This window comes from Lagenorhynchus albirostris, chromosome 5 (assembly GCF_949774975.1).
Source record: "Lagenorhynchus albirostris chromosome 5, mLagAlb1.1, whole genome shotgun sequence".
NCBI classification, from domain to species: Eukaryota; Metazoa; Chordata; class Mammalia; order Artiodactyla; family Delphinidae; genus Lagenorhynchus; species Lagenorhynchus albirostris.
This window is the reverse complement of record NC_083099.1, coordinates 119,445,579-119,589,757: the sequence shown is the minus strand read 5'-3', so window position 1 is coordinate 119,589,757 and position 144,179 is coordinate 119,445,579. Positions and strand designations below refer to the sequence as shown.

At 39.7% G+C, this 144,179-nt stretch overlaps 2 protein-coding genes across 7 annotated transcripts; one reads left to right on the top strand and one right to left on the bottom strand.

Annotated features, from left to right (window-relative positions):
* The first annotated feature begins 40,005 nt into the window (after positions 1 to 40,005).
* Positions 40,006 to 59,834, top strand: BTG3 (BTG anti-proliferation factor 3). Of its 3 annotated transcripts, XM_060150768.1 has the most exons (5): positions 40,012 to 40,197; positions 43,565 to 43,743; positions 48,275 to 48,412; positions 53,846 to 54,053; positions 59,157 to 59,834. In XM_060150768.1, exons 2-5 carry the CDS (start codon positions 43,571 to 43,573, stop codon positions 59,394 to 59,396), a joined length of 759 nt encoding a protein of 252 aa, XP_060006751.1. In that variant the 5' UTR covers positions 40,012 to 40,197; positions 43,565 to 43,570; the 3' UTR covers positions 59,397 to 59,834. The 3 variants fall into 3 exon arrangements, with proteins under 3 accessions (XP_060006754.1, XP_060006751.1, XP_060006753.1); XM_060150771.1 differs by lacking the exon at positions 48,275 to 48,412 and having other exon boundaries at positions 40,006 to 40,197; XM_060150770.1 differs by lacking the exons at positions 40,012 to 40,197; positions 43,565 to 43,743 and adding an exon at positions 45,149 to 45,167 and having other exon boundaries at positions 48,247 to 48,412.
* CXADR (CXADR Ig-like cell adhesion molecule) lies at positions 55,581 to 132,302 on the bottom strand. Of its 4 annotated transcripts, XM_060150766.1 has the most exons (9): positions 132,157 to 132,302; positions 100,797 to 100,963; positions 95,220 to 95,424; positions 88,261 to 88,416; positions 87,184 to 87,306; positions 86,482 to 86,620; positions 84,627 to 84,810; positions 60,278 to 60,344; positions 55,581 to 55,648 (listed from the first exon to the last, which is right to left on the bottom strand). In XM_060150766.1, the coding sequence occupies exons 1-8, from the start codon at positions 132,197 to 132,199 to the stop codon at positions 60,288 to 60,290; spliced, it is 1,074 nt and encodes a 357-aa protein (XP_060006749.1). In that variant the 5' UTR covers positions 132,200 to 132,302; the 3' UTR covers positions 55,581 to 55,648; positions 60,278 to 60,287. The 4 variants fall into 4 exon arrangements, with proteins under 4 accessions (XP_060006749.1, XP_060006748.1, XP_060006750.1 ...); XM_060150765.1 differs by lacking the exon at positions 55,581 to 55,648 and having other exon boundaries at positions 60,023 to 60,344; XM_060150767.1 differs by lacking the exons at positions 55,581 to 55,648; positions 60,278 to 60,344 and adding an exon at positions 80,466 to 80,946.
* Between the last annotated feature and the right edge of the window lie 11,877 nt (positions 132,303 to 144,179).

Sequence of the window (144,179 nt, the reverse complement as noted above, 5' to 3'; positions counted from 1 at the left end):
AGCCCCTCTACCACAACTTTTAAAAAGCAAATAATTTTGACCCAGCAATCTCACTTCTAGGAACTGACACCACAAATAACTTGCAAATATAAAAGGTGACACAGGTAAAGTGCTATTTATAGCAGCCTCATTTGCAATGGTAGAAAGTTTTATAAAGGAAAATTTGTATATACTGATAAAAAAAATTTGTTTAATCTTTTGTTAGTACCTATCAATAATTACTTTAAATGTCAGTGGACTAAATACCCCTATCAAAAGACATAGGGTGGTTGGTTTGATTAAAACAAACAAGCAAATGAACAAACAAACAAGACCCATCTGTATGATGCTTACAAGAGACTCACTTTAGAACTAAAGACACACAGGGACTGAAAGTGAGGAGATGGAAGAAGATATCTCATACAAATGAAAATAGCAGGCAATTGAGGGTACCAATACTCATATCAGACAAAATAGACTTTAAAACAAAAGTCTATAACAAGAAAAAAGAAGGACATTATATACTGATAAAGGGATCAATACAAGAAGAGTATATTACTCTGGTTAACATTTACGCACCCAATACAGAAGCACCTAAATATATAAAGCAAATATTAACAGACATAAAGGGAGAAATTGCCAAGAATACAATAATAGTAGGGAACTTTAACACCCCACTTACATCAATGGACAAAAAAAAAAATCAATGAGGCAACAGTGGCCTTAAAATATACAATACACCAGTTGAAATTAATAGATATCTATAGGACCTTCCAGCCCAAAGCAGCATAGTAGACATTCTTTTCAAGTATAGATGGGACATTCTCCATAATAGATCATATGCTGGGCCACAAAACAAGTCTTAACAAATGTAGGAGGATAGATATTATATCCAGCATTTTTTCCAACCACAACAACAGTATGAAACTAGAAATCTTTTACACGAAGAAAAATGGGAAAAGCACAAACATGTGGAGACAAAACAATACGCTACTAAAAAACCAATGGGTCAATGAAGAACTCAATCAGGAAATCAGAAAATACCTCAAAACAAATGAAAATGGAAACACAACTTTCCAAAATGTATGGGATGCAGTGAAAGTAGTTCTAAGAGGGAAGTTTATAGTGATACAGGCCTTTCTCAAGAAGCATGAAAAATCTCAAATAAACAAACTAACCTCCTATCTAAAGGAATTAGAAAAAGAAGGACAAATAAAGCCCAAAGAAGAAAGGAAATAATAAAGATCAGAGAGGAAATAAATAGAGACAAGAAATAGAAAAGATCAAAGAAACCAGGAACTGGTTCTTTGAAAAGACAAACAAAATTGATAAACCATTAGCTATGCTCATCAAGAAAAGAGAGAGGACTTAAATAAATAAAATAAGAAAGGAAAGAGGAGAAATAACAACCGATACCACAGAGATAGAAAAAATCATAAGAGAATACTATGAACAGTTGTATGCCAACAAATTGAACAACCTAGAAGAAATGAACAAATTTCTAGAAACATACAACCTTCCAAGACTGAATCAGGAAGAAATTGATAATCTGAACAGACCAATCACTAGTAGTAAAATAATTTGCAATTTAAAAAAACTTCTAGAAAACACAAGTCCAGGACTAGGCAACTTCACAGGGGAATTCTACCAAATATATAAAGAAGAGATAATAACTATCCTTCTCAAACTATTCCAGAAAATTGAAGAGATGGGAACACTCCCAAATCCATTGTACAAGGCCACCATTACCATGATACAAAAACCACTACCAAAAAAGAAAATTACAGGCCAATATCTTTGATAAATACAGATGCAAAAATCCTCAACAAAATATTAGCAAATCGGGGGCTTCCCTGGTGGCACAGTGGTTGAGAGTCCACCTGCCGATGCAGAGGATACGGGTTTGTGCTCCGGTCCAGGAAGACCCCACGTGCCGCGGAGCTGCTGGGCCCGTGAGCCATGGCTGCTGGGCCTGTGCGTCCAGAGCCTGTGTTCCGCGACGGGAGAGGCCGTGGCAGTGAGAGGCCCGCGTACTGCAAAAAAAAGAAAAAAAAAATTAGCAAATCGAATTCAACAATATATAAAAAGGATAATACACCATAATCATGGGATTTATTCCAGGGATGCAAGAATAGTTCAATATCTGCAAATCAATCAACATGATACACCACATTAACAAAAGGAAGGATAAAAATTACATGATCATATCAATACACACAGAAAAAGCTTTTGACAAAATTCAACATCCATTCATGATAAAAACTCTTATCAAAGTTGGTTTAGAGGGAATATGTTTCAACATAATAAAGGCCACTTATGACAAACCCACAGCTAACATCATACTCAGTGATAAAAAGCTGAAAGTTTTTCCTCTAAAATCAGGATAAAGACAAGGATGCACACTCTTGCCACTTCTATTTAATGTAGTATGGAAATCCTAGCCACAGAAATCAGACAAGAAATAAATAAAAGGAATTCCAATTGGAAGGGAAGAAGTTGTCACTATCTGCAAATAACATATTATACATAGAAAACCTGAAGTTTCCAAAAAAGACTATTAGAACTAATAAATGAATTCAGCAAAGTTGCAGGATGTGAGGTTAATATACAGAAATCTGTTGCTTTTCTATACACTAACAGTGAACTATCACAAAGAGAAATTAAGGAAACAACCCCATTAACAATCACATCAAAAAGAATAAAATACCTAGGAATAAACTAAACCAATGAGTAAGAGACCTATACTCTGAAAAACTATAAAAGACTGATGAAGGAATTTGAAAATGATACAAAGAAATAGAAAGATATACTGTTTTTGTATCAGAAGAATTAATATTGTTAAAATGTTCATACTACCCAAAGCAATCTACAGATTTAATGCACTTACTATCAAATGCCCATGACATTTTTCACATAACTAGAACAAATAATCCTAAAATTTATATAGAACCTAAAATTTATAAAGACCCAAAATTGCTGAAGCAATCTTGAGAAAAGAAAACAAAGCTGAAGGTATCACACTCCCTGACTTCAGACTATACTACACAGCTACAGTAATCAAGACAGTATGGTACTGGCACAAAAACACACAGATTAATGGAACAGAATAAAGAACCCAGAAATAAACCCATGAACTTATGTTAATTAATCTATAACCAAGGAGGCAATAATATATAATGGAGAAAAGACAGTCTCTTCAATAAGTTGTGCTGGGAAAACTGGACATCTTCATGTAAAGGAATGAGATGAGAACATTTCCTCATACTATAAACAAACAAACAAACAACTCAAAATGGATTAAAGACCTAAATGTAAGACCAGAAACCATAAAACCCCTAGAAGAGAACATAGGCAGAACATGATTTACATAAATTGTAGCAATTTTTTTTTGATCTGTCTCCTAAAGGAAAAGAAATAAAAGCAAAAATAGACAAGTGGGACCTAATTAAACTTAAAAGCTTTTGCACAGCAAAGGAAACCATCAACAAAACAAAAAGACAACATACTGAATGGGAGAAAATCTTTGCAAATAAAATGACCAATAAGAAGTTAATATTCAAAAGATATTAACAGCTCATACAACTTAATGCCAAGAAAAAACGACAAAAAATTAAAAAATGGGTAGAAGATCTAAATAGATGTTTTTCCAAAGAAGATATACAGATGGCAAACAGGCACATGAAAAAATGCTCAACATCGCTAATCATCAGAGAAATGCAGATCAAACCCACAATGAAATATCGCCTCACACCTATCAAAATGACTGTCATCAATGGCTGTGGAGAAAAGGGCACCCTCCTACACGGTTGGTGGGAATGTAAATTGGTACAACCATTACAGAGGACAGTGTGGAGGTTCCTTAAAAAACTAAAAACAGAACTACCATATGATCCAGCAGTCCCACTCTTGGGCATATATCTGGAGAAAAACATTGTTCGAAAGGATACATGTACCCCAATGTGCATTGCAGCACTGTTTACAATAGCCAAGACATGGAAGCAACCTAAATGTCCATCAATAGATGAATGGATAAAGAAGATGTGGTACATATTTACACTGGAATATTACTCAGCCATTAAAATGAATGAAATAATGCCATTTGCAGCAACATGGATGGACTTGGAGATTGTCATACTAAGTGAAGTAAGTCAGACAAAGAAAGACACATATCATATGATATCACTTATATGCGAAATCTAAAAAAAAAATACAAATGAACTTACAAAACAGAAACAGACTCACAGACTTAGAGAAGGAACTTATGGTTGCCAGGGGGGAAGGGTGTGGGGGAGGGATAGATTGGGATTGACATGTACACACTGTTATATTTAAAATAAAATGCCTTTCCACAAATAACAAATGTTGGCTACGATGTGGATAAAAGGGAATCCTAGCACACTGTTAGTGGAAATGTAAATTGGTGCAACCAGAGTGGAAAACATTATGCAGGTTCTAAAAAACCCAAAAGAGAACTACCATATGATCCAGCCATTCCACTGCTGTGTATATACCCCAAAAAATTAAAACACTAATTTGAAAATATACATGCACCCGCATCTTCAGCAGCATTATTTACAACAGCCAAGATATGGAAGTAACATAAGTGTCCATCAACAGATGAATGGATAATGGATATATATATATAATGGAATATTACTCAGCGATAAGAGAATGAAATTCTGCCATTTGTAGGAATGTAGATGGACTTAGAAAGTATTATGCTTAATGAAATAAGTCAGACAGAAAAAGACAAATAGTCTGTTATCACTTATACATGGAATCTAAAAAATAAAACAAACAAATATATATAAGAAAACAGAAACAGATTCACAGATATGGGGAACAAGTCAGAGGAGGGGCAAATAGGGGTATAAGATTAAGAGATTAAAAACTACTATGTGTAAAATAAATAAGCAACAAGGTATATTGTAAAGTACAGGGAAATATAGCCCTTATTTTATAATAACTTTAAATGGAGTATAATCTATAAAAATATTGAATCACTATGTTGTTCAACTGAAACTAATATTGTAAATCAACTACACTTCAATTAAAAATAAAAATAAAAGGACTTCCCTGGTAGCTCAGTGGTTAAGAATCTGCCTGCCAATGCAGGGGACATAGTTCGAGCCCTAGTCTGGGAAGATCCCACATGCTGCAGAACAACTAAGCCTATGCACCCCAACTACTGAAGCCTGCACACCTAGAGCCCATGCTCTGCAACAAGAGAAGCCACCGCAATGAGAAGCCTGCAAACCACAAGGAAGAGTAGCCCCCGCTCACTGCAACTAGAAAAAGCCCGTGCACGGCAACAAAGACCCAACGCAGCTATAAATAAATAAATAAATAAATTTAAAATAAATAAATAAATTAAAAATTTTAAATGAAAATAAAATAATTTGTTAAGCAAAAACATGAAAGGTTTTAGAACAGTGCATATAATATCGTACTATTGTCTATTTCTAAAAACAAATAATTTATATATAAATAGGCATATATATTCATATATATATAAATATGCATATATATGCATATGATTGTATTTTCATAAAATATTTCTGGAAGGATATCCAAAAATCGGTGATAATAGTTGCTTCTAGAGAGGGGTACTGGAATACTGAAAGAGATGGGGAGAAGATAATTTTCATTTCACACTTTTTTATGAGTAACTACTTGTCAGAGTCCTCATTAATCATGGAAGTGACCCGATTACTTGAGGCAGGGGAGTGGGTATTAGAGTTGTGTATCACACAACTCAAAGACAGAGAGCTTTTGGGATATGATTGGAGAGTCAAGGTTTGAAAGTTACTATGAGGGTCTAAGTGAATATCATCTGCTGGTTCAGAGATACAAATGAAGAGAGAATGGCTAACATGTTTAAAGAAAGCTACCTGAGTAGTGATGATGTCAAGGAAAAGCCAAGTTTACGTTAGGACAAGAACACAGTGAGTTCCGATAAGAGATTGAGGATTTTGTGGAGAATGGAATAATATTTCTAGAGAGCAATAGAAAGGGTTGTGAGAGAGGTCAGCACTGGGAAGCAATGAGAAGATGACTCAGAGGAAAAGAAGCACAGAGCATGAAGAAGATAATAAGAAAGAAATGCCTGAGGAGCCTGCATTCTAGACCTGAGGGTAAGAGCCATGAGAGGCATGAAAATAATTAACAGCTAACAAGGTTCTATGGTTTCATCAGTATCAGTTTGGGCACAAGCCCCAAGTCACCCAATGGTGTTAGCTGGTGGCCTAGTCTGTAAGTGCTGAGATTGGCACTGGCTAGAACCCATGTGTTCTCAACTATTCAAAAGGCTCTTTGCACAGTGTCCCTAATAGAAATTCAATTAAAAATTATTTGAGACTTCCGGGAAGATGGTGGAAGAGGAAGACGCGGAGATCACCTTCCTCCCCACAGATACACCCGAAATACATCTACACGTGGAACAACTCCTACAGAACACCTACTGAAGGCTGGCAGAAGACCTCAGACCTCCCAAAAGGCAAGAAACTCCCCAACGCACCTGGGTAGGGCAAAAGAAAAAAAGAAAAAACAGAGACAAAAGAATAAGGACGGCACCTGCACCAGTGGGAGGGAGCTGTGAAGGAGGAAAAGTTTCCACACACTAGGAAGCCCCTTCGCGGGCGGAGACTGCAGAATGCGGTGGGGGGAGTTTTGGTACCGCGGAGGAGTGCACAGCAACGGGTGCGGAGGGCAAAGCGGAGAGATTCCCGCACAGAGGATCGGTGCCGACCGGCACTCACCAGCCCGAGAGGCTTGTCTGCTCACCCGCCGGGGCGGGCGGGGCTGCAAGCTGAGGCTCAGGTTTCCTTTTAGGACGGAGCTCAGGGAGAGGACTGGGGTTGGCGGCTTGAACATAGCCTGAAGGGGTTAGTGCACCATGGCTAGCGGGGAGGGAGTCCGGGGAAAAGTCTGCACCTGCCGAAGAGGCAAGAGACTTTTTCTTCCCTCTTTGTTTCCTGGTGCGCGAGGAGAGGGGATTAAGAACGCTGCTTAAAGTAGCTCCAGAGACGGGCACGAGCCCGCGGCTAAAAGTGCGGACCCCAGAGACAGACATGAGACGCTAAGGCCGCTGCTGCCGCCACCAAGAAGCCTGTGTGCAAACACAGGTCACTATCCACACCCCCCTTCCGGGGAGCCTGTGCAGCCCGCCACTGCCAGGGTCCCGGGATGCAGGGACAACTCCCCCGGGAGAACGCACGGTGCGCCTCAGGCTGGCAACGTCACGCCGGCCTCTGCTGCCACAGGCCCGCCCCACACTCCGTGACCCTCCCTACCCGCCCCCCCGCCCCCACGCCCGGCCTGAGTGAGCCAGAGCCTCCGAATCAGCGGCTCCTTTAACCCCGTCCTGTCTGAGCAAAGAACAGACGCCCTCTGGCGACCTACACGCACAGGCGGGGCCAAATCCAAAGCTGAGCCCCTGGGAGCTGTGAGAACAAAGAAGAGAAAGGGAAATCTCTCCCAGCAGCCTCAGAAGCAGCGGATTAAAGCTCCACAATCAACTTGATGTACCCTGCATCTGTGGAATACATGAATAGACAACGAATCATCCCAAATTAAGGAGCTGTGTGGATGAAAGGCTCTTGGTGCTGCAGCCAGGAGTTAGTGCTGTGCCTCTGAGGTGGGAGAGCCAACTTCAGGACACTGGTCCACAAGAGGCCTCCCAGCTGCACATAATATCAAACGGCGAAAATCTCCCAGAGATCTCTATCTCAATGCCAGCACCCAGCTTCACTCAACGACCAGCAAGCTACAGTGCTGGACATCCTATGCCAAACAACTAGCAAGACAGGAACACAACCCCACCCATTAGCAGAGAGGCTGCCCAAAAGCATAATAAGTCTACAGACACCCCAAAACACACCACCAGACGTGGACCTGCCCACCAGAAAGACAAGATCCAGCCTCATCCACCAGAACACAGACACTAGTACCCTCCACCAGGAAGCCTACACAACCCACTGAACCAACCTTAGCCACTGGGGACAGACACAAAAAACAACAGGAACTACGAACCTTCAGCCTGCAAAAAGGAGACCCCAAAAACAGTAAGATAAGCAAAATGAAAAGACAGAAAAACACACAGCAGATGAAGGAGCAAGATAAAAACCCACCAGACCTAACAAATGAAGAGGAAATAGGCAGTCTACCTGAAAAAGAATTCAGAATAATGATAGTAAAGATGATCCAAAATCTTGGAAATAGAATAGACAAAATGCAAGAAACAGTTAACAAGGACCTAGAAGAACTAAAGATGAAACAAACAATGATGAACAACACAATAAATGAAATGAAAAATACTCTAGATGGGATCAATAGCAGAATAACTGAGGCAGAAGAACGGATAAGTGACCTGGAAGATAAAATAGTGGAAATAACTACTGCAGAGCAGAATAAAGAAAAAAGAATGAAAAGAACTGAGGACAGTCTCAGAGACCTCTGGGACAACATTAAACGCACCAACATTCGAATTATAGGGGTTCCAGAAGAAGAAGAGAAAAAGAAAGGGACTGAGAAAATATTTGAAGAGATTATAGTTGAAAACTTCCCTAATATGGGAAAGGAAATAGTTAATCAAGTCCAGGAAGCACAGAGAGTCCCATACAGGATAAATCCAAGGAGAAAGACGCCAAGACACATATTAATCAAACTGTCAAAAATTAAATACAAAGAAAGCATATTAAAAGCAGCAAGGGAAAAACAACAAATAACACACAAGGGAATCCCCATAAGGTTAACAGCTGAGCTTTCAGCAGAAACTCTGCAAGCCAGAAGGGAGTGGCAGGACATATTGAAAGTGTTGAAGGAGAAAAACCTGCAACCAAGATTACCCAGCAAGGATCTCATTCAGATTTGATGGAGAAATTAAAACCTTTACAGACAAGCAAAAGCTGAGAGAGTTCAGCACCACCAAACCAGCTCTACAACAACTGCTACAGGAACTTCTCTAGGCAAGAAACACAAAAGAAAGAAAAGACCTACAATAACAAACCCAAAACAATTAAGAAATAGGGAATGGGAACATACATATCGATAATTACCTTAAATGTAAATGGACTAAATGCTCCCACCAAAAGACACAGATTGGCTGAATGGATACAAAAACAAGATGCATATATTTGCTGTCTACAAGAGACCCACTTCAGACCTAGAGACACATACAGACTGAAAGTAAGGGGATGGAAAAAGATATTCCATGCAAATGGAAACCAAAAGAAAGCTGGTGTAGCAATTCTCATATCAGACAACATAGACTTTAAAATAAAAACTATTAGAAGAGACAAAGAAGGACACTACATAATGATCAAGGGATCAATCCAAGAAGAAGATATAACAATTGTAAATATTTATGCACCCAACATAGGAGCACCTCAATACATAAGGCAAATACTAACAGCCATAAAAGGGGAAATCGACAGTAACACATTCATAGTAGGGGACTTTAACACCCCACTTTCACCAATGGACAGATCATCCAAAATGACAATAAATAAGGAAACACAAGCTTTAAATGATACATTAAACAAGATGGACTTCATTGATATTTATAGGACATTCCATCCAAAAACAACAGAATACACATTTTTCTCAAGTGCTCATGGAACATTCTCCAGGATAGATCATATCTTGGGTCACAAATCAAGCCTTGGTAAATTTAAGAAAATTGAAATTGTATCAAGTATCTTTTCTGACCACAACGGTATGAGACTAGATATCAATTACAGGAAAAGATCTGTAAAAAATACAAACACATGGAGGCTAAACAATTCACTACTTAATAACGAAGTGATCACTGAAGAAATCAAAGAGGAAATCAAAAAATACCTAGAAACAAATGACAATGGAGACATGACGACTCAAAATCTATGGGATGCAGCAAAAGCAGTTCTAAGAGGGAAGTTTATAGCAATACAATCCTACCTTAAGAAACAGGAAACATCTCGAATAAACAACCTAACCTTGCACCTAAAGCAATTAGAGAAAGAAGAACAAAAAAACCCCAAAGTTATCAGAAGGAAAGAAATCATAAAAATCAGATCAGAAATAAATGAAAAAGAAATGAAGGAAACGATAGCAAAGATCAATAAAACTAAAAGCTGATTCTTTGAAAGGATAAACAAAATTGATAAACCATTAGCCAGACTCATCAAGAAAAAAAGGGAGAAGACTCAAATCAATAGAATTAGAAATGAAAAAGGAGAAGTAACAACTGACACTGCAGAAATACAAAAGATCATGAGAGATTACTACAAGCAACTCTATGCCAACGAAATGGACAACCTGGAAGAAATGGACAAATTCTTAGAAAGGCACAACCTGCCAAGACTGAATCAGGAAGAAATAGAAAATATGAACAGACCAATCACAAGCACTGAAATTGAGACTGTGATTAAAAATCTTCCAACAAACAAAAGCCCAGGACCAGATGGCTTCACAGGTGAATTCTATCAAACATTTAGAGAAGAGCTATGACCTATCCTTCTCAAACTCTTCCAAAATATAGCAGAGGGAGGAACACTCCCCAACTCATTCTACGAGGCCACCATCACCCTGATACCAAAACCAGACAAGGATGTCACAAAGAAAGAAAACTACAGGCCAATATCACTGATGAACATAGATGCAAAAATCCTCAAAAAAATACTAGCAAACAGAATCCAACAGCACATTAAACGGATCATACACCATGATCAAGTGGGGTTTATTGCAGGAATGCAAGGATTCTTCAATATACGCAAATCAATCAACGTGATACACCATATTAACAAATTGAAGCAGAAAAACCATATGATCATCTCAATAGATGCAGAGAAAGCTTTTGACAAAATTCAACACCCATTTATTATAAAAAAAAAAACCCTGCAGGAAGTAGGCATAGAGGGAACTTTCCTCAACAAAATAAAGGCCATATATGACAAACCCACAGCCAACATCGTCCTCAATGGTGAAAAACTGAAAGCATTTCCACTAATATCAGGAACAAGACAAGGTTGCCCACTCTCACCACTCTTATTCAACATAGTTTTGGAAGTTTTAGCCACAGCAATCAGAGAAGAAAAGGAAATAAAAGGAATCCAAATCGGAAAAGAAGAAGTAAAGCTGTCACTCTTTGCAGATGACATGATACTATACATAGAGAATCCTAAAGATGCTACCAGAAAACTACTAGAGCTAATCAATGAATTTGGTAAAGTAGCAGGATACGAAATTAATGCACAGAAATCTCTGGCATTCCTATACACTAAGGATGAAAAATCTGAAAGTGAAATCAAGAAAACACTCCCATTTACCATTGCAACAAAAAGAATAAAATATCTAGGAATAAACCTACCTAAGGAGACAAAAGACCTGTATGCAGAAAATTATAAGACACTGATGAAAGAAATTAAAGGTGATACAAATAGATGGAGAGATATACCATGTTCTTGGATTGGAAGAATCAACATTGTGAAAATGACTCTACTACCCAAAGCAATCTACAGAGTCAATGCAATCCCTATCAAACTACCACTGGCATTTTTCACAGAACTAGAACAAAAAATTTCACAATTTGTATGGAAACACAAAAGGCCCCGAATAGCGAAAGCAATCTTGAGAACGAAAAACGGAGCTGGAGGAATCAGGCTTCCTGACTTCAGACTATACTACAAAGCTACAGTAATCAAGACAGTATGGTACTGGCAAAAAACCAAAAAGATAGATCAATGGAAGAGGATAGAAAGCCCAGAGATAAACCCACGCACATATGGTCACCTTATGTTTTATAAAGGAGGCAGGAATGTACAGTGGAGAAAGGACAGCCTCTTCAATAAGTGGTGCTGGGAAAACTGGACAGCTACATGTAAAAGTATGAGATTAGATCACTCCCTAAGACCATACACAAAAATAAGCTCAAAATGGATTAAAGACCTAAATGTAAGGCCAAACTCTTAGAAGAAAACATAGGCAGGACACTCTATGACATAAATCACAGCAAGGTCCTTTTTGACCCACCTCCTAGAGAAATGGAAATAAATACAAAAATAAACAAATGGGACCTAATGAAACTTCAAAGCTTTTGCGCAGCAAAGGAAACCATAAACAAGTCCAAAAGACAACCCTCAGAATGGGAGAAAATATTTGCAAATGAAGCAACTGACAAAGAATCTCTAAAATTTATAAGCAGCTCATGCAGCTTAATAACTAAAAAACAAACAACCCAATCCAAAAATGGGCAGAAGACCTAAATAGACATTTCTCCCAAGAAGATATACAGACTGCCAACAAACACATGAAAGAATGCTCAACATCACTAATCATGAGAGAAATGCAAATCAAAACTACAATGAGATATCATCTCACACCAGTCAGAATGGCCATCATCAAAAAATGTAGAAACAATAAATGCTGGAGAGGGTGTGGAGAAAAGGGAACGCTCTTACACTGTTGGTGGGAATGTAAATTGATACAGCCACTGTGGAGAACAGTATGGAGATTCCTTATAAAACTACAAATAGAACTACCATATGACCCAGCAATCCCACTACTGGGCATATACCCTGAGAAAACCATAATTCAAAAAGAGTCATGTACCAAAATGTTCATTGCAGCTCTATTTACAATAGCCCAGAGATGGAAACAACCTAAGTGTCCATCATCGGATGAATGGATAAAGAAGATGTAGCACATATATACAATGGAATATTACTCAGCCATAAAACGAAACGAAATTGAGCTATTTGTAATGAGGCGGATAGACCTAGAGTCTGTCATACAGAGTGAAGTAAGTCAGAAAGAGAGAGACAAATACCGTATGCTAACACATACGTATGGAATTTAAGAAAAAAAAATGTCATGAAAAACCTAGGGGTGAAACAGGAATAAAGACACAGACTTACTAGAGAATGGACTTGAGGCTATGGGGAGGGGGAAGGGTAAACTGTGACAAAGCGAGAGAGAGGCATGGACATATATACCCTACCAAACTTAAGGTAGATAGCTAGTGGGAAGCAGCCGCATAGCACAGGGAGATCAGCTCGGTGCTTTGTGACCGCCTGGAGGAGTGGGATAGGGAGGGTGGGAGGGAGGGAGACACAAGCGGGAAGAGATATGGGAACGTATGTATATATATAACTGATTCATTTTGTTGTGAAGCTGAAACTAACATACCATTGTAAAGCAATTATACTCCAATAAAGATGTTAAAATGAAAAAAAAAAATTATTTCTGTGTGGCCACAAAATTCAACCCTAAGTAGTGATGGCCACCCACATGGAGGGCCTTTCCCCCAACCTTATCGTCCAACACGAAATTTCACTTTCTGACCAATTTTTCCAATGTTCCCAATCACTCACTATAACTGAAATTATATGTGGAATTTAAGAAACAAAACAAAACTCCTAGAAACAGAGGAGACTCGTGGTTGCCAGGGATGGGGGCTGTAGTGGCAAATGGGTGAAGCTGGTCAAAAAAGACAAACTTCCAGTTATAAGACGAATACGTTCTGGGGATCTAATGCACAGCATGGTGACCATAGTTATCAATATACATTGGTAGATTCCTGAGGGTGGGAGCCGGGAGGGGGAATGGGGAGTCAGTGTTTAATGGGGACAGTTTCAGTTTAGGAAGGTGAAAAATTCGGGAGATGGATGATGATGAGAGTTGCACAAAAATGTGAATGTACTTAGTGCCACCGAACTGTACAGTTAAGTGTGGTTAAAATAGTATGTTTTATGTGACTTTTACCACAATTAAAAAAACTTTAAAGAAAGAAAAAAATAGTGTATTGTATACATGAACGTTGCTAAGAGAACTTAAAATTTCTTACCACGTACAAAAAAAATAAAAATGTAGCAATGTGAGATGATAGATGTATTAACTAGTCTTATTAACAAACGTGGTAATCATTTCACAATATATACATATGTCACATCATCACTTTGTACACCTTAAACTTACACAATGTTACATGTCAATTATGTTTTAATAAAGCTGGGGAAAAAATCACCTGACATGCTTTTTAAAAAAACAAACAACAACAACAAAAACCAGGTATCTAGGTCACCCCTCCCAATCTGATTTAATTATTCTAAGATAGGGACCAAGAATAATATTTTTTTAAACTTCCCCAGGCAATTCTATGTATAGCCAAGGTTGAGAGCTAATTTACTTCAACACCTTTGTTATAAAGATAAAGGAACTAAGGAAGATTATCCAAGGTCTACCATCTAGAAAGTGAAGCTAAAGTAGGAATCCAAGTCTCCTGCCTCTGAGTCTAGTACTCATTACCCGGCATCACGTTGCTTTGACCCATGATTCTGTCCTCTCTCTCAGCTTCACCTGGCTCTTTACCCAACCTTAAGGCAACAATTAAAAATACAAAATGTGACCAGCATGTCCCTCACATGGACCCACATGTCCAGCTCCCAACACCTGCGGAAGCCCAAGCTTCTATTTCTGTTCCATTGTGCACTGTTGCTGTGCATTGCTTGAGAAAGTTGCTGAATGGTGCCTGTGGGTCCACAACCTATTCACACTATCTAATCTCAGCATGTCCTTATTCTGCTTGGCCATCCTTACTTCACTCTTTTTGTTCCTTTCATGTCACCCAGAGAGGTTGCTCCAAACTTGCCTTAGCTCTGTAACCCCTAGGCCGATTAAACCATCTGAAATTAATGCCATCTATTTCCCTAGCCTCTCCTCTGCCTGAAATCACCTCTATATTTTCATCTATTCTTTTTTCATGTCTAACTTTTGCCTGTGATTAGATTTAACACCGCCCCCCCCCTTTTTTTTCTCTGATATATGTTTTCTCTGTCTCCCCCTCTTTCTCCAGTCAGGCATTTCTCCTCTACTGCCTCTTCCCTCTCTGCCTACAAACTTAGGAGTTTTTCCCATCCTGAATGCAATGCTTCCCTTACAATTACAGCCCTATTAACTCACTAATCACCACCCACTTTTCTTTCTCTGCTTAATTTGTCTATTGCAAGGTTTACAATCACTGCCTCAGGGTTTCTACCTCATCGCTGTAATGTGACTTCCAACATCCATCTGCTGAAACCATGCTCTTATTTATATATACTGGATTACTTGTCAAAATTAAGCTTTATTCATTGTGCTTGCAGGAAGGAGCACTCTCCTTTCTTTCGCCTGTTTTTCATTACGTTGCAGCATTGCATTCTCAATTTTATTTCTGCCCCCGCCTCTCTTTTCTGCCTCTGTCTCTTCTGGCTGTCAATTTTCTGACCATACCTCAGTACCTCAGACTGGGAATAGCAATACTGCTGTGTTATCTGGGAGTTTGTCAGGCATACAGGATCTCAGGGGCCCGCCTCAGACCTACTGAGTCAGTCTGTCTTTCAATAACATGCCCAGGTGATTCACATACATGGTAAAGCTTCAGAAGCATTGTTCTAATTTTCTGCCCTTGGCCATTTTCTCTAATCTTTGTTCACTCTATTCTTGATCTGATCCCAAACTCCGAGTAACCATTCTAAACAAAAATTCCCAAATTTATTCCTCTGACCACGAGTTCCTTCCATCCTTTTTCAATAAGCTTTTGAACATCTGCTATGGGTTTTCAGTGGACAATGTATCATGTTCAAAGGAAGTCTTGATCTCTTCTCTCTGTTCTTTCTTCCTTATAACAATTAATGAACACTTTCCCAGGCACCTGGGGTTATACTTTGTTGCTGTTGTTAACTTTGATTCCTTTTTCTCTGCAACTGACCTTCACACAATAGTCGTAATTTGTTCCATCCCTTAAAACGTCTTTTGCATTCTTATTACTTAAAAAACAGAGAATGATAAATAGATGATAATCACTTATGATGAGTTATGAGACAAGTATTCTTCTAGGAGCTTTACAAACATAAACTCATTTAAACTTGCCCTTTTTGGACAATATTATCTAATTATCTTGCCCCCTTATAGACTCTGGTCACTTTTTACTTGGATCTCTGCTACTGCCCAACTGCTCTGGTCACCTGCTTACTTCTACACTCTCTTCAATCAAGGAACTTATGATGAAAATCCTAACTAACCTTTCTGTATAGTATAAGGTTTACAGAGTAATTCCACAAGGATTATCTTATTTAACCCTCAGAAGAAAAACAAAACAAAAAACCCCAAAAAAACTATGAGCATGGTGTTATATCCATTTTATAAATAAGTAAAATGGGATTCTAAGTATTTATATGATTTGTTCAAAACCAACAGCTGACTTCTTATACTTATCCTGTGCAGCTGTCTCTTCCTAAAATACAGATACAGCCTCCTCTTAACAAAACAAAATGAAACAACGTTGATGTCTTCTAAGCCCCTACAGAATGATGCAACCCACCTTTCCAGTTTTAACTCCCCTACACCCTACTCTGCAATTACTCACTATTCCCAGAATGTTCCAGTGCTTTCCCAATTCTTCTCCTATTCACACTGTTCCCACCACCACCTGCAATGCCCTTTTTCCCCAACACTCAAGGCCCTGCTCAAATGGCCTCACCACCAAGAAACCCCTACCCTATCACCTAAGGCAGGCCAAATTAATGCATGCTTTCTCTCTTTTACCAAATAATTTAGAGCACGGTGAATCAGAGCATTGCTTCTGGAGTCTGCCCCTGGGTGCTAGGCCTGGCTGTGTCATTTACCACCTATGGGCCTTGGGCTTCAGTTCCTATCAGTGAAGCGAGAACGATAATAGTACCCAGCTCATTAGGTTATGATGAAATACCAGGCACAGGACTAAACACAGATACACAGCAGTGACAAAACTGATAAGGTTTCTGCAGCTATGAAGCTTCACTCAGAAGGGGAAATAAAAATAAATGAGTAAAAATAAATGTGGATATATAAATGTCAACAGCAAAGCCCATTAACAGTTCCCAGGAAATAAAGTTAGAATCTGGGTAATAAAATAAAGTCTAACCTTTTTCTTCCTTTGTGCTTAGTCTAGTCTCACTTGCTCATAGGGTGCCCGTGCAGCGGCCTCACACCCGGCCCTTCAGACCAGAGTTCCTGGTATGAAACGGCTGTGCCGACACCTCAGCTTGGGACCGTGTGCAGAAGCTGCACACAACACGGTGACACAAGACGGCGGCAGCGGGCGGTGTGCAGAGACGCCAGGCCTGGCGCTGCGATCTGGAGCCTGAGCCGCGCAGCCGCAGCGGCCCTGCGAGAACTCTACCTTCTTCCTCTCCCCAGTGAGGAGATCCTTATAAAGCAGCCCCGCCCACGGCCTGTTAGGTAGAGCATGTGCTCTAGAGCGGGAGCACACTTTCCATTCTCTGATCTGAGAATGCTTTCCTTTGCTTCTGAACCGAGCTCGGTCTAGTCTCATTCTATGGCTCGAACCCCCTGTCTTAACTAATTACTATTTAACGTCTCAGCTGATTACTATTTAAAAGCCCTCTAAGAAGGTGGAAAATGAGCAGGGCTGATCCATTCAAAGTGCTGAAGGAAGAGTGCCCCAGGTGGAGCAAATAGTGCAAAGGACTAGAAGAATGAAAGAAATGGGATATTTGCAGAACTGCCATGTGCTGTAGCAGAAGCCTAGCAAGTGAAGGGGAGAAGAAACTGAGATGAAATTGGAGAGAGAAACCTGGTTCATAAACGACGGTAAAAAGATTTTATTACATTTGAGTTTTACTGGGAAGAATTGAAACATTTTAAGTGGAAAAACAACATTGTCCAAATTTTGTTTTTAAAAGAATGCTCTGGGGAAAAAAAGGAAGGAAAGAGAAAGGGAGGGAGGGAGGGAGAAAGGAAAAAAGAAAGAAAGAAAGAAAGGGAAAGAGAGAAAGAAAGAGAGAGGGAGGGAGGGAGGGAGGAAGGAAGGAAGAAAGGAAGAGAGAAAGAAAGAAAAGAAAAGAAAGAAAGAAAAATGGATGCTGATGTTCGTAAAAATGAAACAACCATGTTCACATATTAGCACGGGGCAGGTAAGCACTTACTGGAAAATTATATCTTCCAAAGATGCCAGCACCAATATAGCCCATCCCACATGCTCTTCTTACAATGTGATGTTGGCACTCTGCTGTCAAGAGGTGGAGTCTAGGTCCCCTTCCTCTGATTGAGGTGGGCCTATGACTAGAGCAGTAGTGATACCATGTGACTGCCCAGGCTAAGGCATAAAAGACAGTAGAGCTTTGTCACTGAAACCCACCCACCATGGGGTGAGGAAGCCAAGCAGCTACATGGAAGAGCCACAGGAAGGTGTTAGAGCCACTGCCCAGTAGAGATACCAGGTAACAGCTGGAACCAACCTCTAGACCCTTGAGTAAGTGAGCCTTCAGGTGATTCTAGCCTTCAGCTTTGAGCCACTCTTAAGTGATGCAGAGTAAAGCAGAGAGAACCTGTCCCTGCCAAACCCTACCAAAATGCAGACTTGTAAACAAATTAAATGTTGTCATTGTTTTAAGCCACTAGATTTGGGGGTGGTTGGTTGCACAGCATTCGAAAAATGAAGAAGTAAGTGTTAGTATTAATATCATGTCTGCTAATTGCCTATCCAATAGTATCTCTCCCCTTCCTTTTTAGAATCAGAGCCACAGTTTTCTTTGGAGCAGCAAAATAACCAGCCAGAAGAACTTATTTCCCTAGATAGCTTGCAGCTAAGGGTTGACATGTGATTCATTTCTAGCTAATGAAATGTAAGTGGACATTTATTGTTAGGGCTTCCAGAAAAGCTATTGTATTTCTGAAAAAAAAAGGGACAGTCTCAGTTAACAGGTATCTTTTGCCTCCATGTTTCCCACCTTATTGCCCAGAACTTGAATACAAAACCTGGAACCATCTTGCAATAGTAAAGGTCTAGCTTCATGGGCGTGCAACCCATGTAGTTGCACAGGGCCCTGAGTTGTAGTTTAATGTTCTTGAAATTCTTAATATTTGAACAAGCCCCCCCCCCCACCATTTTCATTTTGCACTGGGCCCCACAAGTTACATAGCCAGCACTGGTCTCGCACTAAGAAGAGCTGGAAGTTAGAAGGAGCTAGTTCCCCTGAAGTCTTATTGGAATAGAAGAGCAGACTTCTGCCCTTGGTGCTTCTTGTTGACATGAAGGAAATAACCCACTTTCTTGCTTAAGTCACTCCAGCAGAGCTCAATGTTGTTGATACCCTCTTTAGCACTCACCCCTGCTATCTTAGATTAATATAACTGGGTATCAAAGTTTCCCTTGTTACACTATAGGAATCTATCAATACGTAAGAGCCAAGGCATTTCTCACTGACCTGTGTGTTCTCTGTGGACTTTAGAACAGAGCTTTCGTTCAGGGGCATCTCCTAATTCTAGGCACCATGTTAAAGATAGGACTCTGCCGCAGACACATAAAAAGATTGTTCCATACAATGCATTAATTAAAATTATAAAGCTAACACACTTTAGGGGAGAGTCAATAAACGTTTGATAAATGTAAGTGTGAACAATTACTAACTGTCACCTCAGGTTTGCCATCAGCCCAAGAATGACACCTCGGTATGTGGTTTTGTCGAACAGTTTTATTATACCTGTATAGCTTGATTAGGAAACCAGACCTATGCATGCTTATCTTTTTTCCAGGTTTCGGGACAGTACAGCTCTCCATATCCATGGGTTCTACATCCATGGATTCAACCAACCATGGATCAAAAATATTTGAAAAAAATTCCAGAAATTTCCAGAAAGCAAAACTTAAATTTGCTGTGTGCCAGCAACCGTTTACACAGCATTTATATTGTATTAGGTATTAAAAGTAATCTAGAGATGATTTAAAGAATAGGGAGAAAAAAAGTATTATATGCAAATACTACACCAGTTTAAATAAGGGACTTGAGCATCCGCAGATTTTGGTATTGGTCCTGGAACCAATCGCAAAAATGTGCTCTGCCCAGGAATTTTAGGGCACTGAAACTATTCTGTATAATACTATAATAATAGATACACTTGCCAAAAGCCATTGAATGTACACCACCACAAGTGAACCCTAATGTAAGCCATGAACTTTGGGTGATAATGTGTCACTGTAGGTTCATTGATTGTCACAGACATACCACTTTTGTGGGGGGATGTTGATACTGGGGGAGGCTGGGGAGAGCTGAGAGCATTCAGGGAATCTCTGTAGTTTCCACTCAATTTTGCTGTGAACTTAAAACTACTCTAAAAAATAGTGTTTAAAAAATTTAAAAAAAGGGCTTCCCTGGTGGCGCAGTGGTTGAGTCTGCCTGCCGATGCAGGGGACATGGGTTCATGCCCTGGTCTGGGAGGATCCCACATGCCGCGGAGCGGCTGGGCCCGTGAGCCGTGGCCGCTGAGCCTGCGCGTCCGGAGCCTGTGCTCCGCAACGGGAGAGGCCACAACAGTGAGAGGCCTGCGTACCACATAAAAATTAATTAATTAATTAATTAAATAAAAATGAAAAAAAAATAAAGTGTATTAAAAAGAAACTATTCAAAAACATTTTTTATAAAAACAATTTTATACATTTTAATGTATCACCTTTACGTATATTTTACACAAATACTTCTTTCCTTTTGGGGTTTCTCCTGCTAGATTTGACTTGTGTTGTATTCTCTTATTTCTTGAACATGGGCAGATTACATATCACCTTGGCAGTGAGTTAACTGAGAGGCAGTCAGGCAGAGAACTTAACTGCTTGGCCTTTGAAGTCAGACAATCAGACAATTTGACCATATGAGTTTGGGTCTTATGACACCTCTGAACCTCAGTCTCCTTATTTGGAGAACTGGAATAGTAACAGTCATTGTTATAGACTTGTTCTGAGGAGGAGTAAACGAGGAGATTTAAGGTACCTTGCACATATTGTGTGCTGAATAAACATTAGTACAGTGGACTGTTATTGATTCTGGCCATTCATAATCCATTCCCTCTAAGTTTGGTAACAACATCCCTATTTCCCTTCAGGGCAGTAGCTCTGCCAATCTCAGACCATGTGGTTTTCTTGACGCTGGCCCCACCCCAACTCCAGCTGGTATGCTGGACACAAGCCAGAGCCAGTCAACTCATCACATTCCCCAGGCCAGGCCAATTCATTTAGGGATGGACAAGCAACCCAACTCAGGCTGAGAATATAGTAAGACTTTTGCTGAAACTTCTGGACAGCATCAGGCACTCTTTTCTTTTCATTTTTTTAAAAAAATTTTTTTTTAATTATTTATTTATTTATTTTATTTTTGGTTGTGTTGGGTCTTTGTTGCTGTGCGGGCTTTCTCTAGTTGCGGTGAGCAGGGGCTACTCTTCATTGTGTGGTGTGTGGGCTTCTCACTGACATGGCTTCTCTTGTTGCAGAGCATGGGCTCTAGGCACGTGGGCTTCAGTAGTTGTGGCTCTTAGGCTTAGTTGCTCCACGGCATGTGGGATCTTCCCGGACCAGGACTCAAACACATGTCCCCTGCATCGGCAGGTGGATTCTTAACAACTGTGCCACCAGGGAAGTCCAGGCACTCTTTTCTACTGGCCTTAAGGCTGAGAAAATGTAAGGTCTGGGGCTGCTGTAGCCCTTTTCTTTTTGGGGGGGGGGAGGGAGGGGAATTGTAAACAAAAGAAATTTATTTCTTGAGAAGTCCAAGATCAATGCCAGTAGATCCAGTGTCTGGTGAGAGTCCACTTTCTGGTTTGCCGATGGTCATTTTCTTGCTGTGTCCTCACATGGTGGAGAGAGAGAGAAAGCAATCATCCTTCTCAAGTCTATTCTTATAAGGGCACTAATCTCATTCATGAGCTCTCCACCCTCATGACCTAATTACCTCCCGAAGGCCCCACCTCCAAATTCCATCACATTGGGGATTTAGGCTTCAACATCTGATTTGGGGAGGATGTAAACATTCAGTCCATAGCAAGGAATCAATGGTTTATGAGACATTTGATAAGATTAGTTCAGAGAACATCCTGGGGTACATTTTATTTCAAAGAAATTATTATCAAGTCCAGCCTTTGGAAGAAAGAGAGCATAAAGTAAATTGTGGAAACTAAAAATATCATTTATGTCTCTGATTTATTACCCTTATTTATGTCTCTGGTTCTAAAACCCTTATTCGTGCATATTTTACTAATTTGTTATAATTTCATTTAGGTTGAGAGTCATCACTCATTCTTTGAAAGAATTTAAGAAACAATAAATAAGTTTAACTTAGTAATAAAATCTACCAGCTTTGTAATCAGCCTAGTTGGATTCCTGGTTATGCCATTTACTGTCTGTATTTGGGCAAGTTACTAAACATCTCTAAATCTTAGTTTCCTCATCTATAAAGTGGGGATGGTGCCTTTCTCTTCAGTAGTTGTGAAGATTAAAAGAAGTAATGTAAGTGTTGTAGCCCTTTTAACATCACAGGAAGAGAAGATGTCTAAGAACGGCGTCAGAGAGAAGAGCAGAGAGCCTGGGAGAGAGAAACTGGACCCTCATGGCATCACGAGTCCCTGCGCCTTTTAGTTATGTGATCAAATAACCTCCCTTTTTACTTCAGCCAACGTTGGTTGAGTTTTCTGTCCAAGGCAAGAAAAGAGTTGCAACTGATTCATCTATTATTACCAATGAAAATGTTATTGAAAAGATGATGTACATCAAGGATGAAGAACGTAATTGAGATATAATATTTTAATTACTCAAAATTATACCAACCTGACAATTACTTTTGCAGTCTGCATATTACTTCAGAAAAACAGAAGGGAACTTTCTCAACCTGATAAGAGGCATATATGAAAATACTACAGCTAGTGTCATACAAATGGTGAAAGATTGAACACATCCCTCCTAAGATGGGGAACAAGGCAAAGATGTCCACTCTCATCATTTCCACTCAGTGTTGTACTGGAGGTTCTAACACTATAATAAGGTAAGAGAAGAAAATAAAAGCAAACAGATTGTAAAGGAAGAAACAAATGCCTATATATTCACAAACAACACGGTTATCTATGTACAAATCGTAAAGAATCTGCAAATAAGCTACTAGAACTAAAACTGAGTTTAGTAAGATGGCAAGTTTAAAGTCAATATAAAAAAAATTGTATTTCTGTACATTAGCAATAAACAGACACTGAAGTTAAAATTTACCATTTACAATGGCATCAAAAACATGAAATGCTTAAGAATAAATTTGACAAAAGTTGTGTGTGACTCAAACACTAAAAATTACAAACATTGCTAATAAAAATTTTAAAAGACAAGTAAATTGAGAGATAAAATGTGTTCGTAGATTAGAAGACTCAATATTATTAAGATGCTAATTCTCTCCAAAATCTGCAAATAGATTCAAGGCATCCTAGTCAAAATCCCAGGAGGCTACTTTGTAGAAGTGGCAAGTTGATTTTAAAATATATATGAAAATGTAAAAGGTTCAGAGTAGCCAAAACAACTTGAGGAGAAAAGAACAAAGTTACAGGACATTTTGGGTTTTTAAAAGTATTTTTCTAGGAAGTCATTTCTAGGAGTATAATTATTGGATAAAAGGCTAGAAACATCTTTAAGAAAAACCAATCTTATTAAAGTAAATTTTGAAGATAAAAACTGTTTTAGATTTACAATATTTTAAAAGTAAATTAGTAGTTGTAACGAGCTTGAGAAATGCCTGAGAGACTCCATCCTTCAGACCAGGTGAGAAGGAAGAGGGAAGGAGTGAGAGTGTGGCAAGTGAAGTATATGATGGACAGGGAGAAAAATCTAAGTTACTAAGTAAGTTAATATAGTGGTAAATTTACTAATAAGTAAAAGAAACATACCCTATTACACAGAAGATATTTTACAAATATTTGATGCTTATTAATTATGCTTTAATTCAGCAAAAAGTAATAACATCAATTTTTAGAAGCTCCAGAAACTGCACTGAACTGGGAATCTGCTGACCTAAAACTTTAGTACTGGGCCTATCACTTATCAGCACTTGGGCAGATCACTTTACCTATCTGGGTCTGATCCTTGATATTTTCAAAAGGAGCCTACTCCATTTAGAAAAATGAAATAATGCCATTTGTAGCAACATGGATGGGCCTGGAGATTATCATACTAAGTGAAGTAAATCAGACAGAGAAAGAAGGATATCATATGATATTGCTTACATGCAGAATCTAAAAAAAAAAAAATGATGCAAACAAACTTATTTACAAAACAGACACAGACTCAGACTTAGAAAACAAACTTATGGTTACCAGGGGAAGAGTGGGGGGTGTGGGGGAGGGATAGACTGGGAGTTTGTGATTGACATGTACACACTGCCACATTTAAAATAGACTTCCCCCAGAGACTTCCCTGGGGGCCCAGTGGTTAAGACTCTGTGCTCCCAATACAGGGGGTCCGGGTTTGATCCCTGGTCAGGGAACTAGATCCCGCATGCCACAGCTTAGAGCCTGCATGCCACAACTAAAGATCCTGCATGCCGCAATGAAGATTCTGCATGTCACAACTAAGACCCGGCACAGCCAAAAAATAAAATAATAAAATAAAATAGATAACCAACAAGGACGTACTGTGTAGCACAGGGAACTCTGCTCAATACTCTGTAATAACCTAAATGGGGAAAGAATTTGAAAAAGAATAGATACACGTATATGTATAACTGAATCACTTTGCTGTACACCTGAAACTAACACAACATTGTTAATCAACTGTACTCCAATATAAAATAATTTTTTTTAAAAAAAGGAGGCTACTGAAAGAAATAATTTCTAAGAGCTCTTTCCAGATCTATCTATCTATCTATCTAAAAATTCTTTTTAGGCTTTTCTGTGTTTTTGAGATAATTTCCATTCATTTCTTCTCTGTAGACTCCAACTCCTTGTAATTTACTTTTTTTTTTTTTTTGCGGTACGCGGGCCTGTCACTGTTGTGGCCTCTCCCGTTGCGGAGCACAGGCTCCAGATGCGCAGGCTCAGCGGCCATGGCTCACGGGCCCATCCGCTCCGCGGCACGCAAGATCCTCCCGGACCGGGGCATGAACCCGCGCCCCCTGCATCGGCAGGCGGACCCCCAACCACTGCGCCACCAGTGAAGCCCTAATTTACATACTTTTATTGTAGAATATTACTCTGAGATTATTGTGGTTGTGTTCAAGGAATGAGAGGCTATGAAATGGTTTTCCCTTTCACCATCCAGGAAGAGTAAGGAAGGCATTTAGCATGTTTCCGTCGTTGATTATGGGTACTTCTATTTTTTCTTCTTTCTGCAGTCCTCCAATATGTAGTCTTTGACACATTACATGCCTGAAATAGCACCGTTATTTCTCTCTACTGATTTCTAGAGAAAGCTAGAGTATTGGAGGATACATGAGTAAACTAAAAAAGGTTCAAGATTCTAAATAAAAATAACTGGTTCAAGTTCACCAGCCGACCTTTCTCTAGCTACATCTGAAAAGCTCCCTCTGATATTTTTGTAAGTCTGATTCCTGACTTAACTGGAAGAGCTATTGTGCTTATCAGGCTCTTAATTCAAAAATATAGCTTATTTAGGCTATCTCTTTTTAGTGTATAAAGCCAGAATTTTAAAAAGATATGCAACATGAACATGAACAAAATTTTGCAAAGTCTTAAAGTACTTTTTCTTTTCACTGTGGTAGAATGAGGTACCCCTACCTTATTCTGCCCTAGGCAGGTCCCAGATGGCAGATCCTCCCATATAGAGCTCCACTATTAGGTAGAGTTTAGGAGAAATGAAATCTCTCCTCTGAAGATCATACTCCTGGGTTCATGACCTTTTGCAATTTTCCTTCCTCTTCTGTTCACTTTATTCCAGAACAAACCTTCGGTCCAAAAGACCTGCTTATCTTTACTAGTGCGTGTGAGGCTATTTTGAGATATTAGCTTCATATAATTAAAGAAAATTCCAGACGTGGTCTCATGGTATACAATTACCTTAGCACAGGTTTAAAGAATTAGACATAAACCTTGGGACCGTCTTAATCGTAGCTCTAGCCAGAATCTAAACCCCCTGCTTCAAACCCTTCATACCTACAGACACGGGCTTTGACCTAAGTCTCTTCCTTTTTTTATATAAATTTATTTATTTTATTTATTTAATTTTGGCTGCGTTGGATCTTTGTTGCTGTGCACGGGCTTTCTCTAGTTGTGGCGAGCAGGGTTTACTGTTTGTTGCGGTGCGCGGGCTTCTCATTGCGATGGCTTCTCATGTTGCGGAGCACGGGCTCTAGGTGCTCGGGCTTCAGTAGTTGTGGCACGTGGTCTCAGTAGTTGTGGCTCGCGGGCTCTAGAGCACAGGACCAGTAGCTGTGGCGCATGGGCTTAGCTGCTTCGCAGCATGTAGGATCTTCCTGGACCAGGATTCGAACCTGTGTCCCTGCATTGTCAGGCTGACTCTTAACCACTGCGCCACCAGGGAAGCCCCTCTTTGTTTTAGTTTTAAGTAGAAGTAAAACCTCTAATGACCAACTGAATTACAAAGTTGGCTTGTGTCTCCTAAATATCGCCCTTTGGAAACCTTGACCGGTTTGTCCTAATCTCCTTTTAGCTGAGCCTCCACACCAATATGCAACTCTGTTATTCTGCTTGCTTTCCTTACCTTTTCTTTGTATAATTCTTCCCATCCTTGATCTTTCCTAAAGCTGTTAACTCACTGTGTATTGTCTTAGATTTCCCTCTAAGCCCTTAAACTTTGTATGTCACAGACTTTTAAACTCAGGTCCCAATTTTGTTTATTTTTTTTAAAGATTTTTTTGATGTGGACCATTTTTAAAGTCTTAACTGAATTTGTTACAATATTGCCTCTGTTTTATGATTCGGTTTTTAGGCTGCGAGGCATGTGGGATCAGAGCTTCCCCGACCAGGGATGGAACCCGCACCACCCCACATTGGAAGGCAAAGTCTTAACCACTGGACTGGCAGGGAAGTCCCTCAGGACCCAGTTTTGACCTGCAGATTGTACAACCCTTCACTCTTGAAGATATGTGAATTTTGTCAACTTCAAATGGTCCACTCTGAATCTCTTACTATGTGGTACTAAAACTGGAAATACATAAGTTATTTATACCCAAATCCACAAATGTGTTTGCTACTTCCTGTTGAAAGTTTTCCAAATTCAGACTTTTTAGAGTAGTGTGAAATACACCTCATCTTCCCTTTATTGTCACCTCAATCAAGTGGTGTCTAGTTTACTGCACTTGGGGGTGTTAGGCAGCACAAACAAATGTCTTTAGCTTCACTCTGTCTTAGATGGTAGTAATATGGAGAAATGTATAAAATGACAATCTGTAAAGAAATGTATAAAATGAAAATGACATCAAGGGTGAATTTTTTAAAAAAACTAAAATCATTAATACTGTCACGTTGATCTCACCAGGTCTCTATGAAAATAGATATTTGATACATTTGAGGTGTTGCTGGAATCTACATTGATTACTGTACACTAGGTTTCTAAAGTAATTGTGGCAGTGTTTTAGCCACAAAACTTGTTTCATTAAAAATGAATACAAGTTGACATCTGTGAGCGCTATCTCACACTTGAGTAAAAATAAAGTCAGCTGCTGCCTGGCTGCAGCAGAACTTTTATTTGACACTTTCAAATACTTGGCTTAAAATGAAGTAGTGTGCTGGCCAACAAAAAGCAAAAGAGCGTGGAAAGCAGCGGGGTGATGAAATTGGCTAAGAGCAAGACATTTTCAGTCCAACTGTTTTATTTTATAGTCTAAGACTATAAAAGCAACAAACTGTAAAACTATACTAAACCATTTACCACTGAATTCTATAATACATGCTTCTACAGTGTGTCATAATCTATCCTTTTCCTAAGAAAAAAAAAATTGTCAGCTTTATATTTCAGTCAAAGAACCCACAATGCCAATTTAACAGTAATCTATTTAGTGGGCTTAATACATTTTTACTATTCAGATTTCCATCACCCTCTTAATACTGATCTTTCTACAATTATCTTAACATCTACACTTGATGTCTCCATTTTTTCAAATTTGATTCACTTTCTTTGGTAGGTGTAGGGGAGCTGAGGTGAGGCTTTATGTTTCTCTGCATCGTCTCTCTCTCACTTTCCATTTCTGCTTCCTTTGTCTTCTTGATCTATGCCATTTCACTTTCTACACAGGCATTCCCTTTTCCATAACCCACCACCCTCTTTTGGAAAGCATCTCTCCAATTCTTCTGCTCCCATAAGAAGCTGACTCAAAGCTGAATGGGGAGCAGAATTTACTGATGGTACAGAGCAAAAGATAGAGGATTATACTGCAGAGCAATATGGAAAATAAATTATAAATAAATGTTAGAACAAACTCAGCATGTGGGATATTTTAAATGACAACCCAGTTTCTTCGATAAGACAATAGCATGAGAAACAAAGAAAAAGAGAAGGAAGAAGGTCTTCTCTAGATTAAAAAAATTCAAGAGTCAAATTATTCAAATGCAATGTTTGAGACAACCAAGGACATTTTAATATGAACTGGATATTTGACAGTATCTAAATGATATCCAAGAATTATTATTAATTTTGTTAGGTGTGAAAATCGCAGTTATTTTTAAAAGTTACTAAGTTTTATAAAAAAACATATTTTTAGAAATGCATCTTGAAGTATATGGAAGTGAAATGACAGCATTTCTGAGATTTGTTTTCAAATATTCAGCAAAGAGAGAAAACAGAGTAAGTGAGCGTGGGGCAAACTTGATAACCGTCAAATCTTTATGGATATGGGGGCTTTGTTGTGCTATTCTCTTTTGTATGTGTTTAAATTTCATACAACTTTCTAATTTAAAAATAAAAAATAACATATTCCTGTTCTTAGAACTTCTCATTAATCCTGAATCTTAGAAATTTTCACTGGCGTTTCTTCTCCATTTAAGAACTAGCCCAACATATTTTTGGGTTGCCTTGATTTCTCCCTAGAATCTAGCTCTTAATCTCTTGCCTACATCCAAACCTCAAATGTACGTTTATTTCCCACCCAGGGCAATTTGGAGTATCCTGGGTTAATATGGCTGTACTCAGAGAACCTGATATCCATAAACAAAATTGTCCATCCAGGTGTTTTCCTATTTGTCCTGTAACGTCATTGATTTCCCTTTTCTCTATAGGCAAAATTCATCATTCGCCCTTTAAAAATACTTTTAAAACACCTATATTGGAGCATTAAAATGATGTGTTATCATGCCGCGGAGCAGCTAGGCCCGTGAGCCATGGCCGCTAAGCCTGCGCGTCCAGAGCCTGTGCTCCGCAACGGGAGAAGCCACGACAGTGAGAGGCCCGCGTATTGCAAAAAAAAAAAAAAAAAAAAAAGATGTGTTATTATTTTACTTGTCTGTTTTCTCCCAATAAAGTATAACCTCCTTGAAGACAGCTACCGTGGTGGTTAATTTTATGTGTCAACTTGACTGGGCCACCTGGTGACCAATTATTTGGTCAAACATTATTCTGAGTGTTTCTGTGTGGGTGTTTTTGAATGAGATTAACATTAAATCAGTAGACTGGGCAAAACAGACTGTCTTCCATGATGTGGGTGCGCTTCATTCAATCAGTTGAAGGCCAGAATAGAACAAAAATGCTGACTCTCCCTTAAGTCAGAGAGAATTCCTGACTTCAAACTGGGACATCTGCTTTTTCCTGCCTCTAGACTCAAACTGGAACATTGGCTCTTACTGGGTCTCAAGCCTGCTAACCACTGGACTCGAAATACACTTGGGTCTCTAGCTTGCTGATTCACCCTGAAGATCTTGGGATTTCTCAGCTTCTATGATCACATGAGCCAATTCCTTATAATAAATCTTTATGCACACACACACACACCCTATTGGTTCTGTTCCTCTGGAGGATTCTGACTAATATAGAGACCATATTTTATGTATTTCTAAAGAACCCAGAACTGGTACAGTGCCTAACAGAGAGATGTTTCTTTTAAAGGTTTGCTGAATGAATTGGTATTTCATTTTTTTTAAACTTCTTTTTTTTTTTTAATAGGAGATGGAGCAATCTGCTCTCTCTCCCTTTTTTTTTTAAATTAGTTAGTTTATTTGTTTAATTTTGGCTGTGTTGGGTCTTCGTTGCTGCGTGTGGGCTTCCTCTAGTTGCAGCGAGCAGGGGCTACTCTTTGTTGCGGTGCGCGGGCTTCCCATCGCAGTGGCTTCTCTTGTTGCGGAGCACGGGCTGTAGGTGCACGGGCTTCAGTAGTTGTGGCTCGTGGGCTCTAGTGGCACACGGGCTTAGTTGCTCCACAGCATGTGGGATCTTCCCAGACCAGGGCTCGAACCCGTGTCCCCTGCATTGGCAGGAGGATTCTTAACCGATGCGCCACCAGGGAAGTCCCTGAACTGGTATTTTAATACAGTGTTTTTATTACCTCCTGAGTGTAAGACTTAGATTTGATTATTTATTTGTTTACTTATTTTTTAAAAAAGGAAAAGTTGGGCCCTACATTGGAATGAGAAAATGTGAATTCCTTGCTTTTTAAAAAATGCAACTAAAAAGTTAATCAACTAAAAAAAAGAAGGAAACTACTGAAGTAGACCAAAATTCAAACAGTTTCCATATTTCATTGATCCATTCTTTAAATTTTGTCACATCCATTTTTTATCAAACTGGGTCTGAATTTTCTCATCATGGACCATGAATCTGGCTCCTTCTCACGTGTCTCCCTGGCCTTTCATCCCTCTCATCTTTCTCAGTACCAGTTTCCTAATAAACTGCTTTTATCTTATCCTAAGATTTTCAGCAGGTCTCCACTATCTACATCCTTTATTCTGGTATTCAAAGTTGCTCACAAACTGATTCCAACCTACCTTTTCAGGCTTGTCTGTCATTAAACTTTGAATCAAATCCTCTGCCCTTCCCCTTTGACACACTGAACTAAATTTACTCCAGTTCTTAGAATGCCTTCCCCCTTACTCTTATCCACTCCAAGTTCTGGAATTAGAAAACTTTGGTTCTAGTCTTTTCCAATACCACCATGTTGTGTGAAATGGGGCAATTGTCAAATAACTTCTCTGGAACTCAATTTCCTTATCTGCATGAAAATGAGATAAGACAAGAGGATCCTTCGTTCTTTCACAATTAAAAAAAAAGTTATGGTTTCTTCACCTTTCAGGACAGCTGTGTCATTTTTTGAACACAAAACAAACAGTTCTTGAGTATCACTTATGAGCAATGAACGCCTGCTCCATGAAGCCAACCAGAACAGCCCTACCCCACCCCTAACAGCTTGACTTGCTGACTCCCATGTACTTACTGTCTATGTCATTCATTTGACATATATTATTTTTACACCGTATCTTAATTATAGTATTAGCTCCTTAATAGCAAGAACTTACACTTCTGCATATCCTGACAGATTAAGTTCTCAAACTTTGAAGAGTATAACCTGAGAAACTTGTTAAAATGCTGATTCCCAAGCCTCCCATCCACCTCTTTCCAATTCTGATTCAGTAATTGATAATCTACATTGTACTAAACACCACCCCACCACATCCAATGATTCTGATTCAGGTGGTCCAGGGAGCACACTTAGAAAACAACTCAAAGTTGTTTTCTGTTGTATATAGCACATCCTCTTGCTTGCACTTGGGCTCAAAAAAATTTTTTTTTGAAAGTCTTTTAATTCAGAAGGAGAGGTATACTTGCACTGACACAGATCTAAACTAGAAAATGGCTCAGGAGGAAGGGGAAATTCTAAAATTTTCTGCCCATGTTATCAATAATATTATCCAAGAGGAAAGAAAAGGAGAAAATGCATAGGAAACAAAAGAGACTGCACAAGGTGCTGCCTGATGGATCAGCTACAAATAAAAAAGACATCAGCTAAAACCCTCAACAATGGTGAAGGAAAGGCTGTCAGGGTGAGCTGATACTTCTCAAGCAGCTGTTTAGCTAAGTCCAGAGAAAGAGTTCAGATCCCTGCTCAGCTGCAGATGGAGACAGACAGCAAAATCTTCAAAATTTCATTTTGTGTTCCTACTTTGCCCCAAGCAAACTTAAATAAGAAAAAACAAAACAAACCTCACAGAGGGGTGGGGTGGGATGGTGGGGGTTAAAGAAAAAGAAGGAATGGTAACTTTGAGGGGATTCATATCTCGGATCATAGAGTCATTTATAGATTGAGAGTGTATTGTCAATCATCTTTGAGGAAATATTTAAAATAAGAGAAGTCTAAAGAATTTGAAAATGAGATATATCCCAATTTTGAGAGAAGGAAGAAAGTGGGTTCTGAAAATTATAGACTTGAGCTCTTTCACGATTTTAAAACAGATTATTAAAAAGCTTGTCAGCTCTTAGCGATGGAAGAGATGAAAACTTTGAGGTAGTTTAGGTATGCCAAGGACATGAACGTCAAGCTCCTTGTTTTCTTTTATGATAGATGGGGAGATGCTATAGAAGTTACAACTAATGATTTCAGCAAGGCATTTGACAAACTAACGATATTCTTATGAATAAGATTTTTTTTAAGTTGTTCTATTAGGTCAATTCAGAGTTAGTTGACTAATTTTTTTCAGATGTGATTAATGAAGTGAAGCCTCTGGGGCTTTCTTGGTGATTTTTATTAATTCAACAAATATTTATTGAACATTTCACCATGTGCCAGGAACTGCTGTTGGTAGTGGGAAGCCAATGGTGAATAAATCAAAGTCCCTCATCTCAAGGGACTTGGTAGAGGGAGACAGATAATAGGCAAGTAAACGATTATATTCTGTGTCAGGTACTGGTGAGAAAAAGAAAAAATAAAAAGGCTAAAGGGAAAAAAGAGTAAGGAGGGAGTTCTTCTAAAGGCTGTTTAGAGAGGCTGATAGGATATGGTTATAACAGATCTTTAGTTCAGAGACCTGAACAGATGGAATGAGCTGTTCAGTTATCAGGGGAAGAATATTCCAGGTAGCAGGACAGCAAGTATACGAGCCCTGAGATGGAAGCATGCTTGGCCAAGAGGCCCTCTGATAGGCGGAATGACAGTCCCCCAAAGATGTCATGTGATTAATTCCCAGAACCTGTGAATTTGCTATATTATATTAAGGCAAAGGGACTTTGCAGATGGAATTAAAGTTCCAGACCTTAAAATAGATTATCCTGGATTATCCAGGTGGGTCCCATCTAATCACATGAGTCCTTAAGGCAGAGAACTTTCTCTGGCAGCAAGAGAGATTTGGCAGAAAAGGAAATCAGAGAAATTCCAAGTGTGAGAATAATGCCACACACTGTTGCTGGCTCTGAGATGTGCAGTCCCCTGAGCAAGGACCAGAGAGAGGCCTTAGGGAGCTAACAGCAGTCCTTAGCTGACAGCCAGTGAGGAAACAGGGACCTCAGTCCTATAAACATGAAGCATTAGATTCTGCCAACAACCAGAAAAAACAGCTAAACCAAAGGAACTTCTGACCAGCAGAATTATGAAATAATAAATCTGTATTGCTTTAGCTGCTAAATTTGTGGCAATTTGTGGCCTTTTGTTATGGCAGCAATAGAATACTAATAGACCATGACAATGGATCGAAATGAGGGGGGAGTGTAATAGGAGATGAAAGGGTGGATTGGAAGAAGGTGAACAAGGGGGGGGCAGCTCCTATGGGGTCTTGCAGACCATTGTAAGGCCTTTATCTTTTACTGTGGGTGAAATGGGGAGTCAGTGGGGGATTGGGGCAGGCATAACATAATCAAACTTACGTTGTAAAAGGATCACTTTGAACTACCCTGTATAAGAATACAGTTAGATGGATGTTGCAATAGTTCACACAACTGTATAAACTTGGGGAAATTGTAAGAGAGAGAGGATGTCAGGTTCTGGGTACGTTAGGCTGAACTATATAAAACTGCTCTTTGAGCGGGTCAAAAAAGAGTAGAAAATCAAAGGATGAGTCAAGAGGACTTGCTCATAGATGGCCTATGGCATGCTTGGGAGAGAGGAGTCATTGTTGATCCCCAAACCATCTTGAGCCAAGGGTAGAAGAGTGGTACTGAGATAACAAACAATGCAGGAGGAGCAAGTCTAGAGGAAGATTGGGGACCAGGGGCAGAGAAGGGTTCATCTTGGGACTTATTATGTACGAAATGCCAATCAGAATCCAAGTGGAGATGTTCATTAAGCTGTTAGATACACAAGTCTAGAGTTCAGAGGATTGTCTGGAACTGGAACTATTAATTAGGGACTCTCACATCAACGGTGTTCAAAGCCTTAAGATGATGAGTTCAAATACCATGGAAAAGAGTGTAAAGAGAGAAGAATAGTACCTCCTGGCTTACCCCTTTCTGAAAATCTCTCCTAGATCGTATTTTTTTTCTCTGATTTGTAAACACAAATAAATGAATAATCCCACAAACCAAAATATTTTAAAAATATTTAGTTATGTATTTAATGAATTACCTGCCTTAAAAATAATAAAATTGGGGACTTCTCTGGTGGTGCAGTGGTTAAGGATCCGCCTGACAATGCAGGGGACATGGGTTCGAGCCCTTGTCTGGGAGGATCCCACATGCTGCGGAGCAACCAAGCCTGTGATCCACAACTACTGAGCCTGCGCTCTAAAGCCCGCGAGCCACAACTACTGAGCCTGTGCCACAACTACTGAAGCCCATGCACCTAAAGCCCGTGCTCTGCAACAAGAGAAGCCACCAGCCCCCACTCACGGCAACTAGAGAAAGCCTGTGTGCAGCAACCAAGACCCAACGCAGCCAAAAATAAAAAGATAAATAAATAAATAATGATAACAATAATAATAAAATTGAATAAAATCTGTACCATCACAGAAAATCCAAAATAAAGAGTCATCACTTAATTTTAGTTAGGTCTTCCAAATTAAACACAGATCATAGAGCTGAAATAGTCCAGTGAAATCAGCATAAGTTGCACAATCATATCAAAAGACTTGTAAATTATATTACTCTGTTGCTCTGAGACATTTTAACATCCTAGAATTATATATGGTTCTATATAACATTTATGCTAAACATCTGACAAGGAGTATTATTTTTCAATTCATTTTGATACCTCAACGCTATGAGAATTCAGTATTTACATGTCTGCAATTAAAAACAAAAACAAAACAAAACAGAAAATTACTAACCCAGAAACTTTGTTCTACTCTTTGTTTTCTTCTATACATACTGCCCCCATTGTGTGTTAGTGGTTGCTCATGATATGGGTCATAGCTTATTACTCTAACCAACTTTCCTTCTGGGAAAAAAAAAAAATAAGTATTCGTGAGCACTTTAGGCTAGTATAAAAACATTAAAACACTTAAAAAAAAACCCAACTCTGTCATAAATCTTTCTCTCTGTATCATGACTCTCTCATTCTCTGTCTTATTCTTTCTCTCAGAGATAAAGCTTTTATTTATGTATGTTATGTATGTTACATAAATATCTATCTATATGTATTACAAATATACATCTAAATATATATCTGTATATATACATATATGTCATATATATATATATATATATAAAAAACACGTTTTTTATCACAAAGAGTTGCTGAAATCTTCCTACAAGATAGAAAAATTCCTGACCTGCTGCAATTATCTAAAGTACCTAAAATACTCCTATAAACACAATTACAAAATATTTTCTCCAACTACATCACAAAATATTAATGTACTAACTTTAGTTCCATGTTTTGAGCCTCTCCTGGGCTGGGTGTGGGTTGGGAATATGCTCTTTATGGTAACATCTATTGGATCATCTGCTGACAAAGCAGATTTTTTAAAGCTTACCCATAATCGCCCTAATTAAGCCATCAAGTGTCAGGACTTGCTGTGTGAATTTGATTAACTCTAGCCATCTCTGTGGTGCAACTGATGTTGCCGCATCAAGGGACTGACTGCCTTGGGAGCAATTTCCTTATGCGTATGGCATCTCCCCCTCCACCTTCCTGTACTGAAAAAGTATTAAGGAAGGTTTGCAATGCTGCCCTCCAAGTCTGTGAAACTTCCTTTTAGCTGGGAGCCCAATCACATCCAAAACCTTTTTTATGCCTACATTACTATTGCCTTTATACCTTTCTGTGGCACTTAATTTATCAATATAATACAACTTGTAATATGTAAGGTAGATTGTTCACGTCTCTAACTCCCACTAGATTGTGAGCAACTTATTTGTTCATCTTTTGATCCTCCCTAATGGACACACTGTCCCCAATACTCTAGCACAAATATTTAATATTAAGCAGAAGAAGCCACCTGAAGACCAACATCCAATCTTCCCTCCCTCACCCCGTCCCCAACCATCCCCATCACCACACAACTGACTGAAAAGAGCAAAGAAAAATAAAAACAAAGGGAGCTGTTTTCTTATTGAAAGCATGCTTTACAGTGTTCACTAAGGGATCTATCTTTTTAAACCTACTTATCACATGCCTTTGAGGAAATACTATTGAATGAAGGTCATTGTGATGGTTAATCTTATGTGTCAACTTGGTTAGACTATGGTGCCCAGTTGTTTGGTCAAACACTAGTCTAGATGATGCTGTTGATTGGTATTTTGTAGACGTGATTAACATTTACAATCAATGAACTTTAAAGGAGGAGATTACCCTCAATAATGTAGGTGGGCTTCAACAAGTTGAAGGCCTTCAGAGCGAAAAATGAGGTTTTCCAGAGTAGAAGGAATACCATTTCTTCCTCAACACCTTAACATAAAAATCATCCCTATGGATTCTGGACTCAAGACTACAACTTTAACTCTTGTGTAAGTTTCCAGCCTGCCCCCTGCCCTACAAATTTCAGACTTGCCAGCTTCCACAATTGAATGAGCCAATTCCTTAAAATAAATCTCTGTATCCATATATGTATCCAGAGAACTCTAACACAGTTGTGTTTCTAAGCAGTTCTTTTACAATATTTCTGAATGTTTTGCTAAATGAATATATCTATATTCTTACTTTTGTTATACTGAATAAGGGTAGGAGTTTATATACTAATTAATGGAAGTCTGTTTCTCTGTTGGTATGAAGAACAAGAGAGTATTGTCAAAGGAACCCAACAACAATGGCACCTCTTCTGGCAAGCATGGAAATCTTACACCAGAGGTTTCCAGTACGAAGTTCTATTTGAGTCCAGAGTGTACAGCCTACCTAAGCACTATAACCTATACATTTGCCTAAGCTAGTTCATATGAATTGACAAATCCTAACCAATTTCCAATAAAGAAACTGAGAAGTTTAATCAAAACATTTTCTTCCAAAAAAGATGGGCTATAGTTGGGGGGGGGCAGGGAGGAGGGTTTTAAGAGTTAATGCAACTCAATATAAGAGGTTGGTTTGCCCAGTTTCCATTGCTTCATTCATCAGGAGAGTTTCTGCTGCGACTCTTGGAAGTCAGTTTTATTGCATGATGTAATGGAGAAAATAATGAAGATTACAAATTTTCTTTATGCTTATGTTTTTTTAAACCACTGCCAGTTTGTGGATATTGAAGAAGTCAAAGCAAAGAAAGTATTATAGATTTAGTTTGTTTTAATTTATCCAGGTGGTTAGGTCCTGGAAATTTTTGAAGAAATATATTGAAGTGTTTTTAGAATTAAAAAGTCTTAAATCCCACTTGGTAGACCTCCAAAGGCCCCCAAAGGCTGCACACTTTCCCCTGATGTTACATAACAGAACTTTCTCTGTCCACTATAAACGTGGATGGTTTTGTATTCAGATTCAAACTTGACACGTGGATTGAGAAGGTGTTGCCTGACACTGTTCTGTTTTCAATGCTGAACTTCTCTGAGCTCAAAAGGAATAACAGATTTGAAAGAGTTACACTTATTAGTGAAAAAATAAGTCCTGATTTTGGAAGCTAGTCATAGATTTGGGTGATTGTTGAGTCGTGGTCTCTGTGACTTTGTGATACAACCACAGGATGTATGGGATTATAGAGGCCCTGCCCTATTTAGGTGGCTCATTTTCCAAAGAAACAGCCTGTGCTAAAAGCAAACTACATCTATTAACACACGATCTTAGTGAACATTTAGTTCACTGAGAAAAGAAAGAAACTGTGAAAGGAAAAATCCATATTAATGGGTAACTGTTTGTATCAGCTCTGCTCCCCTTTTCCAGCCTCCTAAAGAGGAGGGTCCTGACTTGAGACCAATTCTTTTGGGCTTGTGTGATTCTGAATTAGGAGGAAAGAGAGCTGGGGGGAAAGATCTAAAGCACGCAGCCAGGACTGGAGAAGAGTAGGGCGTTTTGAAAGACAGGCACACAAGCAGCTACCTTGTGTGAGAACAGTGGATGAGAGAGAAAAGAGAAGTGTTTAAGATCCCTTGTTTGTTATTTACCTGCTTCGAAGTGCCTAGGCTATAAGAATTTTTTGTATTTTGAAATTAGGTTTCAGGTACTTGCCTGGGTGTTTTGAGTAGTGTAGTGCTCTAAGTAAGACTGGGCCATGCGGGTCACAGATTTATAAACATCACACAAAATATTAATCTTGAGCTTTAGAAATTTCTGGACAAATTCTGAGTAGTGTTTGTCACTGCCTAGCTATTTTTGTTTGTTTGTTTGTTTTTTTGCGGTACACGGGCCTCTCACTGTTGTGGCCTCTCCCATTGCGGAGCACAGGCTCCGGATGCGCAGGCTCAGCGGCCATGGCTCACGGGCCCAGCCGCTCCGCAGCATGTGGGATCTTCTTGGACCGGGGCACGAACCCGCGTCTCCTGCATCGACAGGCGGACCCTCAACCACTGCGCCACCAGGGAAGCCCTGCCTAGCTATTTTATGAAATTGTAGAGAGAAAAGCCTTCATCAGTAAAATAACCTCAATCAGATTGTTATGAGATTAGAATGAAAACACCTTCATATCTCCTAGAATAGACTAGGGTGTGAATATAAGTATCCTCCTTAAATTGACCAGTGAGTAGCTCTGGGTAGAACAGTATACTCTTTTTTTTTTTTAAATACAAATAAAGTTTATTGTACTGGTTTGGGAATTGCATATTTTTTACTGCTAAAAGCATTAACGTTTTGAATTGCAAATAGGCTATACTCACCACCAGTAACACAAATTTTAAATATTCATAGAACTGAGCTGAAAACATGCTCCCAGGCATAGCAGGCAGTGAAATATCTGGTCAACGTATAACTTGAACAATCATTTCTTGAGTAATTTACAATATGTTTTGGCTAGAAACAGTGAAAGCTGGCTCTTTTAATTAAAAAAAAGTAGAAATATCTTGTCTTTTTCTGGCCTGTTTAATGTATTAAAGTGCTTTCACAAAACTAATACCGTGGCGCCAGTTCAATACAAAAGGTTGGAAAGATGTTCCTCTTTTTTTTTCATTAAGTTAACGTACCTTTTCCACATTTGCATTTGTTCAAAGATTAAGCTTTGTATCTGGAAGTCCTTGACTAGAAGTGGCTGGGAAATAGAAAGCTTGGACTCTGAAGGTTTCATTCAGCAAACATCCCTGCAGCCCCTCCTTTGTGCAAGACACTGTACTCAGTGCCAAGCTAGGACACAAGGGTCAACAGGAGGCAGTCCCTGCTCTGAGGGAGCCACCAGCCCGGCCAGGGAGGGGCCCAACTAGGACTTCGAAACAAACTGAAAGATCACAAGGCAGCTGCACAGCTGACGTGCCCGTAACTATCACAGCAAGGAAGAGCATCAGTCCACAAAGGCAAAGTCCGCCTTCCGTCTGATCTGTGTAGACCCCCACGCCCCCCAACCCGCCGCCGAAGCCCCAGGTCTAGAGAACTGGACCTCTACAGAGCAGGGTCTAGTATTCGCCCTCCCGGCCGGAGGGTGTCAGGGCGCAGGGCGACAAGGAGAAACGAGAGGGGGAAGCAGAGGCCTAGGCAGCAGAGGGGAAGTGGCCCACGCGACCCCCGAAGACGCTGCAGCAGGTAGGGCGGGCTGGCGAGGGTCCGCTCGGCTCTCAGCGCCGTTCCTTCCCGAGGAGGGAAGCCCGCGGTGCTGCGGCCCTCGCCGTCTGACCTGAAGCTCCGCTGGCGCGTCGCAAGACTGAAGGCTCTTCGAGGCTCGCACAGCGAGGCCGGAGCCTTGGGGGCGGGACGTCGACGAAGCCCTGCCTCTGGCTCCTCCCCCCCAGGAGCGCGAGCCGGTCCCGCGCGGCGCCATCCCTTTCCCGGGTCATCGCCCCTCCCCTCTTCCGGGCCGCCAGCCCCCCGCGCGCCGCTTCAGAGCCGCGTTCGCTCGCTCGCTCGCGCGCGCCCACCAGCCCGCCCTCTCAGCGCGCGCTCGGCCGCCCGACGACGCGGGAGCCGCACGCGCCAGACTAGGCTCGCCGCGCTCACTGCCGCCGAGCGCCGGCCCGCTGAGGCGGCGCCCTCGGTTCCCGGCCAGGAGGGAATCTGTGGCCCCAGAGCGGAGGCGGCGGCGGTGAGGATACCGGGCCGGGAGGAGGCGGACATGGCGGGGCTGAGGGCTGAGGGAGGAGGGTGGTCCGGGCGCCTTTGCGGCCACGTCGAAGGCTCGCGGGCGGGCAGCGCGCGGGGGAACCAGGAGGAGTGCGGGGTCGAACCTGCTTGCATCGGCTCTGGCCCTGCGCGAAGGAAGGGCTGGGGACGGAGGGGGGCGGCCCGCGAGCGTTTCCGCGGGACCCTCAGCGGCATCGCGACGGAGGAGACGCCGCCTCGAGGCTCCTGCCACGTTTTCACCGCGCGTTACCTTCTGCTCGCGGTGGGCGACAGCCCTGCGCCTGCCCACGCCCCCTCCCCCTCCGCGTCTGTGGGTTTTCTGGAGCCGGGGATCCGGCTCGCTGTCTGGGTGGGCGGGGGGGAGTCGCGCCTGAGGGGAGCCCGGTCCTTGAACCCGGAGCTGCCGGAGGCTGGAGCCTTCCCGGGGGCTGCGGACCCTGCGAGGCTGTTCGCGGGAGGAAGGGAAGGGGGCTCGGGGCGCTGCCCCCTTAACTCAGGAAAACCCGCGATTGCAGAAGTTGGACGCGCGTGCAGGCCGTTCTTCCAAGAGTGGGTGGGGACGTTTGGTGCCTACTCACCCGGCGCTCTTCAAACCCAAGCGCGAGTGCCGAGCAGCAGGCTTGGATGGCTTACAAAGCCCAACTCCCGGCCCCGTGGGAATCCTGTCGCTCGGGGTCCAGAGCCCGCTTTGTGTCGCCGCGGAGCCTGGTCGAGGGCTCGTCACCCCCCGCGGCCGGGACCTCCCCCCGCCACCCCCCCTTCCTCAACCTTGGGAACGTCTGTCGGGAGAAATACTTGTTTCTAGAAACGGCCGCGATGAAGCTCTTCGTTACAAGAGAGGGAAAAGTACAAAGTTATGAACTCCTGGAAGGCAGGACTGGGTTTTCCTTTGGGTTCTCTCCCCGCCGCCGTGAGCAGAGGACCCTGTGGAACAAAGTAGAACTTGAGGGGCAGCCGCCTCGGTGACTACGTCCGAGGATGACGTCACCGTGCGATGTTTAAAATGGGAGCTTTTCGCTCCGAGTGTGGGTGGAGGAATTGCGGCGACTTACTCGGGGCGCCTAAGGGCTTCTTGGCCCTGCTGGCTTCTGGTTTCTCTCTCCCTGACCTCATAACTCTCCCCTCTAGGGCTGCCCTTTTGGTACTCCTAGAATACTGACCGGTGGAGGTGGGTTAAATTCTCAGCTCTTCCAGGCATCATTCCCTCAAACTGAAAAAAAAAAAAAAGTAATTCCATATGACTCATCTTGTGTTACAACCCAAAGCCACCACTAAGTGGTTCTTTTCCTTCCTTTCTTCCTTTTATTTTTTGATATGAAACAGAGAAGAAAAAATAAAAGGAAAACAAAACTCAGATATGTGGAACATAGTTGGCCAATTTAATGAATAAGGAGAATGAGCTAGTTAGGGATTGAGTACCTTTCTAGTTTTCTTTGGTGGGGTGGAGGCTAATGGAGTTCCATCAGCAAGTTTCATCCCAAACCATGTATTAAATTGCAGTGGGTTTTCTTTTCCATCATAAGGTGGTGGAGTATAAATATAGCTTTATAAGTGGAAATGGCTGACTTTTTTTCAGGAGGAGGCTGCACAGCAGTTGTGGAGGGCTGGGATTGTGTGCAGCTGGCCATAGAAGGTAGACTTGGCATTCTAGGGTTTCCAGGAGGAAGGTCTGGGTGTCTTCCCATCTAGCATCAGGGTGGCCATGGCTGCCAGCACACCTCTCAAATAACATATAGAATTTATTTCACACTGAGGTCCCTTGTTTGAATTTGCACAAGGAGGAAAGGAATCTTATGAAGACGGACTTTAAGAGCAACTTTGAGAAAAGAAAAAGGAAGCTAACAGAATCAGCTGTATTTTTTAAATGTGAAAGAACACAAACTATAGGCTGGGTTGGTCAGTTTTTGCACTAAACATAACAGGGGCTGTATGTCTTTAATAATTGGCTCTGAAAAGGTGATGTTGCTTAATAAACGCAGCATCTGAATAACTCCAAGTTACTTACAGCAGCCAAATGAATGAGCTCATCAAGCAAAGAAAGAATATACATCGAAACAATCCCAGTGCAAGGTTTTTGCCTTTATGCATTAATCAGTGATAAATCAGATCTGTCATTTAAAAAGAGTCCTTCTTGAGGCAGTTCCAATATGCAGCTGAATCTCTGATTATTTCTTTTAGATTTTCTGTGAATGACCCTGAATTTCCACTCTCTTAAATATGTTTTGATAGAGTTGGGGTTTTTTGGTCATATTTTTTAGGTAAATATATCTCTGTTCTTGAAAGAGTGCTTACAGAAGTTCGATAATGGATTTTTTTTCTTTGTGTATAACAGCTTTATTGAAATATAATTCACATACTATACGATTCACACATTTAAAATGTACAGGTCTTTGGTTTTAGTACATTCACAGAGTTGTACAACCATCAGCACAGTCAATTTTAGGACATTTTCATCACCTCAAAAGGAAATCTTATACTCACTGACATCACTCCTTCCCCCCCATCCTCCTACCCCTAGGCCACTAATCTACTTTCTGTTTATATAGATTTGCTTATTCTGGACATTTCATATAATTGGTGTCATACAGTATTTGGTCTTTTGGCTTCTTTCCCTTCGCATAATGCATTCAAGTTTCATACATGTTGTAGCACATATCAGTATGTCATTTCTTTTTGTTGACGAATAATATACCACACTTTATTTGTCCATTTATCAGTTGATAAACATTTAGTTTATTTCTACTTTTTAGTTATTATGAATAATGTTTCTGTGGACATTTGTGTACAAGTTTTTGTGTGAACATATGGTTTCATTTCTCTTGGGTATAGAGCTAGGAGTAGAATTGCTGGGTCATATGGTAGCTATATATATGACCTTTTTAGGAACTGCCAAAGTAGTGACTACAATACTGGATTTTAAAGTGGACTTTTTTATGTTTTAAAATACAAGTTATTTTATAGAACTTTAAACTTGAATTATTGTAGCTAAATATTGACACATTTAAGTAAAAACTATATAATGGTATCATTGTAATGCTTCTCTTTGAGTGATATCTCTGATTTTATTTTAGCTAACAGAAGCAATTTGGTGTGCTCTCTTTACTGAACTCCTTTACAAAGCTAGGTGATAAGACTCTTGAACAGTATTTTATAATAAGGTCTTTATGGCATAAATTAGTGACTGTTCCCTACTCCAGATATGAACCAGTGAAACAAGATAAAATTAGAAGGAGGAAGGGGTGCTGCTGTAAAGGAGGGATATTTTGCAGAGCTTTATCTTCAAGTTTTGATGTTTTGGTTTTTTGAGAAAAACTATTTTATCTTTGCAGGGAAAGATGAAGAACGAAATTGCTGCCGTAGTCTTCTTTTTCACAAGGCTAGTTCGAAAACATGATAAGTTGAAAAAAGAAGCAGTCGAGAGGTTTGCTGAGAAATTGACTCTAATACTTCAAGAAAAATATAAAAATCACTGGTATCCAGAAAAACCATCAAAAGGACAGGCCTACAGGTAAAGGAATAGCTTGGACAGTTAGATTGGACTAAATGAAGAGGCTGATCAGCTCCTCAAACGAGTGCCAGGCCAGAGGAATGATGGGTGTGTCCAGTCCATGCCTTTCACAGTTTATCTGCAAAATACCCAACTCAGGAGTGTGTCAGTTTTATTTTTTCCTTATTCACTTTAAAATACAAGTATTCGTTGTTCGAGTCCCACTGCCTGGACTTGGGGGGCCAGTAGTATAGGCTCATGGGAGTTAGTCTTGTGGTCATAGTGTGGTTCCTGAGTGTTTTTCTTTAAGTATCACAGGTAGTTGAGGGCTTTCCCAATTGTAGAGAACCCCTAAAACTATCACTTAAAAGGGGGCATGGTAAGGGTTGAGGGAAATGAGTTCCTTGTATTTAAAAGTAAATTACATGTTACGTGTTAGAAGTTTTTTGGCAAATGAGAACTAAGGTTATTAGACACCTAACATGTTCTTGACACAGGAATAATTTCATTTGTACTGTGCATAATTCGTTGTGGTAGAAGCCATTGTAACCATTTTATAGATGAAGGTAACTTACCTATCATTCACAACTGGTAAGTATTAGCTCTGGGATTTGAATTCAGGTCTCACTGACCCTAAATTCTTATGAGCTTTCTGTATACCACAGTCCTCCCACAGCCTTGTCTCTGAGAGTGAAGGCAATTCTCACTCCCAGCTATCTTTTGTACTGTGGTTTATAAGTTACATTTACAGTTTAAAGAAGAGCAGCCTCCTGTAAAACATGTCCTGGCATGCTCACTCTTTAGTATTTATGTGACTACTTGGGAACCTGAGTTGAGAATATTCTGCTAAACTCAGCTGTTGAAACCATGCCCCATTTGTGGATGTGACCAAAAAAATAAAAGTGGAACAGTTGTGACTATCATGAATACAGAAATTCTTTTATTTATGCATATTGCTGTCCCCAAAGATTCCTCCACAAATCAGCCCTTCACAGTAAAAAGAACTTCCTTTCAGTCGCTGAGCTCTTGAAAGTGTAAGACTGTTCACGGAGTGTGCAAGGGAGGTGAAAATATGATTTGTTTAGTTCTCATTTGCTAAAAGCCAGGTGAGCGTATGATCTGTTGAAAAGATCAAAGTAATTGATATATTTTCCTCTTCATTTCTATCCAAAGAGGTTTCCTAGTATATTGGAAAATGTGGTGAGTGAAAGTAGAAATGTGGATGTTCTATATAAAGCACTCAAGTTACTGTTTTTTATCCTCTCACTTGATTCTCTTAATTTTTTTCTGCACATCTTCATTTCTGATAGAGTGAACAGCTTTTGTGAATTAGAGCTGTTCAAGCTTTTTACACTGATGTAATTGACATTGGACTAAGGCTTTTGGAAATGCCAAGCCACCGTACTATTACTGAAAAAGGAGACATATCAAGTAAATGCTTAAAGGTCAGACAGTGTACAATTTTATTTCCATTAATTCTAAAAACTTGAGAAAAAAGTTATCCACAGGATTAAATTGGCATATAATCAGAAGTATCATTATTGAGTCATTTTGAAGCCGTCTTTGAAGTAGAAAACTATTAGAGTTAATTGTGGGTCGTTTCTTTTATAAAAATGAATAGACTATAGGATTAACCAGAGTTAGTAGACCCTTCAATCCGTAAAGTTCTTTTTCTTCTAAAGTTTTTATAAATTAGTATGTTTCTCTGCAGGGAGGTATGTTTCTCTTATACAAATAAGAGCAATTTGGTAACATTATCAAGATCTATAAAAATATTCACAGTCTTTGAAAAGTAAATCTCCTAAAATCTATTCTAGAAGCATAATCAGAAATGCAGACAAATATGTATGAATATGGATATTTCTTACACTTTATAATTGCAAAAAAATTGGAAAGCGCTACACTGTCAACATTAAGTAAACAATGGACTATTTTTATGCAGCTTTTAAAATCTTGTTTTTGAAGAGTGGTTAATAGGTAAATCGTCGCAGTATCTAGAGTGAAAAAAATAGCATAAAAATATGTAAGGTATGCAAATTTTGTTGAAGCGAGTCTCTATTTAAGCATCTATATTTACATATATTTTTTTAAGCTTAGAGCCTACATCTCTCTCATTGTAGATTAAAAAAACAAACACATACATCTAAGATCTACCTTACGCTTAATTGCTTTTGATCCTGGTGCACGTGGGACTTTTGAATCAACCTACACAACATTAGAATCTGTAACATAGGACCATCTTATAGAAAGGAATAAAGAGTATCTTACATGGCTTAAAATATTTTTTTTTACTCTGAATTTGCTAAATTGTTAACAGTGATGTTACGATAAGTACAGGCATAATAGGGTTGTTTAATAAAGTGAACTTTGGCATCTCGTCTGGATCTGAGCTCTGGATTCATTACTTTCTAGCTGTGTAATTTTGGGCAAGTTACTCAAACTCTCTCTGCCTCCTTTCTTTTTTACAGTGGAGAAAATAGTATCTAACTCACAGGATCATTGTGAAAATTTAAAAAGTTAACATAGGCATACCTTATTTTATTGTGCTTTGCTTTATTGCGCATCACAGACATTGTGTTTTTTATAAACTGAAGGTTTGTGCAGCTGCATTGAGCAAGGCTGTCAGTGCCAGTTTTCCAACAGCCGTTGCTCACTTTGTGTCTCTGTGTCACATTTTGGTAATTCTTACAGTATTTCAAACTTTTTCATTATTATATTTGTTTTGGTGATCTGTGATCAGTGATCTTTGGTGTTACTGTTACAAAAACTTGCTGAAGGCTCAGATGGTTACCATTTTTTAGCAATAAAGTAGTTTTTAATTAAGCTATGTACATTGTTTTTTAGACATAATGCTATTGCACACTTAATAGACTACAGTGTACTGTAATACAACTTTTATATATACTGGGAAACCAAAAATTTGTGTGACTAGCTCTATTGAGATACTCGCTTTATTGCTGTGGTCTGGAACCAAACCTGCAATGTCTGAGGTATGCCTGTACATGCAGAGCATTCAGAAGACTCTCTATTGCATGGTAAACCTTCAAAAAGAGTTATTATTATTATTTAGAAATACATATTAGCTGTTACCTAATGAGAACTTTTTTCACTGTTTTAAATGAAAGTTGAAATTAACTAATAATTAAACTTTAAAAAAATTTAAATAGTATATTCTGTTGATGTTACAGTATTGTATTTAGTGATATAATCAGTATTTGTCAATTAACTTACATTTTCCATATTTTTGGGGTCTGAAGAAGTAAAATGACTTAATCTAAATTCACCCAATAATACTAGTACTCAGGACTCGTACTAAAACCTGGGTTCTCTTGATTGATTTCTTAGTTGTAGGCAGTAAATACTTTCATTGTAGCTAACGTTTCTCTATGTAAGCAGAATACTTACTTTAACAGGTATTTTTGCATTCATACTGAGAACCATCTTTGAGCATTCTGATAGGTAGCTGTGAATGGTATTTCTTAGGTTAGAAAAATTGGAACAGATGGGAATTCCCTGGCAGTCCAGTGGTTAGGACTCTGTGCTTTCACTGCTGTGGGCATGGGTTAGATTCCTGGTTGGGGAACTAAGATCCCTGCAAGCCATGTGGTGTGACCAAAAAAAAAAAAGGAACAGTCTTTAGTGGTTTAGAATTTTTTTCTCTCTTTCAATAACTTAAAAAAAAAAAAGGGAAACTCGAGTAACAGAGGTTAAGTGAAATAAGCCAATAACACTTTTGGATTTTTTTTCTAATTAATTTATTTGGCTGCATCGGGTCTTAGTTGTGGCATGCAGGATCTTCATTGTGGCATGCAGGATCTTCTGTTGCGGTGCGCGGGCTTCTCTCTCATCACGGCATGCGGGCTCCAGAGTGCACCGGCTCAGTAGTTGCGGTGTGAGGTCTTAGTTCCCCGACCAGGGACCAAACCCGCGTCCCCTGCATTGGAAGACGGATTCTTAACCACTGAACTGCCAGGGAAGTCCCTGGATTATATTTTAATCTTAAGTACATGGTATGAATGGTTCTGTGTCCTTGACTGATTCGGTATTTAGAGAACAATTATAGGTAAGGCATAGGATACCCTTCTTAAGCAAGGTAACAACAGATCAAAACTTGTCACAAGAATTTCCAAATATTATTTGAACCATTGGTCGAGGTCTTTTGTGAGTTGGAGATTTTGTTATATAGGAATTTGACCTATTAAAACTTTTACTTCAAAGCTCTAAGTAATTTCTTGCAACTTTCATACTCCTTGCTCATTTAATGTATGTGTGAGATTGAGTAGTTTCTGTGTGAAATGAAGTAGAGCCAGTTCTAGTGATTTCCCTGTGCTCACACAGACTCTTCTTTCCACCAGGCTGGGTAGTCTTGATGATGCTGCTGCCTCTTTGCCTTTAGTTCAGATTTATTATCTATTTAGGATAGATATTCCTGGGTTCTTTGCCAGGGTTCATTTTATTTTTTAAAATTCATGTTGGCAAAAACTAATAGCTATAACGAAGTTTCTGATTTACATTTATTTAAAGCTATTAACATTACTCCACTTTGTTGTAGATGCATTCGTGTCAATAAGTTTCAGAGAGTTGATCCTGATGTCCTGAAAGCCTGTGAGAACAGCTGCATTTTGTACAGTGACCTGGGCTTGCCAAAGGAACTCACTCTATGGGTGGACCCATGTGAGGTGTGCTGTCGGTGAGTTCTTGAGTTTGGCAGCTTAACTGATTACCATGCTGGAACTGATTTTATGAAATTCTCTCAGGTACTGCCTACACATGTATTTTTATAGCCAGGAACTGGTTGTTTGGCTTTCTCAGCTGTGAATTTTGTAAACTATTCTTCTTGGAACTCAAAAACTGATAGAGCAGGGTTTTTTTTTTAGAGCTTTACCAAGAACTCTATTGTAGAATTTAGACACCTAGACTCCCTATAGGTCAATTATATCTTCTTTCATTGGTGGTGCCCTTGTCTTTCCCCTCTTCAAATTAGGAAAGACGCTAATCCCAAATAATACTGGATATTAACTTTTGGTTGATTTCTGTTTCTGTTTGTTTCTACTCTTGCCTCCCTCCCCCTTTTTGGTTTTTAAGTGGCTGAGTGATATTTTCATGGTTTTATTTTCATAATGGAAATTATTTCTTGTCTCCTAATGAGCAGAATTGTAAAAGGTGAGTGTTAGGTATGAAATCTAATTGAACTTCATTCTAAAAATACTCATTGTGGGCTTCCCTGGTGGTGCAGTGGTTAAGAATCGGCCTGCCAAGGCAGGGGACACGGATTTGAGCCCTGGTCCAGGAAGATCCCACACGCTGTGGAGCAACTAAGCCCATGCGCCACAACTACTGAGCCTGTGCTCTAGAGCCTGCGAGCCACAACTACTGAGCCCAAGTGCTGCAACTACTGAAGCCCACGTGCCCGTGGGCTGCAACAAGAGAAGCCACTGCAATGAGAAGCCCGTGGACCGCAACGAAGAGTAGCCCCCGCTCCCCGCAACTACAGAAAGCCCGCGCGCAGCAACAAAGACACAACACAGCCATAGATAAATAGATAAATAAATAAATAAAATAAAAATACTCATTTTGGACCAGGCATTCTTAGTTGTAGGGTTTTTAAAAAATGAAAGTGACATTCTTCTTTCAGGTAGTTCAGAGTGTAATAAGGGAGAAGAAAGAATAAGCAGATTACAACAGAGTGTGATTTGTGCTATAATAGAATTATGTACAAAATGCAGTAGTTGGTGGCACAAAGGAGAAAGTCACTGCCTCAGGAAAGACTATAGTCAGCCCTTGGTATTGGTGAGGGATTAGTTCCAGAACATGCTCCCGCCCCGGCCACACGCACACACACACAGAGAGGCAATATCCTCGGATGCTCAAGTCCCTTATATAAAATAGTGTAGTATTTGCATGTAACCTATGCATAACCTCCCATATACTTTAAATCATCTCTAGATTTCTTATAGTACCTAATGCAATGTAAATGCTGTGTAAATAGTTGTAAGTACAATGTGAATGCTATGTAAATAGTTGCTTGAATTGAAAAAAAATCAAGTTTTGCTTTTAGGAGCTTTCTGGATTGTTTTTCCCCAAATGTTTTTGGTCTGTGGTTGGTTGAATGCATGGATGCAGAACCCATGGATATGGAGGGCTGACTGTAGAGGAGGTGATACTTGAGCTGAGTGGGGAAGGATGAGTTGCAGTTGACTAGATGACAAGGTTGGAAGGACATTTCCAGGCAGGAGGAACAGGATAAATAGATGCATGGAACCCCTGTGAGTAATTTCCTACAGCTGTTCCTTTAGGGTTTTCTCTTTGGTTTCGAGGTACAGTTCACCCATTGATTATAGTAGAGGTGCTTTTTGATGCAACCCTAATATGTTCCAAAGGTGGTCATAGCCTTTGACCTGATCTCCAGCAGTGAAAGTGGTGGTGAAGACATGTTGGAAAAATACATGGTAATCCTGCAACAATTTTCTGGACCACCCTGGAGCTGCTTGATATAAGCTGGTGGCTTATATAAGCTTATTGCTTTGGGAAACCGGGTGTAGGTAGTAGATTCTCCAATACTTATTTCTCAGAAAAAGGAAGAGCAAGATACCTCAATTTTTGGTCTAAGAAGGTCAAACATTTTTAGAGTCTGGGACTAATTAAGCACTTACCGTAGGCCAGGATCAGAGTTTGTTTTATAGACTTGGACCACTGAATGAATCCCTGCAGAAGACCTCAGTATACAAGAAATAGCTATCACAAAGTTACTATATTGAAATGTTTACTTTTTATGAGGCCCACACTTTGATCATGATTTACTCTTACTTAACACACAGTTCTTTTAAGTTAGTTGTGTAGTTTTTCAGCCCATAAAAAATTATGTGGCATTTGAAAGGGGATTGTTCCTAGTACAGTTGGCCTTCTGTATCTGAGGGTTCCACATCCATGAATTCAACCAACTTTAGTTCAAAAATATTTGAGGGGGGGGAAAGAAGTTCCAAAAAGCAAAACTTGAATTTGCCATGCTATGCAACTATTTATATAACATTTACATTGTATTAGATATGATAAGTAATCTAGAGATGATTTAAAGTGTATGGGAGAGTGTGCATAGGTTGTATGCAAAGTACCATGCCATTTTATTTAAGGTACTTGGGCATCCACAGATTTTGGCATTGGAGGGAGGCAGGGATGGTCCTGGAACCAATCCCCCAGGATACTGTTGTCATAAAGCTACAAAAAAAAGTAATAGTCTGACATAGAGGCAGGAACAAAAAAGCAAAAGAGTTGACCCAAATGTATTATCACAACATCAAATAATGAATACTTAATACAACGATCTTAAGTCATTAGGGAAAAGTTTCCATATCCAAGGATGTTTAAGAAGTTGGCTAATTATATAAACATTTTGGACATATTTATTTGAAATGCTTAAACTACATCTTGGCACCTGAAGATAAAAGCTTTAGTTACATGGACATTCTACTTAAGTGGATACTTCATTACTTGATGATGCCAGATAATAAAAAATTACTGTGCTTTAATCTTGTTAATATAAGAAAATCTTTGCATTCAGTAGCCTTCTAATTATTTTAGATATGATCAGAATTTTGCCCCAAAGTGGCTATGATGTGAGGTTTTTCACAGTTAATAGAAATTATTGATATTTTCAGAATATGAGTGCTCATTCAGTAATGATAGAAATCCCAGAAAGAAAGACCTGTTAGTGATTGGGTAGAGGTGATTGCTATAAATTAATAGAGGAGACTGAGATATTAGTGCTTTTGGACCAAAACTGGAACTATTCTGAAAATTAAAGCTGATATAGCAGTTATATAATTGAATAAATATCTGAGTCATTAAAAATAATAACTCATTGGTATACTAAAGACTAAGGTTATGAAAAAAGTTGAAATGCACTCAAAGAGAACATTCTTCATAGTTATTCCATCAGGATAAATATTGGAAGAGTGCAAAATGTTATATAGTTAGAAATATTTCACTAAGTGAAATATTTTAGAAGATACTGAATAGACAACAGATCCTATAAGGAGAAGGCCTGCAAATAGCTGGCAGCTTTATTATCTACTCAATATTCTACACTTCTATTTTTGTTTGTAATTACTGTAATCCTTTCTTTTCCTGATAAAGAGCAATAGATACTATTGATTTGTTTCAAATTAACTCAGTAGACCAGAATGTTTTAGCAGTGTGTCATTGAAATTTGGAAAATTTAAAAGTTGTCCATTACGAATTCTGAGGAATTAACTGCACATTCTAATGTACAGTAATATAGTAAGTAGCTTCACTTACCCTGAAGAGAGCCCTCATACCAAAATACTACCACGGGAAAAATGCAGAACCTAACTGAGCTTGAGTGTCGAAGAAACCTGAGTTAATAAAGCTGATCCTTCAATCATTAGATGTCTGCCCTTGGATTAGGTTTCTATTTCTACAGAGGCAGGGATTTTTCTCAAATTTCTTGCCTTTCTGTTTTGCTTGAATTTTGACTCCATTAATGGGCAATACTGAAGGTAGGCCTAAGCCCATTGTTAATACTGCTGGTATTAATATATGAATTAACCTTTGATTTTATTGAAATTTGTTGCGTCTTTTAACCTGGAGAGGACCAAGGGGTAGATTTCCACTGCTGCAACCCAAGGCTAAGTAATCTTGAAATTATACTTCATGAATTCTGTGTTGTGAAGAACCCTTCCCACTGTTCAGGCATCTTCTAAGAAGAATCACCAGCTGAAGACTAACCACTAGCCAGCTATCTTCAGCTTCCTCATTCTGCAGATAGGAAACTAAGGCCAGGAGAGATTAAATAACTTGCACCTGGTAACAGCTAGTTAATGACAGAACAGAACCAGAAACATGTCTAGTGCTCTTTCCACCATCCTACAGCAACTCCTTTTATGAGAGAGACTGAAAAAGAATAGAAAAGGAAATTATGTACCATATTTAGATTGCATTTATGGCCTCATCCAGCCTATGAGAACGGAAGATAGCACAGTTGAAAGAAGCAGAACTCACCTGTGAGACTACTTGATTGCCATTTAAACTTTCAAAGGCTTTGTTGCAGTTAGGCCTTTTACTTAATTGTAGATATAATCCTGATTCAGAAATAATTTGAGATAAGAATTATCATGAATGAAATTAATTGACATAGTCAATTAACCCTATTTTCTGTTGATGTTTTTATATTTTTTAAGCTTACAATCACTTTAATTACATGCTATGTAAGACTGCTTAACAATTCATTTCCTTTGTCCTAACTTCCTAGAAATTGTTTCATATTGTTTATGTTGTGCAATCTATTTGAATGGATTTGTGGGTTTCTCCTCTGTCCTCTCAATGGAGACTCCTAGTTTTACTGTGTGTTGTGCTATTTTCCCTCATTGCAGAATTTATTTTCCTTTTTTCTAGTACCCAACAGCCGAAGTTACATGTTCTGACAATTATTTTTCTTAGATCAAAGCTTTAAAAATGTTTTGGAAGGATAAAAACGTTTGCTTAATTTTAAAAAAATAAGATGAGGGGTAAGCATTTATCATAGGAATCTCTATGAAATCAGCAGAAAAATTCAAGCAAAATCCTTTTATTTTCCTCAACAGTAGTACTTCAACAGTTGCCTCAGTTCTCGTTTTTGTCAGTGTGGATATAGGAAACAGAGGCCTCTTTTTTATTTAATCATGGTAAAAGTAAATCCCATAGGAAATGTCTGGTTGATTTTTGACTTGAATTACTAGGATCTGTTATAAGGGTCAGTTAAAAATTTGTTAGAAAGTTCTGTATGGCCAGTTTCAGTGGTACGTACAAAAATGTAATCAAAACAATGAGTTTCTCTGATATCGTAGACAACTATTTTTGTCAGGAGGCAGTAGAAAAGAAAATTGGAAAAGAGAATGAGGTCACTTTTTATTTGTACTTTAATAGACCAGGAGTAGAAAATTGTGGCCTGCCTGTTGGCATGGAGCTGGGTTAGGATACTATAGAAGTAGAATCAAGTTCTGGGAGGGTTCCTTCTTTGCCTGGAACTGATGGCATGTCCAGACCTGTTCAGTTGTTTTTGTGGACATTCCTTACTTTGTTGATGTGACTTAAAGGTGTGTAAGTTTTTTGGTTTTTTTATTCTTAGGTATGGAGAGAAAAACAACGCATTCATTGTTGCCAGCTTTGAAAATGAGGATGAGAACAAGGATGAGATTTCCAAGAAAGTGACCAGGGCCCTTGATAAGGTTACCTCTGATTATCATTCAGGGTCCTCTTCTTCAGATGAAGAAACAAGTAAGGAAGTAGAAGTGAAACCCAATTCAGTGGCTGCGACCCCCAGCCCCGTGTACCAGGTAACTATGAAGTGGCTCCATATTGAAGGTCATGAGCAAGGCTTGCAAGGGCATTCTAGGTAGTCCTGCTTATGTTGCCCAAAGTTTCTGAGTTGAAATTCTGGATCAGAGTTCTTGCCTTCCCACGCTAAGGGGAAGCTGCTACCTCTGAGATGAAATAGGCATCCTGAGTCATATAACCAAAGGTCTGCTTTACTAAATAAGTGGGATGAATACATTGTGAAAACAATAGAAAAAATAATGGTGATAAAACATTCCTGATGTTTTAAAAATCCTTATTGCATTCAAAAATAGCTACTCATTTTTTTGTAGCCTTTAACACTTCCAATTTGTACCTAACTTTCATGTTCTTTCCCTTTCTGTGATTAAAGAGAAACCTCACTAAATTATTCTTTAATTTTTCACTCAAGCCAAAACAATATCTTGCTTTGCTTTAACATTTAAAGAGTCATATAGCTACTAATACTAAAATTTAAAGAAGTCCTTTGAGTTGAGCCTTATTCTGTACGTGTAGTTTTTCTAATTTTGAGTGTATTTTTAAATATACCTATTTTTATTAATTTGGACTTAATTAGACATAATTAAACATACCAGGTTTCTGGTAGGGTTTGATTTGGGCTAAAATGAGAATTTAAACCTTAATGAGTAAGAAATCAGAGTATCATGAGTATGAGAAACTGAACCTTTAAATCCAAGATACATTTATATAATGAACATCCTTTCAGTATAACTTAATTTTTTAGTTCTTAATTATTTATTTATTTATTTATTTTGTGGTACGCAGGCCTCTCACTGTTGTGGCCTCTCCCGTTGCGGAGCGCAGGCTCCGGACGCGCAGGCTCAGAGGCCATGGCTCATGGGCCCAGCCGCTCTGCGGCATGTGGGATCTTCCCGGACCAGGGCACAAACCCGCGTCCCCTGCATCAGCAGGCGGACTCTCAACCACTGCGCCACCAGGGAAGCCCTATTTTTTTTTAATTGTTGAATTATCCTTCTTAGGCTTGAGAGGAAGCTTAGTTCTGAAGATTGTCACATTCTTAGGGGTATATGTATATGTGTATATTATAACATATGCACCTGCTTTAAAAAAAAATACAAACCAAAACAAAAAGTTGAAACAGTATGAAAAAGTATAGGGGCTTCCCTGGTAGTGCAGTGGTTAAGAATCCACCTGCCAATGCTGGGGACACTGGGTCGAGCCCTGGTCTGGGAAGATTCCACATGCCGCTGAGCAACTAAGCCCGTGTGCCACAACTACTGGGCCTGCACTCTAGAGCCCGCAAGCCACAACTACTGAGCCCACGTGCCACAACTACTGAAGCCTGCACACCTAGAGCCCGTGCTCTGCAACAAGAGAAGCCACTGCAATGACAAGCCCGCGCACCACAATGAAGAGTAGCCCCCACTCACCGCAACTAGAGAAAGCCCACACACAGCAACAAAGACCCAACAGAGCCATAAATAAATAAATTTATTTAAAAAAAAAAAAAGAGTATAATAGTGACACGTCCTCCTCTTCCCACAATGACCAGTCTTGTGCCCTTGCATGGAGGTTTTCATTACCAGTTATTTTTATATTCTTCCCAAGAGATTCCCTATATAGATAAGTAAACATAATATTTGTAATTCAGGGATCATTTTTAAGACCATGGCCATAAATATTTTGGACATTTTTTTCCTCTGTATGATGTATTATGTACTACAGATTACAGCTGTTAAATTGCCTGGAATTCATTCAGGTGTGTGCTAATTTTACCTCAAGAATTTTATTTGTTACACAGCAAAGCAAGAATGTAAATTCCAAATTGAAGTGATTGCTGCTAATTTTTTCAAGTAAATTGACCTTTAATTTTTAGATTTTCTTTTAAAATTAAATTGTATTTGTTTTCCCCTATGTTGAAAGACTATTAGGATAAAATTATAACAGAAAGGCATAGAAATTGAACTGTCCTTTATGTGCTTTTCTCCTTGACATTATATTCACTCACAAAACATTTCATGACTGAGAAGCATAGCTCTTAAAATCATTGTGTAGAAAGCTGGTGCAGATGGTCCACTTTAATCTTTTTTACCTATACATTTTTCCATCTTGAACCTGGCATTACCAAGAGCCTTAAAAAAGAGGTTATCAAAGTATGGGCAAAGTAATTCTGAGCTTTGTTCTCTGAGGGGGGGGTCTGTGTTTTCTGAAAGGAACCTCCAGAGATAATTCTACTAATTAAGAATGAAAATTATGTTATTTCTCACCAAATTGATCTATAGTTTCAACTTGCTATCAATCAAAATCCCAAAAGGCTTTTTCTAGATAAAATTTAAAGAAAGGAGAATCAATTCAGAGATCTCACACTAATATTAAGTCATTATGTTTATCAAGATAGTGTGATAATGATTTGAAGATATATAAATATATTATTGGAATAGATAGAGAGTCCAGAAGTAGACCCATGTATGTACAATTTCGTTTTTGTTTTTTTTAAATAAAAGTGCCAAAGCAATTCAGTAGGGTAAGTATATAAGAACTAGTACTGGAACAATTGGATAATCTATATATTAAAAAAAAAAAAGTGAACCTAACTGCTACCTGATACCATACATTAGAAAACTAATTTGAGGGACTTCCCTGATGGCACAGTGGTTAAGAATCCACCTGCCATTGCAGGGGACACGGGTTCGATCCCTGGTCTGGGAAGATCTCATGTGCCGCGGAGCCACTAAGTCCATGCGCCACAACTACTGAAGCCCTTGTGCCTAAAGCCCGAGCTCTGCAACAAGAGAAGCCACCTCAGTGAGAAGCCCGCGCACTGCAACAAAGAGTAGCCCCTGCTCGCTGCAACTAGAGAAAGCCCACGCGCAGCAACAAAGACCCAGTGCAGCCAAATAATAAATAAAAATAAATAAATAAATAAAAAGAAACCATTAAGAAAACGAATGGGCAAAAGCATAGACTGGGACAAAATATTCTTAATACATATATTTGTCAAAAGACTTGTTTCCAGAATATACTTTAAAAATCACTCCTATAAATCAATAATAAAAGACATGATCCAATTAAAAACAGTGGGCAAAAGATGAGAATAAACACTGTACAAAAGAAGTTATATAAATGGCCAGTAAGCAAATGAAAAAGGTGCTCAACCTTATTTGTCATCAGGAAAATTCAAATTGAAACTGCAGTGAAACACTACTTCCAGAATGGCTAAAATTAAAACGTCTGACAATACCAAATGTTGGCAAGGATGTGAAGCAGCTGGATTCATAAACTGTTGATGGGAGTGTAAAATGGTATAACCACTTTGGAAAACTGGCATTTACAAAGTTAAATATGCATCTGCCCTATAACCCAACAGTTCCACTCTTAAGTATTTAACAAGAGAAATGAAAAAAACAAATATCTACAAAGCCTCATATTAGAATGTTTATAACAGCTTTTTTCATAATCATTTAATTAAAAAAAGGAAAACCACCTAAATACCCATTAACAAGTGAATGGGAGGAAATTGTGTATTCATTCACACAGTAGGATAATAGCATTAAAACAGAAAGAACTAATAATAGACACAATACAGAAGGACCTGAAAAATATCTGATTGAGCAAAGGAATTTTGCCGGGGATTTCTTGGTGGTCCAGTGATTAGGACTCCCCTCTTTCACTGCGGAGGGTGTGGGTTTGATCCCTGATTGGGGAACTAAGATCCCACAAGCCAGGCGGTGTGGCCAAAAAAAAATTTTTGCCAGATACAAAAGAATACATGCCACATGATTCCATTTATATTAAGTTCACAAACAGGGAAAACTCAGTCTGGTGATAAAAATCAGAACAGTGGTTGTCTGTGGGATTGTGTCTTTCTGACAGTTTTAAAAGCTTATCAACACCCCAATGTACAAAGAAATGAAAACATTCCACTTTGCTACTGGTTTGTAGTATAGGTCAATTAGTTTGAACTCTAAATTCTTTATTTCCCCATTATTGTAGATAATCAAGAATTAACTGTGCTAAGGTTATTCACTGCTGCATTGTTTCGTTTGCTTTTGTGCATTGTTTTTTTGATATTAAAAGACCGAAAGCAGCCTAAATGTACTATCAACAAGACACCAGTTAATTTAGTTATGGCATAGTCATTGCATTACTGTCTAGCTGTAAAATGACAAAAAAAGTCATTATGTACTGAGATGAATGTCTCTGAGATGTGTTTATCAAGTGCAAAAAGCAATATACAGAATTTTGTGAGTTTTTATAAATGTGTATATAGATGTATACCAAGTATATTCACAGAATATCTCTAAAGATGATCAAACAGTTGATTAGTGTCAGCTGCCTCTGAGAGGGTAGCTGGTAATCACATAAAGAAGAGAGACTTTTTTCCACTGTAAACAATTTTGTACCTTTTGAATTTTCTATCATGAATGCAGTGCTGTTACACAGAATATAAATTTTTAAATGCCTATACTAGGAAGAGCAGATTAGAAATCAGAGAACTCTGAAACTCATAGTCACAGGGTGTGGCATTCTGAGCAGAGAGGTCTGAAACTGCTGATAACATTTTGAATGATGTGAACTTGATGTCCCACTTGACTTACGGGATAACCTAAGACTGTTTTCCAAAATGCTGAACTGGCTACATTAGAATCACCTGCAGGGTCATCAAAATACTTGGCCTTTCTTCCTAAAGTTTTGTTAATATTGTTCAGTAGACCAGGGCTGGGGCATGAACATTCTGTATTTAAAAGCTTCTTAGGTGATTCTTTAGCCAGCTGTGGAAACCAGTGGTCTAAAACGTGATGTGTCCTTACAAGCTTCTATTCATTCCGTGTTTTCATCATCTTTGGTTGAAATAGCCAGAAAATATCCGGTTGCTTTAGAGTGCTGTATTTGAGTTTATTCATTTTCACTCATTTAGTGAAAAAACGCTGATTGATCACCTATTATATTTGAGGTTTTTAACATATTTAGACTTGATTGTAGGAATGTGCCTTAGACCTACTCTTAGGGTTGTGGGTGGGTGATTTTTTCTTTAATGAGTAATCTGGAAGGTCACCTAGTTTTTATATAACACATGACTAATTTTTTCTTTTTATTAACTTACTGTTTTCTCTTCTTTACAGATTTCAGAGGTGATATTCCCACCTCTTCCAATGTGGCACCCTTTACCCAGAAAAAAACCAGGAATGTACCGAGGGAATGGTCATCAAAGTCACTACCCTCCTCCTGTTCCATTTGGTTATCCAAATCAGGGAAGGAAGAATAAACCATATCGCCCAATTCCAGTAACATGGGTACCTCCTCCTGGAATGCATTGTGACCGGAATCACTGGATTAATCCTCACATGTTAGCACCTCACTAGCTGCTTTGATTCTGTTGGTGTCATGTTGAGAGAAGGTAGAATAAGCCTGACTGCATATTAAAAGTTCATACTCAAAGTAGTAAAGTTAGATGGGCTAAACCATCAAACTTATTTTTATAGAGAAGTTATTGAGAATAATCTTTCTTAAAAAATATATATGCACTTTAGATATATTGATATAGTTTGAGAAACTTTATTAAAGTTAGTCAAGTGCCTGAGTTTTTAATATTGGACTTGAGTATTTATATATTGTGCATCAACTCTGTTGGATATGAGAACACTGTAGGAGTGGACGATCTGTTCTAGCACCTTTGAGCATTTACTTTATGGAGAGTATGTAAGTTATTTATACACAAGGAAATCTATTTTATGTCATTGTTTAGAGGAATTGCGTGAAATCATGTAGTTGCAAATAAAAAGTAGTTTGAGGCATGACAACGTGTGCTTCTGTTCTGTGCATAAAAAGGGAGGAAGGGCAAAGGGTATCTCACTTCCATATGTTTAATTAAATATTTAGCAAAGAATAAAACTAACAATTTTAACTTGTCTTTAAAAAATTGACTTTTTATTAGCCATACCTTTCCCAAAGGCTATAGTATCAAAAGATTCATATAAAACGTCTAAAGTTTGTTAGTAGTAGATAATTGAAAATATAAATATAATGAAACATCTTTCAACCATTAGAGTCACTATACGTAGGATTTTCCTAACCAAGAATTTGGCCTGTACAAATTTTGATATGACATCTGACTTATACGCCTAGTGCCATGGCATAAAGCAGAAATGTTCTTATAGCTACGCTAATCTCTGTGCCTTGTGCTTTTTTTCAACATGTTAAAGTCTTTATTAGAGTTCTAAAATAAAGCCAAATAGTACAGTACTTCAGATTCTTCAGTAGTCCATATTTATACCACTTGTAATGCCATCAGTCTCATAAGTGTACTTGAACTACGAAAAGAGAAAAAAAGATATAAGAATTTAGGTTTTTTCCCGAAGGTAAATTTTTAAAAACTAAAAGATCATTATGTTTTCTCATTACCTACATCTTTAGATTTCTAGTCTTAACTTACTTGACTTACCAGAAAAATCACAACTTGCTAATAAATCATTGGATGTCCTTGGCTGTTCCAGATATTTCTGTTGTGTTTGCTGATAAATTCTGTTGATGTACAGACTACCAGAAAAGTGCACAAATCGTAAGGATACATAGCTCTCAAAGGTTTGAAGTATGTGGAATTCAAAATGTCTGCAACTTCAACAGAAAACTTACTTTTAAACTTTAGAGGCCTGTGGTTTTAATGTTATTGTACTCTTTGATAAGCCATATGCAACTTTTAATATATTTCTAAACCATATCTACTTTTTTTTCCCTGAGATTTATAGTGAATGCTTATTCAAACTTGAGCATATTTTCCTAGGGGTAACTGGCATCACAAGGGAGATTAGTTTTATTTAAGTTGGAAAAAAAAAATTTGTTACTGTTCCCTTATAGATCCTAGAGTTTGGGTGATAATGGCAGATTCCTAGGCAATTGTAAAAGTGGCAAGTTTCAAGTATTTTTATCATGGAGTTAGCAGATAGCATTTGTTCTGTTAGTTTGCACATGTCATAGTTATAAGGCTGTTGGGAAAATCAGAAGCATAATAGCTATATTGCTGAGGGAAATATTTTTGGTAGTACCTAGCCAGCTACACCTTTCTTTCCACATCAGATTACTATAAAAATCTCCTAAATCTCTTATTTATTAGTGTTGACAACTAAATGGCAGAGTGTCTCAGGAAAAATGCTAATTTTGAAGTTGACTGCATATTAGATATGTTACCTGTAGAAGATTCTGCCCTTTATTGACTATCCACGTCACCTTGTTCCAAAATTTATTTAAAGCAAAAGAAAGCTCTCATCAATATAGCTTTTCCAATCCATTCCTAATGAAATAAAACCATCTTTCTTTCAGAAGCTACATCTTAAACTCAGTCTAGTAAGTATGCAGTTCAAAGTGTGTCAAACTTTTTAACTAGTAATTAGGACTCTAGGAGTTGTAACATCTCTAAGTCTGTCTCCCTCAGACTGCAGGACTGCTCTAATGAAGACAAAATGTTGCTGCATAATTTCAGCTTGACAGTGTTATGAGGCTGTTTGAAGAAGGAGTGGTTTGTGACTGAATGATAATTTGTTTTAATTCTCCATTTTATTTTATATTTGTAGCCATAGCTGCAAAGCTCTAAATTTAGAGGTTAAACTTGGACATGGAAATATCAAAAATAAGAGAAAAATATAAATTGGTAAGTTATATTACATCAATACCAAAGTGCTTATTTCTGGGTTTTTAGTGTAATATTTATCTCAGAGTATTTAACTTTCTGGTAAACTTCAATGACTTCAAACTAAGATGTTAAAGCATTTATATTGGCTTCTACTCAGCTACACTGTTAAAGTGATTTCTTATTTGGTGATTTGGAAGAGGAAAAAAACTTTAAATCACTTATGTGCATTTACCTTGCTAGAGTAACCATTCTATCCATTTTACAGATAATATTAAACAGTAAGTTTAAAAAATTTTTATTACTATATGCCAACAACTTATTTAATCCTCATAATAACCCCCTGAGGTGGGTACCATTATTATCCCAGGTAAGATAAGGGCTCTCAGAGAAGCTAAAAATGCTAAAGATCACAGAGAGCTAAGTAATGAAGCCCTGACTTAAATCCAAGCTGGACTTCGTAAAGTCTACCATATATAAAGTCTACCAACTAAAGTCTATAAAGTCTACCAACTCTTAAAACTTGAGGAAAGTTTCGGTATCAAGCCAAGATTTGGAAAAAAAGGAACAGATGGAAAAATTATATTGAGTGCGAATATGAGACATCAGAGTATCTTGATTAATAACTAATAAAGCCTTGACGAAGTTCCTTTTCACAAACTATTAAGATATTTTGAAAAGGGGCTGACTAATAACTTGACAGCCATTTTATTCGCTTGAACTCTAAATCAAATTGCAATATTTCTACAGCCCAACTGATTGAGGATTGAGATGACAAAGCAAACTACCAATGATTGGTCAAGGGAAAGAGAGTTAGTGGTATTAGTATGGCCCAAGTTTATCACAGGACTTCTTTTTTTCTTAGTATCAAACATCTGTTGATTTGACGTGGTATATGATGTTCTCATGTATTCTCTGGAGTTTGTATCCCAGTTGTGAAGCAGTAACACTGTAAGGCTCTACGGGAAACACAATATCCCTGCATTAAAGATGGTAAAGGTTTAATGGCTAACTTCTATACATAATTTTAGTGTCATGACTGTTAAGTGAACTTCACTAGCAATTAAAGCAGGTTTATCTTGATAATCATAAGATTAAAAATGCCCAATGTTGGTGAGTGTGTGGGGAAGCAGTCACACTCATAGTGTTAGTACAGGCTTGAAAGAGTATAACCTTTTTGAAGGGCAGTTAAAAATGTAAATATGCATATCCTTTGACTAAGCAAATATACTTCTAGGAATGTATCTACAGAAATACTCGAAAACAAGGGGCTGTTACCTATGTAAAAGTGTTCATTTCAAAATGTTTGTAAACAGCAAAAATAAAAACCCAATAGATGAACAGTTAAATTTGAACATCTGTTCAAGAAAATACTGTGGAAAATACCATGTAGCCACACACACAAAAGTGCATCAATTTCTAATGACGTGGGATAAAATGTTGAAAGTTGGGAAAATACTGCAAGTGGGGAAAGAAATGTTACATCTAGGATAGCGCCAATATTGTCTGGAAAAATAAACATCAAATTGTTAAAAGTAGGGTTCTCAGAGGCAGGGGTGGGGGGCAGATACAGAGAACCTCCATTTTCCTACATTACACATTTCAGATATTTATACTATTATGACTTTGTAACTGGAGAAGTGAAAGGACAAATATTTCTTAAAGAGCACTCAATTTAAGACAAGTTCAGTGGATTTATTTTTAGCAAATACAAATACTATACATCACTGATAACCAAATTGCACATATGGACCATCTGGTACATTTCTGATTTTATTTGCTGATCATACAAATATTTCTAGAAGGAAATATTCCAAAATAAATGCTTGTAATAAACTGGTTGTATTACATACTTCTCCAATGTTCCCAATGATATATATTAATTTCATGAGAAAAATTTTAAATAGTACTTTGTGGGAGAAAAATCCCTGTTACTAAGCAAGGGTATTAAATACCTGGAAATAAACCTTAACAACAGAAAGGAGTGCATCCCACAGAGGAGAAAAATTTATAAGAATTTGCCTAAAGTCAAAAATAACTGACTAGAAGAATATGCCATATTTAAATGGATACAATGCTATAAAAAAAACTTTACTTTTCAAATTAATATGTAAAGCCAATATAAATCAATTAAAATCCCACTGAAATTTTAGTGGAACTTGAAAGCCTGATTTTAAGTTTACATAGAAGAATAATTCTCAATAACCAGGAATTTTTTTTTTTAAAAAAACAATGGACAGGGAGTGTTCTTCCTTTTAAGTAATTTATCAATATACACTCTAAAGTATTGGGTTGGCCAAAAGGTGCGTTCGCTTTTTTCCATAAGATGGCTCTAGTAGCACTTAGTTGTTTTTAATTTCATTCGAAACAATTTTGTTAGATTATATGTGACAGCTGTCATATCAGCATCCATTTAAAAAAAGACATCAAAATTGGTTAATTTTTGTGTAACCATTTTAATATTGAAGATGGAAGAAAAACAACATTTTCGGCCTATTATGCTTTATTATTTCAAGAAAGGTAAAAACAACTGAAACACAAAAGAAGATTTGTGCAGCGTATGGAAGTGTTGTGACTGACTGAACCTGTCAAAAGTGGTTTGTGAAGTTTCGTGCTGGAGATTCCTCATTGGACAATGCTCCACAGTCAGGTTGACCAGTTGAAGTTGATAGCAATCGAGATATTAATTGAGAACAATCAACGTTATACCAGGCAGGAGATAGCCAACATACTCAAAATATCTAAATCAAGCGTTGAAAATCATTTGCACCAGCTTGGTTATGTTAATCACTTTGATGTTTGGGTTCCACATAAGTTAAATGAAAAAATCCTTCTTGACCATATGTCCGCATGCGATTCTCTAGTTAAATGTAATGAAAATGTCCGATTTTTAAAACAAACTATGACGAGTGATGGAAAGTGGATACTGTGCAATAAATGTGGAACAGAAGACATCATGGGGCAAGTGAAATGAACCACCACCAACCACACTAAAGGCTGGTCGGTCTTCATGCAAATAAGGTGATATTGTGTATATGGTAGGATTGGAAGGAAGTCCTCTATTACGAGCTCCTTTCGGAAAACCGAACAATTAACTCCAACAAGTACTGCTCCCAGTTACACCAACTGAAAGCGGCACTTGACGAAAAGCGTACAGAATTATTAGTCAACAGAGAACGCATAATCTTCCATCAGGATAACGCAAGACTGCATGTTTCTTTGATGACCAGGCAAAAACTGTTACAGCTTGGCTGGGAAGTTCTGATTCATCCACCGTATTCACCAGACACTGAACCTTCAGATTTCCATTTATTTAGGTCTTTACAAAATTCTCTTAATAGAAAAAAAATTTCAATTCCCTGGAAGAGTGTAAAAGGCACCTGGAACAGTTCTTTGCTCGAAAAGATAAAAAGTTTTGGGAAGATGGAATTATACAGTCGCCTGAAAAATGGCAGAAGGTAGTGGAACAAAAGGGTGACTACGTTGTTCAATAAAGTTCTTAGTGAAAATGAAAAATGTGTCTTTTATTTTTACTTAAAAACGGAAGGCACTTTTTGGCCAACCCAATATAACATAGGAGTGAATATACCAATGAAACAATACAAGTGCAGAACCAGAGACATTTAGATACATAAGTTTACTGTATGGTGAATGTGGCTTTTCAAATTGAAAATAATTCACTAATAAAAAAATTAATTGTGAACTATATTTGGCTATGCAATTTTTATTTTTTTTATTTTTTATTTTTTCCTGCGGTACGCGGGCCTCTCACTGTTGTGGCCTCTCCCATTGTGGAGCACAGGCTCTGAACGTGCAGGCTCAGCAGCCATGGCTCACTGGCCCAGCCGCTCCGCGGCATGTGAGATCTTCCTGGACCAGGGCATGAACCCACGTCCCCTGCATCGGCAGGTGGACTCTCAACCACTGCGCCACCAGGGAAGCCCTGGCTATGCCATTTTTAAAGTTAAATTCCTACTTCAAACCATAAAAATAAATTCCAGATAGATTAAAGACAAAATGTAAAATATGAAACTATAAAAGTACTGAGAGGAAATATGGAAGGAGATATTCATACTTTTAGCTTAGGAAAAATTTCCCCGTGAAGATAGAAAAATTGGCATTTTGGAATTGAAAAAAAATTTTAATTGCATATTAAAAAACATAAATACACTTAAAAAGACAACCTCTGGGACTTCCCTGGTGGCACAATGGTTAAGAATCCACCTGCCAATGCAGGGGACACGGGTTCGAGCCCTGGTCCGGGAAGATCACACATGCCGCAGAGCAACTAAGCCTGTGTACCACAACTACTGAGCCTGTGCTCTAGAGCCCGTGAGCCACAACTACTGAGCCTGTGTGCCGCAACTACTGAAGCCTGTGTACCTAGAGCCCATGCTCTGCAACAAGAGAAGCCACTGCAATGAGAAGCCTGTGTACCACAACGAAGAGTACGAAGAGTAGCCCCTGCTCACCGCAACTAGAGAAAGCCTGCACGCAGCAATGAAGACCCAACACAGCCATAAATAAATAAGTAAATTTAAATCTTCAGAAAAGTTAAAAAAAGACAAACTCCAAAGAGGGAGAAATTTTCTACAGAATGTTTAAAAGAAAATGAATTAGTATTCTTAATATACAAAGAGCTTCTACATATAATTAAATTATTTAGCAGAGCCAAATATATATAAAGAAATACAAATGGCTAAAAAATTAAAAGAGGTGCTAATGGCACACTAATGACAAAGGAAGTATAAGTTGAAACCACGAAATACCATTTTTCACCTAACAAATTTATATTGAAAAGACAGTGGCTTGCATTCTTTGTGGAAGCCAATTTAACAATGTCAAAAAATTTTTTTTAATGTATGTATTCTCTTACCCAGTAATTCAAATGCTATATATATAGAAGATAGCCTATGGAAATACTTTCACAAATGTATAAAAATTAATGTACAATGGGGGCAGCCTTTTTTTATATAATAAAAGATTATAATTCATTTATACTATGTAAGAGCATGAGGCCAATAGAAGAATGATCTGTATCTGTTGTGGAAAGATGTCCACCATATTGTGTGAGGGGTAAAAATGGTACAAAAAGTGAGGATAGTAATAGAACTTGATAGGTTTATCATGGAATGAAATAAGATGATTAATATAAAACACTCCAATACATGGCAAATATCAAATGCTCAATAAATTTTATTATGTTTACATAAGATGTATGAAGGATGAAAATAGATACAAAAAGTGACGGCAATAGAATCTAGGTAGGTTATCACAGGATAATGTTAACCATTAATAGTTCATACATATGCATACTTGTTTTTTTTAACAGATTTTATTTATTTATTTATGTATGGCTGTGTTGGGTCTTTGTTGCTGTGTGCACGCGTGGGCTTTCTCTAGTTGCAGTGAGCGGGGGCTACTCTTCATTGAGGTGCATGGGCTTCTCATTGTGGTGGCTTCTTTTGTTGTGGAGCATGGGCTCTAGGTTCACGGTCTCCAGTAGTTGTGGCTCATGGGCTCTAGAGCGCAGGCTCAGTAGTCGTGGTACACGGGCTTAGTTGCTCCACGGCATGTGGGATCTTTCTGGACCAGGGCCTGAACCCGTGTCCCCTGCATTGGCAGGTGGATTCTTAACCACTGTGCCACCAGGGAAGCCCTGCATACATGTTTATAAAGCATTTCATCAAGCAAAATGAAATTCCATTTGACAGGTACTTAAGTGCTTTCCATTTGATGATAAACTTTTGTGTGTTCTAGTATTATCCTCACCTTACACACAAGGAAACTGAGTCTCAGAGTATTCAAGTTAAGTTGTCCCAGTGACCTAAACGAGCAGGGCTTCAAACCCAAGCAGTATGACTAAAGGACACATGCTTTTAAGAGCAAGATAGGGGGTTGGAAAGATACACTAAACTGTTTCTAATAGTTACCCTTAAACTGTTAATAATAGTGTGTAAGCAATATTTTTCAGAAAGCAATAGAATAGATATTTTGGTATTATTCTCTTAGCTTAGACTGGATTTCAATGAAAAAGAATAAATCACTTTATAAAAATTATTGGCCACAAGAGGGCATCAGATGTTCTTTTTCCAACTTCCAAGCTAAAGGTTGTAAATAATCTCCCTTCTCCATGAAAAGTATTAGTGGTTATAGTTTAAATCACTGCTCTTCCTATGCATCTACATACAGAAATTGCCATTGCTAATGGAGAATGTTAATTAAGTATGCCATAGTTATTATATACAACTTTTATTTATTAGAATTATTTTTGTTAAAAAAAATGTATAGTTCATTTGGGAGAATAAAATTACCTAAAAGCATGAAGAGATCATTAAAATTACCTATAATCCTTCCAGCAAAGAGAACCGTTAATATTTTAGTGGATGGGGGAATGTTTAAAAGAGGGAGCTTTTACTTTAGCTCCCTCTTTTTTAGACTCCTGTTTTGTTGCGTTATGAAATATAATCATTTTATGGTCTCACAATTTGGAAATGTGGAACATCTTATGCCATTGATTTTTTCCTAAAACATGATTTTTAATAGTTTCATAGTATTCATATATATTGCCTTAATTGATTTAACCAATCTTCATCATTAGCTATTAAGCTACCGATCTCTTTTGTAAATGTTTTTTCAGTCATATATCTAAATATATAACTCCTTTGTTGGGAGTGGGTTGAGGGTGGGGGGTACTCCTTTGAAGTCCAGAAATAAATGGGCCAATTGATTTTAGAACTGCCAATTTAATTTACATACAAAAAAATCTATAGAGGATAAATTTCTTAGAGTCAAATAAGTAAAGCTGTGAAATTTCAACAGAAGAATAGATTGACTGTTTCACTAAATTCAACGGAAAAAACTTTGTATTTAAAAGTTTTAGTTTTTATCTGAGTTAAAGTGAAATCTGACTATTTCATGTTTCCTAATATTGCCAATGTTAAAACAGACTATATTTAAAATCTGATATTGATAGCTAATGAGATCCTTGAGTAAATAATTTTGAAAAGATCATTTGTGATGCTTGACAGTCACTGTAAAATCTGGAAAGGAATACACAAAAAGCTAAGATGCAAGATCTGATATAGGGATTTGGCATGCAGATTTACTGTAAAATCCCTCTCCCTAGCACAATTAGGAGTGCCAATCAAAAACGCTTAAGTGGGAAACCATTAAAAATGATATATCCCTTAAATATTTTAAATGTTTAAAATGTATCAATATACATTCAGGCACGAAATTTTTGATGTAGAGTTAAGAATTTTTCTTAGACTATGGATCTATTTCTAGGAGCTGTTTTCTCCATAACCTACATCCATAATATATTGATACTAATTTAAAGTTTGGTTTCTTTGCAGTCAAGTGAAAGCAACATATTTTTGAAGCAATGTGCCAGCAGAATCATTCCCTCTGATTATCATGTCTTCACTGTATCTAGTACAGTTGATATATACGATTTACTTTAATTATGTCATCAGCAATACAGCATGCATAAACAGGCTTGGTACCAAACAAAGCGGACTCTCGTCAATCATACAGCCCACTGGGGCCTCCATGGGTATTGTCAACAAGAGTCAGTGCGCCCTGCGTGGGGACCCCGTTTGGAGGGAGCAGAGGGTGTGCTTAGGCCAGTCTCCTCTCCTTTCATGGGCCTTCTCCTGGGCTGGTATTGCCGGGAAGGGGGATCAGAGGTGAGGGAGAGCCACACCTCCCACCTCCTCCCCGCTTCTTCTTTCCTTTCATATAGTTCTCTCAGGGCAGGACTGCCAAGGACTCAAGGTTCCTAGAGAAACACTAGACCAGGAATCAGGACACCTGGATTTCATTCCTAACTACTGGCCTTGGGAAATCAAAACCTTTCTGAATCTTGATATTTTCATAAAATGATATTGAACTAGATAACATAGCCCATAGATATTTGGGGGGTTTTGCTTGGTTTTTACCAAATTTGAACTGCTATGTAAATTTTCTTCACTTAACTATATTACAAATCTTTTGCCCATATTACAAAAACAAAAATGCTACAAAATTACACACACACAAAAATCAAACCTACATAAACATGTGTTTATAAAGTCCTGTTGGCTACTATACAGTGCATCTTTACCTTGCCCTGGACCTAAGATTGTATCTTTTAGTTGGCAAGGCAGAGATTACACTTCGTTTCATGTAATTATTTTACTTTGTGTTCTCTTGTTTTTGTGAACATATAAAATGTCTTCCCCTTGTCAGGAGATCAAAAGCCTGGTGGAGGCTGAACATTGGAGGACTGTGATTTTCCAAAAGGTTGCAAATCATTGGCACAGTAGTTCCTCCCTTATGCATGGTTTCACTTTCTATGGTTTCATTTATTTGCAGCCAACCAAGGTCCAAACAATTTTCCATTTAATATTATTGCTATGAATAAACAATTCATAAGTTTTAAACTGCACACTGTTCAGTGTGATGAAATATTGCACCATCCTGTTCCGTCCCGCCTGGGATGTGAAGCATCCTTTTGTCCAGTGTACCCAACCTGTTAGTTACTTAGTGGCCCTCTCAGTCATCAGATGGACATTCGTGTCCAGGTAACCCTTATTTTACTTAATAACGGCCTTACAGTGCAAGGAGAGTGATGTTGGTAATCCTAGTATGCCCAAAAGAAGCTGTAAAGTGCTTCCTTTCAATGAAAAGGTGAGAGTTCTTTACTTAATAGGGAAAGAAAAAAAATGCCAAGGTTGCTAAGATCTACAGTAAGAATAAATCTTCTATCCGGGAAATTGTGAAGGAAAAAAATGTGTTGGTTTTGCTGTCACACTTCAAGTTGAAAAAGTTATAGCCACAGTGTGTGGTTAAGTACTTAGTTAAATGGAAAATGTATTAAGTTTGTACAATAAGATTTTTGAGAGAGACCACATTCACATAAATTTTATTATAGCATATTGTTATAATTGTTCTACTTTATTATTATTGTTATTAATCTCTTATTGTGCCTAATTTATAAATGAAACTTTATCATAGGTATGTATGTGTAGGAAAAACACAGTATACCTAGGGTTTGGTACAACCTGCAGATTCAGGCATCCACTGAGGGATCTTGGATTGTACCCCGCCAGGAACAAGGTGGGGAACTACTGTATCTTTGCTATCACACTGTCTCCTCTCAGAATTGCAAGGTCATTCTACTGTTCTCTAGAAATGTTCTCACTGTTGACAGTTCTGGGACTCCATGAGGAAAAATGTCCTACTTAGCAACATGAAAAGAGCACAGTGCCAGTAGCCAACATTCAAATTGGAACAGTGTGTGACAGCTCACCTAAACATGTGACCAACACATCTTCTTTTTCAAGTGCAAGATAACTCATTTTCTCCATTAATAGTTTGTGCTGATTCCATAAAACTGCTCTGGGCAAAAACTCCAGAAACTTAAAGAAAGAAACCAAAGGTAGGGCTTCCCTGGTGGCGCAGTGGTTGAGAGTCCGCCTGCCGATGCAGGGGACATGGGTTCGTGCCCCGGTCCGGGAAGATCCCACATGCCGCAGAGCGGCTGGGCCCGTGAGCCATGGCCGCTGAGCCCACGCGTCTGGAGCCTGTGCTCCGCAACGGGAGAGGCCACAACAGTGAGAGGCCCGTGTACCACAAAAAAAAAAAAAAAAAAAAAAAAAAGGAAACCAAAGGTAAATGACGAAGAAATACACCGTGATGGGAACACGTGTGGCAATGACTTGATACGAACATAGCCAGAACTGCTGCAATTATTATCATCAACAAAGTACACTGAGAATCTATTATATGTTGATCATTTAGATGTAAACATGTTCCACCTTTGAGAAGTCTGCCATCTGCTTAGGGAGAGGAGACAGATACATGAAGACAGGTGACCCTCAGCTTCCTCTGAGGTTACAATCTCAAGAAGGGAGAAGTTAGGAGAACATCTTAGAAAGGATTAGGATTACGTGGTCAGAAAAGGGTAAGCCCATAAACAGAGTCAAAGAAAAAGGATAACCTGGCAAAAGAAAAAAAAAGGGGGGGGTGTATTTCATATCACAAAGGGCTAATTTTATTAACATTTAAGAGCTCCTCCAAATTAGCAGAATTGTAATATAAAGAAAAATGGGCAAAGCATATGAACATAGTTCTCAAAAACACAAATGATTTTTAAACATAGGAAGAGATGCTCAACTGACCAAACAGAAATAGACTTTTAAACCATGACAAAATTTTCTTCTCAGAGATCAGGAAAGATAAAAAAGTCAGATAAGAGTATTGGTGAGGATTTGGGTGGAGATAAGCACTCTTATCCACTACAAGCATGAGCTGCTACACTTATTAAGAAGATATTGTAATAATAGCTGTCAAAATACTCTTTGCTCGGGCTTCCCTGGTGGCGCAGTGGTTGGGAGTCCGCCTGCCGATGCGGGGCACATGGGTTCGTGCCCGGATCCGGGAGGACCCCACGTGCCGCGGAGCGGCTGGGCCTGTGAGCCATGGCCGCTGAGCCTGCGCGTCTGGAGCCTGTGCTCCGCAACGGGAGAGGCCACAACACTGAGAGGACCGCGTACCGCAAAAAAAAAAAAAAAATACTCTTTACTCAGTACCTCCCCTTCTAGAAATTTAAGGATATGTTTGCACATATGAAAAATGATGTATATACAAATATACTACTTATAATTCATTATATCAAAAAGATGGGATCAACTTAAATGGTCAATTGGAGATTGGCTAAGTTACAGTGTAGCAAGTTGATGTATTATACAGTTTTGAAAACAAATAAGGTTGTTTTAGATAGGTAGATATATAAATGATAGATAATACATATATACAGAATGATCTGAGGATTTGCTAAATTAAAAAAACAAGTGTGTATAAAACCTTATTTAAAAAAAATATATATATATATACACGTATATATATATGCAAGTGTAAGCAACAGAGTCAGTGTTGTAATGGAGGGCTAGCCATGAAAGTCAAAAGCTAGGCTAGAGTTTAGACTTTTGAGTTAGAGGTCCAGGAAAGCTTTCAAGCAAGGGAGTGAACCTAAAGTTTTAAGAAAATTAACTTCGAATTGGAGAGTTTTAATCAACTCTTGTCTAGGAAAAAGATAACTGTAGAGAAATGGTCATCTACTTGCTTCTATTGTCAGGTAGGTCATTTCTTTCTAAAGTGGTCCATCACCTCTTCATGTCTTCCTGAGATTAGATGCTTCCAAGTCCTCTCCAAGCAGTAGTAAATGAATGGGAAATAATGTTTCTTTTTATAAAAGCAGCGGAACTGAAACGAATCATAAATTCATACAAGCACGCTTTCACTGAATACTTAATTTTAGTCAGCTACGGTACCAGATGCTAAACAGGCCAGGCATATAGTCATGATCCAAACCTCATCTGCCCTCTCAGGACCATTCAGGGTTCCTTTTCTGTGTGTTAGCCTCTTCTCTCTCCCATGCTGCACCCGAAATTTCCTAGTTTCACCTCTTCCCTCAGTCCTCTTACTACCTAGCTACCTGCCCCCCATGTTCCTAGAGTATGACCTCACCTCTACTTCCTGGAGGAAAGTGAGATCATTTAATTATATCCCGTCCACACAACCACAAACCTATTAAATCTGCCCCCAACCTCACTGACTTTCCCCCTCAACCTCTGGGGAAGATGTTCTCCTTGCCCTCTTCAAGTTAATCCCGCCCACATTCCGTTTTGGCTCCTTCCTCTTTCCAGGCCCCTTCTCCACAGCCTCAAGTCTCTCCCATCCTCACAAACAAGCTAACCTTTGCCCTACTCTAGTTGCTGTTTCCTCTGGCTTCCTCCTTCCCTTCATGGCCAAGAATATTGAAAGAATAGTCTAGTATAGTTTTCAAATTGCGTCTTGTGAATCAGACGTCTCAAGAGCTGGTGGGAATCTTATGGGGAGACAAACAATAGCCATTTCATCTTTTATATAATTTGGACTCTGTAGGATTTAATCTCAGCGAGGCATGTTTTGCATACTATGTTTCTAGATCTTCCTTAGCTCTCATCCGCGCTTCAATCTATGGAACTAAGGAGTGGCACAACTGTTCCACCAGAACTGGTCTGCATCATGAGTGACTTCATTCCGAGAATGGTTTCTTTCTGTCTTTTGTGACCCAGAGGGCTGACTCGGGTCCTCTTCTCATTCTAAACACTCTTTCCTGAGTGATCACACTCTCTTTTGTAGATTTAACATATTAATTCACATGCCTTTGGCTTAAAAAGGCCAGAACTTCACTTTTTCTCTTTACCAGTCTCCTCAAATTGTAGTTTAGAGATCACTGCATCCACAAAAAGTAGCTTGTGAAATGTTGTGTATGTAAGAAACAACTTCATAGTGCTTTCACTTAAATCCCACAACTTAATCTGCCCTAACAACCCACTGCTTTAATACCTGTGCTCTGAAATACCTCAAAAGAATGGGAAAAAAACTCTAGGAAGCAATATTACCATATAACAGAAAACTGGAAGCCTCTAGGTCCACAAATAAGAAAAAAATGAATTATGGAACATCAACTTAATAAAACATCTTGCAGCTATTAAAATGGATATATACAAATACTTCTAACAATTGCTAAGATACATATACAAGTATGATTCAACACCAAGTTGATAAAAGAAACTAACAGAGGACATTCACTTTAAAAATAATACGTATACTTAAATATACTAGAGGAGAAACAAAACAGAAAAGTTTTTGGTAGTGATGTCATTTGGGTGAAATATTTTACTTTCTTCATGCCAAGTACTAGATCACTACGACTCTATAAACCCCAAAGTTAGGGTAACCACAGATCTTACTGTCCAATCTGAGCCACTCTAGAGCCAAAGGTCTATTGCTGTTGTAATTACAGTGAGATAACAGGCATAAGACAGAACTGTCTTGGGAAAACTGGGATATAGTCCCCTAATCCTGTAAGATATGAGGCAAATATTGCTATTATAACACAATAACAATGATGATGATGACAGCAACCAGTGCTTACAGAGCACTGACATGTGCCAGCCTAAGTGCTTGACATGTTATTACTTTATCATTCCCAGAACCATTCCATGAGATAGATGCTATTATCCTCATTTTACTGTTATGGAGAAGGAGTATAGAGGTTAATATTTGAAACATTAAAAAAACAAACATTCATTTCACAAATATTATATAAACAATTTGAAATACAGAACTTTAAAAACTGTTTCCCTGGAAAAATAGTTTCATCTTTTCAGCAAGATTCTTAAGAAGACAATCCATAATCATTTCATCAACTACTTTTTCACTTGACAAGCAGATGTGAGGTTAATAGTGTATTATGGTCACTGCATATTTGAAATAACAATAGTATACTCCTGAGGGTAAGGATGGGGGAGACTGAGAACCATGAAATAACTATATTGGCATAGTTCTCAGGTGCTGCTATTTTTATTGTACCAACTAAGCAAAAAAACCTCTTTGGGAATGTATTCCATACTAACTTTCTCTATTTTATTTATTAGTCCTGCTTCACAGTTTCCAATCATCATTTCTGTTATGGATTGAATTGTGTGTACCCAAATTCCTATGCTGCAGTTCTAATCTCCAGTATCTGAGAACGTAACCTTATTTGGAAATAGGGTTGTTGAAGATACAATTAGTTAAAATGAGGTCATTAGGGTGGGTCCTCGTCCAATATGACTGGTGTCCTTATAAAAAGGGAAAATAGGACACAGAGATAGACACACACTGAGGGAAGGTGACATGAAGTGACACAGAGAGAAGACAGCCATCTACAAGCCAAGGAGAGAGAACTTCCCTCACAACGCTCAGAAGGAGCCAACCCCCTCCACCAAAAAAACTACTAGAACTAATAAATAAATTCACTAAAGTTGCAGGATACAAGATTAATATCAGAAATCTGTTGTTTTTCTATACACTAACAATGAACTATCACAAAGAGAATTCAAGAAAACAATTCCATTTACAACTGCATCAAAAAGAATAAGATACCTGGAAATAAACTTAACCAAGGAGATGAAAGACCTATACTCTGAAAACTGTAATACAATGATGAAGGAAATTGAAAATAATACAATTAAATGAAAAGAAATTCCATGTTCATGGATTGGAAAAATTAATATTGTTAAAATGTCCATACTACCCAAGGCAATCTACCAGTTCAGTGCAATACCTATCAAAATACCCATGATATTTTTTTACAGAACTAGAACAAATAATCTGAAAATTTATATGGAACCACAAAAGATCCCCAATAGCCAAAGCAACCTTGAGGGAAAGGAACAAAGCTGCAGGAATCATGCTCACTGATTTTAGACTATACTACAAAGCTACAGTAATCAAAACAGTATGGCACTGGCATAAAAACAGATACATAGATCAATGAACAGGATAGAAAGCCCAGAAATAAACACACACACCTATGGTCAATTACTCTGTGACAAAGGAGGCAAGAATACACAATGGAGAAAAGACAGTCTCTTCCAGAAGTGGTGCTGGGAAAACTGGACAGCTACATGTAAAAGAAGGAAACTAGAACATTTTCTCACACCATATACAAAACTACACTAAAAATGGATTAGAGACCTAAATATAAGACCAGAAACCATTAAATTCCTAAACATAGGCAGAACACTCTTTGACACAAATTGTAGCAGTATTTTGTTGGATCTATCACCTACGGCAAAGGAAACAAAAATAAAAATAAACAAATGGGACCTAATTAAACTTAAAAGCTTTTGCACAGCAAAGAAAACCACTGACAAAACAAAAAGACATCCTACTAAATGGGAGAAACACTTGCAAACAGTAAGAAGAATAAGGAGTTAATATCCAAAATATATAAATAGTTCATACAACTCGATATCAAAAAGACAAACAATCTGATTAAAAAATAGGCAGAAAACCTGAATAGGCACTTTTCCAAAGACATACGAATGGCCAAAAGTGCGCATGAAAAAATGGTCATCACCAATCATCAGAAATGCAAATCACAACCAGAACATCTCTTCACACCTGTCAGAACGGCTATCATTGAAAAGTCTACAAATTAATGTTGGGGAGGATGTGGAGAAGAGGGAACCCTCTTGCACTGTTGGTGGGAGTGTAAATTGATGCAGCTACTATGGAGAACAGTATGGAGGCTCCTCAAAAAACTAAAAATAGAATTACCATATGATCCAGCAATTCCACTCCTGGGTATACAGCCAGAAAAAATGAAAACACTAATTTGAAAAGATAAATGTACCCCAATGTTCACAGTAGCACTATTACAATAGCCAAGAAATGGAAGCAACCCAAGTGCCCATCAACAGATGATTGGATTAAGATGTGATATACATACATATATATATATATAGCATCTATATAACACACACACACACACACACATATATAATGGAATACTGCTCATCCATAAAAAAGAGTGAAATTCTGCCATTTGCAGCAAAGTGGATGGACCTAGAGAATATTATGCTTGGTGAGGTAAGTCAGAGGAAGACAAACACTGTATGATATCACTTATATGTGGAATCAAAAAATAATACAAATGAATGTATATGCAAAACAAAAACAGACTCACAAATATAGAAAGCAAACTTGTAGTTACCAGTGGAGAGAGGGACAACGGGAAGATAGGGGTATGGGATTGAGAGGTACCAACTACTATGTACAAAATAAGCTACGAGTATATATTGCACAGCACAGGGAAATATAGCCATTATTTTATAACAACTTTAAATGGAGTATAATCTATAAAAATATGAATCACTATGTTGTACACCTGAAACTAATATTGTAAATCAACTGACTACACTTCAATTAAAAAAAAAAAAGGAACCAACCCTACCATCACCTTGATCTCAGACCTTCAGCCTCCAGAACTGTGAGACAGTAAATGTTTTTTTTTTTTTTTTTTTTTTTGCGGTATGCGGGCCTCTCACTGTTGTGGCCTCTCCCGTTGCGGAGCACAGGCTCCAGACGTGCAGGCTCAGCGGCGATGGCTCACGGGCCCAGCCACTCCACAGCATGCGGCATCTTCCCGGACCGGGGTACGAACCCATCTCCCCTGCATCGGCAGGTGGACTCTCAACCACTGAGCCACCAAAGAAGCCCTGAATTTGTTTTTTAAACCACCCAATTTGTGGTACTTTGTTATGGTAGCCCTAGCAAACTAATACAATTATACACAGAATTAATTATAAATGACTAGTCTCTTCAGGAGACTAATCATTTTAAAAGACTTGAAAACAACTGACATTATGTCATTTTTTAAAAATTAAAATCTTCCAAGATATGGTGTTTTATCTATCAAAGCAGGTCTCCCTAAAAATTCTGAAATATTACTATATTCAAATTAGGCAATGATATCTAAGCATGTAAGTTTTTTGGCCTCACTAAAGGTGTACTCAAATATTTCTGAAAGTTTGTGAGGTCCAAGAAAAAACATTCTACCTACTAGTGACTTAGCATGGACACCAGTCGTCTACACAGGGTTTCCTAAACAATTCAGAGGTTCCCAAGTTTAGATGATTATTGAAATAACCTGGGAGAGAAACACTGATCTTACCCCAAACCTACTCAGAATCTCTGAGGAGGATTTTAGAAGCTTATTTCTCCAATGCTTCTCCACTTCTCTAGGTTTGCATAATAATTAGGTTTGTTTCTGTGTTGGGTCCTATTGAGTCAGGTCACCCAGTCTTTATTTGTGCAAGTTAAGTTTTTAAGCCCTGTGCAGAATTTTCCCTTAACGCCCATACACACTCACCCTTTTTCTCTTGATACTGCCTTCTTGGAAGAAAGCAGGCCCGTTGTCTTGCAGAACACATGACACACACTTGATAAATGCACACTTGCTCCTGATGCCCATAACGTCCCTTCTAAAAATTCATTCAGCATTTACTGAGCAATATGCAAGTCAGAGTTAGGAACTGGGGATAAAGGTGAATGAACCAGCTTCAAACTCATCAAGGAGGTCAATTAAGAATGTTAAACAATTAGAATGCAAAACGTTTTTGTGCCATAAAGACCCATACAATGTAGAGGGCCCAAATGCACCCCTAATTTAACTTGAGTGAGGGACGGGGGTGAGAATAGGAAAAATGATTCCAAGGAGACAGAGTTTGGACTGACACCTGCAGGGCACTGGTCAGGTAAACAAGGATGGGTTCCTCTCTGGCTAAGGAAATTGCATGTTCACAAAGGTATGAGACCACAGCCCCTTAGCTATGGAGTATGGCTATCACAAAGGTGCACCTAGAGGTGTGTAAAAAATAAACCACAGAGAAATAGAATGGTCATCAGAGACCTTCTGTGTCAGGTTAAGATGATCTGGTTTTTAATATGATCAGATTTACATTTTAAAACAACTAATCCACTGGGACTGTGGACAATGAATGACTTGGGGAAAGACAAGATCACGACTGCTTCTAGCACTTTGTTGAGGGCTGACATCAGGTTTTTCCCTCTGTAATTTCCTGTATCTCCTCCCACCTCTCTCATTCTCCATTAGAGTTAGAATTTCCTAGCTCAGCAGTGAAACGAGAAGCATACTGATCAAGCCCTTGATTAACTAGACTGAAATTTATTTCTCAGTTCTTCATTAACTTCAGAAATTTTTTTTCTGCAGTTACCTTAGGACAATTTTTTCTCCTATAAATAGTTATAAAGTTTAGAAACATCATTTAAGTAACAAAACAACAAATCCCATTTGATTTATACTGCAGAAATATCAGCAAGAAATATTGAGCTGAATTCCTAGCACTGGCTTCCTGATCTTTTCAGCTGCCTTTACTGCATTTAGAAACTACATTTGTTTATGACATAGACTTAAAACCATTTTTTAATCAATATTTAACAACAGATTGTTTTATATTCAATTTTGACTCAATTTCAACAATTTTGTCATTTGGTACTTAATTAACCAGAAATATGATCTGGCCTTTAGAACTTCATGATTAAAATATGATCTAAATTAAAGGCATTAAATTATACTTAGTAGTTTGTTAGCATATTTTATTGTAATCTTGATTCTTTGAAAATCTGTGTACCACTATCAGCATCCCAGCAAACAGGCACAAATGCAAAGAATTTTCATTATATCAATTCTATCTCTTTAAAATCCTCCAACATCCCCTGTGATGTAGGTATTTTTATCCCCATTTCAAGCACCAGGAAACCGAAGCTAAGTAAAGCATCTAGTAATAAGTGGTATTCAGATATGTCTCACTCCAAAGCCTATGCTCTTCTTTTAACCTCCGAGTAGAAAACTTCACATTAGTATAAACCACTGGTTCTCAACTAGGGGCAGTTTTGCCCCCCACCCCAGTGGCTATTTGGCAACACTGGAGACATTTTTGGTTGTCACATCTGGAGGAAGGAGGGCAAGAGCTACTGGCACCTAGTAGGTAAAGGCCAGCGATGCTACTAAACATCCTGCAATGCACAGGATGTCTCCCACAACCAAAAATCATCCATCCCAAAATGTTAAAAGTGCCAAGGTTGAGAAACTGTAAACAAAATATTTCTCAAAATACCTTCTTACAAAAGCACTGCTAACCCCATCCTGTTTTTTTTTCTGAAATCAACACTTAGAGTCAATGAAAATAGCTTTAAAGTATAACTAGATGTGTGTATTTAATACATATAAGTACGTACATTTTTAATTCATCTGAAAAACTCTTGAATTTACGCTGTAAATTGTGACACGATAACTTTGGAGGTTTCAACCCCAGATACATTATGTTATTTACTGTCATATAGATGCACAGGACTGGAGAAATTTCTATAAATATGTTTGATATGTTTTCATTGATGTTATTGTTCTGATCTTTACTTTGTTTAATAAAAGATGCAAAGGAGAGGGGAGAAGGAAACCCTGGCTCAGAAAAGCAGGGAGGAAGAGTATAATAAAGCTTATGAAGCCACACCATGAGGCAGAAAACTACTTTCTTGATTTTATTTTTTTTAAAGGTACACAAGGTCACAAAACCAGAGCAAGTTTTTGGCTTTTTTTAAAACCAAATTTTGTTCTTACAAATGTCAAAATCTGCACCATTGGATATTTAAGCCAGAAACTTGAAATACAAAAAATCATTTTTGAAACTGACACTATCAATTCTCTACTTGCATATATGAAGTGTCAAAATATTACTTCTCAGTAGTATAAGTGTATTTGTCACAGAAATCCACAGTTAGGGATGAAAATCAGTGAATTGTGGTTCTCTTAACACTTGTGCCATTAAGTTAGTAGAAAACAGAGTTCTTTGGAGCTTTTAGTGTTCAGTGCCAAAACCAAATCCAACCGATATTCACACCACACTCTGAAATTACAAAATAGGGTATTTTATAAAACTGGATTTTAATGAACAGTGAGAAGCCAGATGTAGCCAATATTCGCTGGTGTTACCATCCATAAGATAAACAGAACCACAATTCATCAGTTTATTTATTATTCTTTCCTTCTTCTATTAGGTAGAATTTGTGCTCAGTTATAGACCATTTTAGTGTCAAATGAGTAAAAAAAATCTAACTACAGAACACGTTGCCTGTATTGCAAGAATATCCAAAGGCATTTGAAATATGAAAACTTGCCCAGAACATTTATACTACTAAACACAGGAATATTATAAAGATATATATACATATATATAATATATAATGTCACAAGCCACTAAAAAGTTAAAAGTATGCCAACATTTTCTACAAACTACTCCTTACATGACACATCAAAGCAGTAACCACAAAAAAATAAGGACTTTTTCTGTTCACACTGGAATAAGGCATCTGAAAGCCCTAAACGCTGTGGAGATGGAACAAGATTAGAAAAAAAAACTTTAAACGTTCATATAACTTCAGATTTACATGCTGCACGCACACAGAAAGACAGAGAATAGTTAAGAAGCCAAACATTACAGAATTTGACATCCAACTTCATGCAGTGAGTTCTTTTCATATTTAATCAAAATGTTTATTTGCCCCTTCACTTGCTCCAAATTTCCAGAACTCAATCCTAAAAATTATCTTTTCAATAAAAACCAGGTATTAATTCATACCAATAATCTAATTGTGTTTCTTGAATTAACCTCCCCCTAAGACACAGTCTGTGTTTCCATTGTAACAACTTCCCGGCAGATAGCCCAAATTTAAAAAAGTAATTTGGCCCGTTTATCAATAAGGTTTTTGTTTTTGGCCTTCTAAAAGGGAAATATTAGTAAGGTTGCCATAAGAAAAAGAAACCTGTAATCTACATATGCAAAGCACAGAATTACGTCCTCTATGATATTTCTTTTGAAGTTATCCTGCATAACTCAGAAAGATGGTGTCAAGTCTCTTAGGTATAAAGTAGAATGGAAGAGTTTTGCTTTGAAGGTTCAGTGCCGTCCTTGACTGATGTTTGGCTGCTAGTGGAAATGCTTGAATAACGATTTTTTGTTGACTTGCTTGATGATTACCAATAGTAATTCTAGAACAAATACTTGATCTCTAGTTCACCAGAAACTACCACTGAGAATTATTTAGGAAGTTATCAGTGCTATTTGACTTTTGGATTCACTGAAATTTACAATGAGTAGCTGGAGACATAAGCCTAAAACTGAGTTCCGTCCTCTAAACTCAACCACATCCAGTAGGTCTCTTCAGGTCACAACAGTAGTTTTTTTTCCAAGCTTGTTTCTCAGGCTGTAGCTGGTAATGACCCTGACCTGGAAGGAAGCATTTCTGGAAGAGATTCCGATTTACTTATAACCAAATCCTAGACTAACTATGAAGTCTAAGGAAAGGAAAGCCTTACATATGTCCACCTTTTGTAGTAATTTCTACTTAGATTGATAGCATAATTTTCATTATATGAAAACTGGGACTAGAAAGGACCAAAATTTTTATTAGTAATGTCTGTGCTCTGCTGTTTATTTTTATAATATCATAAATTTTATTCATATGAAACAGACCAGAGGCCTGGTATTCAAAAACAGTTATTATAAAATCAGAAACACAGTCAAAAGAGTGTAGGGGATGTTGAAATTTTAAAAACTTTATGAGTCACACAATCAGTTAACTTGCATCCAGAAAGATCAGAAAAGAGGCAAGACTGAAAGTATGAGGATAGAAAGGTATCACAGTGATGCATTTTTAGGAACAGTACCTTCACCTCTAAGCACCTTTCAGGCGATAGCTAGCTCATAGGCACCAGAAATTCATAATAAAAACTAAATTACCCAAAAGGCACAGATGAAAACGTTAACACAAGAAAGCAATATTATGTAATGTTAAAAACCTATTTTTAAAATGCTTCCAAATATGTAAAACTATACACGAATCCATTACACATTCAGCTTCAATTTACCATTAAAAAGTGTATACAATACTCTGCCTAAGAATAAATTCATGCCAACATTAATTTATAATGTAGCATTTACCACCACAGCACCCAAAGAGATGAAAAGAAACCAACTCCCTACTAAAATCTAGGGAAAAGGTATCAGAGCTAGTGAAATAAGTTACTGCAGACCGTATTACTATAAAGAAACTGCTGGCTCATTCTACTCAATCCACACTCCCTCACAATCTTAAGGAAAGTACAATAAATTCACTTTCATCTACTAAAACAGTACTTAACACATTTGGCAGGTAGGAGTATTCCTTTTATTCCTTTTCATTTCTCTCCTTTTTTTTTTTTCTTTTTTTTTAAGATTAAGTCACTTCCACAAAACTAAGACAAACTTTTCAAAGCTCAGCTTGATTTTCTGCAACTACACAAGACATGCTGGCCATACAATAGCAACTGTACATCCTCCCAAGTCTGAAACAGAATTGATAGAGGACACTTACTAGTTTAAAGTGTATTCTAAGTCTATGAAGAAAGTATCCTCCAGGAACTGCATTCAAGAGGGTAATTTAAGATTACATTTCTAGAACATATAATGTACAACACCATCACAAAAACAAAACACTGAACCAGGAAAAAAAAATTAAAATTTAGAACCAATAATTACGGAATTACAATCTGTAATTGTCAAATAATAAATGAGTTATAATTTTTTCTTTTTAGAAAAATATCACCTAAAGTTGAGGACGAGCATTTACTTGGGAATTGCAAAATACTACACTTCCTTGATAGCAGGTCACTGTTCTGAAGACCACCACAGGCCTCAGGGCATTGGAACATTAATCAACAAAATTCATCCTCACAACTGCACCACTAGTGTCATCGCTATATGTAGCTGACAGCAAATTTTCTAAATGAATCAGATAAATGCTCCTTTATTTTAGCATACAAAAGAGCTTACTACGTCCCTGCTGCCCACAGCAATCTAGCAATTAAATACTTAAGTCATTTCATATACAAGGTTTATGAATTACTCAGAACTAGTGACTTCTAGTAGTGTTTTCTAGTTATTAGAGACTCGTCAAACACATTTAGACTTTTCAAAGAAGCAAAAACAAAAACAAACATAAATCTACGTGAGTATTTTTGCCATGAATCTTTCTTTACCAATTTTGGCAGGGGGTGGGGGTCATAAATTAATTGAAAAAAGCAATATAAAAATAACAGAAATTATAAAGTACCACTTTCAGATGATTCAAGTATCAACTTGGTATGCATGTAAGTTCACCAATTTATTTCTTCACCTATGATTTCATATTCAAAGTGCCACAGCTGACTTAAGTATTGATAGTCAGAAACCTATAAAGTCAAGCTCTTAAAGGAAATATTATTTAGATGGTGAATTTGTCCTTAGAACTTTAATGCCTTTACTATTTCAATATAACCAAACAAAACTTTTTGAAGTATTATTCTTACAGTTTTTGGTTAACTTTATATATATATATATATATATATGTTTTTTTTGAGGCTGGTAGCAAAAATTAAAACAGGTGTTCACATCTCAAGAGGAGAGCACAGATGAAGGGTACAGAGGCTCTATACTATGGACCCGTCCTTGCTCTGTGCTGGAATCATCACGGGCACCGCTCCCATCCTACTGAGATTAGGGGCAGCTACCTTAGCAGTTGGGAGCGTCGCACTCTGAGGATCGCGCTCGAAGTCTTCGCTTGGCACTTGGTTATACTGAGTCTTGGAATACCCTTCCATGTTGGAAGGGGACATGGATCCCAGGGATGAATGATTGCTGCCGAGGTAGCTTCTGGCAGTGGACGTACGGCTCTTTGGAGGAGGCACGTCTTCCCTAGAAATAAAGATCCCAATACACGTTCAAAGAACAAATGTCTAAAAACCTACAATATGTAAGCTATGAATCATGGGTAGGGAAGAGCCTCTATTTAAGCATTAAGTACATAAAATCGTGTGTGACACACAAAAAACAAGCACAATAAGGCATAATGTCATAACTGTGTATCTGTGCCAAATTTGTCATTTACAGTTTCTATCTTCACAATGAAATGTGTTTTTTACAAAAATGTGCTATTCTATAATGCTGTCTTGCAAAGAACAAACTTCAAATATTTTCATATTCTAGTATCACTGATCAAGATAACCTGGTTACAGTCATGTAACACTCTATAGTCAATAAAGCCCTAACACCTGCAGATATTTCTACCAAAAAAAGAACAAGACAAAATATCCTTTTTATTATGAAAGTTACTCATCTAAGACTTTAGCTGAAAACTTAGCAGACTGAAGTTTGCAAAAACTGAGAATTAGGCATAAGAATTTTCACACTAAGCACTGACATAGAATATATATCTGAGTTACTTCTGTGCATTTAAAAAATAAAAGTGCCCAGACCCACCAAATGTCAATTTTCTGGGTGTTACTTTGGTCATATGTTATTTTTACAAGTTCTATAATCCAATGTGTACTTCTAGTTAAGATCTACTGGTTTAGAATATTTAAAAAATAAAATAAAATCACATTACCCATAGTTCTATTAACTACCTATGTCACTTGATACAATCAGATCTTTAAAAAAAAAAAAAACCCAGGGCCTCCCTGGTGGCGCAGTGGTTGAGAGTCCGCCTGCCGATGCAGGGGACGGATCGTGCCCCGGTCCGGGAAGATCCCACATGCCGCGGAGCGGCTGGACCCGTGAGCCATGGCCGCTGAGCCTGCGCGTCCGGAGCCTGTGCTCCGCAACGGGAGAGGCCGCAACGGTGAGAGGCCCGCGTGCTGCAAAAAAATAAATAAATAACAATCCCATGCTCTGTAGATTAGCTGTATAGAGAAATCAAACCTTAACATCTCCATTTTCTTTTTCTTTCTTTCTGGTACGCAGGCCTCTCCACACCCTCTCCAGCATTTACTGTTTATAGGTTTTTTTGATGATGGCCATTCTGACCAGTGTGAGGTGATACCTCATTGTGGTTGTGATTTGCATTTCTCTAATGATTTGTGATGTTGAGCATCTTTTCATGTGTTTCTTGGCCATCTGTATGTCTTTGGAGAAATGTCTATTTAGGTCTTCCGCCTATTTCTGGATTGGGCTGTTTGTTTTTTTGATATTGAGCTGCATGAGCTGTCTGTATATTTTGGAGATTAATCTTTTGTTAGTTGCTTCATTTGCAAATATTTTCTACCATACTGAGGGTTGTCTTTTCATCTTGTTTATGGTTTCCTTTGCTGTTTCATGCCTGTACTTTATTGGGAGAAGGTAGACAGTCTTGAGAAAAGCATTTTGCAATGGTTCTTAATGTAGAGCCCAAAACGGGGAGGAGGGCACAGTGTAGGTTGGTTGGCTCCACACACTTGAAATAAGTAAAAGCTTTCAAATACGTTGAGGGGAAGAGCTATAGCTTTCATCCAATTCTCACAGGGGCAAATGCTTCAGATGGTTAAGAGAATTAATGCTTTAGTGACATAATAGAGTATACATCAGTCAACTCCTGTGTCACTTAATTACCTGATATCATGATGAACTTCCTTTTCGTATTTTTCTTCTCTGCGCTTTTTATGACAGCAAAAGATGATAAGACCAATGAGCACTAGCGCAAGCAAAGTTCCTATAACAGCTCCTGCAATTGTCCCAGCTCTATTTGAAGCTAGAATAAAATGTTAATAAGAAAATAATTAATATTAAAAAAAGCAAAACAAACAAACAAACAAACTTCCATCTAGTCATTTTGAAGGTAAGGATACACAATGACATTGATTTCATCGCATATACTAACATTAAGAGACAAATTAGTTAGCTTTTTTTCTGGTCTAGGGGAAAATCCACTAAAAGAACTTTCTTCTGAACTGTGTAAGCTATTTCAAGGATAAAAGAATGAAACCACTCTAAAAGATTTTAATATTCACAGCTATCTTGGTTGGCATATAAGAATGTTCTAAAAAGCTTGTCGTCACTGACATTGGCTAAATATGGTACAAGAGTCAATTTGACAACTCTTGCCTCTTTAATGTCACTACAATAATAAAGAAGGTTTTATTAATAAAATGTAGTACTTTTTTTCTTTCCATGACTTAGAAAAGCTAGCAACCAAGCCACAGGGTGCTTTGCTCAAAGTTAGCATCCCCTTGCCCTTAATACCCACACTCACTGATGGAACCAAAGGAGGCTGTATAAAGATAACACTATCAGAGCAGAAAGAAGATAACTTACGAGGAACAACATCCAGGCGTAGCAGGCATTGATCAGAGCCCACTCTGTTTTTGACTGTACAACTGTATGTCCCAGAGTATTCGGTAGTGGCATTTTTTACAGATATAACAGGTGAAGTCATTTCTATGAGAAGAAAGGGGGTAAGGGAGCAAAACCCATTCTTATAGTAACATATTGCTGAGTTTTTAGTAAAAGCAAACTCTACTTGGTTGACAATCCAGGTAAAAGTGAGACAAACTGAAGCTACATACAGAACAAACTTGGCAAGACACGTGCATGTCTCCGGGATGCAAACGACTGTGCCTCTAGTTCATTTATGTCAAAGCCAAGGTAATCATGACCCCTTCAGCCAGGCACAGAGAGTCTCTGCTGAAGCAGAGCCACGTTGACTATAAAAAACATTCTGTGCCACAAAGGCTCTTAGGTGCAGCAGTAAGATTTACAAAATGTATGTCATCCCCCCAGATAGAAGAAACATGAAAGAAAGTGAGAGGGGGTCGTATTGTTCAGCCTCTTAGTTTGAAAAACAGAGGTGGAGAGAGATCCTGCTTAAAAGCGGGGTGGGGTGGGAGGGAGGAGGGTGGAGCATGGTAACCAGTTTGAATAACAGGTTAATTATAACATACAGATGAATAATCAGATTTAACCAATTTGAATCTTGTTGGTTAGTCACAGCTGTTGTTTTGTTGTTTTAACAGACATGCCATGGTTAAATAACCGTATCTTCAACATGAACCCAGGCAAAACACTCAAGATCCAACTCTTGCTGTAACTTAACCACTAATTTATGATAATGAACAGTTTCCCTCAATATTACCATCAATTAAAAAATATACAACAAAGAAACCAATTATAATATCCTAAATGGTGATCATTATAAAAATATCTCTTCACTTATACTACATGACACCAAGTTGTCATTATAAAACACTGACTAATTCCCACAGAATCCTGATTGCTCTGTCTAGAAAAGGGAAGGTATCTGGGGATTAAAAAATATACACTTACATGCACAAACCCTACTAGACTTAAGTCTAAATCAATGGCACACGATTCAAAGTGCCTAATCAGCAATACCTGGTAACCATGAGGTTGGCAGTTTCTGTGAGTTGGACAATTTTTGCCATTCATATCGTAATGGGAGTGAACCTTCTTTCGGTTCACATTTTAGTTTAAAGTCACTTCCAATTTCTTCTGATCCATCAATGTAACATCTTGTACCCGAAGGCTTAACTGAGAAAAGAAAATAAGTTATAACTTTATACAAGAGAACGGAATGTGTGTTTCTAATGATTACTTAAACACACAGCATGTCGCACAACCACTAACTCAATAGCAGGGGGTCCTGGGTTCAGAGTGGACAAGACTGAAAGACTACAATAGGTTGCCAACGCCAGTTTACTCAGCTTGATCCAGCACAAAACAGGCAAGAATGAGCTCAGGCAAGCAGCCACTGCAAAAGGCCAGGCAGCATCTCAGGTGCGGCTCTGCGCCCCTCCATCCCATGGGGCACATGTGAAAAAAGCAAGGATGATGCGGGCTGGGCTACTTCAGACCCAAGGAAGCTTCTTCCCCCCACCCCCCATTCCCAACCTATTCTTCTACTTGGAGCGTGACGTGTAGCCCTCTGGGAGTATATGCATTGTCACAACCCTCTCTGTGTGCTGTTAACCCAACAATCAGGGGGTTGACGATAAAGTATGCTGATAGGAGGGACAATTCTCTTAGTACAGGAAGGACCAATTATTTTCCACATTTACAGCAATCCAAAACCACCCAGAGAGCAGTGTTATAAAAAGGCAGATCTGAGGTTATATTCCAGGTCTAACTCCATTATGTGAAACCCACCTGAACACTAGGTTAACACCCTGGCAGTTCAGACTCCCTTGCTGAACTGCATTAAGGCATAATACACATACAATAAAATTAACACATTTTAATAATGCGAGCTGATCACTTTCAACACTAAGCACCGCTCCAATCCTCTCCCAAGCAATTTCCCTCAAGCTGAGTGCAGTTGATCTCACTGCACAAACGGGTCCCAGACAGCCGCTGATCAGATTTCTATTGCTGTAGATTAGTTCTGCTGCTTCGTGAGTCCTACAAATGGAAAAATACAGTATGCGCTTTTGCTTCTTTTATTCATCGTAAGGCTTTTTTATGACTGATCCAATTGATCTGTGTTGTTGTATATATATATATATCAGTGGTCCGTTCTTTCTTACTACTGAGTTGTATCCCATTGCTTGTTCATTCAGGTATTGATGCACACTGTTTCCTGTCTTGGGGCTACTGTTAAAGCCTAATTAGCTAAACTGGCCAGGAGCAGGTGTGAAGTCTGTGGAAATCAGACTGACTGGCGAGGAGGTGCTATGAGGAGCTGGGACAAGGGAGAGAGGGATTCTGAAGGTTCTGAGAAGAGCCTTCTAGAGGCAGAGATCAGTTCTGAATCTGATGCCATTTCTGAGGCAGGATTAGGAGAAGCGGGGATTAAACTGGAGACGAGGGTCATTTAGCAACCTGAGTACCCCCAGTAAAGGATGAGTAGCGCAAAGCGGGTCTGGGGGCAGCAATGAGGAGACAGCAGTAGGCTATAGTTTCCCAGCATCCCACAACCTTGGAGAGCAACATTCCCCATAAACCCTGTACCTGGCTCTATTTGCATCTCTCTTCCCAACCTGATAAATGGCAGGACTGCTTTTCTTCTGTTTTTCTGATTTTCATTCTTTCAAGTCCTGGGTGGGCTTTTATTCTTTCACTACTAAGAATAAGTGTGAATGGGTTTTACAGTTTGGCACTACGTGAACAGTTTGAACAACACTGCTTGTAAATAGTGGTATATGTTTTCCTTTTTCATACCAGGTAAGTAAATGTTTATCTCTATAAGAAAGTGTCAAACTGTTTTCCAAATCTGGCTGACACGGTCTGTCATACGCAGTGGGGCATCTTTACCTAAGGTTGTCAATCATGATCTCACTTCACACATTTCCTGGTAATTCTTAAATTTAATTGGATTTCTCCCCTTTGTTACTACTTATACTTTTTAGTAAGGATCAACAGATGCATTTAACTGCGTTGTTGACTTTCCTAAGCAAATCTCTTTCTTTTGCAGACTGATCAGTTGCCCTGGACATTACATCAACTGGACTTTTGAATCAGTTTTGCGCATTATCTCATCCTCTGAGTCTTCAACAAAATGAGCCTTGTTCTCCATTTCTTCAACCTACCAATAAATCCTTTATTACACAAACTAGCAGTAGGTGAGATACTGAAGCAATGCTTTGGACATCAAACTTCTATTGGTAATACAGCGTTCTAACCCTAACCCTTCTTCTTTTCTACTGAAAAATGTCCCCTCCCCAGACATATCCAATAACAGGCAGTTGTTTAAAGTGGCTGCTCAGGAAATCACGTCCCACTGAGTTTGAGATTTCAACACACTCTATGCACAGCAGAACGAGATTTTTACCAGCACTGGTTCTGAGTGGTGCTTAGGACCGGCTGCCTGCTTTCCACTGGGTGGAGAAAGTGCAAGTCTTTTACATGCCAGCCCCAGCATTACAAAGCCAGGAAGACAAACTGCTAATCCACGGCACTTAGCTGAATTGAAAGAAAGATGAAACCACAAAAGGAACAAAAATAAAGTCTCACCCACTAAGGTTTCTTTGGTCTGGGGCTCCAGGATATCTAGCTATTGTCCTCAGAACATGTGCCACCATGATCATTAGCAGAGCTAATAAAAAGTCATTCTCAGTTAAGGGTACATGGCCGTCAACTTGTATTCGGTCAGCATCCCACCGATTTAGCAATGCTGTGCTCCATCTATGTATTGTATCATCATCCCTCCATGCTAGTGGCTCACTGCCTCAGTCTATAGGAAACACTCTAAATCTCTATTTGGGACAGAATATGCTTTGATCATCATGTCATCCATATAGGAATATTTTTGCTTAGTTCAAAATACCTTGACTCCTGGCAAAATCCGTGCATAGATGGTAAAAATCAATGGTCAAAAGTTTGAGGAGAAACAAGATATTTGCATAGTCTCAAAGTGGTTCCCCCACTGGGATTTTTTTTTTTTTAAAAAAACATCTTTACTGGAGTATAATTGCTTTACAATGTTGTGTTAGTTTCTGTGGTAGAACAAAGTGAATCAGCTATATGTATACATATATCCCATATCTCTTCCCTCTTGCGTCTCCCTCCCACCCTCCCTATCTCACCGCTCTAGGTGGTCACAAAGCACCGAGCTGATCTCCCTGTGCTATGCAGCTGCTTCCCACTAGCTATCTATTTTACATTCGGTAGTGTATATATGTCCATGTTACTCTCTCACTTCGTCCCAGCTCACCCTTCCCCCTCCCCGTGTCCTCAAGTCCATTCTCTATGCATCTTTATTCCTGTCCTATCCCTAGGTTCATCAGAACCATTTCTCTTTTTTTTTAGATTCCATATATATGTGTTAGCATACGGTATGTTTTTCTCTTTCTGAGTTACTTCACTCTGTATGACAGTCCCTAGGTCCATCCACGTCATACAAATAACTCAATTTCGTTTCTTTTTATGGCCAAGTAATATTCCACTGTATATATGTGCCACATTTTCTTTATCCATTCATCTGTTGATGGACACTTAGGTTGCTTCCATGTCCTGGCTATTGTAAATAGTGCTGCAATGAACCCTGTGGTACATGACTCTTTTTGAATTATGGTTTTCTCAGGGTATATATATGCCCAGTAGTGGGATTGCTGGGTCGTATGGTGGTTCTATTTTTAGTTTTCTAAGGAACCTCCATACTGTTCTCCATAGTGGTTGTATCAATTTACATTCCCACCAACATGCGATTATTTTTTAATCCCAGAGGGAGAAGTAGTAATTTTTTTTTAAAGTAGTAATTTTATAGCAGAGAAACCTATCAGATAAAACTGAAACCAAGTGATCATGGTTAACAATAGACAGGACATCATGTGCCCCCTGACATTAACTGGAGACTACAGATGTCAATGCAGCAGGGATCTTAGATTTGACCCCAGCACAAAAACGCATTAACAGGAAGCTGTGGAATTCAAATTAGGCCTGTAGTTTAGTTAATATTATTGTCCCAACATTAATCTCTTGCTTTTGGTAGTTGTACTATGCTTTTATAAAATGTTAACATTAGGAAAAATTAGGTTATGGGTATACTCTCAGGAACTTTCTGGTATTTTTGCAACTTTTCTATAAAACTAAAATTATTTCAGAATAAAAAGTTGAAAAAAAAATCCCAGTGTTGATTGAGTCCCCACACATGCTGTTGCCACGTGTTCTTGTGATGTGGGTGCAGTCTGAGCGCAACATATACACACACGAAGGAAAGGTAACCTGTGCGTGCTCTCCTCTGCAAAACAACCCAGTCTATTTATACCGAAAGGTCTCAATAATAGGCTTTTTCAGAGTTCTCAGGGAAGGTGCTGGTAATGTGTGGTCACCATATTAACCCTCTGTCAATTCCCTTTGTTATCATCACCCCGTCCAGTTTCTTTCCTGAGTTGCATCCACATATACGTCTGGTGTATCTGAAAGAGCAGGGTGGGCCTCAGCAATGGAGCGAGGGATAGCAACATACCACCCCTCACACCGAGGCAGCTAACGGTCCACACAGCACCCACGGCTCACCAAACGAGCTTTCATTACTCCGTGAACACCATGGTGGCATCTTCAGGTTTCCCACAAACGAATCAAAGTATCAGGCAGAGCCTCTGACAGTGAACCAAGCAAGAGCTCCACTGGACTGCCATTCAGTCTGGTCCCTAGAGGGGACTTTATTTAATCTTTCCTCCAGATTGTCTAAGCAGAATTTTCAGAAAAAAGTGAGCAAATTAGGCTTCTGTCCAGCTCTCACTTTCAAGAGAAACTTCTAATGTTTTCTGTCACAGTGGTCATGACTCACCTGGAAACATGGAAGAGATAAAGAAATTCTCCTCTGGCTCTGAGACAGCCTCGCCAGGTCAGAGGATTAGTCATCCCCACTTCCCTTCAGCAACCACCGCCCCCATTCTCCCCTACCCCACATTTTAATCCCTCTCTCCCTCCCTGATTTGACTTCAGGGTTTGCTTGGCCACGGTGATGCCCCACGGAGCTAACAAAAGGAGTTACTGTCTCAATGCTTCCCACAGATCTAAGCTGAGGAATAAGATAAGGGGTGTGAGGTTTAATGTAAAAGGCCATCCCTCCTGCCCAACAGCCATGGCTGCTGCCTCAGTGTGCCCGGTCAGAGTCTGTTCCTAAGGGATCTCTCTCTCTTTCCCTCTCACACACACTCACACACACACACTCACACACACAGTGCCCGTCCACACCTCTTCTGGGAACATGTGCCAATCGCATTCCTCCCAGTGTACCTGTCCCCCTCAGACAGGGATTTCACAATAAATAATTCTGATAAATATGTATAGTCTGCTTGGTACAGCATGAACTAGTTAAATTTTCATATATATCCTAACTCAATGCTTCCTGGAGAGCAGTGCTTAAAGAAGATATACTCAGGGTTATAATTCCAGGTATGCCTGGGCTAAGAGTTCAGACAAATTATTAAACTTTACCTGCTTTCATATTTATAAAAAAGAAAGGCAACTCCATGTTCGCTGAATGTAGACACAAAAGGCTAGAATTTCCAATGTTACCATATTCCTTTTTCTGGTTCCTTGTTCAGGTTCACTTGCTTTCATATCACAGACATATTCTGAATGAGCTCCATTTAGCATGGAGTGCCCTTTACCAGGACCCCCTTGTGTGCCCCCTTCAGTGATGTCGCCAGAAGACTGCCTTACCAACCAAGACAACCCCTGGAGTTGCCATTGGGGTGCAAAGAAATCCGCATTCTTATTCCTAATCTCTACCTGCTCTGATATTCATTCTTTAGAAAAGTATGCTACTCAGGATGAGTCTGGAACCCAACAGACTTAAGCTCTCTGCTCAGTTTCTAAAACAAAAGGAACGAAAGGTAGAAGTTGAGGTGGGGGCGGGGGGCCGGCAGGGGAATTGTCCAGATTAGGTATTTCCAGGAGTATGGCAGGTGATTCCAGCAACCAGCATTTCCTACATAAAGTGGGTGCCCAAGTGTCCCCCAAACCTGGCACCTTAGGTCGCAGGGGAATTTACTGTCACTGAATAGTGATAGACAGTTGAGATTTTCTACATGGCAGCCATTGTACTTTTGGGTAAAGCCTACCACGATAAGATTTTAGAAGTATATTTATGAATGGTACCTTTCAGAGTTTCTCAGTTTGCAGCGGTAAAGAGTGCTTGTGCATGACCACAGAATCTAGAGGAGGATAACAAACTCTGTGGGCCTTGACTGTTTATAAAGCAGTTTATACATATCTCCTTCTAAACTATTCTGGAGAGCTGCATCTTAGTGGCCACCTGTCTAATCTCCTCACTTTAAGGATGAAAAACAGTGATGCTCATGGAGGTTAAAGGACTATCTAAGGTCTAAAGGCCTTACACCAATTCAATATTCCAGCTACCATGTTCCATCTCCTCTGTCCTAAATACTCCAATTATTCATCATAGAAACCTCATTTATTCTTTGGGAAATGCAGTTCGAAAAAGCTGAAGGCACACGTCACAATTGTGAGCTGAATAAGACTGCAAAGAGACTTAATGATAATTATTTTTATGTTTCGAAAATATAGGCTGAGGCCCAGGAAATGAAGAGGTTCTATTTAATTCTCAGGGCAAACCTGAGAACAATGGGAAAAGCCTGGATCCCCTAACTCCTGCTTTAGGGTTCTTCTCCCATATCACAGAACTCCTTCGTTTACTTTCAAATGCTTTCATGAACTTCACAAAGAAGCTGGTTGCTTATTTTTCCTACCCAAAGGAAAAACAAAAAGGTAGCCTTATGTTTTATGCTATTAGAGGACATTAGAATTATGTCAAGTATTTAAAATTATTACTCTAAAAACCTAAGCTTTGTCTCACATAAATGCTGCTACTATAGTACTGTGACCACTCACCCTGTTACTAAGTAACATTATTACAAATAACTTACCAAGAACTGTCAGCTGAATCTTCTTATTTCCAACACCGGGAGCTTTTTTCACTTTGCACTGGTATGTGCCAATATCTGACAACTGTAAATTTGTTACATTTATTGATGCATCACCAGATTTGAGATCAGTACTTGTAAAATGTACTCGTCCCTTGAGATCTTGATAGTAGTCGTCATAAATTTTGTCTCCAGAATATAAAATAATCTAAAAGAAAGCCAAGATAAGACAAGGAAAAAACAAACAAGCAAGCGAACTCTCTGTCTCATTAAAGGAGCTCTGGATACACCATGGTACTGTAGGATCCAAAAAAAGAAGAAGAACACGGTATCATGAGGAATCTACAAGTATTCAAATCACAGGTTAAGAAAACAGAGAGAAACCACAATACGATCCCTAAGTATGGTCACACACTGTCATTGTAAATGGGGAAACCAAGACCGCCACATGATTAAGTAATGTAGCCCTCTATCAGAGAGCCATTCAGTGAGACTCCACAAGAGCGTGGATTTGTGAATTCTGATACACTCTATTTTCAGCTGCCTCAGAGGATGCAGTATGCCAATCAACTGTATAAAATCAGGTACAAACCACCACTACTGCCCAAAAGGGGCTTATGATAATTTACCTGTGGAACTTAAAAACAAAAAAAGACATTTTTTGTCTTAATATACTAAGTTGGAGGCACTCGAAGATTCCAGACTCTAATAGATAAAATAATAAAATAAACCTGTTTAGATGTGTGTGCCCAGCCAGGTTAACAGGACCTTCCAATTAATCTGTGACTAAGAGCAAAGACCTTTCCTAATTCCACTAAGTTTTCTGAACCACTGTTATAGGCTTTGATGGAAATAACTAAAGGCTAGATTTAGAGGGAAAATAAGTTCTGCTAAACTTGACTTGGAAGATAACTTATAATAGTCATCTCTAACTATCACTAAAATTAATGGAACACACTTTATAATTTTTCATTCGCTAATAAAATCCTTCATTCTGGCCATCTGAGACCCAAGAGCCAAAGAGCAGTGGTACCAAAGTCAAATAATAATCAGAAAAGACAACTACAGTCTACATCCTGCAAATAATTTTTTATCTGAGATGTTTATTATGAACAATAAGATCAGAATCAGTGCCATCTGTAGGAATTTCTCCAGGACACAGACTTGGGTTCTTCTATTATCACCTCCCCTACCATGATGACCCCACCCCCAATTCACTAAAGATCTTTTGCTTGTATAAAGTGTCTGCACTGCAGACACACTCAATACCGGTTTGCTAAGTAAATAAAAGACGCAGTCGAAGGGTCCACAGCTGACTTACTCTGTAAAACAAGCCATCACTTTGTTTGTTCCATCTTCTCCCCACACCCAACTGACAACAGCAACACTGAGAACTCCTCGAATGAGATAGTGTCTCTTCCTCTATTTTAAACTGTGGACTCTCCTGGGCCACAAAGTTCAGTCCCTCATTTTGCTACACACACGCTTCAGTAGTCTTTCAAGGAGGGCCTGAGAAATAAAATGTGTCTCGAACTGTCAGTCATTTTTGTAAACTAACTCAATGTTTTCCCATGAAAACAGTCTTATAAACAGTAGTTAAGAAACCGGGGAGTAACATTTACCAGGCAATTTTGATTCCTCTTTACAACCCAGCAGCGATGGAGACACTATCCACATTTAACCTTTAACCTGAGGAAAGCAGGGGCTGTCACAGACCTTCTCTCCCAAAGTCACACGGCTGAGATGCAAACCAGATCCATTTGGCCTGCCACTGTATACTGACTGACTTTATAAACATTTCTTTATGACTTACGAAATGCTAATGCATATTGTATTTCAGAGAATTCTTACCACAACCCCGAGGCAGGTGTACTTGGTCCTATTTTACACATGAGGAAACAGAGGAGGTAGTACACGTTAGTGCAGAGGATAATCAAATGCGGGCTGGGGGGTGGCGGGCAGGGCAGGGTCAGAGATACTGGGGTTCAGACCCCCAGCTGTGTCTGTTGCCAGCGCCCTGACCCTGGGCATGTTCCTTCAAATCCCTGGGCCTCACTTTCCTCCTCCTCACAGGAAATGATCCTCATTCCGGGATGCTGTTTTAAGGCTTAAAAATAAGTATATATAATTAAAGTATATAAAACGCTGCCCAGCACACAGTAAGTGCACAGTACATGGTAACTGTTTGCTGACTAAAGAGATCACACAGGGAATGATGGAAATTCCTCCAGCCCAGTCCCCCACCGCACTGCCTGCTAGTTTAAAAATATTAAAATAAGGATTTGGCAAGCATTATAATGTAGCTGAAATTCTATGTAAGCATCCTCTTCTGCATCAATCTCTCCCTAGGCCCTTCTTTCTTTTGGTCTTCCTTTACTGTGTTTTAGGTTAGAGGACAGGCTTTGCTAAATTTGCCAGAATTGCCCAGAAATGGACACTTCAACCCAGTTCCTAGTTTCACACGTGTCTCACAAGTCCTGCAGGCAGCAAGGTTGGGCCTCCCACTCAGCACAGAAGTCCTTGTCTCCTTACATGAATAGAAACGCAAGGCTATAGGGCACGCTGGACTTCTTGGTCTCGAGACGTACCTGGTCACAGGGCTTCACCCATGAGTCTTAAGCCAGAAGCATTTATGACCTGTGCTCTCCATTCGTGCATCTTAACCACGGAACCAGAGTCCTGGACTCTAAAGGGGGATGGGCACTGGCGAGGGAGTCTGGGGTGTGTAGGACCTCAGGTAGAAGCTTGCACTCACGGTGCTGGCACTGCCATGGAAAGCAGAGAGGGGATGGGGCTCCCCTGGTGGCGCAGTGGTTGAGAGTCTGCCTGCCAATGCAGGGGACACGGGTTCGTGCCCAGGTCCGGGAAGATCCCACATGCCGCGGAGCGGCTGGGCCCGTGAGCCATGGCCGCTGAGCCTGCGCATCCGGAGCCTGTGCTCCGCAACGGGAGAGGCCACAACAGAGAGAGGCCCGCGTACCGCAAAAAAAAAAAAGAGAGAGGGGATGAAGAGCAGGATGAGAGGGGACAGGGTATCTGGGCTGAGTATACAGGATGAGTCAGGCTCAACTTATTTTGCTTAGGGGGAGAGAAGGAAGTTCTAGTACCAGAATCAGGGCAGAGATATATCCTTGGAGGAGGTGGCCCTAGACATTTACAACTTGGGAAAGCACCTTAATTTTTTTCTTCACAAATACATCATGGACAGACTGCTTGTATTTGCCAAAAATAGTTAATTACCTAACTGCACTGATTCAGCCATTAAACGGCTGGATAACCCCTTCTTTAATATGGACCATAAGTAAAAATTTCCCTTCCAAATATATTATATATAATATTCCTCCAAATACTCGAACTTCTTTTTCTCTCCCTGGTTTAATATAATTTATTAACACTGATTTCTTTTAAATTAAATATATCAGGCAAAGCTAATATGAGGCACTCTAAATTAGTGGAATATACTGGTACCATTAAAAGGCAAAGCGTGATATGTGTATTTGGAGATGAGGTTGAAATCGTGCCCCAAAGGGTTAACAGAAACTGGTGACTAACAGGAATTCTTGAGCTTGTCTTAGAGAACAGCACATAAAAGCACGGCTTGTTCAAAACCCCTCCACTTGTACCCTACCTTCTCTGACCCAGCTCGCCTTAATTATTTTTTAACTCCTTAACCACCTTTATAGACAATGCTGATGTATGGGTCACACAGTGATGGGGGGGGCTTAAGTTGTTTTCCAGGAACTGGGAGTTGGCTTCTGTCCAGTTCAAGCCGGCTAAGGTTGGCTGGGACCACCGACCCTAAAACTGAGTCTGGGCAGGTGTCCATTGAATGGCCTTTTGACGTCAGAGGGCTGAAAACTCCACCTTCAATCATGCTAAGTGTCTCCATTTCTGAACATGAATCTCAAGAAAAAGCATGTAACTAAGATATATCTGCACAGAACACTGATGACCTCACCTTTTCCTAACTCCAAACACCTTTCCCCATGCCTAAGACCACCCTGCTTCTTTATCTCATAAATATGTCAAGCCCCTTGCCTTCAGGGAGGCAGATCTGAGATTTGTTGTCTCCTCACTTGGCTGCCTTGTGAGTAACTCTTTCTCAGCTGCAAACTTTGGCATCTCAGCTCTTGTCTTTCAGCATTTGTCTTGCTGCAAGTCAGGCAAAGGAACCTGGTTTAATAACAAGGTTATTGGGCAATTTTTCTCCTTTGTGCTACTTTTGGCTTTTCAAGTTTTCTACATTAGGCTCTTATTAATTTGTAATTAGAAAAAATTCTATAATAATAGAGTCATCCCGGGGCTTTCCTGGTGGCACAGTGGTTAAGAATCCGCCTGCCAATGCAGGGGACACGGGTTCGAGCCCTGGTCCGGGAAGATCCCACATGCCGCGGAGCAACTAAGCCCGTGCACCACAACTGCTAAGCCTGAGCTCTAGAGCCCGCGAACCACCACTACTGAAGCCCGCGTGCCTGGAGCCCGTGCTCCACAACAAGAGAAGCCACTGCAATGAGAAGCCCGCACGCCACAACGAAGAGTAGCCCCCGCTCGCTGCAACTAGAGAAAGCCCGCATGCAGCAACAAAGACCCAATGCAGCCAAAAATAAATTAAAATGAATAAATTAAAAAAAAGAAACTAGATCTTAATTATAAAAAAATTTAAAATAAAAAAATAATAATACAGACATTCCTCCGTACCCCCGGTGGGGGTGGGGATGGGGGTGGTCCAGGACCTCCTTCCCCCTCCCCTCCTCAGATGCCAAAATCCGCAGATGCTCAGGCCCCTCATACAAGATCGCGTACTTACGAGATGATTTAAAGTATATGCACCCTCCCATATACTTTAACTCATCTCTAGATTACCTACAATACCTAATACAATGTAAATGCTATGTAAATTGTTGCTGGCATGTGGGAAATTCAAGTTTTGCTTTCTGGAACTTTCTGGATTTTTTTTTCCCGAATATTTTCAATCCATGAATGGTTGAATCCACAGATGGGGAACCCACAGATATGAAGGGCCAACTGCTGTTTTTATTTTTAAGGAATTCAATGTATAGGATATTTAACTTGCAAAAATATGGAAAGCAGACTGTAATAATACGTACCTTCATTACACTGTTAGACTTGACCCTTATACTGGTAATGGAATCCTTGTGTGAAATGTAAAAATTCAATTCTACCTAACCTTTCACAAAGCCTAGTTTACCAGGCATCCCCTAACACGTTATGCACATTCCTGCTGCACTGTCATACCCGCTCCATATACGCCTCCCCTGCTCCCTGGCTCATATATACTTCCAAGTCCAGATTTTCAGGACGTTCCCAAGTTCCTCTCCTTCCTTGCAGCCTTCTCTAAGAAGTCTGGTGACGTTTTCTTCCTCTTGAAACCGGAGGTCACTTATTATCCACTTCACTCCATTACATAAGTGTCCTCAATTTCCACAGCATGTGCCTTCCTCACCTACACCATAAGCTATGACTTTCTTCATAGCTCCCCAGGTCCCCCCACACGTTATCAGCACAGTGACAGACACCGAAGACCAGTTCCCCGGCATCTGCCGAGTAAGCAACACATACCACTTGATCCACCTTCTGATTATCAGCTGGTGATAGCAGCCATTCGATGTCCAGAGGTCCCTGGTCTTCTGGACTGAGGGTAAATTTGCATGGCAAATAGGCAGTTTCCCCTTTGGCCTTTTCAATCATCTGTTCAGGAGTAGTGATACTCAAACTTCTGGCGAAATCTAGAATATGAAACATGTATATCGACTGAGCATCTGCTCTCAGGCTGGCAGCACACTCAGCACACCTCAGTGCTTCAGAGGGAGCACAGGATGTGGGAGAAACAGGATTTTATTTGGGACCACAGTAATGAAATTCCAACTCAGCGGTCCCCAGTTTTTAAGTCTGTGCTTCTGTAGAAACAGAATGACAAATATTAATATCCATCTTATTCAATGCAATTTCCTTTCAGAATACTGGGAAGTTCCCAACATTATATGGAATACCAGCATTCTCATATGAATCATAAGAACCTAGTAAAGGATTTCTATTATCCAAGCAGATGTTTAAAACTGAACCTGGCTAGAGTCTCTGAAAGGGCAATTACGTCATACTAATTCACGCTTCCATGGTGCCAGGGACACACTTGGAACTCCCATCACTGGGGCACATGCTGATGAATTCTGACACGTTTCCTGCCAAGGCTTCTGTAATTCCAAATTTTTATTAAATTTGATTCTGTAACTTTTATCGAATGCTTAAAAATATTTCTAAGTTATAAATTTTGATGACAATTCAAAAAGAGAAGAAACTGTCAATTTATATATTTTTAAATGTACCAAATAATTGACCTCAATATTATCTTTAAGACATTTCTTACTGTTTGTCCCTTCTTATTTCCCTTCTGAAAAAGTCAGACATATTTATTATATCATTTTTTAAAAGACATCATAAAATTCCATAACCTATTCTCAAATTTGTATTCTATGAAACTTCCACTTAGATCACACTAATGCTGGATGGCAATATTTGAAAACTCTATAAAAGCAAAAATAAGATGTCCTGAGCCCCAAACAAAAATTCCAACACAGTTTCTTCCAACTGAGTTTGTGAGAGATGGCTAAAACCCACTGTAACCCCATAAGAATTGAAAAAAAAGTCTCCTCCTTGTGGCTAATGACTTACTGTAACAAAATCAGTATCTTTTACATGCAAAATAGATGGAAATTAACTACGAGCAAAATGATGCTATTTCTTACCAATAAGGGAAAAAATACCAAGTTTAATTCACATATAGATCTGTTCACTACTTATGTCTTACAATAAAGATTACAGTTTGAGCAACCAACAACTTAATATAAAATGCAAATTTAGTCTGTAAATGAACTATCACACAAAACTTTTTTTTTTTACTATTTACACTATAAAAGTTTGAACCACACTAGTCTGTCACTGTATGTTTTTCTTGTGATAACCTAACATTTTCTTATAGGTAAAGTCAAATGTGTAACGTATGCAGATCTGAAGTTTCAAATGAATACACTGGTTTCCGTTCAGCAGCCCTACAACGTGGGCCTGACTTTCCGGGCTGGATGATGACCTGGAAGAGGCCCCAAGCACAAAGATTATGATACATGGGGCTTTCCTCTCTTCCCCCACTTCCCATACCCCTGCTCACACCATAAAAATAAACACGGAGCAAAATTAAAAGTAAATCCAAGTCCTAATTCTCCATAATGATGCTTTTGTTGCTGGTTTTCAAATGACGCATTCTAACAGAACAAACCAAAATGAAGAATTATATTATTATCCATCACATGAAGCTTTCCATTAGCTCGTAGAAGAGGCTTAATATACACGGACTATCAGTTGTAATGAAATGTTAGTAAGGTTGTAGCCAATAGATTGAGAAGGAAAGAAAAGTCAGGTTACATTCAAGACCATTTATATTCAGGCACCATCCTAGGCTTTTATCACATTTAAGTGCACTCATCAAACAGCAAATTAAATTTGGACACAGACTCTCTGCAGGCCCTCCCCTAAATCAGAGGTGGCCTTGTTTTGGCCGATAGAAAGTAGCCTGAGTACTGCTGAGCCAGTCCCAAGGCTAGGCTTCAAGAGGCGTTGCTGCTCCACAGAGAGAGAACTGAGGTGTCAGACCAACAGCTGTAAGTACCCAACCTGCAGCCACCCTAAAACACCAGCCCAGTCCACACCAGCTGCCTGCAGCTCCAGGAGTGACCCTAGACAGGATCATGAACTAATACACGATTGTTCTTTTAAAGCCTCTAAAGTTTGGGTTGGTTTGTTAAACAGCAAAGATTGATATGCCATCCAAAACCACTGATTCAGCCCAAATGGACCACTTACCATCCCCCCAGAAGTCCATACTACTCCATTCTCCATTTCATGTGCATATTTCTATTTTAGATGGTATGATTTGCTAGGTATCTGTATAATCGCAACTATTTCTCCTGATTAATATTCAATCCTCTGAATAAATACTTTCTATCATTTCTAATAAACTCAATTCCATTCCCACCTCATTCACTCAGGCACTCCGCTACCTCTCCAGCCTACAATGATTTTTCCTCTGTCTTCCTAGTAATGCTCACAGTACTTTACCTTCTGCTATCCATTATCACCCATTTGGCACTCAGCGAATACTATCTTCTTTCTTTTTTTTTTCCTTTTATAAACTCAGGCTCCATGGTTTTTGTCCCATCTTCTAGATATCAATGAGCTTATCTTCCCGTACTACCTTGTAATTTTAAGTGAATTTTTTAAATGCATGCCCTGATTCACCATTAGCTCCATCAGGGTCAGCAGAAATTGTGGATACCTTTATCCTCTGTTGCGTTCCTTGCACATTAGTAGAAAATAACTGGTGACTGGATTATAAGTTTGATGAATTTTAGAAATGTTGAAAAATAGCATTAATCTGCCAGAAGGTCCTGCTACTTGAAGATCTCCTGTCTATAGCTCCTACAATTGTCTGCATTTGTCTGGGTATGAACACCATATGTATGATGTAAGATAGGAACAATCTAAGTACAGTCCAGGATGAGAATTCCATTTCAAACAAATCAAGACACAGCCCAAACATACGGAGGCAAAAATATATAAGTAAGAATGAAAATTTGCTATAAGAAAAACAATTAAAACTTCCTGGTTACTCTGTGCTTCTAGAGCTTTTATTTTATAAAACATCAAATGAAAAGTTTAGAGGCATCAATTAGATATCTAAATGAGTAAAAGTTTAAATTCTCCTAATTCATGCTCTCAGTACTTATACTACAGTCATTAGAATGAAATGTAACTTCGTTTTCATGATAGTATCATCCATTCTTTCTTCTTTGATACATAAAAATTACTTTTCTTTTAAAGAGTATCTTAGAAAACAGTTACATGTGTATAAAAATGATCTGGATAGATATCAAACTGTTAGTTATTTTTCACAACTGAGATTTTAAGAAAGGTGAGCTTTATAATGAGATTTCCTTAATATGTATACTGCTAAAAGAAATTTTAAACAGACTCTTAAATGGCTTTCAGCATTTCTTTTTCCAAAAAAATGTTTAAAACATTCAACTGCTCTTCATTGTGTTGCACTAGAAATGAATTAAAATCTCAAGATGGTAGAAAACAGTTATTGGGTTTCCTAGCAACACTGAAGGGGCCTCTCTGCACGAGGGCATAGTTTTTCAAGCACTGACGTATGCATCAGTCACAAATTGTAGAAGACAAAAGGCAGACACTTGGTCTCAGGCAGTGTCTCTGGATATTCTTAACACCGCCCAATTCTATTTATGCAGCAAATTGAGTGATAATTTAACTTGCAAACTACTTGTAAGTTCAAACATGGTCTCAAAACTAAGTCAAATAACAAATCTTCTTATAATTTTATTCAAACATTTTCACAATGTGATGAAATACGCAGCACATGATCAACTACAAGTACTTGGAGGGTCCTGTTAATAACTGCTCAGCACTGGATTATGTAAATAAACAGACTGAATCATGTCCCTTTTTGGCAGTGACTGAAATAACATCTCCCAGTTTTCTGCTTGCTTTTTCTAATCTCCAAATTCCAAATCACTTGAGTCTGTGGAACCTCTCTTCTGCCCAGTCTGACTTCTAACTGAGCATCAAAATGACATGAATTCATCAGAGTATTTTTCAGCTTTATGTTGTCATCTTCTGCCAAGGCCTTCGATCTGTTTCCACCATCAGAAAGGAGCAGAACTGGAGAGCATGGCAGGCAGTACTCCTCTAGAAGGCAGGCAACGTTTGCAACTGAAAACCTGCCTTATTTCTTTCATTTCTTTTCAAGTTTAAGCTACATGTTAACCTGGATGGTCTTCAGCTATCTTTTCCTTCTGTCAATCTTAAAATCATAGGAAGTTGGAACGTGCTCATGAAACTTTACAGTTGATTAAAAAAAAAATGAAGTAAATGTGTGAGAATTTTCGATAATGTTTTGACTGAGGAAAGTCTTAAAGAAAACTAGAGAACACAAAACAGAGAACACAAAAGCTATGAAGAAAAACACATAAATTTAACTATATTAAAAATCTTAGGTTAAAAAAAATCACCATTTAGCTTTCAACAAAACTTGCTGAACGAAGGATGGTTTTCTGCTATTCTATCACTGAGGAAATGAGACAAAAGGAAGGATCTGAAACATGTTTTCCACATATTTATCTATACAAGCAAGACACTAAATGTGGAGTCTGACCAAAGATGGCATATGCACAGGAATCTTTCAAGCAGTGACGGGTGAGGTGTTTTCACCTGGGTGGAGACAGGGGCTCCTACATAAGCTGTCTAGAGATCTAAGCAATCAATGAAATGCTTCATTACAACAGAATCAAATGGCATTCAAGAAATTCTGGATGCCCAAGGTAAGCAGGTCACAATACACTGGGGACAGCACAGGAAAGCAAACTCACAGGCCCAAGTACCTTTGTATAAGACAATGGAAACAGAAAGAGCCAAGCTAGGCAAAAGTGTTGGAAATATTGCAGCACCCATGGAGGGCGAGTCCAACTTACTGGACCAACACTACAGGAGGCCTGTGAAATACAAACACGCAAACCCACTTTGAGGAATTGAGGCTGAACTTACAAGACCTAATACGTGCAAGCATGTATCTGAAAACAACCCCAATGTCCAACAAAAGGCAGCATCCGAAAACAACCTAGACGCCTAATAACAGGCAGCAGAATTAGGGTAAGAAATCCAAGCTCTCCTACCTGAGACAAAGAACTAGAGCAAACACACTAGGCCAGAACGAGCCCACTCCAGCCAAAGGACCTGACTAAAATATGGCTTTCAGGTAGTAAAATCGACTCCCACTTATATTAATGGAAGTTCGACTAAACACTGCCACCACCAGGTTTAATTCCATTTACCTGACAGCAAAGGTAGTTATCTAATCAAATTAGATCTTTCAAAAAGAATATGACCTTTAACATACACGTTTAATAATAAATATACAAGTATAATAATACTCTGGGGGGAGTGTGCTAGCGACTGAATCGTGTCCCATCATAGTTCTTGGGGAAGCCTTAACGAATCCCCCATGTGACTGTGTTGGAGACAGGGCCTTTAAGGAGGTGATTATGTTATGTTACATTCGGTCGAAGGGCAGAGCCCTAATTCGATAAGAACTGGTACCTCCTTAACGTAACTTTGATGTTCTGATTTATAATACATATATATTTGGTCTGTGTCCCAGTGCTTGGCACAGAGCTCCTAGGAGCGATCAAGGTGTCTTTTGTTATGATAACGGAACTTTCAGAGAATGCCTAAGGAACGTAAGGACGGGCTGGTTGCCAGGGGAGGTGACCATGTGATGAGAGGATTAGAACTACCAGTCCCACCCCCAACCCCGGGGGTGGGGGGGGGGCTGGAGATTAAGTTCATTCACCCGCAGCCAATGATTTGATCCATCATGCCTCTGTAATGAAGACTCTATAAAAACCCAAGAGGACAGTATTAGGATAGAACTGGGTTGTTAAACACATGGAGATGCTCAGAGAGCAGGGAAGCGCCAAGCCTCTCCCCATACCCTGCCCTAGGCATCTTCCATTTGGCTGTATATCCTTTTTATAATAAACTGATGATCTAGTAAGTAAAAATTTCTCTGAGTTCTGTGAGCCGCTCTAGTAAATTGAGCTAAGGAGAGGGTGGTGGGAACCCCAGATCTATAGCGGGCTGGTCAGAAGCATAGCTGGCAACCGGCGTCTGAAGTGTGTGTGCGCATGAGGGGGGGTGGCAAGCTCGCAGGACCGAGCCCTTACGAACCTGTGGGTCTGACGCTACCTCCGCGTGGATGATGTCAGAACACCCAACTGGTGTCAAAGTATTCCTTGGTGGAGGTGGGGGGAGCCCCCCCACCCCAGACAGCAGAATTGGTGTCAAATTAAAATATCCCAAATGCAACCATTTTTCTCTATGTCCAGGCCACTACCATCTCTCCCACAGGCGGGCTGCAGCACTGGGCACCCACACGCTTTATAACACTGCCTTCCTTGCTCCAGCCCACCTTTTGGACTCACTTCTATTACTTTGGTCTCGGCTCAGGCACTTCCCCAGAAAGCATTCTTTCTTTGTGCCCAAATACGGACTGAATCCAATGGACTCCTCAGCCAGCTGATAAGGCCTCCATCACAAGTACTTACCCTGTTTTACTGAGGTTGCTTCTTCACTGTGTGTCCTTCCTACCCTATACCCTCAGTGAATATTTCGCATTTGATTTAGAAGCCAAATCTTCTTGATTATCATTGATTGCCTAGCAAAATTTCTGGTGCTCAGCTTAAAAAAAAAAAGGAAAAGGAAAACTCACAGGCACAAGTAGTACCTTTGTGTAAGAGAAGGGAAACGGAGGATCTACCAGAAATGAAAGATGTTTCATTTCAAAATAGTGGGGAAAAATTAACAAAATGTAATGTGGCTAAAAGTAGGTGAAAATATGTTAAGACTTTTCACTATTAAAGATGGAACCACAACAATGAAAGTATCCTGGTCTGGAGCCAATCACAGAAGGAAAGCAAAGAAATCAGAGGAAGCACCAAGGGGGGAAAGATGAGTTAAGCGCACACTTGCGGAGCACCTGTGTTTGTGCACGTTTCCCTCGTCTGAAAGGCCCAGTTTCTCCCACTGAAAGCACCTGTAGCCATTCAAAGTACCTCTCACCTGTGACCTCCTCCGAAGTTTTCCCAGATCCACACAGGCAGTGTTAATTGCTTCCTAGTCTCAATTGCACAACCCGCACCTCTACTGAAGGTAGTTGTTTACATGTCCCTACCCTTAAGCACATACTTTCACTTGCTTAACAGGGGGCCAGGGTTTCATCTCTGGAGGGCATGTTCCAAGCCTTAATTCAACAAGACCCCAGACCTGCCTTGGATGAAACTGCTCAGTTCCAGTGGAGGGCGGGAGCTCAGAGCAGAGGGAAGGTGAAGGAGCTATTTGAAAGAGGAGTGGTGATGGGAGAGAGGACCATGAAACCTTTCGGGAAAAAGTATGGGAAGGAGAGCCATGGGAAGACTGTGCATCCAGGGGAGTAAAGGAAAGGAACAGTGAAGTCACTGGAGATACATGGAGCTCAGAGGGAGCTGAACAAGCCTGGTCGTATGCTAACAGGAGCAAAGACAGTTGCTTATTACTTTAATATTCACATTACAAGAAATGTTAGCAAATGTGGTAAGAAATTAATGTGTATGCAACTTTATGTTTAGTTATATATATATTTTTTAAAGCAGCCTACCTGATCAGTCACTCATTTTTTAAAATATTTACCTATTTATTTATCTATTTATTTATTTATTTGGCTGCACCAGGTCTTAGTTGCAGCATGCAAACTCTTAGTTGCAGCACATGGGATCTAGTTCCCTGACCACGGATCCGAACCCAGGTCCCACGCATTGGGAGCGTGGAGTCTTAGCCACTGGACCACCAGGGAAGTCCCTAAGTATAGTTATATTAACATGAAAGAAATATGACATTAAGAAAAACTTTTATTCATGAATATTCTAAAATCACAACTAGGAATGAAGAAAAGTTGCTTGTCTATCTATCTCTAGAACAGCATGAAGCAAAATGAGAAAAAGGTTACACAACAATGTGTGGTTTCTCAGAATATGTGGAGTTGGACTTCCCTGGTGGCGCAGTGGTTAAGAATCCGCCTGCCAATTCAGGGGACATGGGTTCGATCCCTGATCCGGGAAGATTCCACACGCCGCAGAGCAGCTAAGCCTGTGCACCACATCTACTGAGCCCACACACCGCAGCTACTGAAGCCCGCGTGTCTAGAGCCCGTGCTCCGCAACAAGAGAAGCCACCGCAATGAGAAGCTCATGAACCGCAATGAAGAGTAACCCCAACACAGCCAAAAATTAAAAAAAAAAAAAGAAAGAAAGAAAATCTGGAGTCATTCCAAAGATATTAACAAAAGAAAAACTAGGAATAAGAATAATTTAACTTCACTTTCCAGAAGTCTTGCATATTTCTTTGGTTTCTTGAAAAGGGGTATGTTATGATGACCTTCATGTCAATTGTTACAAAGAACGTATTTGATATTGCCTTTTGTGAGAAATGTCAAAGTATGTCATAGAGGTTACTATTTTAAATAGAGAAGATGTTCAATTGTGCTGCTTAATTCAGAATACAGAATTCAGGAAACTTACATAAAAATACAGTAACATTCAGGGCTTCCCTGGTGGCGCAGTGGTTGAGGGTCTGCCTGCCAATGCAGGGGACGCGGGTTCGTGCCCCGGTCTCGGGGATCCCGCATGCCGCGGAGCGGCTGCGCCCGTGAGCCATGGCCGCTAAGCCTGCGTGTCCGGAGCCTGTGCTCCACAGTGGGAGAGGCCGCAACAGTGAGAGGCCCGCGTACCGCAAAAAAAAAAAAAAAAAAAAAAAAAAAAAATACAGTAACATTCAATAATAATTCATGAGAACAATATTAAAAAATAAACTGGGAAAATCAGGAAGTGGTATGTTTAAGGGATTGATCATGACAAGTATAATTTTGTTGTGTGTTTGATAACAAATACTACACATCAGATGTCTGGGTTAGCAAGTAAGTCACTGGGATACTTTAAACCCTGTTTTAACTGTTGCAAAAATGCAACTGCCAAGCTATTTAGGCCATTTCCTTGACCCTAAGGCCAATGTGCCAATTTCCTTCTCACCAGGGAGTTGTTTTGGGATTAGCAATGTTTAAAATTCACCTAAATAGGGCTTCCCTGGTGGCGCGGTGGTTGAGAGTCCGCCTGCCTATTCAGGGGACACGGGTTCGTGCCCCGGTCCGGGAAGATCCCACATGCCGCGGAGCGGCTGGGCCCGTGAGCCATGACCGCTGAGCCTGCGCGTCCGGAGCCTGTGCTCTGCAACGGGAGAGGCCACAACAGTGAGAGGCCTGCGTACCGCAAAAAAAAAAAAAAATTCACCTAAATAGTGTTTCTTTCTAGAAAAGAAAAAGAAAAACACTTTAAGTATGTTAACACTAGTTAACTACCCCAACTGGCCTTTAAATATTGCTGGAGAAGAGAAGAAAACACCACAAGGTAGATAGAAATTACACTCTTTGCTGTCTAGGAGTTTTTGTTTAATTCCCATGTGTTACTCAATACAGGATGTTAATATGTACTTAGAGCTAAGAAAATAATACTTACAGTCAGATAATAACAATGAGAAATGACATTAATGAGAAATGACAATGAGTATGACATTAAGTATACTTACTTAATGCTGTTTTTTTAAATTCTCAGCTCCCCACCCGCAATGAGAAATCAAAAAGCAAGTGCCCAGGAAATAAACTGAGATGGAAATGAGGAACCCATCATCTTAACTAACTAACAGTAACTAACAGTAACTAGTCAGTAACTAACAGTGACTGAGTACCTATTATGTGCCAGGCACGTTTCAAAATATTTTACACATATTAACTCTTTCAAGCCTCATAACGACTCTGAGAGAGGTACTAATATCATCCCGATTTTACAATGAAGAAACAGAGACAGTGAGAGGTATCTAAGCTATTATGGGAGCAAGATACAAATCTAGGCAGATTGGCTCCCAAGCCACACTCGTCCTGCAAGAAGAAGTCCACCAGTCAACAACCCCAGACATAAGACATTTCCTTTTAAAAGTCACTACAAAGTAATACAGTGAGTAAGTTATTAGACCCCATTGCAATCACCTTGGTGGAAGGAGAGTTCAGGATTTACACTATTCCTCTCCTATACTAGATTTCTAAGAAGACAGCATTTTAGATAGCACATCGTTCAGGAGTTTGGGTGGACCCTTTTTTTAAACAGAGAAATAAATACCAGACCAGGATCTGTTGTCAAGTTTGTCACAAAAAAGCTCTATCACTTTGGACATGTTGTTTCTCTAGGGCTCAAACATAAATAAACGGTGTTAGTAAATTATCTGTTTCAGATCTAAATATGTCCTACATATGACCATCAATCAAGCAACCAACAGGAAGCCTTCCCTCAACATCCATCCCCTCCCCTCCTTGCACAACTCAAAGGCAGTAGCGACAGTTCTCTGAGTTCACCTCACAGCAAGTGCAGACATTTCTGACATATGAGCAGACTGAATTATGCAAGCAGTTCTGCCCACAAATAGCATCGGCTCTGAAGTCGGATCTGCATTCAAATTCAAACTGAGCTTAGCCTTTTAAAGTATTAACGTTGGGGCTTCCCTGGTGGCTCAGTGGCTGAGAATCCCCCTGCCAATGCGGGAGACACAGGTTTGAGCCCTGGTCTGGGAAGATCCCACATGCCACGGAGCAACTAAGCCCGTGTGCCACAACTACTGAGCCTGCGCTCTTAGAGCCTGCGACCCCCAACTACTGAGCCTGTGCTCTTAGAGCCTGCGACCCCCATGCTACACAATGAGAAGCCATGGCAATGAGAAGCCCGCGCACCGCAAAGAAGAGTAGCCACTGCTCACCACAACTAGAGAAAGCCCACATGAAGCAACGGAGAGCCAATGCCGCCAAAAATAAATAATTAATTTTAAAAATAAATAAAGTCTTAACTTTTTTTCTGTAAAATGGGAATTAGTAGTAACAATGCTTACTTCTTTATAGGGATTAAATAAAACAATGCATGTAAAGCTCTTAGAACAGTTCCAGCACAACTTGGTATCATCCTTTCAATAAGCAGTATCCAGGACCCTCTGGCCTTCCGAGATGGCCCACACTCTGTCTGTGGAGTGTGCTTCTCTCTAAATAAATCCACTTCTTACCTGCCACTTTGTCTCTCACTGAATTCTTTCTGCGATGAGACATCAAGAACCTGAGGTTCATTAAGTCCTGAGACCAGATACTGAAACCCCTACCAGGTAGAAGAAGTTAACTGTGTGCTGCATACAAGCAGACCAGTTGGAACCCGGTCGATATGCTGACTCCCAATTACCTCACTACCAACCAATCAGAAGAATGTCCATGAGCTGACCATGCCCTCCTCTCTGAACCGTTACTATAAAGCTCCTCATTACCTCCTCCAGGTGGGGATACATAGTTTTGAGGGCATTAGTCCGCTGTGGTCCCCTTTGCCTGGCAAAGCAATAAAGCTATTATTTTCTACTTCACCCCAAAATAAATAAATAAAATAGACAGTATCCAGTATGAAAACTGACTGTCATCTTCCAAGCCTGTCATTCCTACTAGGAAATAAATTCGTGTAGCATTGGGAAGGTGTCGTTTAATCTTTTATCCCTCACACTAAGCAGAGCCTTCCATATAGGAAGAACTCAAAATCTGTTATATAAATAAAGGACACTGACATGTATCTACTAGGTTTGGCAATCAGAACCTCATTGGTGACCTAGGCCAAATCTGATTTATTGAAGGCTCGGGGTCAGGAGAGGGTGCAATGGGATATTTCTAACTACAGAGGTGGAAATATGTGAGCAGAGACAGGAAATGACTGCTCTTTTGAGGAACACGGCTCCCAAGAGTAGGAGACAGAAGTGTGCCGTGTGGTCAAGGAAAGGCTGTTTCGAAATGAGAAATGTAGAGCATGTTTATAACTCAAGAGGAAAGAGCAAATAGAATGGGAGGTTAAAATACATAGAACAGAACACTCAGAGAGTGAAGGATCAAGACCCCAGGAGACAACGAGACCTAGAAAACAGGGGATAAGACAACTTTAAATAAGATTCGAGGGAAGGACATTTCCTCTGTAACAAAGGAGGCACAGAGTATTTACTAAGAATAAAAGAGGCAGAAAAAAAAATGTGGGTAGGGGGTTTTTGGAGACTGGTTCAAGTCTGAACGATGTGAAGAGGAAGGGGAGAAGAATCGAAGGACTATGAGTGGCACGACGAGTCCAACAGAGATGAGCTGATAGCTGATGAAGCTGAGCAAAGATATATGGTTTATCATCCCTTTTTTTTCTAGTTTTATATTTATTTGAAATTTTCCATAATAAATATGTTTGAAAAAGAAAACTACAATGATGTGGCACTACACACCCCCCAGAGCAGACAAAATGAGAAAAGGCTATGTTGAGCATGTGCAGCAACTCTCATCTCTATTGATGGGAGTGTCAACTGGTACAATTAACTCTGTGTGTGTGTGTGTGTGTGTGTGTGTGTGTGTTATTTCCTTTTTGTTTGTTTGTTTTGTTTTTTTATTTTGTTTTTTGTTTATTTTCTTTATTTTTTTGGCTGCGTTGGGTCGTCATTGCTGCGTCCAGGCTTTCTCTAATTGTGGCAAGTGGGGGCTACTCTTCGTTGCGGCGTGCGGGCTTCTCGTTGCGGCGGCTTCTCTTGTTGCAGAGGATGCACTCTAGGTGCGTGGGCGCAGTAGTCGCGGCGCACAGGCTTAGTTGCTCCGTGGCATGTGGGATCTTCCCAGACCAGAGCTCGAACCCGTGTCCCCTGCACTGGCAGGCATATTCTTAACCACTGCGCCACCAGGGAAGTCCTACAATTAACTTTTGAAAATGTTTGGCAGCATCAACTAAAACTACACAGATGTATAATCTATAAGACCCCAGAAAGCCAGTCATAGTTAGAGAACTGTATGTACGTGTGCACTAAAACAAATGTCTGAGGATGTCATAGCCGCATTTTTCACAACAGCAGAAAACTGGAGGGAAAAAATGTCATTCAACAGTAGAATGGGTAAATCAACTGTGGTACAGTCACACAATGCAATAACATATAGCAAAGCAAATGAATAAACTAGAGCTACACAATGGGAATAATTGTACAAGCATGATAGGAAGCTTAGGGAGAAAAACTTATACTGTATAACATTTATATAAAGTGCCAACAATAATCCATGCTGTTAGAAATCAGAAGACAGTGAAGGAAGTGACTGCAGGGGGCATGAGGGGACTTCTGAGTTGCAGGTTATGTAATATACCTTGATCTGAGTGATAACTGTATAGATGGGTCTGCTTTGTAATAATGTTCTAACCTGTGAACTGGTAAATAATGTTTTAAATTGAATGCTATTCTATGTATGAATGTCATACTTCAAATAGAAGGTCTATTTTATTTTATTATTTTTTTCTTTTGGCAGTACGCGGGCCTCTCACTGTTGTGGCCTCTCTCGCTGCAGAGCACAGGCTCCGGACGCGCAGGCTCAGCGGCCAAGGCTCACGGGCCCAGCTGCTCTGCGGCACGAGGGATCCTCCCGGACCAGGGCACGAACCCGCGTCCCCTGCATCGGCAGGTGGACTCTCAACCACTGCGCCACCAGGGAAGCCCAGAAGATCTATTTTAAAATGAATTTAAAAAGAACTGAAGGAGTTAAAGGCAGAAAAGTTATTTTTATTTTATCTTTCTTAAAAATATGATGTTCTGGGAATTCCCTGGTGGTCTAGTGGTTAGGACTCGGCACTCCCACTCCGGGATCTGGGTTCAATCCCTGGTCAGGGAACTAAGACCCTGGAAGCTGCGCTGTGCAGCCATAAAGTGAATAAATAAATATGTGTGTGTGTGTGTGTGTGTGTGTGTGTATAATATATATATAACGTTCTGATGTTTTATAAATGTAATTGAAAAAAAAAGTCTAGCCAAATGGCTAGCCAAAAAGTCTAGCCAACAGTCCCCCTAATGTATGCAGCTATGCATGTGCACTTTTTCTCCAGATGTGCACCCCAGTCCATGAGCAGAAGCAAAGAAACTGGCCTGTAGCATTGATCCACACCAGGAATGCGAGCTGAAATCTGACTATGGGATGCAGGATTAGCGAAGAAATCCTGGTTTTAAAGTAACTGGAAGACTAGAAGCAGGGTGGAAGCGGGTAAGGGCCTGGAGATCTCAATGACAGCAAGGTGTGATGAAAATTTGACAAAGCTGGGAAATAGTGACAATAGAGTTCAAGATTTCAAAGGAAGAACTAAGTGTAAGGAGTGGACTGACTGCCTAAGTGAAATGCACAGAAAATCACTGTGTTTGGGGGATCAAGGAACTGTGGTGTAGAGATGTTTGAAAAGCGAACTGTAGGACGAAAATCCTAAAATACCAAGATAATGCTATGATGGGGGTGGGGGGGTGAGTATGAGGCAGGGCATTTCATGGTCAGTGTGAGGAAGCAACCAGAAGTTTGGCATAAACAGTGGGCTGAAGGGTTGGTACACAAGGTGAAGGGGGAAAATGATCTGCAGAAGCCAGTGGGTCCCCAAGAGAATAATGAGAAAAACATATGGTTTTACATCACATAACACATCTGCTCAAATCAGTACCCTGCTCTGCCTTATTTATTTTATTTATTTGTTTCATTTTACTCGAGAATAAGTGTCAGTCTCCCTCCTCCAGATTGAAGTGTGCCAATAGTACTGGAATGGCATCTTCCTCATACCTCCTGAAGCACCTATTACAATGTCTCACCCACGTGTACGGATTATTTATTTATCCCCCAAACTTCTTCCACAGGGATTGAGATTTTGTACGAGAAATTTAACATATAACTTAATCAGGACCAGGGAAAGTGTAAATTATAATGTAAAACCAAACGGGGGAGTTAAGAATGTGAACATACAGATAGATTTTCTGTAAGTATCTGTTGAATTGGATTGTGACCCACCCATTCCCCCCTGCCCCTCACAAACACACAGACATACTTGGCTCAGGAAAGCATTCAGATTTCATTTCTGATTAAAATTAAGTCTCAACCACAGGGCAGACAGCAGAAGCAAAAAGAACTACAATCCTGCAGGCTGTGGAACGAAACCACAATCACAGAAAGATAGACAAGATGAAAAGGCAGAGGGCTATGTACCAGTTGAAGAAACAAGATAAATCCCCAGAAAAACAACTAAAGGAAATGGAGATAGGCAACCTTCCAGAAAAAGACTTCAGAATAATGATAGTGAAGATGATCCAGGACCTCGGAAAAAGAATGGAGGCAAAGATCGAGAAGATGCAAGAAATGATTAACAAAGACCTAGAAGAATTAAAGAACAAACAAACAGAGATGAACAATACAATAACTGAAATGAAAAATACACTAGAAGGAATCAATAGCAGAATAACTGAGACAGAACAACGGATAAGAGACTTGGAAGACAGAACAGTGGAAATCACTGCCGTGGAACAGAATAAAGAAAAAAAGAATGAAATGAAGACAGCATAAGAGACCTCTGGGACAAAATTAAACGCAACAACATTTGCATTATAGGGGTCCCAGAAGGAGAAGAGAGAGAGAAAGGACCCGAGAAAATAGTTGAAGAGATCATAGTGGAAAACTTCCCTAACATGTGAAAGGAAATAGCCACCAAAGTCCAGGAAGCGCAGAGTCCCAGGCAGCGTAAACACAAGGAGAAACACGCCAGGACACACAGTAATCAAACTGACAAAAATTACGGACAAAGAAAAATTATTAAAAGCAACAAGGGAAAAATGACAAATAACATAAAAGGGGACTCCCATAAGGTTAACAGCTGATTTCTCAGAAGAAACTCTACAGCAGAAGGGAGTGGCATGATATATTTAAAGTGATGAAAGGGAAGAACGTACAATCAAGGCTACTCTCCCAGGCAAGGATCTCATTCAGATTCAAGGAGAAAATCAAAAGCTTTACAGACAAGCAAAAACGAGGAGAACTGAGGACCACAAAACCAGCTCTACAACAAATGCTAAAGGAACTTTTCTAGGCAGGAAGCACAAGAGAAGGAAAAGACCTACAATAACAAACCCAAAACAATTAAGAAAATGGTAATAGGAACATACATATCGATAATTACCTTAAATGTGAATAGATTAAATGCTCCAACCAAAAGACACAGGCTCGCTGAATGGATACAAAAACAAGACCCATATATATATGCTGTCTACAAGAGACCCACTTCAGACCTAGGGACACATACAGACTGAAAGTGAGGGGATGGAAAAAGATATTCCATGCAACTGGAAATCAAAAGAAAGCTGGAGTAGCAATTCTCATATCAGACAATATAGACTTTAAAATAAAGACTATTACAAGAGACAAAGAAGGACACTACATAATGATCAAAGGATCAATCCAAGAAGATATAACAATTATACATACATATGCACCCAGCATAGAAGGACCTCAATACATAAGGCAACTGCTAACAGCTATAAAAGAGGAAATTGACAGTAACACAATAACAGTGGGGGACTTTAACACCTCACTTACACCAATGGACAGATCATCGACAGAAAATTAATAAGGAAACACATGCTTTAAATGACACAATAGACCAGATAGATTTAATTGACATTTATAGGACATTCCATCCGAAAAGAGCAGACTACACTTTCTTCTGAAGTGCACACAGAACACTGTCGAGGATAGATCACATCTTGGGTCACAAATCAAGCCTTGGTAAATTTAAGAAAACAAATATCAAGTATCTTTTCCGACTACAACACTATGAGATTAAAAATCATTTACAGGGGGCTTCCCTGGTGGTGAAGTGGTTGGGAGTCCGCCTGCCAATGCAGGGGACACGGGTTCGTGCCCCGGTCCGGGAGGGTCGCGCATGCCGCAGAGCAGCTGGGCCCGTGAGCCATGGCCGCTGAGCCTGCACGTCCGGGGCCTGTGCTCCGCGACGGGAGAGGCCACGGCAGTGAGAGGCCCACGTACCTCAAAAAAAAAAAAAAAGGCTTCCCTGGTGGCGCAGTTGTTGAGAGTATGCCTGCCGATGCATGGGACACGGGTTCGTGCCCGGGTCCGGGAAGATCCCACATGCTGTGGAGCAGCTGGGCCCGTGAGCCACGGCCGCTGAGCCTGCGCTTCTGGAGCCTGTGCTCCGCAACGGGAGAGCCACAACAGTGAGAGGCCCGCGTACCGCAAAAAAAAAAAAAAAAAAAAAATCATTTACCGGGAAAGAACCGTAAAAACCACAAACACATGAAGGCTAAACAATACATTACTAAATAACCAAGAGATCACTGAAGAAATCAAGGAGGAAATCAAAAAGTACCTAGAAACAAATGACAATGAAAACAGGACGATTCAAAATCTACGGGATGCAGCAAAATCAGTTCCAAGACGGAAGTTTATAGCAATACAATCCTACCACCAGAAACAAGAAAACTCTCAAATAAATAATCTAACCTTACATCTAAAGCAGCTAGACAAAGAACAAACAAAACCCAAAGTTAGTAGAAGGAAAGAAATCATAATGATCAGAGCAGAAATAAATGAAAGAGAAACAAAGAAAACAATAGCAAAGATCAATAAAACTAAAAGCTGGTTCTTTGAGAATATAAACAAAATTGATAAACCTTTAGCCAGACTGATCAAGAAAAAGAGGGAAAGGACTCAAATCAATAAAATTAGAAATGAAAAAGGAGAAGTTACAATGGGCACTGCAGAAATACAAAGCATCTTACTACTACAAGCATCTTACTATTACTACAAGCAACTCTATGCCAATAAAATGGACACCTGGAAGAAACAGACAGATTCTTAGAAAGGTATAACCTTCCAAGACTGAACCTGGAAGAAATAGAAAATATGAACAGGCCGATCACAAGTAATGAAATTGAAACTGTGATTTAAAATCTTCCAACAAACAGAAGTCCAGGACCACATAGCTTCACAGGCAAATTCTAGCCAACATTTAGAGAGGAGCTAACACCCATCCTTCTCAAACTCTTCCAAAAATTGCAGAGGAAGGAACACTCCCGAACTCATTCTATGAGGCCACCATCACCCTGATACCAAAACCAGACAGAGATGCTACAAAAAAAGAAACTTACAGACCAATATCACTGATGAATATAGATGCAAAAATCCTCAACAAAATACTAGCAAACAGAATCCAACAGCACATTAAAAGGTTCATACACCATGATCAAGTGGGATTTATCCCAGGGATGCAAGGACTCTTCAAAATACACAAATCAATGTGATACACCATATTAACAAATTGAAGAAGAAAAACCATATGATATCTCAATAGATGCAGAAAAAGCTTCTGACAAAATTCAACACCCATTTATGATAGAAACTCTCCAGAAAGTGGGCATAGAGGGAACCTAATAAAGGCCATATATATGACAAACCCACAGCAAACATCATTCTCAATGGTGAAAAACTGAAAGCATTTCCTCTAACATTAGGAACAAGACAAGGATGTCCACTCTCACCACTATTAGTCAACATAGTTTTGGAAGTCCTAGCCATGGCAATCAGAGAAGAAAAAGAAATAAAAGGAATACAAATTGGAAAAGAAGAATTAAGACTGTCACTGTTTGCAGATGACATGATACTATAGGTAGAGAATCCTAAAGATGCCACCAGAAAACTACTAGAGCTAATCAATGCACTTCATAAAGTTTCAGGATACAAAATTAATGCACAGAAATCTCTTGCATTCCTATACACTAACAATGAAAGATCAGAAAGAGAAATTAAGGAAACAATCCCATTCACCATTGCAACAAAAAGAATAAAATACCTAGGAATAAACCTACCTAAGGAGGTAAAAGACCTGGACTCAGAAAACTATAAGACACTGGTGAAAGAAATCAAAGATGACAGAAACAGATGGAGATATACCATGTTCTTGGATTGGAAGATGACTATACTACCCAAAGCAATCAACAGATTCAATGCAATCCCTATCAAATTTCCAATGGCATTTTTTACAGAACTAGAACAAAAAAATCTTAAAATTTATATGGAGACACAAAAGACCCCAAATAGCCTAAGCAGTCTTGAGGGAAAAAAATGGAGCTGGAAGAATCAGACTCCCTGACTTCAGACTATACTACAAAGCTACAGTAATCGACAATATGGTACTGGCACATAAACAGAAACATAGATCAATGGAACAAGATAGAAAGTCCAGAGATAAACCCACGCACCTATGGTCAAGTAATCTATGACAAAGGAGGCAAGGATATACAATGGAGAAAAGACAGTCTGTTCAAAAAAGTGGTGCTGGGAAAACTGGACAGCTACATGTAAAAGAATGAAATTAGAACACTCCCCTAACACCAGACACAAAAATAAACTCAAAATGGATTAAAGACCTAAATGTAAGGCCAGACACTATAAAACTCTTATAGGAAAACATAGGAAGAACACTCTTTGACATAAATCACAGCAAGATCTTTTTTGACTCACCTTCTAGAGTAATGGAAATAAAAACAAACAAATTGGACCTTTGCACAGGGCTTCTCTGATGGTGCAGTGGTTAAGAATCCGCCTGCCAATGCAGGGGGCATGGGTTCGAGCCCTGGTCCGGGAAGATCCCACATGCCACGGAGCAACTAAGCCCGTGTGCCACAACTACTGAGCCTGTGCTCTAGAGACCATGAGCCCCATCTACTGAGCCCATGTGCCACAACTACTGAAGCCCATGCACTTAGAGCCCATGCTCTGCAATGAGAAGCCACCACAATGAGAAGCCCACGCACCACAACGAAGAGTAGCCCCCACTCACCGCAACTAGAGAAAGCCTGCATGCAGAATGAAGACCCACCACAGCCAAAAATAAATAAATAAATTTATTTTTTAAAAAATATTAAAAAACAAACAACCCAGTCAAAAAATGGGCCAAAGAATACATACAGAAAGCCAAGGGGCACATGAAAAGCTGTTCAACATCACTCATTATTAGAGAAATGCAAATCAAAACTACAATGAGGTAGCACCTCACACTGGTTAGAATGGCCACCATCAAAAAATCTACAAACAACAAATGCTGGAGAGGGTGTGGAGAAAAGGGAACCCTCTCACACTGTAGGTGTGAATGTAAATTGATACAGCCACTATGGAGAAAGTATGGAGGTGCTTTAAAAAACTAAAAATAGAATTACCATATGACCCAGCAATCCCTCTACTGGGCATATACCCAGAGAAAACCATAATTCAAAAAGACACATGCACCCCAACGTTCAGTGCAGCACTATTTACAATAGCCAGGTCATGGAAGCAACCTAAATGCCCATCGACAGATGGAATGGATAAAGATGTGGTAAATATATACAATGGAATATTACTCAGCCATAAAAAGGAACGAAATTGGGTCATCTGTAGAGATGTGGATGGTCCTAGAGTCTGTCATACAGAGTGAAGTAAGTCAGAATGGAATTTCTATATTCCATTAACGTGGAATCTAGAAAAATGGTACAGATGAACCAATTTGCAAGGCAGAAATAGAGACATAGATGTAGAGAACAAACGTATGGACACCAAGGGGGGGAAAGCGGGGTGGGGGGTTGGGGGGAAATGAATTGGGAGGTTGGGATTGACATACATACACTAATATGTATAAAATAGATAACTAATTTAAACAAATAAAAACCTTTCCATAAATAAATAAATAAAATTAATTCTCAGTGAACTGAGGGGAAAGGAGTAAGCCACATTTCTGTTCAACTCCAGTCTGAAGTTAAGAGGTCTAAAGAAAGAGCAAAGCATACATAATGGAATCCAACTCTTCGAGGGTATCAAAAATGGAATTTTCTTAAACAACCTATCTGTTCAAATCAGCATGCAATCATTTCAGCCTTTCTAAATAAAAGTTTTGTTTTTTTAAACCTTAAAAAAAAAAATTAAGTCTCAGCCTGTTTTCAATCTATGTAGTGTATTATTTTCCCCATGTTCTCTAATACAGAGATGCTAATTTCAGAAGTCTCTGGCAAAACAAATGCAAATAGGGTATTTTGCATTATGGGTAAAGCAGATCCGTTGCCATAGTGAATATTTTCATCACCTTCGTAAAATAACATGTATTGCTTCATTTTAAGAAATCTGCCTTTGCCTCCTTGTTCGAAAACAACCTCAGGCTCTCTTTTCTTCCTTTAATTAACATGAAACAGGAAAAGTGAGTACCTGGCCAAAAAAACAACAAAAAAAGCAAAGAAACTGAGGTGAAGTGTCTTATAAAGATGAGATCGCAGGGAAAAAAAAGCAAAGAGACATAACAGCAAAACAAGCAAATGTTACCTACTTACGGAAAATACTGAAGTTAATAAAGAAAAGGTTAGTTACAATTAAAAAAAAAAACCCTGTTGTAAGCATGTCTAACTGTTGTAAGACTGCCTCAATCTTGGCATGACTTCCTTTCTAATATCCCAAAATAAATTCAAATTTCCTAGCAACCATCACCAGGGACCACTATATACTTTCAATCTCTCCATAAATGCATTTATTCCCCCCGTAGGCAAGCTAAAAATATTATTTTGTCCATATATTTGTTTTTTCTACCTTATACCTAAAATATAGATGCATATAACTACCAAAAAAGGACAGCTGATATAATTTTGTGTGCAACAAATGCTCTGATGTTTACAAGAAACTAAATAACAAGAGACATTATTTAACTTGCTGTCAACGGGAATACTGTGATACAAATAATTATTTTAGATAAAATCTCATGAGAGCAGTTCCAAAGACACTTTCCATTTGACAAAGCTGTTGTGATGGCACACCACACCCATGCTATTTTAGTTAGTGGAATGTTCTGAAACTAAATGTGGTGGAAGGTGACTGGGAACTAAAGCTCCAAGTTCTAGACCTGTGCTGACCAAAAGGGTATCTGCTAGCCACACACAGCTACTGAGCATGTGAAATGTGGCCAGTGCAAACTGAGATGTGCTGTAGGTAAAATACCAGATTTTGAAGGCTTAGTATAAAAAAAAAAAATCTTACTGATGTTCAACTTGACTACATATGGAATTAATATTTTGTATATATTGGGTTAAACAAAATATATACAAATTGATTTCACCTTTTCCTTTTCACTTTTAAATGTGACTACCAGAACATTTTAAATGACATATGTTTCTACTAGGACAGCACTGTCTTGGACCAATGCCATAATTTATTGAACTTAAGGCCTTGGCTTTACAACTTGATTCCTTATTTAAAAAAAAAAAAAAATGTGTCCTTCCTACCCATAGGCTGTCAGGAGAGTGGATTCAAATGAGATGCATGTGAAACTGTCTTTAAAAACACAGTAAGATCACTTTTCTAGCCCAGAGTTACCAGCTCATTCTAAAAGTATCAGATTTCACAGTCTACAACCAAGTAGGTTAAAGAGTCTTCTCAATTCTTACTGTAGAACTATCCAGGGCACAAAACACTTGAAGTTTCTGTCTGGTCCATTAAAGAAAAACCCCATGGGAATAGTCTGGTATTTAAGAGTTCAAAGCACTCTTCACTGGGGAATCTGAGAGACTGAGGAGGGTCAACTAGAGTCACTCTAACAATTCAACAAAGATGTGGCTCAACACGTTTGATTTCACCGTATCTGCATATTCCTTGAGATTCCTTGAGAGCGTTTTTATCTGTGCAGCCAAACCATACTTCCTTTGGAGAAACCTGTAAAACTCACACAGGGACTCCCCTGGTGGCGCAGTGGTTAAGAATCCACCTGCGAATGCAGGGGACATGGGTTCGAGCCCTGGTCTGGGAAGATCCCACATGCCTCGGAGCGACTAAGCCCGTGTGCCACAACTACTGAAGCCCGCGTGCCTAGAGCCCGTGCTCCGCAACAAGAGAAGCCACCGCAATGAGAAGCCTGCGCACCGCAACAAAGAGTAGCCCTGGTGGCGCAGTGGTTGAGAGTCCGCCCGCCGATGCAGGGGACACGAGTTTGTGCCCCGGTCCGGGAAGAACCCACATGCCGCGGAGCAGCTGGGCCCGTGAGCCATGACCGCAGAGCCTGCGCGTCCGGAGCCTGTGCTCCACAACGGGAGAGGCCACAACAGTGAGAGGCCCGCATACCGCAAAAAAAAAAAAAGACCCAAGGCAGCCATAAATAAATAAATAAATAAATAAATAAATAAAAGCTCACACAGAACATACAGTTAGTTACACGATAGGGAAGTGAAAAAGTAATCATGATTAGTTATGTTGCTTCTTCCAGAAATCTACAGTTTCATTTCTTAGAAGTAAATGAAACAGCATTCCCATTCCAACCTGTAAAGTATCTTTGAAAGAATGAAAGTGATTTAATAGTCTGTAAATAAATTTGCATTGTCTCAGTATGTACAAACATTGGTTAATGTGACGATTAATCCTTTTCTCACCAACTATCAAAGGACAAACTGAACCCTGCCATTGATCTCACACCTACCCTAAAAATAGACTGTTACTATCTCCTTCCCTTATCCTACCTTCCCTTTGTCAACAGAGCAGGCAAATAACCTTTTCTTCTACCAGCACCCTGCCAATTAAAATAAACCGTAAATACTGCTGAGTCAAGCTAAGGCCTTTAAGGCTTAAACTTTAATTGGCTAGCTCATTATTAGAAACCAGAAAGGGTGAGTCAATGAGGGGAGGGAAAGCCTACAGAAAAGACCAGTGGGAAAGCACAAAAGAGGTAAATGTTCCTTTAAGTCACCATTTTGCCACTGAATACAGAAACATTTTCAACTTCCTTCCCATTTTCTTTTACCTGGAGACAGTAATGGATTCAACAAAGTGAACAAATTACAAAGAATATCAATAAATGAGCCCCAAGAGATCACCAAACCATAAACTACCAGCTTCCTGTACAGACCACTTCACTGTGCCAAGGTGAAGTTCTCCCATCCCCCTCACACTCCACCATTTGTAATTTCAGCCCCACTGAAGAAATTAAGTAGAAAATAAAGGAGCCAGGGCCAAAAAAGGTTACTGCTCTTTACTTCCACTTAGCATCATATTCTTAATAGAAACCAACCTAATTCCAAAACCAATCTAACAATTATTGTAGAACATTAGATTTGTTTTCTTTAAAAAATGCAAGGAAGGCACTTCCTTGATGGTCCAGTGGCTAAGGCTCTGAGCTCCCAATGCAGCGGGCCTGGGTTCCATCCCTGGCCGGGGAACTAGATCCCCCATGTGCGCCGTAACTAAAGATCCCACGTGCCACAACTTAGACTGGCGCAGCCGAAATACATACATAAATAAAAATAAAAATAAAAATGCTACATAGATGACAGTAAGATAAAGCCATAAGCTCATTTCAGTTAGATAATTTTTAATTATTTTCCAGGTTACCTTAATAATTAATTTAATAATTTTAAAATTATTTTAACGTTCCATTACTTGCTGCCCACCAAATGAAGCAAATCAAAAGCTCCCAGTCTCAATTCTTGCCTTTACTTAGTTACACCTGATAATGATTTGAGTACGATAGAGGAAAGGCGGAAACGAAGGGAGAGGGGAGAACAGGCTGCAAGCAGGGGATTAAAATGAGACTGGAGTGGTAACATAAATTCACTCCAATACTGAACGCATGGCAGGGCTGACACACACAAAGCGGGCCTGTGCAGGACGCCGAGCCCAGCCCTGCTCACCTCTTCAATGATATACCTATTCTTAATCTTCAAATACTCTTTCCCTTCCAGGTCTTTTCTCAAGCCAACAAACAGAAATTCCTGCCTAGTACATCTTTCCCCATTTATTTCCTCACTCAATGAAAAACCAATTATGAAGCTACTTCAACCATCTTAAGAGATGGTGGTATACACTGAGGTACGCTGTATCCCTCCAGGAGTGGCTAGAGGGATACAAGTGACTTAGAAACTGGGTGTAAGCTGGGGAGAGAATACGAAAAGTCAAGTAAGGTATGCAGATTTTTGCCTGGGCATTTTGGTGGCTGAAAATGCCATTTAATGCGAGAGAGAACAGTGGTTTGGAGACAGGTTCAACTGGTGGTACCTGTGGGAAGTCTAAGCAGAGCTGTCAAGTGAGTGGTTTGACATTATGGGCAAAGCTTTGGGAGAGTGAGACAGGAAACAGACTGGAGGCTGTAAGGACATAAATGGTAACTGAAGCCAGAAACTGACATTTAAGTAGAGGGAGGAAAGTGGGCCCACAAAGGAGAATGAGGAACAGCTCAAGGAGGAAAGAGATTAGTCAATAGAGCCATTCTCGCTAAGAGGTTTAAGAGGTTGAAGGTGTGACATGTCCACTGGATGCAGCCACAGCGGCCACTGCAGTTTCACAGGAGTAGAGTGGGGTGAAAATCAGATTGCAAAGGGTGGAAGAATTGATGGACATGAAGGAAAATAATGGAGTCAACAAATCCACTCCTTCAAGAAATCCGGTGGAGAAAAGGAGAGACAGGCAGTGCTGAAAGAGGGATATAAGGGTTGAAGCCATGTCCGGAGGGATATTTAAGCTTTTTTAAAGTTGATGGGATCCCTACATAAGAGATGGGATGAGACAGTGACATCCCCTGGGAAGCCAAAGGGTTCAGAGTCCCGGAATGAGTGTTTTAAAGTGAATAAATGTTTTAAAGAATGATCATGTGAGCAAGGTTCTATGTCTGGGAGGTTGGGAAGTTAAGAGTTCTAGATAAACAATGAAGACCTGCTGTATAGCCCGGGGAACTGTATTCAGTACCTTGTAATAACCTATAATGTAAAAGAATCTGAGAAAGTGTGTGTGTGCGTATATAGACACACACACACACACTGAATCACTTTGCTGTACACCTGAAACATTGTCAATCAACTAAACTTCAATAAACACACACACACAGAAGTTAGAGTTCTTATCTTCTGGCTTCTACCTTCTCCCATGGAGTCTGCTCCTGTCCCCTGGAATGAAGGCCATACGTGCAACATGCACTAAACCAACTGCAAGTGCAAAGTAATCTCTTATTCTCTACTTACCTGATGCCCTCTCCTCAATCTCTTAAAATCTAGCTTTACTCTCAGTACAGGTACTGTCCTCCCTCTGGATTCGATCACTTCCAAAATGTTCTCAATAATCTCCTAATGTAAGACCCACTGGCCTCATTTCTTCATCAGTTTCTGGGACACCCTCATCCTCTAGTTCCCCTGCACTCTCCATCACTCCTTACTGTCCCCGGTTCCTCACCTCCTGACTACTTATTAGATGTTGATGTTCCCCAGCATCACATTTCACCTTCTTTTCTAGTCCTACCTGCTTTTCCTGGTTAACCAGACACAGATGCCACCTATCAGCAGTGATGCTCAATTCTGTATCACCCATCTTTGCCTCTCTCCTGAGATCCAGTCCTTTGCTTAAGTCTTCCTACTGGGTATTTTTCACTTCCATTCCCCTCAAGCACCACAAATACAACTTGTCCAATGCTCACTGTCATCTCCCTAAAACTTGCTTCTCCTTTCTTTACTCCCTATAGATTAGTGACATGATCATTCACTCAAGCCAGAGATCTTACTGGCTCCCTCCAACTTTTTCTTGCCACTCATTCAATCAACCAGATACCAGGTTCCTCTGCATCTCCCTCAGAACAATTTTCAGATGAAACAGGAAGCCCAGCACCACTCTGCTGTATTTCAACAGGGACTGCTTGTGTCCAGGTCATCCCAGATGGATTAATGCGTTAGATCTATCGGTCCTACCTGCCTCCAGAACTGCTGCAGAGTTCTACACAATTCAAGAGAATAAATCTCAGTGTATAACCTCACTTCTTTAACACCTCCACAAGCTTCTCAGTGCCAGTCTTGGGGGATCGTCTCCTAAGCTCTCGGCACAGTCTCTGGGTCTCTGTCCACTCAAAGTGTACTCAGCAGTGACGTCATGTGGAACCTGTTAAAATGTAAACTCTCAAGCTCCACCCCACATGCCCTCATAATGACTCAGGTGCACATCAGAAAGAGAAGTGTTAGTTGGATGCCTTATACGCACTGAACCCAAGGCACATTATACCCTTTCAGATCTCCATCTGCTGGGAACGTTCCACCAAACCTTTTGCACCTTGCAAACGCCTGCACTATTGTAGGGGCATCTAGCACAGCCATAGTATACAGTAGGCCATAGATATTTGAACGACTGGATCGTTTAATCAGTTAATTAACAGTAAGTTCAGTTGAGGACCTACAGAGTCTGAGGTACTCAAGTGCATTCAGATGGGATGCTGAATGTTAGGCAGCTGGAAACAGTGGCCCAGAATTCAAAGGAGAGGTGAGTTGGCAACATTTTTAAGTCACTAGCAACAATTCTGAGTGTACAGTGATGGACAGATGAAGTCACCCAGGTTTAAGATGGAGACTGAGAAGAGGGCTATGGGTTAAATCATGGGGGAGGCTGGCATTTAAGGGACCTATTGAAGAAGGTAGTGAAGGGCAGGTTAATAGGTGTCAAGGAGCTCTAAAGAAATAAATGGATTTGGCACGTGGTTATTGATACCTTTGGCAACTGAAGTAGGTGAGTGAGACAGAATAATGAGGTCAGAGATAAAGCAGAGGCTTAACTTCTAACAATGGAATGAAGTAAGGCTAGTGAAATGATCACTAGTGGAGGACCATCTTTATTGGATGAGAAGGGAAAGAGATATAACTGATGAGAGCCATATCATATACATAGGCCTATTGGCAAAGAGGCTGAAAACGTTCAACTGTGCAACATTTGCTGAACACTTGCTGTCTGCCAGGTGCCACAAGCTAACACCGGGACTGTAACAATGAACAGCAGCACAGGTAATGCCCCTGCCCTCTGACCTAGTGCAATGAGATATATTGGGTAATTTTATGGAAACCCCCACAACAGATAGGGTAATGAGCCAATGTTGGGTGGCTTGCCTTGGAGAAGGGCAACTTTTGCCCTGGTGGTGGTATAATGACAGGAATGTATTAAGAGAGAGGCATATGGAGAGGATAAAGTTCACATCTAATAATCTTCATTTTTTCAAGTAAAGGAAAAAACACCAGGTAAAGCAAAACAATAAACATTTCCCACTATATCAACTGATATAGTGGGATTCCCGTTCTTGACACAAGCAGCAACTGAAGCACAGAGAACAGGGTCCTGCTGCCACTGCATGGCTAACAAGTGGTTTGGAGACCAGAATCACTGGCCAGTACTTTGCTTTCACTCATATTGACACTGTGAAAAGCAGAGCAGCACCCCAAACTTTAACACTGTCATCCCTAGGTGACAATGATGCTGCTGGGTCATGGGCCATTTAAGCTTACAACACCAGTCTAAGCCCTGGATCCTCGTGCTCGCAGAGAGACTGAAAATATTCAACTAAGATCAAGAAATTAAAAGGCTAATAATAAAAGCCTTCAGTACTTGGCACAGGGTCAAACCAACAGCAGGTTCTTAATAAATGACAGTAACCAGTGATACAAATTTAAGATGTCGATTAGAGGTAATCAAAGAGGAAAGTGGCAGCATAGTGATAAGAGCAGGGATTCAGAAGGAAATTTGTGACTTTGGCGAGTAAAGTTATACAACCACTTCATGCCTCAGTTTCTCCACTTGTACAGTAGGGATCATTATAATACATATATATCCTCTAGGGCTGCAAGGTACATTAAATGAGTGTATGTAAAGCCCTTAGAACAGTGCCTGGCATTTAATAACTGAGTAATCAGGGACATCCCTGTTGGCGCAGTGGTTAAGAATCCGCCTGCCAATGCAGGGGACACAGGTTCGAGCCTTGGTCCAGGAAGATCCCATATGCCGTGGAGCAACTAAGCCCGTGCGCCACAACTACTGAGCCTGCACTCTAGGGCCCGTGTACCACAACAACTGAGCCCGCGTGCCTAGAGCCCGTGCCCCGCAACAAAAGAAGCCACCGCAACGAAGAGTAGCCCCTGCTCGCCACAAATAGAGAAAGCCCGCGCGCAGCAACGAGGACCCAACGCAGCCAAAAATAAATATATTTTTAAAAAAATAACTGCATAATCAAGGCTTTATTTTTACTTCTACTGCTACTGCTCTACCACTACTGACACTACTATTACTAGCGGTACGACTTGCTACTAGGTAGGCGATAAAAACGCATCAAAAAATGTTCCATCAGCAACCAGAGTACAACACAAAACTCTACAACCCACAAAGAGACAGCTCTAGAGGAAGATCTACTAATAGCACTGCAATTTCTTCCTCTAGAGACAGCTCTAGAGGAAGATCTACTAATAGCACTGCAATTTCTTCCTCTAGAGACAGCTCTAGAGGAAGATCTACTAATAGCACTGCAATTTCTTCCTCTAGAGACAGCTCTAGAGGAAGATCTACTAATAGCACTGCAATTTCTTCCTCTAGAGACAGCTCTAGAGGAAGATCTACTAATAGCACTGCAATTTCTTCCTCTAGAGACAGCTCTAGAGGAAGATCTACTAATAGCACTGCAATTTCTTCCTCTAGAGACAGTTCTAGAGGAAGATCTACTAATAGCACTGCAATTTTTAATATGTAAGCCTCCACCTTGTTTTGCCAATTGTAGAATCCAATAATGTTACCACCCAAACTGAGTTCATGGCAATAAATTTCTAAGATGTCAAGAAGTATCTGAAGAAATACCCAAAGCCATACATCAATTACAGTTTTTGAGTTGTTTCCTAAGCTGGAAAATTGAAGTAAAATAGTTTAGTTGAAGCCAACAGTCCTTTAAAGAGATGTTCACTGTACCATAGTGTACAGTTTATGAGCAGAATGACTCTATATGTATCAAAATATCCTAGGATGAGATTGTGCCTACCAAAGTGAGGCATCCAGAAAAAAATGAAATCCAGACAATTATCCTGATATCCCTGGGGGTGGGGGTGGGGAGGAATCCTCTATATGGTTTATGTTCTTCCACTTCTCTGCTCTAGATATAGGCTAAAACATTTTTTTCCACAGAGATCACAATGTTCTCAACTTCTACTTCAGTTTAGTCATTGACCAAAACAAGGTGTAACGTTATCATGTAAAATGGTTACTGACTCTTAGCTTTTCTGGAAGCTTTACTTTGGAAATTTCAGCCATGTCTAAATGATATGTATTAAAAAGGTGGAGGTAATGCTATAGACTCGTATCGAAGATTAGATTTGTTAACAGAATGTTGATCCCATGAGTAATGCTCACAGCTGGGGCATCCAACAATGGAATTAACATTTCAACAGGAAGCAGAGAGCCATCCCAACAGAAAGGGCCACTCGATCCAGCTCTAGAGCGCTTAAAAAAATTATCCTTCCGGAGGCTACACAAAGTGTGCCTCCTAGGGTCCCACCGATGGATTTTTTTGTTGTTGTGGTTGGTTTAATGAATCCTTTGGTTCTAAAATGCTTACTTTGACAAGACAATATCAGTTGGTTAAAGCACGGACATGGCAACAAATCAGTTTTTTAAAGATATCGAACGATTATGCCTTATATCCACGCAGTTTTAAATGCCCTTTTACCCCTCCCGAGAAAGGCGCAGTCGAACATGTATTACTTGGCGAATCCTTTCGAAATTCCCTGTACAAGTCATCATCAAAATGAATCAAAACATTATAAACTCAAAACCAAGGTTACTAATTTCTCCTTTGCACTTTGCCCCCCGACTGCAGAAATCAATACTGCATTTTTGCAGGAATCTACTTCTGATTTTCCACGGTCCACTTCGTCGAGTTACCGTCTAGTTAACAGCTCGTGCCTGGGCTCGCCTCTTCCATGAGACCAAGAATGCCCAGCCTACAGTTCGTTCAGCGCCTCTTTCCTAGAGGTAGGTTGGACGATCTGAGGCACTGAAAAGCTCAGTGTCCATTTAATCATGGCGTTTGTAATTCGGTCTCCTGGCTTGGACTGCTCGACACCTGAAAACTCGCCGCCCAAGGCTTTTGAAACCGGGTAACCCCGATGGAAACGACACCGCGGCTAACAAGGGAAAGGGCAAGAGCAAATAAAGCAAAGCCCGCACCCGCGGCAAAGAATAGTCTGGGAGAGACGCCAGGCGCAGCCGGCACGCCGCGCCCACCCACCCGCGCCCGGGGAGCCCTCTCCACCGCCGCCCCACATCCCGGGGCTCGGTCCCCCACTCCAACGCACCCCCGGTACCCCACGGCCCCGCAAGGCTCCCCTCCCAGCGGCCCCACCCACCTTCGGGGCTCGCGCGTCCGGTCGGGGGAATCACCCCGGTGCAATTCCGCGCGCACCTCCACCATTGCCGCAGCTCCCCCAAATCGCGCCCGCCCCCTCCCCCAAGCCTCATTGTTCCCGGGTGGCCGCAGGCAGCGAGCGCCCCAGGGTTGGCCAGGCAATAAAGACCCGAGGGACCGATCTGTCCCCCACTCACCCGCGACTCCGCACAGGAGCACGAAGCGCAGCAGAAGCGCCATGGTGGCGGCCCAGTTGTGGGCGACGACTGCAGGTAGGCGGCTCTTACCCGGGGTCTCAGTCACCCGGCTCCCCGCGCGTTCCCGACCCGCTGGCTGCGGCGGCACCTCGCAGCCCGGTCCCACCCCGCCCTCGCTCGGCAGGTGAAACACGTCACTTCCGGTAGTAGCGAAGCCCCGCGGCGCGCGCCGTCCCTGCCAGGCGCGTGGGGTTGCTATGGCAACCGGGAGACCACCCCCCCCCCCCCCCGGCGGGCTGCCCTGGGACCCACGCGAGTAAGGAACTCCTGCCAGCGGAGCTCGGGCGTTGACGTGCGCCGGCAGCCACTCGCCCCAAGCCTGAACTCGGATCCCCCCCCCACCAATGCCTTCAGTTAAATTGGGTTTGTGCACGTGGGTCGGGCCAGCCCCTCTCCCCAGACGACTGAAACGGCTATCGCACCCTGGCTTAAAGGCAAGGCACGGGACAAAACTCGCCCACCTGCGCCCGGACCCTGAAAAGCAACTAAAGCAGTCAGCCCCTCCTGCACTTACCCCACCCTCCCCTCAGGATAGTAGGGGTGGGAGCCTCCAGCCACGCCTCCTATCTGTGGATGTTTGCGGCTGCGGCGGGCTCTTCCACCTAAGGCCCTAGAGGAAGACAAGTGGGCAGCCCTGGCATTTGCTCCCCTCTCGTAGAGTCCTTTCAGGCTGATGTAGAAGAAGGCTAGAGAAGGCTTTTCCCCATCTCCAGTAGTGACTAAGCTAATTTGGGAAATACCCGGATTGGGCTTCCTCCCTTGTGTTTAAACGTTATTCCAGCTCTGAAATTGGCCAACAAGGACCAGTGAGGTTGAAAAGCGGGTCTCAGTAGGGACGGTTAAAGGCTTGGGGCGGGGGGCGGGCGCGGGCAGTAGCTGGGAGACCCGGGGATTAGAGATCTTGAATCTCGCAGAATCTCCCGGTCAGCCCTGCAATGTCGCTTCTGCCTCCTGGTGCCCTCCATTACTTGTTCTTCGTTGGTCTTTCCAGATAACGTTTATTTATATCTGCTGAGAGACTTTGGTGTCTTAGTGAGGAGAGAAGCAGTATTGTGCAGTGGGTAAATTCTTGGGCTCTGAAATGGGGTAGTAACTGGGCAAGTAACTTAGAAACAGCACCTACTCCAAGGGTAGCTATGAAAATTAGAGACAATGCACAAAAGTATGCTTGGCACCGTGCCTGGCACATAGTAAGTGGTCAGTAAAGTGGAAGCTAATAAAAAATAATATTGGAAAATTCTTGTCATTTATTGAACTAGCAAAGAAAGTAAACCAGTTATCGGGAAGACCAAAATTGCCCAACTGCAATTTAGGCAGGTGATTTGCAACCCGGGTTGCACATTAAAATTATCTGGAGAACTTTTGTAAAATACAAATACCTGAACCCCTACTCCAGCGGTCCTGATTTAACTTGTCTCCAGCGGGATCCTGGCTGATCTAAGGAGAGTCCAGAGTAACTGTTAGGGACTTCCTATTAGTTGAGGAAACAGGAATTCTACTGGATATAATTGAAGGTATAAAATATTTGGAACTTGAGATTTTACATACCACATTATATTTTATGAGATTAGAAGAGATTAAGTATTAAAGTTCATATCTATTTCAGACTGTTTATGAGGACTCTTCTAGTGTTAATCACTTCCAAGCAGCACACATTTTGTTATCAGGTTGCTACCTTGAGTGTCTCCTTCAGTAGAGGCCACCACCCTCAGGGGTCATCTCAGGGGTCATCTAGAGGAAATCTTTAGCAATTACCCAAAAGGATTTTCATCTTAATCCTTTTCCTTCTGGTACTTTGTTTTACACTTCTTACATTTTGCCTCCTTCTGTAGTAGGCATTTTCATACCTATCAATCACTTCTCTTACCCTGAATATTCCTAGAAGGCCAAAAGGCACATTATTCATCTTTTTTACTCTTGGGAGCACAGCCCATAGTAGGTTCTCTAGTATTTGTTGAACTGAATATATTTAATTCATATATTAATAAAGTGTATGTAAATATCTGTATAATAACTCACAAATCATTACATCTTAATATAGCTTTTTAGCAAGTAAAGGTAAATTTCACAAAATTAATGTTTTCTACTTCTTTATATTACTGAACACAGATTTTTCAAATGTTATCATCTCTAAGATTTAAGTAACTTTGAAAGGAGCAGTTTATCTTATTTAGTGAACTATTTTTCTTTTACAAATTACATTAAAACTGGGGGAAAAAGTTATTTGAATTGAAGTCATCTTTAGACTTTGGCTTATAAGTACCTTATTTCATATAAACAGTAGCTGAAATTATGCAGTAGTCTGAAACTTCTTAATGACACCTTAAATAGTCTTTGGTGTTGTTGTCAGCTTGGAAATTATGTCTCCTGGAATCTGTAATGAGATAATCTCATTAATTCTGGAATGTACAAATTATGGATTGTTTAGTATTCTCAAACCAAGGTAACAAATAGCACGCAACCATTAAATAAATTGCCCTTTCTTAGGGACCAAGCACTCCAAGACAAGTGTTGGTTGGAAAGGAAAGGTTGCTTTATTCAGGAGGCCAGCAACCTGGGGAGAAGGTGGACCCCCAGGTGGAGTTATTCAAGAACCAACTCCAAAGACTCTGCTCGACCATGAAAGTTTTAAAGGGAAAAACGGGGAGTTAATTGCAGTTAATCATTTGGGGAAGGTGTCAGAGTCTTTGTTATCTTCCACTGTGTGCAGATTTTCTTCTGATTGGTTAGTGATGAGGTGACAGTTTGGTACTCCAGGACTCTTGTGCTCAGCCTGGAGTTACCTTCCTCCGCCTGGGTGGGGGGCCTTAGTTCCTGCAGAAGAACTCAAAGATATTGTTATGTATATTCCTTTAGGAGGAACCAGGACCCTGCTTTATTGCTGTGCTGTTGTTACTTGATTGCTCTTCCCTTGTTTCTGCATTCCCTCACTTTTCTGATTAGCAACTGTTTGAACCTGCCCTTTGGACTTCAGGGAAGGTCAAAGAGGCTGATTGAAACCTATTTACTACAAACAAGAAATGGGTGACACAGAAAGGATTTGTACCCTGGAGGGCCCCATGGGGTCCTGCTCGGTTTTGAAACTATTTGAAGCTTCATTTGGACCATTGCTGGCCTAGAATTCAACTTTCTTGAGTGCATTCAGTCAGTAAACTTTCATCCATCTGCTTTTTAGTTTCCAGACATTTGGTACTTCATCTTCTGTCTTTGTCCTTATACCTGGAGGCCTTTTAAAGTCTATTTACTGTGATTTTAGTGAGGTTTTCTTTGGGAGAGTAGAGGCAGATGCATGTGTTTAATTCTCCATCTTTACTCAAAAATCTACCCTCAGTTGGGGTGAAATGTTCCCATGAATATTGAAATTTTTAAAGTCTGAAGAGAATTGACATCTTTACTCTTCCCCTGAATAATACAAGGATCTTAGACTGGTTTAACCCCTATCAAATCCCTCTCCTAATTTATTGTAATCCATTGTTTTTGTTCTGTCGACCTTATAATTATACATTGTCTTTTTTTTAAAAAAATATAGCCAGTGTCTAATTAGATTTGTCTTGTGGAAAGGGAATGTTTCCCGCCACTCCAATAAACAAAGAATGTTGCCTGCCATTCCAGTTCTACAAGGATCAAGCCATCAACCACTGCAACTGCCCTCCCCCACCCAATAGTGCACCCTGAGGAGAATTCAGGATGGAGAAAAACAGGAAGCATTCTGTACTTTGGATACCAGCCCTAGATAGTTAAGATGCATGTCTAAGGAATGATTTCAGTGAGCCCAGACTCTTGCATCTTCCCACATAGAGAAAAGCACTAAAATCACTGACGAGATATCTGGTTTTTTGTGATTAGCAGTAATACTTTGATGTTTGATGACATGTGTGTGTGTTTGTTTGTTTGTTTTTTAGCAAAAAACTCCTATGTATATCCTGGCTCCTCCCTTACCTCTTTAAAGCAGTTCCCCCGTAACTATCTGAGAGACTGCTCCCCAGGCTATATCCTCATAAGGTCCACAAATAAAACTTCATTCACAACTTTTAGATTGTGTGTTTTTATTTATTTAGTTATTTATTTTTGCTGTGTTGGGTCTTCGTTTCTGTGCGAGGGCTTTCTCTAGTTGCGTCAAGCGGGGGCCACTCTTCACCGCAGTGCGCGGGCCTCTCACTATCGCGGCCTCTCTTGTTGCGGAGCATAGGCTCCAGACGCGGAGGCTCAGTAGTTGTGGCTCACGGGCCTAGTTGTGGCTCCGCGGCATGTGGGATCTTCCCAGACCAGGGCTCGAACCCGTGTCCCCTGCATTGGCAGGCAGATTCTCAACCACTGCACCACCAGGGAAGCCCCGTGTGTTTTTCTTTCATCAACAGTCTACACATTCCTCACCATTTCTTCTTGTATCTCAAAACACTTCTTTTCCTTCCTCCAGAAGTATGTCCTTTACAAATTCCTTTACTGAGGGTCTCTTTAAGGTAAACTTTGTTTCTGTTTGTCTAAAAACATCTGTCTTTATTTTGCCTTCATACTTAAAAGGTAGAGTTCTTGATATAGAATTTGGGGCTTACTGGTCTGTTCTGTCAATGTCTGTTCTTTCAAAATACTATTCCACTGTATTGTCTTCCTTTGCTGCTCTAATGAAGTCAATCTAATGATCCTCGTAGTTAATCTGGCTGTTTTTAAGAGCTCTTTGATTTGTTATTCAATTTCATTACAATTGTGTCTAGTTTGGAGTTGCTGTTTATTTATCCAGCCAACGATTTCCTGCACCTGAGAGAATTACTGTCATCCCCCAATTCTGGAAAAATCTCAGTATTCAAAATCTTGCTGAATATTGCTTTTCCCACTTTCTTTTATCATACTCTGAGATACCCATTAGATGTATTTTACACCTCTTCATTCTAGCCTTCATATCTCATTCTCATATTTTTCATATGTTTGATATTCTGAACTGAATCCCAGGTAATTTTTTCAGTTTTATCTTCAAGTTAATAACTCTGCTCTTCAGTTGTGTTGAATCTTCTGTTCAGTTCTCCGAACGGATTTTAATTTCAGCTACATTTTTCATTTATAGATATCTAATCTTTTTTCATATTTGTTCCCTACTCATACTTCCAAATATCTCTTATATTTCTTTAAGCATATTAAACACATTTAATATAGATTAGGTGCACAATAATTACATTATTTGAAGTCTGTGTGTCCCATTTTATTTCTTTGTTGTTTATGCAGATTCTCGCTCATGTTAGGCTTCTTTTTTCATGTTTTATGATGATTTTTTATCATAGGCTTGTTATTTGTAGAACTTCATCTGTGTGAATCATTTGAGAGATTTAAGTGCTTTCCTTGAGAGAGGATTTGTATTAGCTTCTTCCAGGATCTTAGGGGCACTACCAACCCAGGGAAACTTGAAAAATGATTTGGGGCATTACGTTTATCAGGTAACAGTTAATATATGTTTGGATCACAAACTAGCATGAGGAAGGGCTTGTAGTTATAAATTCTCAATGAGGCTCATCACTCTGATCACTTCAATAACCCTTTTAGAAAAAGTAACAATCCTGGGCTTCCCTGGTGGCGCAGTGGTTGAGAATCCACCCGCCGATGCAGGGGACACGGGCTCGTGCCCCCGTCCGGGAAAATCCCATATGCCGCGGAGCTGCTGGGCTCGTGAGCCATGGCCGCTGAGCCTGCGCGTCCAGAGCCTGCGCTCCACAACGGGAAAGGCCGCAACGGTGAAGAGGCCCATGTACCGCAAAACAAATAATAATAACAATTCCATGCTCTGTAGATTAGCTGTATAGAGAAATCAAACCACATCTTCCTTTGTTGATCGCCCTCCAGATTTTTTCACTTAACTGGCTCCATTCAGTTTGTTGAATCATTTGAAAAACATTATACTTAGTGCCTTTGGTGAGATGCTCTGGTGTCTGGGTAGAAAAGTAAATCCTTGTTAAGGATTTCCTCAGCAACTTTTCTTCAAAATATCTAAGTTAGGGCATTTCTAAGGCCACGTTCTAACTTTCACAGGCCCTGGGTATTTTTGCTTTTGTGAACCTCTTCTACCAATAAAAAAAATATTTAAAATTGTCTTTTATGGCTGTGTTGATATAAAGACAAATTTAATTCAGGCTAGATCATATCATTATTTCTTCTAATTTAGAAGAGATAAAGGAGGACTTCCCTGGTGGTGCAGTGCTTAAGAATCCACCTGCCAATGAAGGGGACACGGGTTTGATCCCTGGTCTGGGAAGATCCCACATGCCGCGGAGCAACTAAGCCTCTGTGCCACAACTACTGAGCCCGTATGCTACAACTACTGAAGCCCACATACCTAGGACCCGTGCTCTGCAACAACAGAAGCCACTGCAATAAGAAGCACGCACACCACAATGAAGAGTAGCCCCCGCTCGCCACAGCTAGAGAGAGCTCGTGCACAGCAACAAAGACCCAACACAGCCAAAAATAAATCAGTAAAATAAATAAATTTAAAATAAATAAATAAAAGAACTAAAAACATTTTCACAGGCCCTGGATAAGTTGGCACTGGGCATTGCTTCTCTCTCCCTGCCTCTCTCCACCTCTAATATAAGTTGTTATGAAGATACCAATAATATTAAAGGTTTTCTTTGAAAGGAAATAAAAGGAGTCAGCTTACAAACTTCCTTCTCATCTCTGTCTCTATTTCACTTCTTTTGCCAAAAGTCCCTAACCTTGTGGTTTCTTCATCTGCAGATCCTTTTATCTACTTTTCCTCTTAGGCCAAAACAATACATAAAGTATTAAATTGCCCTATACTAAAGATAAGAAAGAGAAAAGATATTTACCTAGGGGAGAAAGTTCATTGTTCGTTTGGTTTTTTTTTAAAGCTCTTCCTTCATCTCCATGTTCTATAGTTTATATTTTGGCTTTGAGGTGTTTTCGTTTGCTTGTTTGAGTGAAAACCAAGCAAACAAACAATCAACAGCACTGGCAGAATAAACCAGGAGCTTATTCCTCTTTGGAAAATTTTACCCTAACTTAGGTGGTGACCTTTAGAAAGGAATGTAAACTTTGTGAACTCTATCATAACTCTCAGGAAGAAAGAATTATAGTGGCTGGTGTTCTGAGAATAGATGACTTCATATTTGCAGAGTGCTCTGGGAATTTTAGATCAAAGATGCTGAGACTACCCAGCATTAAGCCCATTTAATGTATACCTAGATTATAAATTTAAGTATTACAGAAGTAGATGGCGCCTCATATACTTTATATTTTGCTGGTTTCTTTTTGGCTGGAGACAGCTTTCTGTCTGATAGGTAATAACAATGCTTTATATTAATAAGCTGTATAACATCTTTCATCCAAGGAGTTCAAAGAGCTCAGCAGTTATGACTCATTGTTCCTTAAAATATCTCTACAACACTTGAGACAACACACACTGAAGTAAACTGGTTATAGGCAAAGAAACTTGAGTCATGGAGCCATTAAAATAGTAACAAGGCGTTCCAGGAGTCAGAGATGGAATTCAGAATAAGTTCCCCTCTCTTTGATTAGACCATAATGGCACAGAGTAGCACACATTCCCTCCCAACAAAGTTAGCTCTTCAAGGGCTTCCACTGTGTTTATGACAGAGATGATACGTCTTAACTATGAATGGGATTAGCTCTTACCTACCTTTCCAAGCTCATCTCATACTCCCTATCCCCCTGTGGCCACAGCCACTTTGCAGAAACTGTTCTCTCTGCCTGGAATACTTGACCTTCTCAAGCGGGAGAAGTCACCCTTCCTGTTTCAGATCAAGTGTCCCTCCCTAGGAGACCTCTGGATTAAATCAAATTTCAGCTTTATAGTTTCTCAAAGTATCAGGCACCTTCCCTTCAGAGCACTTGCAGTTTTATACTTGAATATGTTATGTGATTGTTTGGTCAGTGCCTATTCCACTCTCCCTTCTGTAGGCTCCAGGAGGGCAGGGAGCATACCTGGTTTTCCTTATTTTTGTTGCCCCAGCATCAAGTTTAGTGCTTGGTGCTAAATATGGGCTCAAAACATACTTGTCGACTGAACTAATTGAGATTTTAGGGAAAGTGTTCTCTCAGAGTTTGAACAGGAAGAAAATGGTTGGCATTCTAAGTCGTTATTCTAACATATCCGAATAGGAAAATATATAGACTGTTATAACAACTTAATTCATACTAAAACCATTAAAATTCCAGTAAGATGACAAGCGACAAATCAGGAAAATGGTGAAAGGGGGAGAACACATAAAAACTGTGATTAAGAGGAGCTACCACAACTTAACCCAAAATTTATCTCTGGTCTTTGGAAATCTGAGATTAAACAAGAAAGTTAGGAGGTTATTTCTGTAGCTGGAGTCCCCACTTGAACCCAAGAAGAGGACTTCCCTCTGTATTTCCCTTTGTCTCTGTGGCCTCCAGTCATCACCTCACATTTATTTGATCGGTCAGGAGAGGCTCACGATAGAGCAAGCCTGAGAGACTAGATGCATTTGAGCTGTCTGTTCCCCGGCCTTACTGAAGGGCTCACATCTGAGCGTGCAGAGTTGCTGCCAGCAAAAGCCGTAGATGTACTGACCACTTGAGTGTAACACAGAGTGGGCAATAATCTCTCTTCGTGGTGATCATTTTGTAATGTATGGAAATACCAAATCACTTCACTGTGCGCCTGGAACTAACATAGTGTTGTAGGTCAATTATACTTCAATTTAAAAAATTATATACCTAAAAAAAAAAAAGAATCTTGTGAAGTCAGTGTGTGTGTGTGTATGTGTTGTTATTGTTGTTGCTTTTGTTCTTGTTATCGCTTTTTGTTTTAAACAGGGCTTGTCATAATCCTGTGTTTTGGGAAGAGGCAGTACCAAGGATGGATCTGAAGAGAGTAGAAACAAAGGAAGGAGATCATTGAAACTATTGTCGTCGTCACAGTAAAAGCTGGTGGGGTCTGAGCTCAGGTTGTGGTGGTGAGTGAGGTTTGGGAGACATTTCAGAGAAAGGACTAGCAGGATGTGAGGCTGTGAGGAACAGAAAACAAGCACAGCCATCTCAGGTTTCCAGGTCTGAGCAATCAGTGGGTAAGGTGCTATTAACTAAACAGGGAATAGAGGACAAGCAGGTTCAGTGGAGTGTAAATGTTAGGTTTTTGGCGCCTGGGAGACATCCAAGTAGAGGTGCCAGAAAGAAAGACGACCTGGCTGGTAATCCAGATTTTGAAACCTAGATTACACTCCTTTGAGGAATTAGTTTTTTTTTTATAGTGGTTGTAAATCTCATAGCAGCCATGCTAATTTCTGAAAGCCCGCAAACATCCATTTAGACTATTATGTTCCTGATAGAGCAGATGAAATGTCATTCATAAGAATGTTTCTGTGGGGACTTGCATTTACAAGGCCCACGCAGGACCCCAGTAAAGCAACTTCTCTCACTCAGACGTAGAACTGGGAGTGAGACTTCTTTGCCAAAACTTATTCTGTTCGCCAGGAACAATGGAGCATAAAATGTTTAAGGGCAAATCACGTATATTACTGTGCGGAACCAGTATTGTTTGTAGTTTTAGGGAGAAGGGACTATATTTGCATTTAAAGAAGTGAGAGGGAGAATTGGCAGATCATTCAGGTAGGAATAAGTGATCTAGCATGGATAGATGCCCGTACGGATGCTGTGGAAGTTGGAGTGAAAGACCCTGGTTAAAGTTGGAGGACTAGCAGGAGTGGTGGATTAGCAAGAATAGAAAGCCTAGGGACTTTCCTGGTGGTGCAGCGGCTAAGACTCTACACTCCCAAAGCAGGGGGCCCGGCTTCGATCCCTGCTCAGGGAACTAGATCCCATATGCATGACGCAACTAAGAGTTCACATGCCACAACTAAGGAGCTCGTGTGCCACAACTGAGCCCACCTGCTGTAACTAAGACCCTGTGCAACCAAATAAATAAATATATATATATATTTTTTAATCGTAAAAAAAAAAAAAGAATAGAAGGCCTGGGACCACAGATCCCAGGCAGCTTTGGTGACCTTGTTGATGAGTTTGGGAAGATAATAGCTGTGATATTGTCATTCGGATGACCAAAATATATTTCTCATATATATTTGGTCTTCGTCCACAGTACCTGGCTCACAGCTCCCAAAAGTCTTGGAATTTTTCTAAGCAATAAGAGCAATGGGAGCATCTGCTTCATAGTCAGTTGGTCAGAAGTACAGGTAACAACGTGGATTTATGACTGGCAACTGAAGTCTGCTCTAGGAAATTAATTTGAACCCATGGTGGAGGTGGTTGAAACCTCCAATCTATAACCAGTTCGTCAGAAGCACAGGTGATAATAAGAGCTTCCAACTGGCCTCTGAAGGTATGTGTGTGTTTTTGTGTGTGTGTGTGGGGGGGTGCAGTCCTTGAAGGACTAAGCTCTCAACCTGTATAATCTGATGCACTATCCAGGTAGATAGTGTCAGAATTGAGTTGAATTGTAGGACACCCAAATGGTATCAGAGAATTTCTTGGTAGCGTACACACTCATTGGAGTTGGGGAACAGAACTTTTAACAGCCAGGGATTCTGCTAATCAATAGTGAAGAAGAGAAGAGAGGTGATGTGGAGGGGGCCCAGGGGCAGTGAGAATGGGCAGAGAAAGGCTGTTCTTTGGACAACCCGGTGACTCCCTGGCTAAGACAGCCATTCATAGGTATATTGGTTATTTCTAATTTCGGATTTCTAGTAGTGAGAACAAATTATCCCAATTTACACCTCAGGCTCTAAAGGTCTAGGAAACTTGTCCTGGGAGGAACTTTACTATTGTGAAGACGGGCACGCTGTCAAGGTGATCTCACCTGTCCCTACTTTTATAGGTTTAAAAGTAAGTTAAGGGCTTCCTTGGTGGCGCAATGGTTGGGAGTCTGCCTGCCGATGCAGGGGACACGGGTTCGTGCCCCGGTCCGGGAAGATCCCACATGCCGCGGAGCAGCTGCGCCCGCGAGCCATGGCCACTAAGCCTGCGCGTCCGGAGCCTGTGCTCCGCAACAGAAGAGGTCACAGCAGTGAGAGGCCTGCGTACCGCAAAAAGAAAAAAAAAAAAAAAGTAAGCTAAGTATCCTTTATTCAAAAGCACTTGAAAGATTTAAGAAGTCCCTCTTATCATTAAAGAAAGCTTTCTTGTCAGTGCTGAGCATTGTGATTTCACTTTTATGTAAACCACTTTTATGTAAAACTTTTATGTAAAAATAAACTGGCTGACTTTAGTTTTCTGTTTGTTTATTTGTTTTCTATTTCCCTCGTGCTGCTGTTACTAAGCAAGGAAGGAATATAGGGAGAATCAGTGAAAGAAGATTAATTTTTCTTGTGTCAGAGGGTCAGACAAACTTCCGATTTGGCAGGAGATGCTGCGTAGGGATGGGGGCGGAAGTTGACCCTTTGTAGAAATTTAAAATTGAGGAAAGGACATTTAAACATATTTAATAGGTACTTATTTAAAAAGTATTTAGGGAGCTCCAATTTATAGCCTTTGTTTTTGTGCTATTTTGATAGAGATTAAGTACACTCTGCTTGACCAAGTAGAAATGCATTCGGTGCATATTTTGGACTCTGTTAACATGAGAGGAATTTTCCAAACTGTCCTGTAGATGTGCTAGGTAATATCTTTTTTGAATTCTTTTCTCCATTATTATATGTTTCCTACTTGCTTGATTAAGAAAATAAATGGACTTCTGGTGAATGTCCCAGCATATCCCATATGGCTCTCAACAAATGGCTGTTGGTTTCCTGACATTCTTTTTCTGCAGATGCTCTTTCATGCACTAAAATTGCTTAATGGACAGGAGAAGAATCAAATGGACAAACATTGGCAACTCAAATAGAAACTCGGATGACAACTCAAAGTGGATAATTAGGTTTGGTCTGCAGAACTGCAAAAAACCATCTGCCAGAAGACATGCCTGTGGATTCCAGGGGCCGACTTCTTAGAATGCTACTAAGACTCCAATTAATTTCTTA

What these genes read in the sequence shown, in the direction of transcription:
- CXADR (XM_060150764.1), bottom strand. Translation starts at nt 132,199, where the DNA reads ATGGCGCTTCTGCTGCGCTTCGTGCTCCTGTGCGGAGTCGCGG. An exon ending in GCCAACCTCATGGTTACCAG is followed by an intron (nt 87,307 to 88,260) that starts GTATTGCTGATT and finishes TTCTTCTCATAG; the next exon opens with AAATGACTTCACCTGTTATA. An exon ending in GAAGTTCATCATGATATCAG is followed by an intron (nt 84,811 to 86,481) that starts GTAATTAAGTGA and finishes CTTTATTTCTAG; the next exon opens with GGAAGACGTGCCTCCTCCAA.
- BTG3 (XM_060150768.1), top strand. Translation starts at nt 43,571, where the DNA reads ATGAAGAACGAAATTGCTGCCGTAGTCTTCTTTTTCACAAGGCTAGTT. An exon ending in TCAAAAGGACAGGCCTACAG is followed by an intron (nt 43,744 to 48,274) that starts GTAAAGGAATAG and finishes ACTTTGTTGTAG; the next exon opens with ATGCATTCGTGTCAATAAGT. An exon ending in CCATGTGAGGTGTGCTGTCG is followed by an intron (nt 48,413 to 53,845) that starts GTGAGTTCTTGA and finishes TTTTATTCTTAG; the next exon opens with GTATGGAGAGAAAAACAACG.